Source organism: Pavona decussata, unplaced genomic scaffold, assembly GCF_977016875.1.
Source record: "Pavona decussata unplaced genomic scaffold, jaPavDecu1.1 SCAFFOLD_119, whole genome shotgun sequence".
Classification (NCBI taxonomy): Eukaryota; Metazoa; Cnidaria; class Anthozoa; order Scleractinia; family Agariciidae; genus Pavona; species Pavona decussata.
This window is the reverse complement of record NW_028145533.1, coordinates 1-127500: the sequence shown is the minus strand read 5'-3', so window position 1 is coordinate 127500 and position 127500 is coordinate 1. Positions and strand designations below refer to the sequence as shown.

The 127500-nt window shown below is 37.6% G+C and overlaps 3 protein-coding genes across 9 annotated transcripts in view; all 3 read left to right on the top strand.

The window, feature by feature from the left end:
• LOC146469727 (uncharacterized) overlaps positions 1–44808 on the top strand; it is a 45073-nt gene extending 265 nt beyond the window's left edge. Inside the window, exons 2-20 of the mRNA XM_085122879.1 lie at positions 13585–13962; positions 15514–15747; positions 16669–16944; positions 17636–17881; positions 19008–19274; positions 20165–20470; positions 21076–21381; positions 22422–22712; positions 23545–23574; positions 23893–24029; positions 24988–25258; positions 25633–25743; positions 27982–28172; positions 28561–28683; positions 43298–43368; positions 43623–43663; positions 43880–43976; positions 44302–44401; positions 44616–44808. Coding sequence (XP_084979005.1) covers positions 13585–13962; positions 15514–15747; positions 16669–16944; positions 17636–17881; positions 19008–19274; positions 20165–20470; positions 21076–21381; positions 22422–22712; positions 23545–23574; positions 23893–24029; positions 24988–25258; positions 25633–25743; positions 27982–28172; positions 28561–28683; positions 43298–43368; positions 43623–43663; positions 43880–43976; positions 44302–44401; positions 44616–44684 — 3545 coding nt within the window. The 3' untranslated portion in view covers positions 44685–44808. The remainder of the gene's footprint in view (positions 1–13584; positions 13963–15513; positions 15748–16668; positions 16945–17635; positions 17882–19007; positions 19275–20164; positions 20471–21075; positions 21382–22421; positions 22713–23544; positions 23575–23892; positions 24030–24987; positions 25259–25632; positions 25744–27981; positions 28173–28560; positions 28684–43297; positions 43369–43622; positions 43664–43879; positions 43977–44301; positions 44402–44615) is intronic.
• Positions 44809–47787: 2979 nt separating this feature from the next.
• On the top strand, positions 47788–101517 carry LOC146469726 (tyrosine-protein kinase receptor Tie-1-like). 7 transcript variants are annotated; one of them, XM_085122865.1, is made up of 21 exons: positions 47788–47987; positions 50107–50481; positions 53568–53945; positions 55348–55605; positions 56074–56349; positions 57045–57290; positions 68852–69118; positions 71116–71421; positions 72004–72309; positions 73201–73491; positions 74329–74358; positions 74677–74813; positions 95181–95451; positions 95944–96054; positions 97218–97408; positions 97793–97915; positions 98256–98326; positions 98595–98635; positions 98841–98937; positions 99553–99652; positions 100253–101517. In XM_085122865.1, the coding sequence occupies exons 1-21, from the start codon at positions 47912–47914 to the stop codon at positions 100319–100321; spliced, it is 4020 nt and encodes a 1339-aa protein (XP_084978991.1). In that variant the 5' UTR covers positions 47788–47911; the 3' UTR covers positions 100322–101517. The 7 variants fall into 7 exon arrangements, with proteins under 7 accessions (XP_084978991.1, XP_084978992.1, XP_084978995.1 ...); XM_085122866.1 differs by lacking the exon at positions 74329–74358; XM_085122867.1 differs by lacking the exon at positions 50107–50481 and having other exon boundaries at positions 47789–47987.
• Positions 101518–119643: 18126 nt separating this feature from the next.
• On the top strand, positions 119644–127225 carry LOC146469725 (neural cell adhesion molecule 1-like; the record flags this gene model as incomplete). The annotated part of the gene is made up of 7 exons (XM_085122845.1): positions 119644–120043; positions 121696–121953; positions 122550–122822; positions 123960–124265; positions 124863–125153; positions 126084–126374; positions 127196–127225. Coding segments are annotated over exons 1-7 (1816 nt in total), but the record flags the coding sequence as incomplete, so codon positions are not given.
• Positions 127226–127500: the final 275 nt, after the last annotated feature.

Sequence of the window (127500 nt, the reverse complement as noted above, 5' to 3'; positions counted from 1 at the left end):
CATGCAAGATGCATTTAACCAACTTGAACGTCAATGAACTGTACATGTTCTTTGCTGCCGCGTACTATGCCGAGTATGAAGTACCAGTAATTTTCCCTGTAATTGGCGCAGAACATTGGGTAAACCTAAGACGTATGTCATTCAATTAAGGGATTTAAATGTCATCAGTTCAATTTGTACTGGGTTTTGGAAAGATGATGCTTGGATGTAAACATGTGTTCGATCAGGGAGTTAGTACAGTTCACGACAGAACAGTAGACCAACGAAGCCGTTTCTCTTTTTTTAATTCCCAACCAAGGCTAAATACATAATGGTATTTAATCGGGCCTTTAAACACAAAGAAATGAAATGAACGGATTAACAAGGAAATTGAGTGACTTTCATTTCAATTTGAGGAAACTTAAACTGAGAACAATCAACAAAATGAATGTCCACCTCTAAGTCAGGTTCAACGTTTCAGACACGTCTCAGTTTAAGCAAGAGGAGAAGCATTAATGATGACAATTCTTAACAGATGGGAACTTCTTGTTGTTATGAGTGCACCAGTGCGCCTGGCTCTTTATTCAACTCAGTGAAGATTCCCTTCAATCGAATAAATTCATCTTTTTGTTCGCGAAATGTTCTCTGAAAACTCAAAAGTAGCTTTTACGTTTGAATATAAATTTGCTTTATCAATGACTTGACTGGAAGCAGGATTTTTGGTCACGCAAACTCATAACGCAATGATTCCGATTCAAATATCCATTCAGTTAGCATCCCTGTTCTGAAAAATCATGATCGTGATAAAGAACCCATTTGCGGCCAATTATGCTTTTAGTAGTCAGCTGATGTAGTGGGATGAGGTCAATCGATCCATCAATTGATTGATCAATCGGCGTGGATTAAGATGTCAGCAATAAGGCTAAACAAAAGGGAAATGAAAACACCAAAAAGCTGCTCTGGTTCTTGTTGCATCCTCCTTGAGCTAGAATTCCGGATGAAGCTTTGCGGATTCTGACATACACGTTTAGTGCCCTGGTGCAGCTGTTCGCCGGACTGAACGCAGCGCAATCGGAAAGATTTCTCACATGTCTGGTTGTAGGCAAAAGCTTTAACCATAAATACCTCTGATATGTCACAGAATAATCGATTAATAGTTAGCTGCGTGTCCAAAATGTCAAAATGTCAAATGCTTTGTTTATAGTGGAAATGCACTTAGCTACCCTAAGCTAGTTACACGGAATGCCCGCAGGGCATGACGTGTCTAGGTCTCGGTCGGGTATCTTTTTCTTCATCGGTGTCATAAATGTGCACATTAATTTATGCATTAAACTCTGTCCTCCCCTAGTAAGGATATATTGTTCTGATTGTCTTCAACAGAAGCGGCCCAATCAAAATCTATTTTTCAGGCACATCTCACGAGAGAGGGGACCCACTCATCACTTCTGTGTGACGTCAAATCATCATTTGATTTATTCATTAAAACTAGATTAAATTCTTCCCTCTCCCAGAAGGGATCTATTGTTTTGATCGGTCTTGAACAAAAGCGGCCCAATCAAACTCCATTATCTGCGCGTATATTACGAGGGAGGGGACCCACTCATCTCTACTGGTGTGTGTGACGTCAAAGCAAATCATCATTTGGAAAAGTTGTTTTCGTTCAATGGCGGCCACATGTCTGAATTTAAGACTCCGGATCTGCCGTTTTCAGAGAGAAAACCAACCTTTTTCAAGCAGTAAATCGAAATAATAACTTCTAGGTAGTACTCGACAGTTGAAACGGCGGAAATTGGGAGAGTTCACAGCAAAGAAAATCCGCTTCAAAAAACAGATCGAATGATCAACGCGAGGGATTAAAGCTAGAGGAGGCCAGACCAGTTAAGTGGGGTCATGACGTTATTGCATAGTTATTTCTGGTATGATTCCTAGTAACGCAACGATAAGTATCACGCAATATATCTGAATAAAACCATTCAGACAATTATTTCAATGGCCAAGGGAGGATATTTTTTAAATATCTGCGAAACATACAATGGGGAATAATTGGGGCTACATTAAGCATTCCGTGTAATGCCATTAGAGGGGCATCTTGTTTACAGGCATTCCACTCAGGAATAACGGGAAACAAATAATAATCAAATCGAACATAGCGTCTTGCTCTTTATTGAAAACTCTCTGCCCCTACTAAATGGAGTTTACTAGCAGCTTTGGTTCTGATTAAACTTTCAATGTAAATATATCAAATGAAGCAGTCACTCAAGGCCCTTTACCCACTTGAGAGACACACAGTCTCGATCGACAGCTATGTCTTTTTTAGCAAATATTCATTTATAATATTACGGTAAAAGCGTCATTAACCCTGTTCAGCCTGGTATTTCATCGCCAGCGGAGGGGGATGGAATGGAGAGTGGGGTTTAAGGCCATCGAGGCTACGCCTAAGTGGACCGATGACGTCATATCCTGTTGGAATCGCGTCATTTGTTCTAAACAGCTGCCATTTGGATCCATCATCTCGAATATCTTGTTATCTCCAAAACCGTAGACAACCGCCCAAATTGGTTCAGAATTTATGGGAGTTAAAACAGCACAGAAATTTGAAAGTTACGAGAGTTAACCAAAACGTTTTTCACTTATCACTCACTTTTTCCTTCACAAGATAAAACATCGAAATTCAAAATCATATTGCCATGGAAATAATAGATCATTGTTGCCAGCGCGGAGACTTTGTACCTCCTCTCCAGGCCTGATAGGGCTAACGACCCTAGACCTCCAATTTGGAGCCCAGATCATTTATTGTAAGCCCTTTCCGAAGAAAAACACAGAAGAAAGAATTCAAAATTCCGTTATACCAGTACTTAGCTTAGCGGTCAAAACATCAGTCATTTGGGTTTTGATAGCTTTTATTCCTCTTTTCGTGAAAATAGTCTGCAATGTAGTAAGTCATCATATTTCTGCTAAGGTAAAAATCAAATAGCAGTTCAAACAGTTTTCAAAACGTATGATTGTTTTCAAAACGTATGCACAAGCACTGTTCCCTTTTAATAATTAACCAATCCTTCCTCCTTGCTGCTTGAACAATGAAGCAATTTGAGAAGAACGAGCCTTGACAACTTTCCCAGTAATAATTTTAATTATTAAAATAACTATAATAAAATTTAATAATTCATAAAGCGCTGTTTACATTCAATGATCAATAGCGCTTTACAGGAATAATAACATATAAATTTAAGAAATGTATACATATATATGCAATGTCAGATATGTACAAAAACTGGCTACAATTCATTAAAAGCTAAAAAAAACAAAATTAATCAAAATTAATAATAAATAGGAATTACATTTGCACCTCTTTGGTGGTAATGATGACGTAGCTTTATACGTGAAACAAATGTCGACAATTTTCACTACCATGCCAAGAATTAACTTGCACTGCATGAAATTATCTTTGCGAGGTGTCTTACGGCAATAGGAAATGTACAGTCTGTATACAAAGTTATATACGGAAAATACAAGTACGTAACATGGCGGATATAAGTTTTGAATGAGCATCAGTCTACGTGACGCTTTGCAGTTGTATGCCAGTGTTGTACCGTGCAGGACCACGTTTTCTTTACTAGGGTGGTGCCTAGTACGAAATTAAGCGACTTATTTCAAGTACTTCAATTTACATTGAAGAGTTAATTCTGTGATATCTGAATATGCAACGAAAGTATGTAAGGATTGCTAACACTTGCATCAGGATTTTGCATATACAAGGGTTAGGAATCAAACGCATACTGGCCATTGTACAGTCTTTATTCGTCGGTGTCCTTGTACGTCATTGTATATCTCCGTAGACATGATGGATAGCTACTTAATTTGTTATTTTATGCAGTATTGACTAAAAGCGCCACAGGTTTCCCTTAAACGCAGTGATTTGAGCACTCATGAATTCTTTGTATAGAATATTAGGGAGCTTAAGCAACGACGACGGCAACGGCAACGAAAACGTCACCCGAAAATAACAAAAAATAACAAATATTGAAGTTGTGAAATAACGACACTAAATGCCGATATCTTAAAATGTCAACACAAAAAGCGTGCACTTGCAAAGATAGGCTTAACTGGATCTATCTAATTTTGCAACGTCTCCAGACTGAAATGAACTGCTTATATCATAGGAACTCCCGCGGAAGCATCGAGACCGGCGTTGGATGCGTTTACATGAACGCTGTCATCATCATTATCATCATCACCATAACCACCGCCAATCATCATCATCATCATCATCATCATCATCATCATCATCATCATCATCATCGTCGTCATCATCACGTCATGAAATATTGTTTTCGGGCTAGCGAGCAGAGTAATCATACATCTCTTAACGCTATCTGCCCGCAGCGACTTTGAACCTGGATAACTTTTTGTTTTAATATGAGAGTAAATGGCATGAAAATTCTGAACTTTTTCAAAAAATTTTCTGGAAAAATTTGATGTGCTCGTTTAGTGTTCATTGACTTTGATCTTACGTGCAGCCAATTTTTGACAGATAATTTTTTTTTTCAGAAAATGGACAATTTCCTTTATAAATGAATTGATTTACTGTAACGTTTATGTTTCTAGTTCATATTCGTGTTCCTTTATTAGTTTTGATCACGTTTTGCTCGATTTCGACGCTTTCCTGAAGTTTTTGGGAATCCAAAATTCCAAGATGGCAGATCCAAGATGGCCAGCATTTGGGAATCATGACGCAATCACGACGTTATATATGACGTTCCTTAGGCGTACTGTTTATCTTTCAAGCCTCATTGTCGCAGCTTTTATATTGAGGGGGCGGACTCGCCACCCCCGATCTAGGTAGGGTAAACAAGTGTTATATCTAAACGCCAAGAAACAATATAAGTCCGTTTACCTAAAAGAAAATTAAATGAAGCCACGCATTTTTAGTAAAGAGTAAACAAAGTTGACATGAAACAACAAAAAAAAAAATGACAGATGATAATGGACTGAAATTCTGATATTAGCTATAGCCTTACTGAGCATGTTGTGTAAAAAAAAAAATCAGTTGTGCTTGGACAATTCTCGGATCACGTAATTAATATAAATTTACATTTATTTCAGCACCTCAACATGGCAACAACTAAACTATGACACAAGACCGTTTTTAAGGCATAAAAAAATCAAAAAATCAAAATAAGCTTAAGAAAGTTGCCAAGTCCCAGGTCAACTTGAAGCCCTTTTAATGATCCTAGCTTACGTGCGTGCTGCCCTGGTGAAAATCTTTTGAGGATCTTTAAAGATCCTCAAAGATCTTCATGAAGATCTTCGAGGATCCTTATAAAGATCTTTAAGGATCCTTAAACAATCTTGCAAAGATCTTTAAGGATCCTCAAAAATCCTTGCCAGGATCCTTGAGGATCCTCAACTTTCTTGCAAAGATCTTTGAAGATCCTTGAAGATCTTGGCCAAGATCTTTGAGGATCCCCAAAGATCCTTAAGGATCCTTGCAGATCTTGTCAAGATCTTTAAGGATCCTTTGCAGATCTTCCCAGGATCTTTGAGGATCTGCAAAGATCCTTTGCAGAACTTGCCAAGATCTTTGAGGATCTTCAATTATGTTGCCAAAGATCTTAAAAGGATTTTCAAGGATCCTTTGCAGACCTTTTCAAGATCTTTGAGGATCTTCAATAGCCTTGCCAAAGATCTTCAAGGATCCTACAGGATCCTTTGCAGCCCTGGCCAAGATCTTTGACGATCTTCAATAATCTTGCTAAAGATCTTCAAGGATCTTGAATGAACCTTTTCAGGATCTTGTACTACTTTGAACTTTCCAAAATCACAAGAACATTTGTGACTGAAACTTCCGGTGAGTCTCAGAATAAGCTGTTAAGAATGTACATGTAGTATGTAGATGAAAAAGAACATCAGCATGTCATAAAAGGGATAATTTTATTGAACAATCCCCAACTTGTTTTAGTTAAGATTCAGGAATTTGTTTGTATATAATTGGGTCTACAGTCCTAAATCAATACAAAGTAACTTGTGTCAATAAAATCAGAAATAGAAACATAACTTTTAATATGTATTGTGAAAGAATAATATTCCACAGATGGATATTTTACCTCAACCGTGATGGACAAAATTTTGACTACAACATGAAGCCTGGGTGATCACGATCCTAATGTTAATGTACAAGAAACTGTAACAATTTTTATTCTAAAATTTGGTTTGACAATTTCCAGTGAAAAAGTTAGTACAAGAAAGTATAATAACAGAAAAACAATAACTTATAGCAAGCTCTGATTATGTACAAAAGTTCTAATGACAAGGCTACACAGTGCAACAAATTTCAACAGATGTTGTTCACAACATTAGTGCAAGTCAAAATCCCTGTCTAAATTATCAGCCTTTAACAAAACTTAAAAGTTACTGCCTTGTCTGCACAACTTTAACACATTTATATTTGCTCAGAAAAATTGCAGTTTTTCCCTCGTGATGACCCACAAAATGTGGAATAACTATATTCTAGATAATGAATAATGTAACAAAACATTGCAATCACAACATCAGCAAATGTTGTGCTACTATAAAAATTTGATAGGCATAATAATTGTGCAAGCACAGTGCTAAAAGACAAAAAAGTACCAATTTGCTTGTATTTTACATGATCAAAACAATTTGACCCTCTAATTTTCTATTAAACTATCAGACATCAAGTAATGAATTCAAGGCTCAAAGTTACAAAATTTTATTTTTTTCATCGTTCCGGAGTAGTATATATAGTAGTAGAAGTCACAATTCATAACCTTATTAAATCAGTTGAAAATAGGCTCCCCTGCTTACAAGTGACTTAGCTTAGCTTACTGAGCAGGATTTGGTGACTTCACCTACTCTGAAGCTGCAGTCTTGAGTATCGGCCTTGACAACAACATTGAGTTGAAGATCTACAGCAAAAAGAGAAAAAAAATATGCACTTTAGTCAGTTCTTCTGTGTGACTACACTGTTCACATTTGTTTTTAACTTATGGTGCTATTTTTAATTTATTGTACTTGTGGGCATTATAATACTCCACAAACTGATCTTCAACTTCAATCAAATCACAGGCAAATTAAAGTAATGTTATACTCGACCAGATAAGTCACCACACAAATAAAGCTTGCAATTGATTTTCAGTACAACTACAATCATTTGATTCTTCATTTCAACTAGCGCTAAAACTACAAACTTACCCCATAAAAACGTTTGTAAATGTTTTATTTTAAAAATAAATAGGAAATGGCTACCTCGACAACCGAGATCAGATGAATTTGTAGCTATTAAAATTCACAGAAGCACATGCATTCGTTTGGTTGAATTGTGCATCATACATTTTCAAGCCAGTCTTTTATCAAAATCATTGATATTAAAGCCTACCTGTTTCTAAAAAGTAGTTGTCCACGTTTTGTTGCTTAAAGCCATCATTTTCTAGCTTAAAAGAAGAAAAAACCGAGGAAATGTGCCTTGTTTTCTTGAGTCCTGCCAAAATCCAAAAGAAACGGTCTTTCTGCGAGCCTGCAGTGTATAGCTGCTGACCAAATTTGGCTTTGTTAGTGCCCAGTCTTCCAAGTCTGATGGAAATCCAAGATGGCTGTCGCTCTTGGCCCGGTGGTTTTCTTGTTTCCGTTATAAAAGAAGTATTGTGCAAGAAAGCGACAGGGTAATCATTTGATGAAGACCGTAAGCAGACTTTTAGCTATTCTTGGTTTTCACATGACGTCACCAAATTCTAGAATTCAAAACTGGGAGGCCTACAAAATTTTTACCTTTATTCAAGGAAAGATTACCTAAAAATATGTCTGGCCCCAGTTGTTCAAAGGCCGGATAACTTTATCCGCTGGATAAGGCACTATTCAGGGTCTAAAATATACTTCACGTAAAACCTTTTCCAAGGTTTTCGTACACTCCCAAACTTAACTGTGGTAAGAGTGTGCATATTCGCTTGCACAAGAGGAAATACTGAAATCTTTGAACAGATTGGAACTGACGGATAGCGACTTATCCACTGGATAAAGTTATCCGGCCTTGAACAACTGGACCCTGTTCACAATTTTTTAGCTCGATGTCGTGCTTCCTTTTGAAAATAGAACAGTTTCAATTTCCGAGTTTCCATCGTGCGTGACATAAGGAGGACGGCCATGACAGAGCTTTTCCGTATCTTAAAAATGACCCTTCGGGTGATTTTTAGCATTCTAGTAAACAATTTAAGTTTGAGGAGCAATATTAATCTAAACATTCGAAAATTCACAAGGGCAAACAAACCTCTTTTCTGGCAAAAGTGAACTCCAGATGTTTTTTCCTATTTCCTGTTTTTTTTCCTATTTCCGGCCGCCATGTTTGTGTCCCTCAGAGGGACACAAACATGGCGTCTCCATACTAAGCTCTATAAATTTATGTGGAACATTTTGTCAAATAACTCGAGTACGGAATGCCGCACAGACCTGACACTTGGACAGATGCCTTATTTATTTATCCTCTATACCATGTCAATTTCTTGACTTCATTCATGGAATGGTTTTGATGTTTTTTTTCAATGGCGTGACAGTGAGAACCGAGAATTGGAAATCACTTTTTATTTATAGGAATGAATTACTGAGTCTGAGTATCACTAAGACACTATCATGCTGCATGACAAGCACTGATCAGACAATCAGCTGAGTAAACTTATACCTGCCAACTTTTTCTAAGATATAGGCGTGAGATTTTTATCCTGAGAGTGCTGGGATTTTTGAAGACGACACGATTATTTCCGAGGATTCCCGAAGAATTCCGAAGTCTTCCAAAGACGTCCGAAGTTCTCCGAGGACGTCCGATGTCTCAGGACGCGTATAGACGCGAGCTCGCTCCCAGTGCTTTTCACCTTCAAAAATCAGAGATCGCGAGGACGGTATTGTCATTTATACCTTTTGCACATGGTTTTCGTTCTAACATGGGTCTGAGTTAACATATTTTTGGAAATTGTGTCAAGCAAGACGGCAACAACTCACATTTTTCAATCAAGCGTGAGCCGGCGTGAGATCGAAGTTTTCAACCCACAGGCGTGAGACTCACGCCTAAGGCGTGAGAGTTGGCAGGTATATAAACTTATTTATTTGTCTATTGAATTATATCCTTTGGTGGGAAGCCATATCAAGCAGGAATCTTGGTGCAACATATCACAAATTTGCCAAATTGCCAAAACGAAATTCCGTATTCCATGTACCCGTTTCTCTGAGACATCCAAGCAATAGTTCCAAGCAAAAAACCAGCAGTATTGATGACATTGCATTATTGCAACTTTCAGAGTTTTAGTGAACAGTCTGTACTTTCCAACACCTTCAAGGTATAATTATTTACTCTGTAAGCTCAAACTCAGTAGAAACAGAAATTTTGATTCTTATTTTGAAATGTGACAAATGTATGTATTTGTTACTAAAGCGGGCAGATCTACCAACATTGTATGCCCGATGTGACTTTCTTTCGAACAAACTTTTTTAACTCTATATCTTCATCAAGAAACTACAAACGCTCAAATTTGCTGCCTCCATCTGCCCTTTCATCCCACAAGCTTAGGAGCAATAATTTTTTTATAATGCCGGTGTGCAAGACCAATCGTTAAAAGAACTCTTTTATTATTAGTCATTAGTAGTAGCTAGTAAGTAGTTTTTTAAATAATGTCCTTTTTCCTCTCGCAGAGTTCTATGCATTCTTCTTTATTATATGTTACCTGTAATTATTAAATTTTTTCTATATTTTGTATATATTATGTTTTTCAGTTTCATACAATTTAATTATTTGTACACGCAATTCAGTCTTCGGACTGCGAAGTGTATTTGAATAAACGGTCTTATTGATTAACAAAATAAATTACCAAATGCCTACACTGTAATTGCAAGTGTAATGGCCTTTTATTTTCCATCACCGTTTTTTTCTATTTATCATAGGGGTCTTGCAAACATCCTCACTAAATCCTTGAAGCTCATGAAGGATCCTGGCAAAGGTCTTCGCAAGATCCTTACTATCAAGGATCCTTTTAAGATCCGTCAAAGATATTCAGCTTAATTTAAAAATCCTTTAGGATCCCTAAGGATCCTGACAAAAATCTTTGCAAGATCTTCGAAGGATCCTTATTAAATTGTTGAAGATTTTGGCAAAGATCTCTTGCAAGATCTTTGAAAGGATCTTTTAAAGATTCTTCAAAGATCCTCATTAAATCCTTGAGGATCCTGGCAAAGATCTTTGCAGGATCTTCAAAAGGATCTTTCTAAGATTCTTTAAAGATCCTCATTAAATCCTTGAGGATCCTGGCAAAGATCTTTGCAAGATCTTTAAAAGGATCTTTCTAAGATTCTTTAAAGATCCTCATTAAATCCTTGAGGATCCTGGCAAAGATCTTTGCAAGATCTTTAAAAGGATCTTTGTAAGATTCTTCAAAGATCCTCGTTAAATCCTTGAGGATCCTGAAGGATCCTTGCAAGATCTTTAAAAGGATCTTTGTAAGATTCTTCAAAGATCCTCATTAAATACTTGAGGATCCTGAAGGATCCTTGCAAAGATCTTTGCAAGATCTTTAAAAGGATCTTTGTAAGATTCTTCAAAGATCCTCATCAAATCTTTGAGGATCTTGAAGGATCCTTGCAAAGATCTTAAGCTTTGCAGGAATCTTTGCAAGGATCTTACAAAGATCCTTGCAAGATCCTTACCAATTCCTTGAGGATCTTTGCAGATAGTATAACAAGATCTTGCAAATGCAGGATCTTTGAAGATCATTGGGGATCTTCAAAGATCCTATAAGGATCCTTTGAGGATCTTTATCTTTAAAGATCTTTGGCAGGTCTTTGAAGATCTTTAAAGATCCTTGAAGATCCTGTGAGGTTTTTCACCAGGGTGGAGCTAAAATGTATGACGGTTTTCGAATAGTTGGATTTTAGTGTTAGCGTAAGACTTATTTATAATAACATAGTCTTACGCGTGTACCGTGTAATCTACACGAGATACAAGAACGGTTGTACGTTTAAAGCTCGATGATGGTTTTGAAGACTTTTGGTAGTTGCTGTTGTAATGTGGTCCGCCCCGTTTTGTCACGCACCCTTTCTGAGTTGAGATCACAAGGATAACGAGGATATAACATCCCCCCGTCTACCTCACCTGTGCCTCCCAAATCCTTCATACGTTAAAAATCGTCGTCAAATTGTTCCTTATCAGACTAAAAACTTTATGCAGCTATGCGTTGCTTTAAGCAGCTTTACGGAGAAAAACAGCCTACTCTTTTCTTTAAATATAATTGTAGATAGGTAGAAAGCCTAATTAGTTCGACCGCGAGGATTACACTGAAGGAGTTGTCTTATTTTCATGTACCCCAAAATGAAAAGAATTTCATTTACACCAAACCCCCCCCTGACATCCCCCTCAAACAATTGTCTTATTTTCATGTACCCCAAAATGAACACCACAATTCCTTTTTACACTCCACCCCTCTGGCATGCCCTCAAGCAGTTGATTTATTGTCGTTAACCCAATATGGACACCATAACAAGGGAATTATAATTCCCTTCTACCCCTCCCTTCTAACCTCTCCTCAAGCAGTTGTCATATTCTCGTTCACTCAATATGGACACCATAACTCCCCTTAAACCCCAACCCTCTAGCCTCCCTTCAAGTAGCTATGTTATTGTCATTCACCCAATATGGACACCATAATTACCTTTACGCCACACCACTCTAACCTTCCTTTAAGCAGCTTTGTTGTTGTCATTTCACCCAATATGGTCACCAGAATTTTCTTGCATCCCTCCCCTCAAGTAGCTATGTTATTGACGTGCAACAAATATGGACACCATAATTTCCTTTACAACACATCCCTCTAACCTCCCCTCAGTCAGCTATGTTATTGTCATTCACCCAATATGGACACCATAATTACCTTAATACCCCACTAGGCCTGTCCCGATTGCATTGGGCACTTTTTCGGCACTTTTTCGAATTTGGAGCACTACTTTAAATTTCCAGCACTCTTGAGTACTTTTGACTTTTGAGCAGAATTTGAACATTTTTTTTTTCGCTTTTTGGGAAACATTTCAGCACATTTTTCACAATTTTCCATATGTTAAGTACAATATTTTGTCTTTAAAACGTTTTCAGTAAAGCCGAGTAATTCTATTATCATGAGTTATGAATAATTCCACCTTGTCACCTGACTGGTTGACTGTTGTCATGGAAATGCACGAGCTATGGTCCTTTTAACCGTGGGAACAGGCGATCGCAAATCTAGCAAGAGAACTTCGTCAGTATATTGCTGCCGCGGAAGGTGTCACAGTCACATGTGATTAAATAGAAGAAAGATCCTCGCAGTTAGTACGCAACTTAAGCAGTTGCGAAAAGAAAGCCTCAAAAAAATTCATCTTTTATCCGCAGTTCAAGATATATGTTCCATATATTTACTTTCATTAGTCACATGTGAGGACGACAACGCCAGCTCCCTGTTCACAGAGACACACTTCCATTCTGGTCTGCAATTGTCAAAAAAGGTACTGCTGTTACAGTCGAGCTCAGCAGCCGCTGAACGAGTTTTCAGTCTTCGTTTCAGCAACTTTAACGCCCAGCAAGAAAGTGCTCTACAAGATTATATTGAACCTTCTGTGATGCTTCGATACAATAGATCGAAGAGTGACTAATAGCAGTTGGTTGTAGCTATACGGTTGATTGCATACAGTTTTGTGGTGCTGTGTGCTTTAGAAACTATGCTTGACTGATAATGAAGAGTTTTTGCTCGACAAACATTGTTATACTTTATGGTCACCTCAGCATATTAGAAAATCGAGAGTTAAGAGTTTGATAAAACTAGGAAAACGTATAAACATGCGTACATCTGCTAGGAAATAATAATAATAATAATAATAATAATAATAATAATAATAATAATAATAATAATAATAATAATAATAATAATAATAAACGTTACTGCGAGCAACTTTCGTACACTATTTCTAGATTTTAAGCCTTTTTTATAGAAATCGAGCACTAATTTAAGCATGCACTTTTTACCTATGTTTTGAGCACTTTCTGGCGATTTTTTCCAGCGCAATCGGGACAGGCCTACACCCCATCCCTCCACTCAAGCAGCTATATTATTGTCATTCACCCAATATGGACACCATAATTCCATTAACACCCCCACCCCTCTTACCTTCCCCGGAGCAGTTGCCTTATTTTTATGCACTTAAATTCTGGACACCATAATTCCCTGATGAAAAGGGGCAACGTAGCCCCGACACGACGTTCTCTTTACACCAGCGCGGCCAACATGTCTCCTTAAGGCAAATTAACTCCAGCATTTCGTACACACAAGTGTACGGCCTCCTTATACGTCAATATATATTCCGTATTCATGATGTGTTAACGGACACGTTATATCACCTCAGATTTTATATTCCATGCAGTCTTGACTAAAAACGTCACGGGTTTTCCTGAATCTTTGTGATTTTTGCACTCATTCGGTCCACAGAAGATTATGGCTTCAACGCCGTCCCAAACCCATGACAATCTGTCCTGTTCATCCGTTCAAGTTCTTTTTGCACATGTAAACCTTTAATAATCACTCGTTTCAGTAAAAGGTGCCATGAAGCTCACTTCACTTTATGGAGGAACAAGTGTGTATGGTTCTGTTGGCTCTTCAGTTACATTTACGTGGAGCTTTACTGGTGGAGTTGGGACAGTTGAGTGGGGAGTCAAGTATCCTGCTGTAACTGATGTAAAAACCAGACTAGTGTTTCTTTCCAGTAATGGTGCAGTACTGGCACTTGCAACTCAAGACCCTTACAGTGGACGTGTGAATGGAAGCTATCATGGCGATGCATCCTCTGGCCAGGCAATCTTTAAGCTTAGTAACATCAGAAAGAGAGATGAAGGATTTTACATTTGCAAAACAAAATCATCTGATTTTTTCCCTGTCGTAATATATGACCCAGTGAAGTTGACCATTGAAGGTGGGTAGTTACACATGATGCTGGAAATTGAGTGGTAATTTGTGACATAAAAATTGCGTTTATTGCCTTAAACAAGGTATTTTCAAAGGAGGTTTGTAGGAGAACATCAATTTGCGAATTAGTAGTTTCTTGTTAGAGTTTATGGTAGAGAGATGAGCAGTTATTGAGTCATCAATTCTCTTTAGGTTGGAAACGCTGCAAAATTAGAGAGACCAAGTTAAGCTATCTAGTCGTTTTTTGTGACGGGTCACATTTGAAAATGTAAGCATCGAGTCTCGTTATTCCACAACTTCAATGTTTTTCACTTTGCTCTGTGATTGCAATAAATTTTTGCAATCACAGAGCCAAAATGATTTCCATTTTAATATTAGCTCTCCTTGTCTCATGTACGGTTTAATATTCTTTTGATTTTTTAACTTAAAAACGAGTTAAGAAAGTCTAGTTTGAAAACAAACAAAAGAATATTAAAGTGGTAGCCATTTTCGAATAGGCTGTATGAAAATAAAGTGTATCTTACGATTTCCCAGGGAACTAGCGAGACCATTTTTTTATGCGTTTTATGCATTACATGTGTAAAGAATCGGCTCACAAAATTAATGAACTTTTACCTCGAATTAAGAACAAACCACGCCGATTGGAGGATGACGTGATTTTTGCTAAAATGTGTGGAAATTAAAGTAAATTAGATGCCGTTACATCATCGGGAAATATTTTTGGGGTAGCGAGTAGAGTAATAATACATATTTTAATCCGTGTTGTATCTAAATGAACAAAAAGGAGAGAAAACGAAAACGACAAAATTAGTATAGATTGAAAAAAACTGATCAGAGCTTACGGCCTTTTCCTTGGCTAAGGAGCTAAAACTCCGTGGGTCCGAGGTATCCCTGGAGTCCTCTCGTTTTACTACTTACAGTTCAAATATACAGTTTGTATGTCTGGTTTCGGTTGTTAAAGGAGCTGATAACTTTATTCAACGGATAAGTGACTAGCTAGTGGATAAAAGGAACTCCAACTCAGACATTTTATCCACTGGATGGCTATTTCAGTACTGCCACTACTCCCCCCCCCCCCCTTCCCTCCCTCCCTCTCCCGGCCCCCTTTCCCGGGGACAGACAACAACAAAATAAAAACAACAACAACAATAACAAAAACGGTCTAGAAGGGCGAAAAAACCTGGTTTTGAGTTCCAAAACCAAAGGTTCACGAATTAAACCCTAGTAATGCAAAGTCACAGTCACAAAAGCACCCACTTAATCCAATAGTAATTTGGACAGGATCATCAAATACTTAATGAAAGTTGCAAAATCTCAGTGTATGATAATAATGTAACTATAATCAATTGCCAATTTACAATATATTATTATTATTATTATTATTATTATTATTATTATCATTATCATTATCATTATCATTATCATTATCATTATCATTATCATTATCATTATCATTATCATTATCATTATCATTATCATTATCATTATCATTATCATTATCATTATCATTATCATTATCATTATTATTATAATTTTTATTATTTCTTTGAATTTTCAGAGAAACCGACCATCACTCAACCAACTGCAGCAAATGTCAGCTACAATAAGGGGAGTCCTGTTAATATCAGTTGTGAGGCGTCGGGTGAACCAGATCCAGATGTGCAATGGATCCACAATGGACAAGCATATCTCACTTTCAGCGCAATCAACAAGGCAGATGCAGGAATATACACATGTAGGGCAAATAACACTGCAGGAAGTACCGAGAAACAACTGAATCTTGTAGTTACCTGTAAGTACTATTCTACTTGTAGCCCTTACAACTCTGACTTAAGGTGGGGGTACACCTGAACTTGGATGGAATTTTCAGAGGTTTAAGGAAGGGATAGAAGAAAGAAAATGATTTTCGGGACACTAACAGACAGTTGATACCTACGCAAGAGCACCCCAGGTTGCTAGTGGACTAACTTGGTATCCGTCTATTAATTATTAACTAGAAATTCTAATTTTAAAACTTCACTAAATCTTCAATATTTCTTATTTCTCTTAATTTTACTACTCTTTTGAGAAAAACTATCTCCTCCCAAATATACCTAAAAATAACCCAAAAATTTACAAAACACCCCAAAACATTGATTTGTATAATGAGCATAGGGTTTTTGTATCGCTTGAAACGCGAACGAGATATTTCCGTTGAACCGATTTTAAGCGGCGTGAAAACGGCTTTCATGTAGACCCCCGCCTTAAGACATAGAAAATGACATGTGTACTTAGAAAATTAGAACCTTAAAATTAATGCAAAGATCAGAGGGAGTTAAAGTCAACTGGAAAGTTTAGGTGAACCATAGAGCGCCGGTTCAAATAATTCTCTCAAACTCTCGAGAGTGATCAATCGCCTCCCTTTTATGTATTTATCTTATAAAATAAGGCTTAGATGTTAACGTTAAAGCATATGTCTATGACCACTCCTCGATAAGCAACCCCATCCAAAGAGCTAGGGTACAAAAATCAGAGCATGACTAACATCATAAAAATTTATAGTAATAATACTATTGGTAGCTGTTTTTACACCTGGAATCACAATTTGCTTTCATTTCTTTGTGGAAATAGCGCACAAGCAGACAGTTAAGTTGGTCCCTTATTTGGTCGTTTAAGAGTTTGATGCCCCCCCCCCCCCCTGTTAACCTGTATTTTATCTATATATTTTCCCCAGACAAGCCTGAAGGCACATCTATCACTCTCAGTAAATATACTGCTGTACAAGGTGATAACGTCATGCTCACATGCAATGTGGCAGCTGCCAATCCTCCGGTGTCAGAGTACAGAGTCTACCTAAATAGAAGTAGCATTCCTGTTTATACTATAAAAAATACCAGTAACATTATCATCAAGAACGTTCGGCGATCGCAGCATTATGGTGAATACAAGTGTGAGGCACACAATGCTGTTGGAAATTGGCAGAGTAGTGCAGTTGTTCTCAACATAAATGGTGAGTCAATTTTGAACGAAAGCAGATCCTACTGAACTGATTGTACATATTGTACAGTATGTGCAGTGGAACCTTTGCAATGGTGAGTTTTCTTTTACTCAAAGAGACCACGATTTAGTAAAAAAAAAAAAAAAAAGAAAAAAAAAAAAGATTAACAGTAAGGTACCTGGAATTTTCTCACCAGCCTTCATAATGACCTACATGTAGACATTCTATATTAGCAGTCACGGGCAAACTGCAACCAATAGGGGAACGTTCTCCCTTATGTGTCATTACAAACACATGCTAAAGTTACAGTTTTTCTGTCCATAGTGAAGGAAAAGCAGGTGAATGGATGAAACATTGCAATTGCCTTCAGTAACAAATGAAAGTGTCTGGTCTTAGATTTTAAATGCATATGCAACAGTTACAGGCTTTGTTATAGTGGATATATTGAAAAATCTTATTTTATAATATATGTCATACGTGTTTCTGAAACAAAATACTTCAATAGCTAAGTTTTCCAGTAACCCTCTTCTCAGTTTTCTAAGAATGCGTTGGTGACGGCAGAAATATCAGTAGAAAGTTATCTTTATCTACTACACACTGCTCTGTCGTGTACAGTTGTAACTACTGGAGTCTTGTTGCGCTTGCTGTAATAAATGATTACAAGAAAATTTTCTAATGCTTTGTTTACATCGTTATTTTTCAGTTCCTGTAACGATAAAACCATTTACAGGAAACATAACGATAAATGAAACAAATCCCATTGATTTGAAATGTGAAGCGTCAGGTTACCCCGCACCGACTGTCACATGGAACAAAGATGGACGGCAAATACATTCAGGGAGTGTGTTTCTCATTGAGAGGAGCAGCAGAAATCACAGTGGAGTATACGTCTGTATAGCAACAAATGTTGTGGGAAAGGCAGAAATTGATATACTTGTCTCCGTTTATTGTAAGTAAAAGGAAGCTACGAAGATATTTGGTGGCGCACAGCCTGTCAAACAAGATAGTGACTACAATCCTATTAATTAGCCAGAGATAAGACCACATTGTCTTACTAATTGTCTTCGTGTTTGTTCATGAAGCACCAATATGCGCAAACATGGTGACCCATTTGGTTTGGTTATCCGTGTAATACATAAAAACAGCCCTTCAAACAACATTGGCTGTTCTATTTGGAATTAACAGTTTCTTTTTTCTGGCTTATTTTCTTTTATTTAATCACTACGTACATTTAGTTCTAGTTTTTAGTATTAGAATACTACACAAATACATTTCATGACCTGGCATTTCCTGGGTTGGTTTAGTGAGTCGATGTTCCATCTGTTTTGATTGTACCTTCAGGTCACTTTCAAAGGCTATTTTCTAATTTCCTTTCATGACCGAGCATGTACGTTTAAACACCGTGCGCTTAATAAGCTTCCCTGTACATCATGGCTTATAACTCTTGCTTAATGCATTATTAAGTTGGACAATTAAATTTGCACTTGTACCTGTAAATGTACGTCTAAATAAATACTGATCAAACCTGTTTGTGTAAAATTAATTCTTTCATGATGCATAAACTTAAGCTGCTTTAACACTAATCACTTTTATTCTACCATCATTTCTGAAATCGCCTCTTTTTTGTATTTATTGTCGGCTACAATATAACAGACTTGCTTTTGCGAGTATTGTTTTAACAGCATCAAACTTCATGTGCCTTGATCTAAAATACATTTATGACATAATTGTTAAAGTGTTTTAAACTCATCTAGCAACGTCAAAATTCAAGACGTTTCTTGTCGTTTTGGTGTGACAAGTACACGTAGATCCCTTAGCTTAAAAAATGACTGACTGACTGACTGAAATAAACAAAAAAATAAATAAATAAATAAAAGTGTTGCTAAACCCAATATTTTAATAAGAAGGTGCACCTTTTTCACGAAAAGAGAGGCACAAGAGAGATATCCACCAATATGCCCCCTCTGTTAATGAAAATTGTCAGACCAATTCCATGCCATCGGTACATGTTATGTTTTACTCTAATTTAACTAGCTGTATTAGTTTGTGACCACAGCGGTTATTTTAATCAACAGACCCAGCAGCCATAACAAGTGCCACGCCCGCAACAACCAGGTCTTGGATTAAACAGATAGTTACGTTGAAGTGTGTGGCAGATGGTGTTCCAACGCCAACCATAACATGGAAAAAACCAGACGGAACTGAAGTTAAGAAAGGTTTAGCCACAGAGAATATAGCGGATATAGAGATGAAAACTGGTCGGGACTTTGGACAATATACATGTGAAGCTAAAAACGAGGCATATCCTGCTGATACAAAGACAGTGCAAGTGCAGCAAATAAGTAAGAACAACAATGAAACGTTTTATTACGTAAGACAGGATCTGCTCCACTGGTAGGTAGCTATAGCCACTCAGGTGACCAGATTAAGAAATGTTTCCATTCTATTATGTGCACGTATCACAGACGATTGTACAATCAAAGCAGCCTACTGCAGTTATACATATCTGCAGATATGCGGGTAATTTCCCCTTGGGGCCAAGGAAATAAGTCAAGACTGCAGTTATGCATAAGTACATTTTATATCTAAATGTTGCCCAATTCGCCCTCTTTGGAAAGGTACGTTTTACTTCATTTCATTTTTTTTCTTAGACTTTTCTTAGCATCAGGCTGAGAGGACTATTTTCAACACTTGTGGAGTTGAGTGTTGAGTTGGAAGAAGCATATCACCAGCAACACTCAGTCGACTTTAAGTCTTATCGTATTACTTTGGAAAAGCACTTACATTGTAGAGCCAAATAATATTCTTTTACCAGATTGAAGATATAGGGTACATATTGGAATCCCATATTACCTTGTATAAACCGTCCAAAAACGTAACAAGATGGCCTTTAAGCCAATATTTGCATTGTATTGTTTCGTTTTATTGTGTCGTTTTCTTGTGTTTATTTTTGGGTGAGTTGATAATTCAATGTAGAAGTGTTTCACACAGCGTTGAAGCTTTTTCCCCTTAATAGGGTTGATTCGTGTATATTACAAGCTGAATTTACCTAAAATGTATTTTGGTCTTTGTACACTCCCGGTATTTTGATTTAGGCTTTTATAAATTGATGTCACTCAGTAGTTTCGCTGGAGTAAGTTGATGAGGACTCAACAACTGCATAGCATCCAAACGTGTTTTCATTTAACTATAAATCAACATAATCGTTCGTTCTTTTTTTTTCTTCTATTAGAGGCACCTGGCTCACCGAACATTACCTCAAAAGATGAAGACATTCAAGCGACTTCAATTAACGTAAAATGGACTGAGCCAGCTGATGGAGGAAGTCGTATAACAGCCTACCGAGTGGTCGTACTACATGGTAGAATTGAAATAAGGAATGAGAATATCACTGATATTAACTCTAAGGTGTTTAAAGCTAGAGCTAAAGTCATTGAACGTCTGAACATTAGCACCAACTACACTGTGAAGGTCATTGCCAGAAATTTTGTGTTTGAGGGAGAAGCCGGTGAAATGACAATCAGGACAAAGTTTCAAGGTGAGTATTGTTGTAAGGCTTAGCGTTACACATAGGGGCTGTCATGAATAATCTGCTCCATTTTGTGTGGTTATTTCATTGCGTTAATCCTGTTCACCACCATGTACGGTATTTCTAGCAGGGTCAAAAATGTGCCCTCTATAACTGGTGGGATATATTTGATTATTTGTGTATCTCCATAATAGCAATTTCTAAAATTTTCAGGCAGAAAAAAATGCGAGATCTGTGATCGATCAAATATGTTTATTAAATTTCCACATTGCACGTACCCTCCCCTGGTTGTAATTGACACAGATCAAGACACGGAAAGCTTTAATTTACTCATTTCGTTTTCTTTTTTTTTATGAGCAAAACCTTTTGGTCGGAAGGGTTTCCATAAAAACAGTGTTAGCAGCTTTAACTAAAACGTTTGACGGTGATCTTGCTCAAACGGGATTTTATAGAAAGGACCGCCTATAATCAATTCAAAATATTGTGTTTGTCTGAAACGAAATTCAACCGAGTATTTATTGAGACATTGATTCAAGAGGTTGATCATTCGTGGAGATTTAACAGAATGATGTATTCTCTTTGGTGATTTGTCCTCGTTTGGTTTTGCCAATTAGGAATCCCAGCTTCCGCAGAAATTATAGACTTGCCTGCAAAGACAAAGGAGACTGAAGTAAGAATAATATGGAATAAGGCCCAGAACAATGGAGCACCCATTACACAGTACAATGTGTACCGACGAGTTGTGACTAATGATGGTACACCAGGAGAATGGGAGAAAGTTAGCGAAAATCCTCCAGTTCGTGCTGTTAATGTTTCGTTCGAAAAAGGCAAGGAGTATGAAGTTGTAGTAACAGCCACTAACAGGTTTGGTGAGAGCCTGAAAGAAGACGATAAAATCAAGAAAATCAAGGTGTTGGGAGGTAGGTGCATACCAGAATATATCGGGCATTTAAACCCTGCACGAGTAAAGCTGTAGGAGAACACTATAATTTTTCACATTACGTTTTGTCAGTTTTTCACACACACCTTCGGTCTGCTCAAAACTTGTTCAACAAAAAAATAAGTCGATCTCGTATTCACTGAGCATGCAATTAAAGAAAGTTTCTTTTCGTGCTCAGTGAATACGAAATCGACTTATTTTCTTGGTTCGAAGAAAATAATATATCATACCAAACTAGTTTTTAAGGCATGCACAACAGCAGTAACATTGCTGACATTACATGTAACAATAAGTGTAAGAAAATTGTCGCTTTAAGTTAACTCAAAAATAATAGAAAGGTGGCATGGATATAAATATGGAGCTTCCTTGTATGATTTGCAAATTACTTTTCTACATGAGCTGCGCATTTCAATATGTGATTATTTTCTTTGTCTAAAGAGTAAGAAAAAAGACTTGAGATGGCATAATCTGTATACTCTGCGTTCCAATAATTCTCCGTCTTATTTAATGAGGTGTTACCTTCCTGTTCTAACAGTCTGTAGTAACGTCAGTTTTGGTGACTTGCTACACTGCTTTAAAAACGAGAATCGGTTTTAGGTGTCCAAATAAACCATATACCATCGTAATAAGATTGACATAAATGTGAAACCCCATTTACACAAGGCACTTATTTTCCTAAACTGCGGCTCTTTTTCTGCGATGTAACATTGTGTTGTTACGGTTCTCATGAAGTGTCTAACGGACCAGTGTTTTTCCCGGTCGCTGCTCTTATGCTTGGATTTATTTCAAGCTTACATAGACTCAGGTAACTTTTAAGTTCCTTCTTATGATGAATCGTTGTTTCAAGGAGTAGCAGTACTTCAGCACTTCGCCATTCTTTTCCGGTTGTATTACTATTACTGCTAGTCATTAAGTGCTGTGCAGTGGCAGCTTAAGAATATTTTCCACTCTGAAACGCAGATGAGTTTTAGCAGTAATTTATGAAATAGTAGCTTTGTCACTTTTTCAATATCCGCGCAGATGTTCCAGATCCTGTAGTTTTTGAAGCAAATGTAAATGATGACGAAGTGACCCTGAAATGGAAGGAACCAGAAAATAATGGAGCTGTCATCACACAATACTCCATCTACCAAAGAATCGTAAATGATAAGCAGTGGACGAAAGTGGAGGTTATAAATGATATCTCCAAACGTCAATTTGTTGTTAGAGTAGAGAAAGGCAAGCAGTACGAATTTGTGGTTACCGCTACAAATAAATATGGTGAAAGTTTAAAGAACAAAGAAAGGATCGAGACGGTCAACATAGAGGGAGGTACGTTACTCAAAATAAAGATGTAAATGTTCCTTTTCCGGCGACTTTCCCTGATTTTTGAGATGCGCATTACAAATGTCAAAAAGCGGGCAAAGACAAGTAGTGTCGGGGCTACGACTAAAAAATCTAGGAGAGCTTAAAAGACAACATTAAGAAGGTCGTATTGTTGGAAATGGTTATGTGAGTTACGTTTTTGCCTGGTTTGTAAATATAATGCAAGACATAGTTATCTAGTTCGGATAAGACACAGCCAAGTAATAATAATCTTTATTGAGGAAATCAATTTCACCAATAAGTGATTTACAAAAGAATCCTAGAAAATTAAAAAAGAACAAAAAAAAAAATGAAAAATAATATATTTAAAGTTCATTTTTACGTTTCGTTTTGTGTTGGTTAAAGCTAATAGCTGTTGATCTTTGACACGAATCTTTAAGGCATAAGATCCAGGTGCCTTTCAAGCCTTATTGAAAATATTCAATTTTACTCTGAATAAAAGCTGATGTTTCCCTTTTATTTTAATTTGATCTGTATGTGAGATGAAAAGCTAAAGCCAATCACAGTATGGGTTACTCCCCTTGTTACCAAGTTATTTGCAAATACAAAAAAGTTGTTCTTGTGAGGAATTTCAAGGCAATTTCCTCAAAACTACATCTATATCAACGAACGATTTTCTGAGCTTAATCTCCTCATCAGAAAGTTGCATTTGAAGCCTTATGCGTCCTTTCATGGTTGAAATCTTCATTCTTTTGAGAACAACCATAAAATATCATCTCTACAACCCGTTTTCTTCTTTAGAAACTGTTTCTAACACGTTGAAATTTATATCTCTTAGGTGATAGTAAGCCACCAGAAAATCAAAAAGGTGAGAGGATTTCCTTTCCCTGGAAATTGCCTTCTAAACAGTTAATAGAAAATTATAAGTAACCGTGAGTTCAGATTTCCCAGCAATGCATACGCATGCTACGTGTAACCACTTGGTCAAGACTTCATATTTAAAGCCATGCTATTTCATTTCCTTCGTCCCACCACCCTCTTCCCCGTCGGCGGCAATTTCTCTTTTTGTTTGCTAAGGTACGCCTTATTGTCCGGGAAAAATAATTTTTTCCAAAACTCATCTATGCTCGACAATGGGTGTCTCTTGTAGCACTGAAGACTTAGTACTATGTTTATTAACTTGTAGGTTCTTGTGTTGTTCTTCATGCGGTTTATAATTTTGTAATCCTTGTGTTGGGGATAATAATTATTGTTCTATCTGTTGCGCTCTGGAGATCGCGCCATCGTCTGTGCCCAAGGTGCAGCCAGGATCTTATAGCTATGGTAAGTGATCAGTTATATAATTAATCACGGGGTGTGCAGCCACAGTCAAGCTTAAGTTCCTTCCGTAACGAGGTTGAGATTAACGGGAGCAATAGTTTGATTATGGAGATAGTTCTGCATTTCGAGAAATGCAACGCTTTAAGGGTTTTTTCGTTCCTGTCTTCTTTCCAGAGTTCCGATTTACTGCGCGTCCGTGACAAAGTTATAATAATAATATATCCTGGCCCTATTTCTAGAATGTCGTGGTTCTTTTTTCGTTTTCATAAAGTTGAAAGATTAAGGCGGCAAGTCTTTAAAATAACCTTACTTGTTACTTTCCTTCCTGTAACTTATTTAAAGGAGGGTTGCACTGTTTTCCATCACTTTCCATCACTTATACTAACACGGATTAATAACCCTTTATCAATTAATGCCAAAAAAAAAAAAAAACAAACAAACAAACAAAAAACTGGTGGATGGTGGGAAGGGGTTCATAGCCACATTAAATTTTCGAAAATGTAAGGTCACTGTGAACCTCACCATGCAATCATTTACTATTGTTATTTTTAATTTGCGAGAAGTTTCGTTTAAACATCCTGTTCAAAGCTACCTAATAGAAAAATGGGGGTCATCGAACTCGCTTTTGAGTTATAACCAGTTAAAACTGATTAGGCATTTGTTTGGTACCATCATTGTGGTATCAATTGATACTGAGGGTGGTAATTTTGACCCGTCAAGGTATAAGTGATGGAAAGTGATTGGAAACTTTTTAGACTCACCTTACGGCCCTTGGAAAAACATGGTCTTTACTTGTAGTTTTTCTTTAATGAACTGTAGTGATGTGAAGTGTAATCTAATTGATCGGTTTTCGACGTCGTTCACCGAGCTGAGCTTGAAGCTCTTTTTTGTTATCATACATACTTTTTGTTATCATGCATGATTTTCCTGAAATTTTGTTTTTATCCTTGTTTGTCACTAGAATCCAATGCCTGTGCAGGAAAAAGACAATGTACAACCCCCAAGAGGGAAGACGGCGAATGAGCCAGTGACCTATGCAACACCAGCAGTCTCCACGGTTGGAGACTATATGCCACTTCATCCCTCAGGAAAAAGCTGGGAAATCAGTCGGGAGCAAGTAACCGTCATCAAAGTTATTGGAAAAGGAGCATTTTCGCAGGTTGCTCAAGCAACAGTAAGAGACATGCGTGGTAGACAGGAAAACATAACAGTGGCTGTGAAAATGCTGAAAGGTAGGATGCCATTGATCATCATCACAATCACCAATTTTGTTACATTGTCACGAAAAAAAATTGAATAAAGAAATAATAATGGAAAAACGGGGTGGATGTTACTATCACCTAAAGCCCTCACATATTGGAGTCGTATTGCTTGTTTGGAAGTTTATGGTTGCATTGGGTCGCTAAGTCGCTAAGGTGCAAGTACTTTTTAACCATTCTAAGACAGCTTTCTGCGCTTGCCCGTACAAAGCAACCAACAATAAGACCACCTTAACTATTATTCGCGCCAACTAACGTTAAATCAAACAAATTTTATTAGCTGTCGCCATTAAAATGGCTTTTCAACCAAAAGCTACCAATATGTTTTACTTTCTTCTTCTCTGCAGAAGATGCTCCTGATTCAGACAGAAAGGACTTGCTTTCAGAACTTGAGTTGATGAAAAAGCTGAAACCTCATCCACACGTGATCAAGCTTGTTGGATGTGTCACGCAGAATGGTAAATGACCATCGCGACATTAACATCGGTTGACAGTAGTTCCCATATCTCAAACTGACTTTGAACACTTAATGAAGTTTAGAAAATGTGGTATTCGTTGTCGTCATAGTACTTTTGTATACGAGAACAGAACCTCATTCGTCAAACAAAGAAATGACTGAACAGAGCTGCAGTTACGGAGTATTCTGGGGCTTAGCAGCAATCTACGATATTTTTGGTCAAGCACTGATTTCAAAACGTTTGATTTATTGTGATGAGCAACTCTAACAAATTAAACAAAGTTACAATCTTCGGCGGCTATTCCTGGTAGGTGTAGTGGTTATGATGTTTTAGTATATTCTCAGCTCCGACTATTGCATTTCTAGCTCTCTAATTGGCTCAAAAACTCCGACTATGAGCCATTAGTCGGAGTTTTACCTAATATGGAAAATAGTGCGCCAAGTTTAAAAATTTTCCGCACGAAGTTTACTAGACAATGCTGTTCCAGAAAAAAACGAAGAAAGCCACAAAGTTCGGCATGAACATATTTAGTGGTACGTATCTGGGAGTTTTACTCAAAAACTAGCAACAATTGTTTACGTTCACTGTCGATATTTTGATAATTTTATAACTGCGTAACAACGACAAAAATTCTCACCTTGTTATTTACAGAATGGCTGTCAAGTACTGTTGCCTCAAAATTTTCGAAATGAATTGAAGACATGTCTAAAGAGGAGCTAAATGAATCTACACCTCCGTAAGGAAGAAAGACGGCACGTATTACAAGTACACATCCATGAAGTCCATTCGAGCCGCCACAGATCGCTTTCTTCGCTCGCCACCAAACAACAAGTCTTTTTCTATCATCTCCGACGCTGTGTTTACCGAAGGCAATAAAATTTTCGATGCCTTTGTAAAGGATCTCAGAAAGACGGGTAAAATAGCTTGAATTGTCCACAAGAAAGCAGTGTCAAAAGATCAAATCCCGGAGGCTCTTTGAAAGCGGCGAACTTGGGCCGGCCGACAGTCAAAATCCAGCCTAACTGCAGAGAACGGCATGGTTTTATCTCAACCTTTTCTTCGGACGACGAGGAAGAGAAAATCTGCGGCAGTTGAACCCTGGAATGCACTCCCTAAGAACAACGCCACAAGGTGTCGAGTATTTTGAGTTAATGATCGCCCATCCATAGAACAGCAGAAGAAGATGTCACACGTTCTCAGTGATTTTGTCTCAGCCGGAGCCTCTGAAGCTTCCCCATGCACTAGTATCTCTGCAACTGAGAAAGAAAACGAATGCCATGGCCAGCAAGAACGGCAACCTCAAAGTGAAGGGACAGTTTCAGTCCAAAATCAGTACTTAAATACCGAGGTTCGGCAAAGCGAGCGAAGTCTAAGCTTTCCGCAGGTTTTCTTCAACTGCAATGTCCAAGTTCACAACTATTACGGAGGCGGAGAATTAGGAAAATCTTCCTGAACTTTGAGCACTACTTAACCACTTGAAAGCTTCCGAAGCCGTCTTTTTTCCTTGCATTTGAACGGTTGAATATATTCCAAGGTTGATTTTCGTTAACAGTTGACCACAGTTTGTCGTTTGTGTAGCTGTCAAATTTCATTCAGCTCATCCAGTGATGTAATAATCAGGTGACCACGGCGCGCGTGTGACCGGAAGTTGTATGCTCTTTTGATCGCTTTCTAAAATTGTTGAAATAAAAATCGGCGGCAAACACCCGATTTGAGAATATACTAAAACAATTATTCCATTCGACCTTGTTGGATATAAAGTGATCATAACCAACTCGCGCTACGCGCTCGTTGGTTATTTATCACTTCATATCCAACGCGGTCTCATGGAATAATTGTTATATGGTTGGATGGGTGGACTATTCTGATTTCTTCCTTCTTTTACTCTAAAGTTTCAAGTAAGTTTACTTTATGTAATTTCAAGGGAGAGACAGCAGTCAGTTTGAGGTATGGAAACAAGTTTGAACTAATAACAACATATTTTCAGGGGGGAGGGGGTGTCTATTTGCTATAGACTTCACTAATACACAAGCTTCTGTCGTTCCAATAAATTAAATCAAATATAGGAACTTAATAATACCTCTGTCAACTAATGCAGGGATACAAGGTAGAAATTTTCAAAGATCACCTATTCAAAGATTGCTGAGGAATATCTGAAGCTATTTTACCAACTTTGTATGAACAGTCTTTTCTTTTTTGTCTTTTTCTATTTCCTGACATGATACTTGTTTTCTATAGATCCCCTGTTGGTCCTTATTGAGTATGTGCCATTTGGTGACCTGCTGGGATACTTGAGAAAGAGCAGAGGACTGGACGACACGTACTATAAGGATCCGGATATTAAACCGCAGACCAATCTGACCGCCGAACAGCTGATGAGGTTCACTTGGCAGATTGCTGATGGAATGTGCTATTTGTCTTCTAAAAAGGTTTGAGTCAATTTCGTGTGCGAATGTCACCCACGTTAACAAAAAATATTTTATACTTTTAATGTTAAGACATTTTGCGGCTTTTTGGTTTTGTTTTTTCAAACTGGTATCATATTTCAGTTTCAAGTAAGGGTAAAAGTTGCTCCAGTGTAATTTGATAAGAACATCTGCAGAACTGTCTTGACATGAGTTTGTGGGAGTTAAGGGACATTTTTTGCAATCTAGGACATACATAAAGAGTCACTTGGTTGATAGCTATAGATTACTCTGATAACATACATGAAGGTCGTCATTTCTCGTCCCAAAAGTTCGTCGCTTTCTCTGGAATTTTTTTTTAATTTAAGACAATTTTCACCGACACTGCATGCAGATACATCCTTTCTTTTAGATAATCCATCGTGACTTAGCGGCGAGAAATATCCTTGTTGGAGAAGGAGAGGTGTGTAAGGTGACAGATTTTGGGATGGCAAGGAATGCAAACCAGGATGACATTTACACCAGAAAAAGCCGGGTAAGAGTAAAAATAAGAATTAAATTGAAATGTTCAATCTTAACTAGGTCCTATTGAGCTAAAATTTATATATATATACACGGCATAGAAATGAATGTAGCAGAAATGTTCGAGCTATTGATTTCGAAACATTTGGCCAGACTCTCCATCTTCTCCCTTTTTTGAAAATTAAAGCACCAGAAATATTCTGATCCTTTTTGGAATTCCAGATTACCCGGAACAAATGCTCAATTTATAGCTGTGAATTGACGAAAGGCCCGTTTACACGTTAAAGGAGAAAGAACGGCTCGGTTAGAAACAAGTACCAGTTCCAGACGAAATCTTCTGTTTACACGTACAAATTCTGTATTGTACCTAAAAGAAAAAGGCACGGTACTTGAGAGCCCCTTGGAACGGGTACTAGACCGTTTACACGTTGTTTTCTTCGAGATCGGTAACGATAGAGCCCACTATACTGAAACAAAACTGCTTCGATTAGTTGTTCATATGAACTTACACATACAGTACACTGTGCGTATCTCCGACTATCATGGATTTACGAGCACTTTTCTGGTTTCTTCTGAAGAAGAAAACACGAAATTCACGTTTGACAGCGCGAGCAATTCTTCAAAGAAATACTTCTGAGAGAATGTACCGAATTAGGAGAAAAACAAGGCTTATGGTTCTTCTATTAACAGCCCTTGTATCGCACTTCACAGTCGAAAGGAGCTTGGGACGTACGCTAAGCAGCTGAAGTGGAGTACTACGGGCTCAGAAAAAACGTAACAGAACGGTACCGAAATAAGGTCAAGCGTTTACACGTTGAAAAGAAAACAAAAATGTGGGTACGGAACCGTTTTTTATCGGTTCCGTTCCGAAAGGGGTCCATAGCCGCCTATGGGCCTCTTTAGGAACGGAACGGATAAGACTGGAACGGGTCAAGTACCGTTTACACGTCAAATTTTGTCGGAGCCGTTCGTCTTTTTATCCGAGCCGCTCCAATTTTTTCGGTCGTGTAAACGGGCCTTTTAAAGGGCAGGAACTTCTATTGATTTAAGAGCGGCTTGCTGTAACTATCAACTAACATCATGCAAGATAGAAAAATTCGATTTTCTCAAACTTTGCCATAATAAAGGGCTTTGCTAACTTGTTACAAAAATTGACCTTTCAAGTTGTTTGGATTTTTATTTTCTTGTCGAGACGAGGTTTAGTAATTTCCTCTCACAGCGTCCAAAATCGGTCCTGAAATTGCACTTTTATCGAAGGCAAGCAAACCAAAACGGAAACCGTACCAGCAAAAACTGATGCATGCCATTAAAATATCATCCTTCAACGGCGATTTAGAGCTGTTAGGTCTCAATGAATTTTCTTATGGAATTTCCAAAATTATGCCTCGCGGAAGTATTGCGTGACGTTCAATTTTGGCCAGATTCGTGGGCAAAAAAATCGATCTGGTACATGGATTTACCTATCAAAACTATTATTACCGATAAAAGTATCATTTTATCTTAGCTTTTACCGAAAATGTAGCTTGGGTAAATGAAACGGCAAATTGTGAGAGCGTGTTAAAAACAAGACACTCGCGCTAATTGATTGGCATGTTGACCCGCCGTGTTGCGAGAATTATCACGGTTAGTTTACGTAAAAAAGTTCAACTCTGTGTTAAATGTACGTAAAAACTCTTTTGTGTCCCTCAAATATCTGAGCAATATATTATATTCCACATTTAAGTCGAAACCGTTCTAAACGACCATTTTTGTTGCCATTGTAAGTGTAGCGGTTTCATTTTGATATGTTTACACAACCACATATCAGGTAATATAAACTGACAAACATTTCTCGAAAACTTGTGCAATAGATGAGTTTGCCTATTGAAGCTATTATTCCAACCGAAAGTATCATTTGTCTTAGCTTTATCGAAAAACTAGCTTGGGTAAATGAAATGACAAATTCTGCGAGAGTCTTCAGTCTTCAAAGCAAAGTGATCAAGCTAGTTTGTTTTGACTTTCCACGCCGCGAGCACTATCGCAAAAGGTTATCCAAACACTGTTAGATGGTGTACTAAATGCTGTGCGATGTGTGTAAATCAAATTCAAGGTAAAATGACCATTTTCGTAGTTTTAGGTAAGATTTATTTTAAATTGCGAAGCCGAGGAATGCACGCAACATATAAATATCAGTTGATAAATCATTATCGACAAACAACTGGAGGAAAACTTATGATAAATACAGGAAACTCAATATCTTGAAGTACATCTTACCTCAGTCGAGGTTATCTGGATGAGATAATTGCAACATTTTAGATTTAGTCCGGATGCGTATACGGAACATTCATTCAAATTTAAAACTGTTGCCTAGTTACACTGTAACAGCGAGACACAGTCGTCCCATGTTTTTCTTATGCACTTTGCCCCAAGCCTTTCCCTCATGCAGTCGAACCTCCCCTTGCGACCACCTCTCGTAAGCGACCACCTCTCTTGAGCTACCACTTTTCCAAAATATCCCCAGTCAAATCACTATACATGTAGTTGGAACGTCTCGTAAGCGACCACCTCTTGCAGGCGACCGCGACCACTTTAAGACTTTGTTTTTGTTTTTAACCTCCCGTAAGCGACCACTTGTCACATACGCGACAAACGTCCTCATATCTATCCCCTGTCAGGAGTTGGAAAAATTACCTTTGTAACATTATCACATGTACATTCTTGGGTAGTTCAGGGGACGTGAATGTCACAATCGTCGTATTGGTTAATTTATCACCGGAGAACCATCACCTTGGATACTGAAATTATACTGGCAATATAAAAATTTTGGAAAGTTGAAAAACGTTATTGTGGCTACTAAACCTCTGGAGTCACCTTATGCTAATGAGTTCAAAATTTTTGACCCCTTGTGTTCTGACCTCTCGTAAGCGACCACCTCCCGTGAGAGACCACCTAGGCTTGACATTTTGTTTGGGTGGTCGCTTACGGGAGGTTTGACTCTAATAATGTCAAACACCAACAGAAAAGGATTCTCAAGTAACTTGGACCCCACAGTTATAAGTCCGAAGGATGGCATACAGCAATTACTCCTGTAGCAAACGCTACACAGTTACCTAAATCGGCCTGACTTTGGCGTCACTGTAACGGTTTCGCTAGGTAGCATCCTTTTTTATTTTATTTTATTTTTTTCTAAAACATTGAAAATGATAAAATGGTGACGGACCGGGACAGGGTAATACCGCGTTCTCTGCTTAAGCGCGAACACCATGAACTCAGAGCAGCAGAGTTCTTTTTGTTAGATCGCCATCTAACCCCAAACAGGTCACGGTGCCTCAGACAAATAGTCAGTTCAAGATGTGTTTTGTCGATATCAAACACTCCTGTAAGGCAGGCCCGTAGCGGGCGGAGGGGCAGGGGGGGGGGGGGGGGGGGCTTGAGCCCCCCTCCCAGAATTTTTGGAAGTTAAAAAGCAATGTGCCCAAAAATATATAATTACAGTCAACCCAGGTCACGCGTGAACGATATTTTTGAAATTTGAACGGAGTTTTGAAATTTGCATGTCAGTTTTGAAAATCGCCAACGAGATTTCAGGGCGTATGGTAAAACATGGACTGGAGTGGAGTAGACTGGATTTGTAAAAACATGGACTGGATTAGTAAAAGGTGGATTAGTAAAAGGTGGATTGGTAAAAGGTGGATTAGTAAAAGGTGGATTAGTAAAAGGTGGATTGGTAAAAGGTGGATTAGTAAAAGGTGGATTAGTAAAAGGTGGATTGGTAAAAGGTGGATTGGTAAGAGGTGGATTAGTAAAAGGTGGATTAGTAAAAGGTGGATTGGTAAAAGGTGGATTGGTAAAAGGTGGATTAGTAAAAGGTGGATTGGTAAAACAATAAATGAAGCAATAAACTTTATTTTGTTTGCAGATCCTTTTCGTTCTCTTTTTATCTTGATTATTCATACAGTGATCCGATCAAACAATGTCAATGGTATACATTCCAAATAATTCATTCTTTACTTTTACTATTAATTCACTTCAACATTAACTGTAACGAAATCATAATAAGCAATAATTCCCTAGTTTTCTTTATATTGTATCAGAACGTAAATGTAATATTTCCGCATTAGTTCAACGACAACAACAACAACAAAAAACGAAACGCTGTTTTAACACTGTTGAATCCACAAGAGTTTTACAATAATGTCCAAACGTTCGGCCTAGTAACGAAACAACAGCAACAATAAATGTAAATGTGACGCTGGTCACCTCGCTAAACCTAATACAAGATGATGAAAAACCTAATATATCATGATGCTCCCCTGATTCGACAGGTGATCTAAAAAACCGTTATACTCTTAGCTTAGTAGCTGTGAACTAAAGTTAGCGCGATTTTTTTTGCATCAATTTTTTTTAAGATCGTAATCGTAATCTCTTGCAGGCGCAAAAAAAAACCTGTGATAGAAACGCTTTTAACAAACTTTGTTCATTACTTGCTTAATATTTACATATATATCTCGATAACGACTATAATCCAATCTAATAAACCGCGCGCGTTAGTTTCCGTCAGACTAAACCTCGCCTATGTTTTTTCTTATTCTATGACGGAGACGCTAAAATTTACACCAAACTGCTTACTCAATGTAATGATGTCATAGGAAATGTAAACGTGACGCCGGCTACTTCGCCAAACCTAATTTTCTCAAGTGTAGAATTTGTTTGATATACTAATCGTTCTAGTGCGACTAATAGTTATGTTTGTGACGCTCCCCTTTTTTTTTCTACACATAATTGAAAATTAAATAAAACAAACCCGTTACACTCTTCAGCTAAAGAATGAAAAAAGACGGTACCTACATGCAAAATTTCGCGATTTTTGTTGAAACATCTTTTTTTTTTTCAGCAATAGTTACCTATACTACTAATAGTTACCGTGTCGGGATGTTTAATTTAGAAAAAAAAAAAACTAAATAGAAACGCCAAGTCTGGTGAAAGCCATAGCCTTGTGCTCTGGAAGAAGAAATGGCACGAGGTCGGACGGCGCGTGGACACTTTTTTCTCAACGCCAAGGGGACCGAAGTCGAAGCACGAATGCTCCATCATGATTGCGTGGGGCTCCTGGCAAAACTTTAAAAAGCAGGAGATGTTTCGGTGGCCTTTCACGCTATGCAATATAGCAGCTTCTTTTTCGAAACGTCGTTTAGCATCTGCCGCTTCCCCTTTGAGTTTCTTGATGACAACACAATGCTCCTCGTCGGTGCATTTCGCTGATTTCGCCAAATAAACAGATCCAAATGTGCCACTCCCTATCTCTTCCTTTATGCATATTGTATTTCATCTAAACTCTGACAAAGAAAACTGCCGTCTTCGCTTTTTAATAGAAAGAGATGGAAGCTTGAAAGCCGAAATCTCGATCACGAGCGCGCCGTGAAGCTTTCGCAGCAAAATTTAAATGATGCCAAATTAAATTGGTCAAAGGTCAAAATATTCATTCCAGCCGTACTATTTATGGATGCATGTATCAGTGGTTTTCACTGTCACGCCATCAAAAAATAAATTCGAAACCATTTCATTAAAAAAGCTGATAAATTCAAATGTTATAAAATGGTAATAAATAAACAACATCTCCCAGTCTCAGTTCTGTTGTTTCGTTACTAGGCCGAACATTTGGACATTATTGTAAAACTTTTGTTGATTCAACAGTGTTAAAACAGCGTTTCTTTTTTTGTTGTTGTTGTTGTAGTTGAACTAATGCGGAAATATTACATTTACGTTCTGATACAATATAAAGAAAACTAGGGAATTATTGCTTATTATGATTTCGTAACAGTTAATGTTGAAGTGAATTAATAGTCAAAGTAAAGAATGAATTATTTGGAATGTATACCATTGACATTGTTTGATCGGATCACTGTATGGATAATCAAGATAAAAAGAGAACGAAAAGGATCTGCAAACAAAATAAAGTTTATTGTTTCATTTATTGTTTTACCAATCCACCTTTTACCAATCCACCTTTTACTAATCCACCTTTTACTAATCCACCTTTTACCAATCCACCTTTTACTAATCCACCTTTTACTAATCCAGTCCATGTTTTACAAATCCAGTCCACTCCACTCCAGTCCTTGTTTTACCATATGCCAGATTTCAGAGTTCCCGTATAAATTTCTCTAGCTTATTGACGGTATAAAGCTATGAATTTTTCTTTACATCGCAAAATTAAATATATTTCAAGAATAGCAATTGTTTCCCAAGTATTTTGAATCTTTTTTTTTTTCAGTTAATGTGTCTTTTTCGGAACGATTTCCAGAGAAATGTCCAACATTCCATCCACGCGTCGGACATTACAAAGAGAAATTCGAATGTTCATTTCATTCTTGGAAATACTGTTCACGCGTGACCTGGATTGACTGTAAAACAAATTAAAGTTGAATTCTGACGCTGCAAGTGCGTTTTCACAACCTTTAATAGTCTGTTTACTACCTGTTAGTTTCCTTCGCTAACCTTATCTTGTGAATGGGAAATAAGAGTCAAAATGAATTGAAATCAACCAATCTGAAGCCGTGAAAACTGTCGAAATAAACTACTTGTTTTCTAAGACATCCGCTCATTTTAAGCAATACAAATGTCCTTAGTTTATAACAATTTAGTGTTCCCGCGTTGTCACACAAAAAAGCCACGCATTGAATATGTCCTCAAGACCAGAGAATAAGAACTTCTCCTGCAGTCGGATTCTTACTGCCCGATTCCAAATTTAAAAAGAGAAAGAAAAATTTGTCGTCGTTTGTCTACGTCCTCCTTCAAACGTGAAATTAGGAAACTTCACGTAGTAGTCCACGTTGAAAAGGCAAAAACATGTACCTAAGAGTGTGATCCAGGTGCAAAGTTATTGTTTTACTTACTAAATCTACCGGGTTTTTTTGATGTTCTCGTTGCATCTTAAACTCCCAAATCAGTCTGTTTTTGAGTGCCCTGGTCGACCATTTATGTATATTCAGAGTATGGAAGGCGGAATGGTGCAAAATTCAAGGAATCACAATCGCTTCCAACATCAACAACCAATCTGCAGTTCAAGATTTTCTTTCTAGATCAACAATAAAATCCGTCCAACTTCAACGGCAAATACAATAACCAACAACGAAAGTAAGTCAACACCAACAACAATTCCTCTCGTCTTCAGCAACAAATTACCTCAAAACCAACATCGAACAGAGTCTCAACTTCAACAACACAAAATCGTTCAACAATTTGGGGTGAGCGACTGGCTATGGTCGGGGGAGATTGGGACCGAAAACATCCATCGCTGGGAAATAGAAGATGGCGGCCGACGGAGCTGCTAGCCATAGTATCGGTGGGACTTGTTTTTTATAGATTTGGAACAGCTAGTCTTAGATTATGAGCAATTAAAAGCGTCAAACTTTACTCCAAACTATTCCTTAGACGAAACTCTTCTGGAAAGGTTGGAAAATGCTGTCCATACGAAACGTGCTTCCTCATGTCCATCATTCACATTCAGTTGCTGCGATATTGTCAGAAATTGCACACAATCTCCAGCAGTGAGACAGTAAAAGAATTGTTCTTAGATGCCATCCAGTCATTTGGATTGCCTTCAACGGTCCGGACAGATCAAGGTGGGGGAAAATGTTGGCGTCTGGCAAGAAATGGAACAAAGAAGAGGCCCAAACAGGGGAAGCTACTTGGCAGGCACAACCAGAGAATCGAACGGCTCTGGCGGGATGTCTTTCGTTGTGTGGCCCACATTTTTACTATACATTCCAGGTAATGAAGGAGAATGGTTTATTGAATATGGATAACCCAATTCATAAATCTGCTTTGCATTATGTGTTTCTACCCCGTATAAACAGACAAGTTTTAAAACAGCATGGAATAACCATCCTCTTAGAACTGAGCACAACTGGAGCCCACAGAGAATCTGGTCCAATGGTATGGCTGATATCAGAAACCGTACTTTGACTGCAGTAGCAGAAATCGCTGAGGCGGAGCCAGCTGTTGATGATTTAGAGTGGTATGGATTTGATCCAGCTGCACCTACACCAATGGATGAAGAATTACTCACAGTGGAAGTTGATGATGCCACTTTACTTTCAGATCGTATCTTAGACCAACTATGTACTATGGTTAATCCACTACAAGAATCAAATCGTTATGCAATTGATATATACACACATTGCCTTACTACTCTTCAAGGTCTAGCTACTAATGAGTAATGTACACAGAGAAAGGCTGAACATTTGGGGGGTCAGAAAATTCCAATGTGGGCCCTGCCAAGCAAAAGGGACCTTTCACTGTATGTAAACTTTCAGCAACATTATTTATCAAAATTTTGCATGACATCCTGGAGATTTGTTCATCTGAATAATAAAATTTTGTGCAGGACTTTTACACTATTTGGTCGGAATAATGAATTTCTGTAATTAGGTCCATTCTCAATTGGCAGGGTTTATATTTAATCTTAGGTACATGATCAAACAAAGCTTTTCCTGTGGTTGACCACTACAGTAAAAACCCACCAACAAGAATCTAGAATTTTAGCCTAGAAAGGTTCTTATAGTATTGGTTTTTACAGGGAAATGAGGGATCAAAATCAACAATTTTAGCCTAAAAAGGTTCTTATGTCTAGGTTGTTATCTGCGGGTTTTAATGTCCTTTTGGCAATATACAGTACAGTACTAGTACAGGACCTCCTCCCCTTCTCTCAGAGATGTTGGTCAGTGGGGTGGTATCTTGGCAATCTGTATACAACAGCCCCCTTCTCATTTGCCCCTCCTCGCCCATACTGCCTTCATTGTGCTTGGATTCAGAGAATAATGGACCATAGAAAGAAAGCTTCTAATTGAACAGTACATGTTGGTAAATTTTTCACATGTTTATTACCTACTTGTTACAGCTGTTCATGGACTACAGACCAACAGTAAACGGATTGCTTTGGGTTTCCAAAGCATTGTAGGCATGCTAACAGAATTTGAACAAATGCATAATGCTTGAATATGAAAATATTATTTTACTTAACCCTCTGGATTGGAGTGCACTTATCAGAACCATGAAACTCTACTAAATCAAAATAGCACTATTTCTATTCTGTGCTTTTGTTAGCCGTAATTAAATATTTAAGAGTATTTCATGTGTCTAATGTCTGCACTAGCTTCTAATGCTTTCCTGAGTGTTCTGTTGTGTTTACAAATACGCTTTAACTAAAATCACATTGTTTGTTTTATACTAAACAGTTGTGTTCAACTCAACATGAAAATTGTACAAGAGGGTCCACAATATGCCCACAAACCCTGATTCCCACTTACGTTTTTCTTGGACTCCTGAATTCTAAAATAGCTAAGAATTCCTGAATATTTAAAGTTGGATTTTAACATCCTTAATCTTGTCTCTCCAGAAGCTTATATGTTGTAAAGTGGAGTAGGACTATTTTAAAGTAAAATCCCACATTTTACATTCCTAAAACCTATTGTGTACCCTCCAAGAACTTACAATTTTCATAATGTCAATTTAGCAGAAACAAACTTTGTTACATTTTTCGAATGTACAGTGTCTCTTATTCTGTTTCTTACTTTAAAATTTCAACCTTTGTCTTGTAAAATAAATGTTGCTCTGATTTTAATTTCAAATATTGAATTACAGGGGAAGGTCCCCATGGTTGCACTCCAAAATGATTGGGAGGTGCAAATTTGTTATAAATAAATTATAATCTCCCAAACTCCCCCAGGCTTGAACGAAAACCTGAAAAATCTCGTTACCAAAAGATTTAGATGAAAAAAATATCACAATCAAATTTGGATCTGCAAAAAGTCAATGACAGATTAAGGGGGAAACAAAGATGACCCAAGTGAAAGATATTAAGTGTTCCTTGTGCAAAAGAGAATTCAAGTGGAAAGCGGCAGGGATAATTTTACTGTAGAACTTTTCCCTGGACTTTTGTGTAGCCTATATGTTTGAGTGGTCATTGATTCATCGGTGATTGCAAACAGTGCGATGCAAATAAATCAGAAAATAATAGTTACTATAATAAATGCCTCTTTTCTGACACAATGCCCCTGTCAAATATCTATTTCTTTACGTATTGAAGCACTCGTTTACTGCCAACTCTCCATTGTTTTCAATAAAAAACAAATTTCCTTGTAAAATAAAACTACTCCAGAGAATTCACAGCAAAAATTTCTTACCCTACACCCTTAAAAAACATGGCAGATTCCAAATCCCCCAATGCATCACACCTCCTGTGGTTTCAAACCTGGTGTACTCCTTTCGGGGGAAGGTCCACCATGACCCTGACAATGAATATGTCAAAGGGTTACTTGAAATGTGAATGCTGAAAAGAACTTTCCTTGAGGATTCTTGCATATACTGCAGTCATTCTATATAAAGTGTAAAGAATGATTAGCCAAAGTTCAACCGTTATTAGGCAGAATACATCCTCAAGAGCATTTTTTTTAAATGAGGAAATGCCAGCAGATTACTAAGACAGAATCGTCGGTTAGGGCATAATCACCATAACATCCATCATCTGTTGTCTGTACATCATCATCTGGTCTCTCCAAAAGCCATACAGTCTTGGTAATTGACTGGACATGCTTCGTCTTTTCTTGTTTTGTCTTCTTCGTAGAGCTCCTTCCCTCAGTTCGGCTTGCAAAAGCATTATTTAAGTCATTTACAGAGCTCGAAGCCGCCGAACGTATTAAATTTCTCGTCCTGGAGACAAGATTTAGTCCTAATTGAAATTCCTCTCGGAGAAATCGCCGGATTCTCTCCTCTTCGTCCGCCATATTTCTCTCCTCGTGTCTCTATTTCCCAACCTCCCCCGACCATAGCCAGTCGCTCGTCCCCAAATTGTTGAACGAATTTTGTGTTGTTGAAGTTGAGACTCTGTTCGATGTTGGTTTTGAGGTGATTCGTTGTTGAAGACGAGAGGAATTGTTGTTGATGTTGACTTACTTTCGTTGCTGGATATTGTATTTGCCGTTGAAGTTGGACGGATTTAATTGTTGATCTAGAAAGAAAATGTTGAACTGCAGGTTGGTTGTTGATGTTGGAAGCGATTGTGATTCCTTGAATTTTGCACCATTCCGCCTTCCCTATGAAGGTTGGGTATCTAACCTACAAAGTTTGTCAGAACCAATGTGACTGTTCATACATGTAGATATAGTTTTTTCTAAGGTTAGGGAAGTACAAAATGTCGTAAGGGTCAGGGTTTGTTACTGCCCCCCCCCTCCCTCCCCCCCCCGAACCCGCGCTACCCCAAACTTTTCAGGTCACGCATAATAGATCCTCTACTGGCCTGCAATCGTCTGTGTCAGTCGTGGTTAATGCGTGACATCCGGAAAGTACTGACAGATACACTTGACAAGGAATTTCAATTGTGAGAAAGTTTAATGAAACCCTTTCCCATCAACGAGAATATTCGGACAAGATGGCCATGATAGCCAGGAAGGCTCCAGCCAGAGTTCTAGCTAGATTAAGTCTTTCTGTAAGAGCGAAAAAGCCCTACCGCAACCCAGAAAATCTCATCAGTGCTGGATTGGCAACCGGAGACCATTATGCCCTGAAGAGTGGAAAACTGGTATACTTGCTCACACTTATACCTCTCGTCTCGTCTCTCGTCTTGGTCCGCTATGTATATATTTTGAGTGTAGGAGGAGAGAGGTTGTCTGTACATTTGGCCAGGCAACTACAAAATATGAACAGTGTTTCTTATCAACTCGAGCGAGTATGAGTTTCGCTTCACAACGAATCTCCAGTTGAAAGACTATCGGAACTGTATAACAAGTTTGGCAGATCCACACGAAGCCATGTATAGAAATTTATTACAATACATGAATCCAGTAACAGGCCCGATGCGACAGCTGGACAGTTTATATTTGAATATTTCAACGTATTTCACTAAGCAACTGACCGTAAGCACTAGGGCAATACCAGGATGCGGGATTGCGTAATTCTACTAGAAATGAACAGTAAGATTAGTACAAGTGATGATCATGACTAGTACAATGCCTGGCCCGTGCGAATGGCCTTGTCAGCATAACAAGAGTAACACTTCGCAGTGAGCGATGGTCTTAAAAACGTCTGTTTATTTAACATTCTTAGTTTAAAAAGAAAACTAAAAAGCAAAAAGACTCAAGCATAAAATAATTTGGAAGCAAAAACACCAAAGACGCAAGATAGTAACGCTTAACGACTAGTCGGTATTGGGTATCCTGTGTTCACAAGGTAATTTAAACGACGTGTAACAGTTTATTTACTGCATGAAAGTCCGGTGACGCCACAATTTCTCGAGATAAAGGTAAGAAGTACTTCCAGATATTAAATTTCATATATGTCACACAAGGTTTTTTGAAAACTTTCGTCGATATTGAGTTATAAACAGATTGCGTGTCAGATCGTATAAGTAATTTAAAATATAACCGCTACATTTGGCAACAAAAAAGGTCGTTTTTCGTGGTAATGACTTAGGGACCGATCGTTTATTACGTCCTAGAGGGGGGGGGGGGGGGGTAATTTCTTTAAACGAGCTCTTTTTGGGGGGGTAATTTTTTACCTTGTACGAAAAGTGAGGGGGGTAAAATTTTAAGACATACAAAAGGTACCAACTAAATGTATTCAGCAATTATTCGTGACATCAATCATAGAGTTGGTAAAATCGACTACATACTTCTCCATATCGCTACTATTCGTCAGAACGACAAAGATCTTGCGCGTAATAGGTTGAGTAATGAAAGAGAGAGGCAAACCGTGTATTCCATCAAACAGTTTATCTCTGAAGGCTTGCTTATCTGGGCAAAAAACAATGACTAAAAGACGAATAGAGATGGTAGGCTTGTTCAAAATCTATATATCCAAATCCATACATCAAATGCTCCTGTACTGCTCTCAAACCCCGAGCTGCGTTGACCTTCTGTGTACCTTCTTTTGACGAATGAAGAATAGACTCCAGCAACAACAAAACATCGTTATTATCACGACATTGAAGAGATGATCTAAGGTACGTTCTCTTACTTGAATTTCGCCCTAACTTCTGATCGTTTCTCTTGCCAGTTCAGATTCAGAGAGTTAGCGACTTCCGCACATACAGTCGAACCTCCACTAACGGCCACCTCTCTACAACGGCCACTATTTTTTTTTCCCGGCGGACAATCCATACATTAGCACTTGTTAAAACCTCTCTACAACAGCAACGGCCACTAAGGTGCGTCCCCAACTGCCGAAATAACCTCTCGACAACGGCCAATACAGTATTTTTTTTTTTTGTAAAAACCTTTTTTTATAACATGATGCAGTAATCGACATTTGTCTTTGGGATATTATGTTTCTGTATCCATTTTAATGGTATACGTATTTTGATTATCTTCCGTTTATATGCTGCAGTAAGCAAAAAAAGTCTACAATAATAAAGCGAATGTTGCGAACCTTGCTCGTTTCGTCTCGTTAACATTTTGATTCAAAACATTATTTACGTTTTATTGTTTACTTTATCTATACATATCATTTAAGATTGGATTGCCATTATAGGCTACAGTAAGCATGAACTTGGCACAATAAACATGTTGTACTTCCCGAAAAAAAGGTGTCATATTACACCCCTACCTCCCCATAACGGCCACTTCTCCACAACGGCCACTTTCTTCTCTCCCCATGGTGGCCGTTTGGAGAGGTTTAACTGTATTTTGGTAGCTATAACCAAGCATTTTGCCCAGGACCTTCTCAACAATTCAACCACCTGGCCAACCATGGGGAAATACAAAACTGAATGCAAGGCTAGTACTACGGCAAAGGGCAGATTTATTAGTGGCCAATATTTCGACTAATAGAATTAGTCTTCCTCAGGGTCAGAGCTATACTTCCTCTATAGTAGGGGAGGGGGGGGGGGGGTCATTGCAGTGGGGGGTAAAACTTTTACTTTGAACATTTTTTTTTGGGGGGGGGGGGTAAAATTTTCATACACTCGAATTTTTAGAAAACCACCGCCCCCCCCCCCCTCCCCTCCCGCCCCCCCTAGGACGTAATAAACGATCGGTCCCTTATATATTGGAGATGATATATCGATCGGATATTTGAGAGACGCAATAGACTTTTTATTTACATTTAACACAGAGTCGAACTTTTTTATGTAAATTAACCTTCAATAAGAAGCGAGCGAGCGACTTTGAGAAAGTCTAGGTAAATCCATGTACCAGATCGATTTTTTTGCCTACGAACCTGGCCAAAATTGAACGTCAAGCAATACTTCCGCGAGGCATAATTTTGGAAATTCCATAAGAAATCCAGGATCGAAATTGACTGAGACCTAACAGCTCTAAATCGCCGTTGAAGGATGATATTTTAATGGCATGCATCAGTTTTTCCTGGTGCGGTTTCCGTTTTGGCTTGCTAACCTTCGATAAAAGTGCAATTTCAGGACCGATTTTGGACGCTGTGAGAGGAAAGTACTAAACCTCGTCTCGACAAGAAAATAAAAATCCGAACAGCTTCAAAGGTCAATTTTTGTAACAAGTTAGCAAAGCCCTTTATTATGGCAAAGTTTGAGAGAATCGAATTTTTCTATCTTGTATGGCGATAGTTGATAGTTACAGAAAGCCGTGTGGTATGCGGTTATGAATAAGATATTTACATGGTGGTATTTCTTTTCATAGGGCCGACTGCCTGTCAAGTGGACTGCGTATGAGGCCTTGTTGTATGGAACATACACCACTCAAAGTGACGTGTAAGTACTTCAATTGAAACTGAACGATATTGGCTTTCTGATATGGCGATTGTCTGTGTGACGTGTTAAAATAAAATTCGCCTTTCGCAATTCAGCGATCGTCTTCGTATGACAATAATTTCCATAGCTTCCGCAGAACATCCTTTCAATTGTTTCTTCCTTACTTGCTTCCCGCTTCCTCCCCTTTCTTCTAGTCTTTTTTTTAAGTTTGTTCAGCCGTTATTTATTGATTGATTGATTGCTCCTTTCCGCAGATGGAGTTACGGTATTCTCCTTTATGAAATCCTCACTGTCGGTAAGTGTATTTATGTATTTTTTTTTTAATTTATGCTCAGTTGTCATGATAATACTACACGAGGAAGAAAGAGCTGATTTCAGTGGAATGCACAGATTAAGGGCACAGAAATCAACGTTGGCACTGTGATTATTGTGGAACAAATTAACAATTTTACTACAAACAAATTTAACAACGGCAATAGGCAAAATCCGAATCTCTAGTTTTTCTCTTTAGGTGGTTCTCCATACCCGAATATAAATGCTCGCCATATCGCCAGAAAAATTCAAGAAGGATACAGAATGCCAAAACCAAGACATGTGGATGGCAAACTGTAAGTAGTGTGAGTTTTTTTTTTTTTTTTTTTTTCGAACACGCATCTGAAAGCTATCACCTGTTACTCCATCGTCTGGTTGAAGGATGGGTCCCACCAACTGAGTGATTGCCTAACATAATTCATGGGATTTTTTGCCATTACATCAACCAGATTGTATAGTATTGGCTACACAGCAAGGATAGGGGTTCTAAGCTATTTCACTTTTCGTATAATCAACAACACTATCAAGTTTAGTAAAATCCATTTCCTGCCTCCAACTGAATTTCGAAGATTGCAGTTGATGCTCCATATGTACACCATTTTGCTACTTTTCTTGATTTAGGTTTGAGATTATGCTAAAGTGTTGGGAAGAAAACCCAACAGACCGACCCACGTTTGATGAACTTAGGAAGACCATGAAAGATATGGGAAAAAAACACAAGGTAAGGGGATACTGTTAAAGGTTATCAAATTTGATTTAAAAAGTGGGGGGAGTGATTGGCTCGCAAAGGAAAAATAACTGAGAAGCTACTCACGTTTTAATTGGTCGCAATATCATCGCAAGTCAACTGGAATTGAAGAGTTCTTAGCTGGACGAAATCAAGTGAAAGATTACAAATAATGCTACTAACATATGGAATATTTTTATTTTTACAGACGTACGTCAACCTCAATGAGTACAGCAACAGGCTGTACGTGAACCTCAGTGATCTGACAGCAGAGTAGAGCTAATTGGAGAGATTTCCATATACCGATAAGCAGTTTAAAGGAACAAAAACTGTCTTTTAAATAACACTTCTTCTTTTTCGGAAAAGAATATGTAGTTTTTATTGCTGCCCACGATTCAACAAGTTTTAACTAACGCTGACGGATTGACTGAAAAATGAATTTAAGTTAACTCGTAGCTAAATAGCTCAGTTGCATCCGATTAAAAATACTTTTTCTTGGTTTTTGGCAAAAGCGCCTAAGTGAAACATTTATAAAGATATAGAAGATAAATATGTTGAAAAAAAAATATGTCACTCTTAATGTTGCCTACCATTCAACGAAAATAGTGGTTTAAAATAACGTTCACTTGATGGCTTGATGGAAGAGTCAATTAATTTTTCTTCAACTCTCACCTAAATAGCTTAGTTGTATCAGATTAGAACGCTTTTTCATGATTTTCTACTATTTTCTGTCAATAAGAAAATCACTGATTCACTTGGCTTTCTGAGCGAAAAGTGTAAACGAGTTAGTTTTATTCGCAGTTGTTCGCTTAGCAAACCAAGTGAATCGATAAGTTTCTTAATGTTTAACCCTCTCGTCGAAGACCATGGAATAGATGCATCTGATCGAGAACCATTCAGTTGAGAGTTGAAGGAAAGTTAGGCCTGGGGCAAACGTCGAATCTTAGTGGAACTTAATTCGTCGAACCTATTAATTTTGAAATAGGCGCATGAATGGTGCGACGTTTGCCGCAGTTAAGTTCGACTCAAATTAATTGGTTCGACTCCAGCATAAGTTCGACTTGCCAAGTCGGATAATGCGACAGTGGTTCGGCGTTACAGCAAACGCCGTTCTAAACACGCCCTGAACTCAATTCATAAATCATGCAAATTAAAAAAATAATTGATTCAAATGTGATGGACTGCGCAAACGTCATAAAAATACCGACTGCCCCATCTGCCAATCACTATTTCCCCTCCTGACGAGCATGCGCTGTACAAAGACAATTTCGCGACCAGATATGGCGAGCTATCGAAGGTCATTGCTGACGTCGCACAGCGTGATGGAAATGTGAGTTTCGTGTTTCATGAACACAAAATATAAATGATTGAAATGCCAATTGCCTATTTGCAATAAATGCTCTGTGTTTGAGTCTTCACTTTCTATTTTTCGCAATTAATTGCCAAAGAAAGGCCCGACGAGCACTGTATTTCGGCATTTCGTTAGCAAGTCCTAGTAATAACTAGCCGCGCATCGAGTGAATAGCACGGGGACACGTGCTCATTCCCGTGTTTTAATGAAGTGCAACTTGTGAATTAGGGCCTCCGCAGGTTCGACGTTTGCTAGCACATTGTGAATTAAGTCGACTCTTTGTCGAACCTATTTTTAATAAATTCGACGCGACTTAGATTCGACGTTTGCCCTAGGCCTTAATTCTCTTTTGGGTTTTGGTGACTTTTGAATAATTTCTGGTACCGTATTGCAGAATGCTACTTATATTATCTTTTTCTTAAATACAGTAGAGATAGAGATTGGCATAGATCAGAAACTAGCAAAAACAAACAGAAAAAAGATAAAAAAAAAAAAACGCTGCTGTAAGCGAAGATTTACTGATATATAACAGTTAATTAATAGCTATAGTTTACTTCTATAAATGAATGGTTTTATGATAAAAGAAAGTGATTTTGACAACCTATTTTGGGTTTATGCAATTTGTTTCTTCTGTTTGACATAGAACACTTTGGCACAATAATTGTGCTACTGACACTCTAATAATAGGCTATACAGAAAATGAATTTTTTTCCGCTACCTTTTGCCCACAGATATCCTGGGCAAAGTTTGAAACACATTCAAAAATCTTCCTCATTCGTGGTGTCCTTGTAACCTAACTTTTTCTCTCGATTGAGAAGACAACCTGCGATTTTGTCGTAAATAACAGCCATTTATTTACAGTTAACTCGAACTCACCAAGGGAACAGAAAGAGGTATGACAGTAGATTTTCCTGGAATGCGCTTTACGGATAAAGCTCTTCCCTATGTGGCTGGTTTCACACTTTAGCCTCGTTGAACACAATTTTTACGTTGTGGAATCATTTCTACACCTAGCAGTAGGGCCAGAGATGGACCTTCAATGATTTAGCGCCACGGATTCCACCGCTTCGAACGGATTCTTTGCACACATTGTGTAACTTGCATGTTACAAGACCACTCATCAAATCCTCTGTTGCCAAATCGACTATAAATTATTTTTTTGCGGTTTCATAACTGCAATGTTGCTATTTCCGCAGGCAGGTATGTTTGCTTACATTTCCTTTGTCGATGTTTGTTAATTTATAGTCGATTTGGCAACAGAGGATTTGATGAGTGGTCTTGTAGCATGCAAGTTAAACAAGTGCGCAAAGAATCCGTTCGGTCGAAGCGGTGGAACCAGTGCCGCTAAATCATTGAAGATCCATCCCTGGCCCTACCACTTGTGCTTCTTTTTTTGGTCCTATTGAAGTCTGCCCTTGAGTTGCCCTCTGAGAGCCGTCAGCTTGCGCGAAATGAAATAGGCATCATAGCCCTGTTTTCCGAAAAATGACAAACGACCTGTGATTGGTCCGCCTTCGTGAACGGAAGCGAGTTCTCGTTGAAGCAGACGTTCGTGGAGGAGGAATGCGTGAACGCGTGACGAGACGAAAAAGCGTCTGCGTAGGAGGCTAGTAGATCGTTTACTCGACTAAGAAATGAAGTGGAATTTGGGTTCCTATGAAAGTAGCCTAATGTGTCAGTATTTGCCCATATCTTATGCGGGGCCGATGCATTCTAACGTCAACAAAATAGTGGAAACTATTCAATATAATGACCAAACGCCGAATAGCTAGTGGTTAATTCTTATAATATCATCCTATTCTGGAACATAAAATATATTATATATATAGCAGTACGCTAGGAATGTTTTCGTAGACAATGTTCATCACAAGGCTAACTGAAGTCAAACACAACTCAGCATTTCCATTATTATTGTCTTTCAAATGACTGTCAGTTTGGATATGCAAATGATTAGGTCGGATGAAATATGGACGCCAATGTTTACGCCAGCGTGACTTTACTTGAAGCTCGAACTTCCGTTTCAAGAAGTCACGTGCATTTATAGTTCGAAAGTGCCACGGCGACCATTTTAACTCCTTCTAATTTTGGCATATCTTTCGAGGTGGCATTCATTCACGAAGACCTAACGACGCTCTGCCAACAACTGTGATAAGATGCATTTTGGGAAGCAACTTGGAATCGCTTCAGTCTGCGGTTTCATGACTGCAATGTTGCTATTTCCACAGGCAGGTATGTTTGCTTACATTTTCGTTGTCGATGTTTGTTAATTTATAGTCGATTTGATAACAGAGGATTTGAGGAGTGGTCTTCTTACATGCAAGTTGCATTTGACCAGCTTGAACGTCGATTAACTGTACATGTTCTTTGCTACCGCTTACTATGCCGCGTAGTACCAGTAATGCTCCCAGTAATTGGGCTAAACATTGGGTAAACCTAAGGCGTATGTCATTCAAGTAAGGGATTTAAATGTCATCACTTCAATTTGTACTGGGTTTTGGAAAGATGATGCTTGGGCTTGGAGGTTACGTCTGTATGTAAACATGTGTTAGATCAGGGAGTTAGTTTCACGACAGAACAGTAGACCAACGAAGCCGTTTCTCTTTTTTAATAATTTCCAACCAAGGCTAAATACACTGGTATTTAATCGGGCCTTTAAACACAAAGAAATGAAATGAACGGATTAACAAGGAAATTTAGTGACTTTCGTTTCAATTTGAGGAAACGTAAATTGAGAACAATCAACAAAATGAATGTCCACCTCTAAGTCAGGTTCAAGGTTTCAGACACGTCTCAGTTTCAGCAAGAGGAAAAGCACTAATGATGACAATTCTTAACAAATGGAAACTTTTTGTTGTTATGTGTGCACCAGTGCGCCTGGCTCTTTATTCAACTTAGTGAAGATTCCCTTCAATGGAATAAATTCATCTTTTTGTTCGTGAAATGTTCTCTGAAAACTCAAAAGTAGCTCTTACGTTAGAATATAAATTTGCTTTATCAATGACTTGACTGAAAGCAGGAGTTTTGGTCACGCAAACTTATTAATCACTTCAGATAATGCAATGATTCAGATTCAAATATCCACTCAATTAGCATCCCTGTCCTGAAAAATCATGATCGCGATAAAGAACCCATTTGTGACCAATTATGCTTTTAGTAGTCAGCTGATGCAGTGGGATGAGATCAATTGACCCATGATCAATCGGCGTGGCCTTGACACGGACCGCTTACTTCTTGTGAAATGTTAAGGAAACTTTTTTGTTTTGTTTTGTTTTGTTTTTTTTTTTCAAGGCAAGGGCGTCAGCTCAAGGATTAAGGTATCAGCACAAAGGTTAAACAAACGGAAAATGAAAATACGAAAAGGCGCCCTGGTTCTTGTTGCACCCTCCTTGAACTAGAATTTTGGACGAACCTTTACTTTCCCAGTAATAATTAATAACTATAATAATAATTTAATAATTTATAAAGCGCTATTTACATTCGATGATCAAAAGCGCTTTTCTGGAATAATAAAATTATTATAAAATTTAAAAAAATGTATACATATATATGCAATGTCAGATATGTACAAAAACTGGCTACAATTTATTAAAAGCTGAAAAATAAAAATAAATCAAAATTAATAATAAATAGGAATTACATTTGCACCTCTTTGGTGGTATGATGATGTACCTTTATACGTGTAATGAATGTCGACAATTTTCACTACCATGCCAAGAATTAACTTGCACTGCATGAAATTATCGTTGTGGGGTGTCTTACAGCAATAGGAACTGTACAGTCTGTATACAAAGTTATATACAGAAAATTCAAGGACGTGACATGGTGAACATTAGTTCTAAATGAGCATCAGTCTACGCTTTGCAGTTGTATGCCAGTGTTGCACCGCGCAGGACCCCGTTTTCCTTACTAGGGTGGTGCCTAGCGCAAAATTAAGCGACTTATTTCCAGTACTTCAATTAACATTGAAGAGTTAATTCCGTGATATCTGAGTATGCAACAAAAGTATGTAAGGATAATTAACACTTGCATGAGGATTTTGTATATACAAGGGTTAGAAATCAAACATATACTGGCCATACAGTCTTTATTCGTCGGTGTCCTTCTACATCATTGTATATCTCCGTATACATGATGTATACCTACTTATTTCACCCCCTTATATATTATTTGTTGTTTTATGCAGTATTGACTAAAGGCGTCACAGGTTTCCCTTCAAACGCAGTTATTTAAGCACTCATGAATTCGGTGTGTAGGATATTATGGGTTCAACGCCGTCTCAATGCCATGACAAGCTGTCATGTTACAGTTCTTTTTACATACGTAAACGTTTAATAATCACTCGTTTCAGTAAAAGGCGCCATGAAGTTCACTTCACCTTATGGAGGAACAAGTGTGTATGGCACTGTGGGCTCTTCAGTAACTTTTACTTGGAGCTTTTCTGGTAGAGTTTTATTAGTTGAGTGGGGAGTCAAATATGGTGCAAGTAACATAATACCCAGACTAGTATCTATTTCTAGTTCCGGTACACCGCCAACATTAACAACTGAAAACCTTTACGGTGGACGTGTAAATGGAAGCTATCATGGCGATGCATCCTCTGGCCTGGCAATCTTTACGCTTAGTAACATAAGAAGGGGAGAAAAACGATTTTACGCTTGCAGAATAACAGACACTTTTGTTTTTTCTCGCACAAAATTTGACAGTGTGGAGTTGAACATTCAAGGTGGGTAGCTACACATATTATGTTGAAAATAGAGTGGTAATTTTATTTTTGACATAAGAAGTGGTAATGTTATGACATTTAATAGGAAAAAATCCACTCGCCAAATTTTAGTTTCTTATTGCAGTCTATGGTAACGTAGAGATAAACTGTAATCAGTTTTTGAGTCCTCAGCTTTCAGAGGCTTCTTAGTTTGTTACTAGGTTTCGAAATTGAATTCAACATTGTAATTATCTTAAAATGTCAACACAAAAAGCGCCCACTTGCAAAGATAGGCTTAACTGGATCTATCTAATTTTGCAACGTTTTCAGGCTCATAGGAACTCCCGGGGAAGCATCGAGACCGGCGTCGAATGTGTTAACATGAACGCTGTCATCATCACCATCACCACCATCATCATCATCATCATCATCATCATAATCATCATCATCGTCAATACGTCATGGAGAATTGTTTTCGGGCTAGCGAGCAGAGTAATCATACATCTCTTAACGCTATCTGCCCGCAGCGACTTTGAACCTGGACAACTTTTTTTAATATTAGAGTAACCGACATGAAAATTCTTAACTTTTTCAGAAATTTTTCTGGAAAAATTTGATGTGCTTGGTTTAATGTTAGTGCTCATTGATTTTGATCTTACCGTGGCAGCCAATTTTTTTTCAGAAAATGGACAGTTTCCTTTTGAAATGAACAAAAATTCCTTTGCTTACTGTAACGTTTATGCTTTAGCTCATATTAGTGTTCCTTTATTAGTTTTGATCACGTTTCGCTCAACCCTTCGCTGAAGTTTTGGGGAAATCCAAAATTCCAAGATGGCAGATCCAAGATGGCCAGCATTTGGGAATCATTACGCAATCACGACGTCATATATGACGTTCCCTAGGCGTACTGGTTATCTTTCGAGCCTCATTATTGCAGATTTTATATTTGAGGGGGCGGTCTCGTCAAAAAGGTACTGCTGATACAGTCGAGCTCAGCAACCGCTGAACGAGTTATCAGTCTTCTTTCCAGCAACTTTAACGCCCAGCAAGACAGTGCTCTACAAGATTATATTGAACCTTCCGTGATGCTTCGATACAATAGATCGAAGAGAGACTAATAGCAGTTGTAGCTATACGGTTGATTGCATACAGTTTTGTGATGCTGGGTGGTTTCGAAACTATGCTTGACTGACAATGAAGAGTTTTTGTTCGCCAAACGTTAAAATTTACAGTCACCTCAGTATATTAGAAAATCGAGAGTTTAAAGTTTGATAAACTAGTAATATGTATAAACATCTGCTTGGTCGCCGTGGCACTTTCGAACTCTAATTGCGCGTGACGTCTTGAAACGGAAGTTCGAGCTTCAGGTGAAGTCACGCCGGTGTAAACATTGGCGTTCATATTTTATCCGACCTTCATTTGCATATCCAAACTGACAGTCATTTGAAAGACAATAATAATGGAAATGCTGAGTTGTGTTTGACCTTAGTTAGCCTTGTGATGAACACTGTCTACGAAACCATTCCAAGCATACTTTATGTTCCAGAATTGGTTGATATTATAAGAATTAACCACTAGCTATTAGGCGTTCGGTCATTATATTGAATAATAATAATAATAATAATAATAATAATAATAATAATAATAATAATAATAATAATAATAATCCGCCAGTGATCAGGGCACTGGACCTAGTTACATCAGAGGTTCCATGGTTTTCGAAGACCCAGCCTAAGCCTATGTATGAGAATTAGAGGACGATAGCGTATTGCGACATTCCTCTGTATGCAGATAACACGCTCGTAAAGGCAAACAGGACCGACGCCACCATCGTGAACAAGGAGAATAAGAAAGTATCGGTGATAGAGATGAGCCATTACGCTGGGAGCTCGAGCAGAGATATCCTGAATATCGTGTGAGACAGTTCAATATTATTGTGGGTGTACTTGGAGGTTACTCAAGAGATGTCAGGAAGGCACTTAAGAGCTAGTGGGAGATAAAAGCGACACAATAGCTCTGCAGATACAGAAGTCAGTCATTACAAGATCACTCAATATTGCGAGGCGCTTTAAGCTTTTGAAATAATGGGCATTAGGCGTTTTATTATACTTTTTTTTCCGTCGTGAGGAACAGAAGTTTTAGTATTTAGATTTAGGATTTTATGGATAGTAAATAGTTTTAGAATTTAATTATTTGGCTCTTTATGATTAGGAGTTGGGATTTTAATGGTAAGGACTTTGGTCGTTGCATTGATTGACTTCGGCTGGCCGCCCAATCATTGTTTAGGATATCTGGGCATCCAGAAGTTTTTACTGCCATAATAATAATAATAATAATAATAATAATAATAATAATAATAATGATAATAATAATAATAATAATAATAATAATAATAATAATAATAATAATAATAATAATAATAATAAACGTAACTGCGAACAACTTTCGTGCACTATTTCTAAATTTTAAGCCCTTTTTATAGAAATCGAGCACTAATTTGAGCACTTTTTTTCCATGTTTTGTGCACTTTCTGGCGATTTTTTCCAGCGCAATCGGGACAGGCCTACACCCCACCCCTCTACCCTCCCCTTAAACCCATCCCTCTACCCTCCCCTTAAGCAGCTATGTTATTGTCATTCACCCAATATGGTCACCATAATTCCATTAACACCCCCACCCCTCTTACTTTCCCCGAAGCAGTTGCCTTATTTTGATGCACTTAAATTCTGGACACCATAATTCCCTGATGAAAAGGGGCAACGTAGCCCCGACACGACGTTCGCTTTACATCAGCGCGGCCAACATGTTTCCTTGAGGCAAATTAACTCCAGCATCTCGTACACACAAGTGTACGGCCTCCTTATACGTTAATATATATTCCGTATTCATGATGTATTGACGGATGCGTTATATCACCTCAGGTTTGATATTCCATGCAGTCTTGACTAAAAACGTAACGGGTTTTCCTGAATCTTTGTGATTTGTGCGCTCATTCGGTCTACAGAAAATTATGGCTTCAACGCCGTCCTAAACCCATGACAATCTGTCCTGTTCATCCGTTCAAGTTCTTTTTGCACATGTAAACCTTTAATAATCACTCGTTTCAGTAAAAAGTGCCATGAAGTTCACTTCACTTTATGGAGGAACAAGTGTGTATGGTTCTGTTGGCTCTTCAGTTACATTTACTTGGAGATTTTCTGGCGGAGTTGGGACAGTTAAGTGGGGAATCAAAGATCCTGCTCTAAATACAATAAAAACCACTCTGGTGTCTCTTTCCAGTACTGGTGTAGTACTATCAGTTACAAATCAAGACCCTTACAATGGACGTGTAAATGGAAGCTATAATGGCGATGCATCCTCTGGCCAGTCAATCTTTACACTTAGTAACATCAGAAAGGGAGATAAAGGATTTTACGGTTGCAGAATAACGTCAACTGATTTTGTCCCTGTCATAATATTTGACCCAGTGAAGTTGACCATTGAAGGTGGGTAGTAACACATGATGCTGGAAATGGAGTGGTAATTTGTGACATAAAAATTGAGTTATTGCCTTAAACAAGGTATTTTCAAAGGAGGTTCGTAGGAGAACATCAATTTGCGAAAAAAATAGCTTTTTGTTAGAATTTATGGTAAAGAGATGAGCAGTTATTGAGTCATCAATTCTCTTTAGGTTGGAAACGCTGCAAAATTAGAGAGATCAAGTTAAGACTATCTAGTGGTTTTTCGTGACGGGTCACATTTGAAAATGTAAGCATCGAGTCTCGTTATTTCACAACTTCACTGTTTTTCACTTTACTCAAGCACAGAGCCAAAATGATTTCCATTTTAATATTAGCTCCCCTTGTCTTATTTACGGTTTAATATTCTTTTGATTTTTGAACTTAATAACGAGTTAAGAAAGTCTAGTTTGAAAACAAACAAAAGAATACTAAGCGGGACTACTAAAGTGGCAGCCATTTTGGAATAGGCTGTGTGAAAATAAAGTGTATCTTATGATTTCCCAGGAAACTAGCGAGACTATTTTTTTTAATGCGTTTTATGCATCACAAGTGTAAAGAATCGGCTCACAAAATTAATGAACTTTTACCTCGAATTAAGAACAAAACGCGCCGATTGGAGGATGACGTGATTTTTGCTAAAATGTGTGGAAATTAAAGTAAATTAAATGCCGTTACATCATCGGGAAATTTTTTCGGGGTAGCGAGTAGAGTAATAATGCATATTTTAATCCGTGTTATATCTAAATGCCAAGAAAGAATGAACAAAAAGTAAAGAAAGCGAAAACGACAAAATTGGTATAGATTCAAAAAACTGATCAGAGCTTACGGCCTTTCCTTTGGCTAAGGAGCTAAAATTCCGTGGATCCGAGGTATCCCTGGTATCCTCGCGTTTTTGTAATTACAGTTAAAATATACAGTTTGCATGTCTGGTTTTAGTTGTTAAAAGAGCTGATAACTTTATCCAGCGGATAAGTGGATAGCTAGTGGATAAAAGGAACTCCAACTCAGACATTTTATCCACTGGGTGGCTATTTCAGTACTGCCACTTCCCCCCCCCCCCCCTCCCCCCTCCCTCTCCTGGCCCCGTTTCCCGGGACAGACAGCAAAAAATAGAAAAACAACAAAAACGGTCTAGAAGGGTTAAGAAACCTGGATTTGAGTTTCAAAAATTCACGAATTTTAAAAACCCTAGTAATGCAAAGTCACAGTCACAAAAGCATCCACTTAATCTAATAGTAATTTGGACAGGGTCATCAAATACTTAATAAAAGTTGCAAAATCTCAGTGTATAATAATAATGTAATTATAATCAATTGCCAATTTACAAATTATTATTGTTATTATTATTATTATTATTATTATTATTGTCATGTCCTTGAATTTTCAGAGAAACCGACCATCACTCAACCAACTGCAGCAAATGTCAGCTACAATAAGGGGAGTCCTGTTAATATCAGATGTGAAGCGTCGGGTGAACCAGATCCAGATGTGCAATGGATCCATAATGGACAAGTGAAGAGTTCTGGGTCTACAACAGCATATCTCACTTTCAGCGCAATCAACAAGGAAGATGCAGGAATATACACATGTAGGGCCAATAACTCTGCAGGAAGTACAGAGAAACAACTGAATCTTGTAGTTACCTGTAAGTACTATTCTACTTGTAGCCCTTACAACTCTGACCTAAGACATAGAAAATTACATGCGTACTTAGAAAATTAGAACCTTAAAATTAATGCAAAGATCAGAGGGAGTTAAAGTCAACTGGAAAGTTTAGGTGAACCATAGAGCGCCAGTTCAAATAATTCTCTCAAACTCTCGAGAGTGATCAATCGCCCCCCCTTTTATGTATTCATCTTATAAAATAAGGCTTAGATGTTAACGTTAAAGCACATGTAGCTAGGGTACAAAAATCAGAGCATGACTAACATCATAAAAATTTATAGTAATAATATTATTGGTAGCTGTTTTTACACCTGGAATCACAATTTGCTTTCATTTCTTTCTGGAATTAGCACACAAGTAGACAGCTAAGTTGGTCCCTTATTTGCTTGTTTAGGAGTTTGATGCCTCCCCCCCCCGTGTTAACCTGTATTTTATCTATTCTTCCCAGACAAGCCTGAAGGCACATCTATTACTCTCAGTAAATATACTGCTGCACAAGGTGATAATGTCATGCTCACATGCAATGTGGCAGCAGCCAATCCTCCGGTGTCAGAGTACAGAGTCTACTTAAATAGAAGTAGCACTCCTGTTTATACTTCAAAAAATACCAATAACGTCACCATCAAGAACGTTCAGCGATCACAGCATTATGGTGAATACAAGTGTGAGGCACACAATGCTGTTGGAAATGGGCAGAGTAGTCCAGTTCTTCTCAACATAAATGGTGAGTCAATTTTGAACGAAAGCAGATCCTACTGAAATGATTGTACATAGTCTACAATTATGTGCAGTAGAACCTTTCCAATGGTGAGTTTGCTTTTACTCAAAGAGACGATGTACGATTTAACACGATTTAGTAAAAAAAAAAAAAAAATGATTAACTGAGGTACCTGGCATTTTCTCACCAGTCTTCATAATAACCTACATGTAGACATTCTATATTAGCAGTCACGGGCAAACTGCAACCAATAGGGGAACGTTCTCCCTTATGTGTCATTACAAACACATGCTAAAGTTACAGTTTTTCTGTCCATAGTGAAGGAAAAGCAGGTGAATGGATGAAACATTGCAATTGCCTTCAGTAACAAATGAAAGTGTCTGGTCTTAGATTTTAAATGCATATGCAACAGTTACAGGCTTTGTTATAGTGGATATATTGAAAAATCTTATTTTATAATATGTGATACGAAGGGTGTTTTGAAAAAAGAAATACCTCAATAGCTAAGTTTTCCAGTAACCCTCTACTCAGTTTTCTAAGAATGCGTTGGTGACGGCAGAAATATCAGCAGAAAGTCATATTTATCCACTACGCACTGCTCTGTCGTGTACAGTTGTAAGTACTGGAGTCTTGTTGCGCTTTCTGTAATAACTGATTACAAGAAGATTTCCTAATGCTTTGTTTACATCGTTATTTTTCAGTTCCCGTAAAGATAAAACCATTTACAGGAAACATAACGGTAAATGAAACAAATCCCATTGATTTGAGATGTGAAGCGTCTGGTTACCCTGCACCGACTGTCACATGGAACAAAGATGGACGGCAAATACATCCAGGGAGTGTGTTTCGCATTGAGAGGAGCAATAGAAATCACAGTGGAGTATACGTCTGTATAGCAACAAATGTTGTCGGAAAGGCAGAAATGGAAATATTTGTCTCCGTTTATTGTAAGTAAAAGGAAACTACGAAAATATTTTGTTGTGCACAGTCTCTCAAACAAACAGTGACTACAATCCTATTAATTAGCCAGAGATAACACAGCATTGTCTTTCTAATTGTCTTCGTGTTCGTTCATGAAGCACCAATATGTGCAAACTGGGTAACCCATTTCTTTTGGTCGGCCGTGCAATATACAAAAGCAGCCCTTCAAATTAAACAGTCGCTGTTCTCTTTGGCATTAACAGTTTCTTATTTCTGGCCTTTTTTTCTTTTGTTTAATCACTACGTTCATTTAGTTCTAGTTTTTAGTATAAAAATACGATTCGCGCAGGGACGTCATGCCGCGCGGACGCGTCTCTTTGCCGTCCGCGTAGTTGAAGTATGGCAGCGACGCCCAATAACTCTCAGTAAATACAAATTAACATCTTAGTTACGAATGTCCTTTTAACTAAATGCGCGCTCAGAGAAACAAGCGTGGCGTGAGAGGTTCCATTGAAGAAGATACTTCGCCTGGAGCTTCGAAGAAACTAAACATGGCCTCCGAATCTGCTGGAAACCTCGAAAGAGACATAAACGTAGTGATTCAATCACTGGCCGACAGCGAGGAGGAGCCTAGTCTGTTAGAAATCAAAAGCTTACTATTAGCAATCAATCGATCGATCAACTGCTCTGTTTCATCACTTCTGAGTGACAACAAAGCATTGAGAAGGGAACTGGAAGAATTAAAGGACTGTATAAATTTCAACAACCGCGAACTGAAAGAGCTCAAGGAATCGTTACAAAAGACGAACAACGAAAACAAGGCCTTAAAAGCGTCCCTGGATTCTACTAACGAACAGCTAAAAGCAACGAAAGAAAAACTTCGTAATCAAACGGAAGATCCCTGGCATTGTGCAGCTATGGGATAACTTCGATAACCTCGAACAATACACACGTAAAACTCCATTGAAATACAAGGAATTCCGGAAGACGCCTATTCTAGTACGGAGGACGTTGTAATTTAAGTTTAACATTACGGTCGAGCCGGAGGACATCGAGATTTGCCACAAATTAAGACGAGGAAAAGGTATTATCGCGAAATTTGTTAGCCACAAAGCGAAGTCAAGCCTTTACAAGAAGCGTACAGAGTTGAAGAACGTTAAAATTAAAGATCTCTTCCCTGGATATCCAAGCAGAACACAACGTGGAATTTTTATCAATGAGAACCTGACAACTTATAGACGACGATTATTAGTAAGAAGAAGCTAACAGGCGCAGAAGAGATGGTACGTTGCTTAGTGTTAGGACAATGGATGGTAAGATGTTTGTTAAAACTTCCCCCGATGGCAGACCTATTAGAATCTTCTCTGACGTAGACTTAGATAATTTGTAATCATTACAAAAATACATTGTTAGTATAAGGCGTCTGCTCTTTCCCTGCCACTAGTTTATTGTTAAGTGTAATGGCTTATCAAATTGTAGGTAAATTAACTAAATGTGTTTTATTTATTCTTGTTCCTTTTTTTGTTTATGTACATATGAGACATTTTTGTTTATATTCCATCAAGCGTTTCTCATTTCCTGACAGTAGGCTTTGTTTTTTGTCTGATTTTTTATTTATCGGTAGTCTCATTACATATGTCAGCTTAGAACTTATTTATCAACTCCAAACAATTTTATTCGTTAAATTCCTTCTCCAATCTCACAACTGTCTGGATTTCCATAAAACTTACTTAAATGATCGCTGATATGTTCAAATTGATCTCGTTGAATGTGAGGGGCATAAATAACCTCCAAAAAAGAAGAACAATGTTTTTATGCTGTCGAAGAAAAAAGTCTCACCTTGTCTTTTTGCAAGAGACGCATGCTAAAAAAGAGATAGAAGCTCAGTGGAGAAATGAATGGGGTGGAAAAATTTTGTTTTCTCACGGGAGCTCAAATTCGGCAGGTGTTGCAATACTTATACGAAATGGTTTTGATTTCACACTGCATTCCGTAATTTCAGATCCCTCAGGGCGTTACCTAATTGTAAAGGCTTATATTAAAGACAAACAGTATGTCTTGGTGAATATATATGCTCCTAATAAGGATAAAGACTTGTTAGAATTGTTTTAGAAGCATTCAAAAGGACCAAAAGCTGATCTGCGACAACGATTTTGACAATGAAGAAAATATCATTATTGGTGGTGACTTTAACTGCCCTATTGATCCTCTACTTGACAAAAAAAAAGGCGGCGTTCTCTCTCCTCGGAGGGCTGTGGTGAAGAGAATTTTATGCATGCAAAGCGAATTGGATTTAATCGAAATATGGAGAATTAGAAACCCCAGCATGAGGAGTTACACTTGGTGTCAAAAATCCCCTGCATATTCTGCCGCTTAGACTATTGGCTCATTTCCAATAATTTACAGGATTTTATACAGTCAAATAACATTTTCCCAGCGATTAGGACAGACCACGCCGCAATTGTCCTGAGTATTGGTGATATTAAGAAAGGTGCTAAAGGCCCTGGGTTCTAGAAATTTGATTGCTCTCTACTCGACGATGAAAACTATCTTCAGGAAGTTGGAAATAATTTTCAAGCAAGGATGGTGGAGGGTGAAGGAATTAACCGATAAACGTGCGATCTGGGATTGGATTAAATACAATATTCGGTCCCATGCCATCAAGTTTTCAAAGATTAAATCGCAACAAAACAAAGAAAAGGAAACTCAGTTAGAAAACGATTATAGCGAGGCAGCAAGGAAATTTGAAGACGATCCTAGTGAAGATAACAAATCTCGGCTATATGAGGTGAAAGAGAAACTTGAACAAAGTTATGACGAAAAAATCAAAGGTGTCATCATTCGTGCAAGAGCTCGATGGCACGAATACGGTGAGAAAAGCTCGAAGTATTTCCTAAATCTAGAAAAAAGAAATCAAGTGAAAAAGCATGTAAGGAAACTTCAAATTAATAGTTCCTTAACAACTAACCCCTCTGTTATTCTTTCGGAAGCAAAACACTTCTATATGAACTTATACAAATCAACATCCGTAACTGCGGACAGAGAAATTTTGATAGAGCATTTCTTAAATAATCTGGATATTCCAAAATTGTCAGAAAAAGAAAAGCAATCAGGCGAAGGAAAATATCGCCGGAAGAGTGCGAAATAATTTTAAAAAGCTTCAAAGAGAACAAATCACCTGGAAGTGATGGGATTCCCATCGAGTTCTACACACGTTGGTGGGATATCATAAAGAAACCTTTCATTGAATGTGTCAACGAATCTTTTGTAAGAGGTGAAATGTCAAACACACAGAAAAAAGCTGTAATAACACTTATTGAGAAGAAAGGTAAAGATCGGTGTTTCATTGAGAATTGGAGACCTATCTCATTGCTTAATGTTGATGCTAACATAATGTCGAAAGTTATCGCTGCCAGAATAAAACAGGTTTTGCGAAATGTAATTCACAGCAACCAAACTGGGTACATCAAAGACCGATCCATAGGCGAAACTGTTAGGTCTATCTTTGATATAATGGAACTCACAGATGCTGAAAACATTCCTGGCCTTTTAATATTTATTGATTTTCAAAAAGCCTTCGATACCCTAGAATGGGACTTTCTTCTTAAATGCTTTGATGCCTTTAACTTTGGACATGATTTTCCGAAGCAAAACAGTCCATCACCGAACCAGCACTCGATTGAAGAAGAAGCCGAGAAGGACGCCGACTCGGTGGATATGTCAGATGAGATTGGGGCTAAGCTGCAAGCAATTCTCGCCAAGCTGGAAAAGCTCGACTCTATAGAGTCCACCTTGAAAACAATCAGGCGAAGCTCGAAAATCTTGAGGCACGAACGCAAAAGCTTGAACACTTCCGAACAAGGGCGGAGAAAGATATTGGCGAACTGAAAGACGGGGTAAACTTCGCCAAACAGCAACTTCAGGAAAAGCTTCTGGCCTTTGGAAAATCTCAACAAGAACGTGAAGCTCAGATAAAAGATCTCGCTGAAAAATTCCAGAAGAGCCCAGACGCAGTGAATGAGATCCACACAAAAAAATCTCTTTTTAGAATCCTATTCTCGGCGAGAAAATCTAAAGTTTATGAATATTGACGAAGATGAGTCAAACGGCGGTAAGAACGAGAACACTGAGGAGGTTCTTCGCTGCTTTTTGGAACGTGAACTCGGTTTTATGGATGCAAGGAGAGTGGAATTTCAAAGAGTACACCGCATTGGAAAAAGTAAGGAGGGTAAACCACGGCCTATCCTCGCAAAGTTTTTGCGGTTCAAGGATTGCCAACAAATTCTTTTCCTAGGTCACAGGCTCAAGGATACCGACTTCCAGATTTATAAAGATCTCCCACAAGAAATCACCAGTCGAAGAAAACTACAGATGGAGTCTTTCAAGGCTGCCAAGTGGAGCGAAGTTGCTGCCTCCTTCAGCACATCACAGCCAGATAAGTTGTTTATTAGAGGGAAACTTTGGCCAGTAGGTGTAAAATTCATAAATTAACTGAACGGCTCTAGGCACCGTTTCGAACATTCTCTTTTTCCTTGACATTTAGACTGTTTGTTGGGACTCTTGATTACCACTACGCACTATATAAGTTAAAATAATCAAATAGGCCGCGGACGGTAGTTACTAAGCTACAACCGGTAGAGTTTCGTACAAGGTCACCAAAATGCTTCATTCCTTCGTCACTAGTCCTTATTTGTTTTTATTCACGTTGTATGTGTTTTTGTTAGTTTGTCGGCTTCAGGGTATGAACAAGCGGTTACACAGTAACATCTTGAACTTTTGTTATTCATATATTTTTGTTATGGAAACGCAAAACAGTCGTGTAAATTTCCTTTTTATCTTGAAACAATGGGTTTAAAAATTGCATCTCTTAATGTCAGGGGATTAGGGAACTATACCAAAAGAAGAGAGGTTTTTAATTGGTTGAGAACAAAAGATATGTCGATATATATGCTGCAGGAGGTTCATTGTTGTGCTGTCACTTCTGACCAATGGGCTTCAGAATGGGGCTACCACGCGCTTTTTAGTCACTGCACAAGCAACAAAGCGGGTGTTGGTATTTTATTCAATAACAACTTTAATTTTCGCGTTCTTAAGGTCTTCCTGGACCCCAATGGTCGTTCCATTATCTGTGATATCGAGGTAAATGGGAAACCTATTACCTTGGCTAACATTTACGGCCCAAATGACGATGACCCCAACTTCTTTGAATCCTTTTTCGAGCATCTTTCAGACTTTCAATGTGAAGAAATCATAATCGGTGGCGATTTTAATTTGGTGCTAGATAAAGAAAAGGACAAGAAGGGTGGCCTTGCCAGAACCCATAAAAAACGCCTTAAAAGTGGTTCAAGACTTCTCTGAAAATTTGGACTTAGTTGATATCTGGAGAATTTTTAACCCCGAGACAAAACGGTATTCTTGGCGGCGAAAACATCCCGACATATCTTGTAGACTAGATTTTTTTCTTGTTAGTGAATCACTCACGTGCGATATTACTCACTCAGACATTGTTCCCGGATTCAAGACTGACCACTCCATGATTACTCTCACCATATCCCTGCATTCTAATCCTAGAGGAAATGGCTTTTGGAAATTGAACACGTCTCTCCTATCTGAAATCAGTTATAGAACAAGTGAAAATAACAATACAACAAACTGCGGACGAATACAAGGAAGATGACTCGGTAAATCCAGCCTTACTCTGGGAGATGATCAAGCTTAAAGTGCCCGAGAAATCAATTTCTTACGCCGCATCTAAAAAGGCCGCTACAAAAAAAAGGGAAATTCAATTAGAACGTGAAATCGCCGCATTAGAAAAGTTACTAGATACCACAGACTGCACGGTTCTTTTATATCATACCGCTGCAGAGAGAATTGATATCTTAAAAGGTGAACTGTAAAAAATATTAGAATACCGAACCAAGGGTGCTATTATTCGATCGAAATCTCGCTGGTATAACGAAGGTGAAAAGAACTCGAGGTACTTTCTAAATCTCGAAAAGAGACACTTTAAACAGGGAACAATAAGCCAAATTGAAATTAATGACAACGAATTCATTACCACGGATAAGGCTATTTTATCCGAATGTGTCTCCTTTTATGAAAATCTGTACTCGTCAAAAAAACAAGATTGCAATAACTCGATATTTTTTCCTGAAACGAACGATACTGTCTTTAGCTCCGAGGAAAAAAGTATGTGTGAAGGCACTCTCACTGAAAAGGAATGCCTCGCAGCCTTAAAGACCATGGATTCGAATAAAACGCCCGGTACAGATGGTCTACCCACCGAATTCTACAAAGTGTTTTGGAAAGACGTCTCCTCCTTCTTAATCGCGGCTCTTCATTATTCGTTTGAATCTGGTCGCCTTTCTATATCACAGAGACGTGGCACAATCAAACTTATCCCAAAAAAGGATGCCGAGCTATAGTATATCAAAAACTGGCGCCCAATAACTCTCTTAAATACCAATTACAAGATAGCCGCAAAAGCCATAGCAAACCGAGTAAAATCAGTACTACCAAGGCTTATAAACTATGATCAGACTGGTTTTATGAAAGGCAGATTCATCAGCGAAAACATCAGACTCATAGACTGCATTATCCAATACGCCTCAGAAAAGAATATTCCGGGATTGCTACTATTCATAGATTTTGAAAAGGCCTTTGATTCCCTCGAATGGTCATTTATCTTTGATACTTTACGGTTCTTCGGTTTCGGTGACTCAATTATATTATCAACTGGGTAAAAGTTTTTTACAATAATACCGAAAGCTGTATTATTCTTAACAACGGCTGGGCCAGCATTTTCTTTGAGACCCAAAGAGGTGTTAGGCAAGGCTGCCCTTTGTCACCTTACCTATTCATCCTTGTGGCTGAAGTTTTAGCCAAAGCTATCAGAAACAATTCAAATATAAAAGGAATCTTCGTAAGCAATCAAGAAATCAAAATCAGCTAGTACGCCAACGACACAACACTGATTTTAGATTGATCCATAGAATCTCAGTCTTTTTCACTCAAAATACTTGACGATTTTGGAAAAGTCTCCGGCCTCAGACTCAATGACAGAAAAACGGAGGCTCTAGTATTGGCAATGACCCAATTACTATACCTGGGAAAAACTTAAAATGGCCAATGATAAAGGTTAAAGCACTAGGTCTATGGATATCAACTGACCCTGAGATGTCAGCATCTTTGAACTTTAACGAAAAATTGGAGAGTGTGAGGAAAATCTTAAGCTGTTGGAGGTATCGCCGTTTAACTCTGTTAGGGAAAATTACTGTGCTAAAATCTTTAGTAGCGTTCAATTAGTTTATTTATTAACACCTTTCAGGCCCGTAGCAGGGGGAGGGGCAGGGGGGGCTTAAGCCCCCCCCCCCCCCCCAGAATTTTTGAAAGTTACAAAACAGTTTGCCAAAAAATAAATAATTAAACCAAATTAATGTGCAGCAATCAGTCTTAAACTCTGACGCTGCAAATGCCTTTTCACAGCCCTTTAAGAACGTGTTTACTACCTTTCAGTTTCCGTCGCTAACAGCTTGTTTTTATATACAACAACAACAACAGCAACAAAGGTACTCCTACCTTATGAATCGGAAATAAGAACCAAAATGAATCGAAATCAACCAATCTTAAGCCCTAATAAACTACTTGTTTTCTAAGGCATCCGCTCATTTATAGCAATACAATGTCCGTAGACCTCCTTAGTGTATAACAATTTAGTGTTCGCGCGTTGTCGAAAGACACACAAATATGTCCTCTCAAGAGCCAGAGAAAAAATTCTCCCACAGTCGGATTCTTACTGCCCGGTTAAAGCCAAATTTTAAAAGAAAAAGAAACATTTGCCCTCGTTTGTTTACGTCCTCCTTCAAACGTGAAATTAGGAAACTTCACATGGTAGTCCACGTAAAAAAAACGGCAATAAAGATGTACCAAAAAGTGTGATGCAGGTGCAAAGTTATTGTTTTACTTACTAAATCTACTTTTTTTTCTGTTTTTTTTTTTTAATGTTCTCGTTGCATCTTAAACTCCCTAATCAGTGTTGTTTTTTGGGGGGTGACGGGGAGGGGGGGGGGGAGGGGTAGTTTTGTTTAACCATTTTGCTGAACCCCCTCAGTTGTTTTAGCCTTGCTACGGGCCTGCCTTTGCAATCAAATTACAGGGCCTTAAATGAAGTAAATAACTGGTTTTATACATTTCTCTGGAATGGAATAGGTGACAAAGTGAAACGAAAAATTATGATAAATGATTACTGTGACGGCGGTCTAAAAATTATCGATCTGTTCTCCTTCAATAAATCCCTTAAGTCAACATGGATAAAGAAATACTTGGATACCAATAATAACGGGAAATGGAAACTCTTCTTTGATGGCGTACTTAAGAATTGCGGCGGTGAAAATATTTTGACTTCTAATCTCAATACTAAAGACACCCTGGAGATAACCAAAGTTTCGAATGGTTTTTTCAGAGAAATACTAGAAATCTTGGGAGAAATTAATTTTGAAAATCGAATAACGTCCGAGGAACACTTTTTAGATCAACCATTATGGTATAATTCTCTCATAAGGATTGGTAATAAACCTGTTTTTTTTTTCAAAGATTGGTTTGGAAAAGGTGTCGCTAAGGTGAGACATTTATTAGGAAATGATAATAACACTTTTCTTTTCCCTGAATGATTTTTGTCTTAAGTACAACCCTAAACGTTCGCCCTCTTAGTTTTTATGGGATTGTAGCAGCAGTTAAATCCTTACGGAACTCCACTAAGCAAATTTCTAAGGACAGTATCCAAGAGCACGGCAGTTTTCTCGCTAGGATGATAAACACCCAAAGAGCAAGCTCTCTCGTTTACAAAAAACTAGCAAAACCGCGGACATCAGTCAAAAGAAATGGCTCATTGACTGTGAACTCGCAAACAAGAAAAACATAAAGTGGACCTCTGCTTACTGTTTGGCTAGACGTTGTACCAAAAGCACTAAACTTATCGAATTCCATTTCAAATTCTTGCACAGACGAATGCCAACTAATAATTTTCTATGTAAAATCGGATTACAGGACAACACTAACTGTACATTTTGCAAAGAGACACCGGAAACATTAATTCATCTTTTCTGGTCATGTGAAAAAATCTCATCTCTTTGGAATGATGTAACCGACTGGTTGAGGAAAGCTCATTTGATATCCGAAGACTTTACTATGGAAAACACTATCGCCTTGGGGCTGAGGCCGGACACTTCAAAACTTGCACTCCAAATAAACTACTGCCTTCTGTTAGCGCGATATCATATATGGTTAGCTAAAACAAAAGCAAAACTTCCCAGCCTTTTGCAATACCTGCATTTACTGAAATCAAGGTATAAGGTAGAATCAAACAATGGGGACAGCAGAAAATAGGAACCTCTTGGAGATTTTATATGTATATGAACATCTAATTACGATTAATTTTTTCTAACTTCTCTCCCCCCCCCCCCCCCTTCCTTCCCACTCCACTGGCATTTTAGTTCATTTTGAGCCGCATATCATTTCGTAAACGTATAAAACTGTTTTGCACAACTTAAGCACTAAAAGCATTGTAAGTATATTGTATTGTGAGCATTGTAAGTATTATTAGTTGTAAATATAGCATGTACAGTATATTGTTAGTATAGTAACCATTGTAAGTATTGTAAGTAGGGCTTTGTATTCTATTTATTGTATTGTATTGTATTATGTGTCATATGTGGTTAATAAAGATTGTTAACAAGCAAAAAAAAAAAAACTTTGGACATGATTTTATACATTGAGTCAGGCTATTCTATAAAAACATTCAAAGTTGTGTTATATATAAATAATGGTACTGCCTCAGATTATTTTACCCTTTAATGTCAGGCAAGGTGATCCGCTTTCCCCTATCTTTTTGTTTTAGCCTTTGAAACCCTCGCAATTGCTATTCGAAACAATGATAAAATTAAAGGTATAAAAGTAGAGAATGAAGTGACAAAAGTACTCCAATTTGCAGACGACACAACAGCAGTTCTCTCAGATGTCAATTCGGCCCTTGTTTTTTTTCAATCTTTGAAACACTTTGAGATTCTATCGGGCCTGAAAGTTAACAATTCAAAAACAGAGGGATTATGGATTGACGCGTTAAAGAACAATGACAGCAAACCCCTTGGCATCAAATGGCCAAACGAAACAATAAAGGCCTCAGGAGTCTTCTTCACCTACGACAAAACACTGCTCTATGAAAAAAATTTCAGGGAGAAACTTGCAAGCATTGAAAAACTTATAAATATCTGGTCATCTAGAGGACTCTCTCTTTACGGAAAAGTTGTTATTATTAAAAGCCTGCTCCTATCAAAGCTAATGTATATTTCTTCATTGTTACCCACTCCTAACTATGTTATAAAAGAAGCAAATCAGCTGTTGTTCAAGGATAAAGTGACGAGACTGTCGACAATAAACAGTTACAAAGAAGGAGGCTTAAAGATGGTGGATTTGCATTGTTTTAAGTCTTTGTGAAAATGCATGCAAAGCAGTTTGTGACGTCATGTAAGGAATAGACCCATGCCCCTTACAAGCTCGGTCATGGGACAGATGATGGCTAGATTTCGTAACTTTTACAGCTTATAAAAAGTCAAGATTTAGTTGAGAAAAGGCCCAAAAAGGCTCAATGCGTTTCGAACAGGTGAAAAGATTTATTTAAGCGAAAAAAATTTTGGGGGTTATGGACACTTTAAAGTGGTTTATGTCAATAAATTTATTCATAAAAAAAAGGTTTTAAAATACTACACAAGTACGTTTCATGACCTGGCATTTTCTGGGTTGTTTTAGTGAGCCGATGCTCCATATGTTTTGATTGTACCTTCAGGTCACTTTCAAAGGCTATTTTGTAATTTCCATTCATGACCGTACATGTACGTATAAACACCTTGCGTTTAATAAGTTTCCCTGTACATCATGGCTTCTAACTCTGGCTCAATGTATTAATAAATTAGATCAAATTTGTATTTGTACTTGCAAATGCACGTCTAAATAAATTCTGATCAAACCTGTTTGTGTAAAATTAATTCTATCATGATCCATAAACTTAAGCTGCTTTAAAACTTATCACTTTTATTCCACCGTCATTTCTGAAATCGCCTCCTTTTTTGTATTAATTGTCGGCTACAATATAACACACTTGCTTTTGCGATCATTGTTTTAACATCAAACTTCAAGCTGCCTTGATCTAAAATACATTTATGACATAATTGTTAAAGTGTTTTAAATTCATCTAGCAACGTCAAAATTCAAGACGTTCCTGTCGTTTTAGTGTGACAAGTACATGTAGATCCCTTAGCTTTAAAAAAATGACTGACTGACTGACTGATTGAAATAAAAAAACAAAAACAAAAAAATTACAAAAAAATGATGCTAAACCGAATATTTTAATTAGAAGAAGGTGGACTTTTTCACGGAAAAGGAGACACAAGAGAGATATCCACCAATATGCCCCCTTTGTTAATGAAAATTGCCAGACAAATCCCGTGCCATCGGTACATGTTATGTGTTACTCTAATTTAACTAGCTGTACTCGCACTTAGTTTATGACCACAGCGATTATTTTAATCGACAGACCCAGCTACCGTAACAAGTGCTACGCCCCCAACAACCAAGTCATGGATTGAACAGAATGTTAAGTTGACGTGTGTGGCAGATGGTGTTCCAACGCCAACAATAACATGGAAAAAACCAGACGGAACTGAAGCTAGGAAAGTTACAGCAATAGAGAGTATAGCGGATATAGAGATGAAAACTGATGAGGACTTTGGACAATACACATGTGAAGCTAAAAACGAGGCAGGTCCAGTTGATACACGGACAGTGCAAGTGCAGCAAATAAGTAAGAACAACAATGAAATATTTTATTACGCAATGAAAATATCTACAGGATCTGTTCCATTAATTGTAGGTAGCTATATCCACTCAGGTGACCAGTTTAAGGATGTTTTTCTTCTGTTATGTCAACGTATCACAGACGACTGTACAATAAAAGCAGCCTACTGCAGTTCTACACAAGTACATTTTATACCTAGACGTTGCTCAATTCGACCTGTTTTGGAAAGTTACCTTTTCCCTTTTTGGAAAGGTAACCCAAAGTGCATTTTGACTTTCATCTTACATGTTCAGATGCAGTGTGTGTTGCATTCACTTTGTGTTGAGTTCTGTTCGCCAGGTAGCCTGCGAGCAAGCTATCTATTAGGTCAGCCGCGAGAGGATATAGCGCGAGCGGCGAGCGAAGCGAGCCAATCCTTTTGCGCTGACCTAATAGGGAGCTTGCTCACAGGCTATTCGCCAGGTCGACCACCGTGAAGTATAAGACGAGTAGCAAGACTGAGGACGTTTATTAGAATCAGGCTGAGAGGGCTATTTTCAACACTTCTGGTGAAAACTTAAATCAAATACACAATTATCTGAATCTGTTCATGTTGTCCTTCAGCAGCATGGTTAAAAATATATAAAACTGTTCAATTGAGGCCTTAAACCAGGCTTTCGCCGATCAACGGCATCATCAGAGATGAGAAAATATTCCGCGCGCGCTATATATATACATGCAAAGAAAGTGTAGGGTGAAGGGTGAAATGTGTAAAGAAAATGTGACGTATGTGTGAAAGCTGTAGAAATAAACTGTGAGTGTTATACAAGGTTCTAATGATAGATTGTAGTCTCTAAAATAAAATATTAAAACAGCAGTTTAAGGCCTCAATTGAACAGTTTTATATACAATTATCTGAATTTGAAGAAGCGAAAATTGAGCGCCGTAAAGCGTGCTAGAAAGTTTACAAACTTTACTTCGTCCAGCCTTGACTCCAGGGATAAAATAACTCCAAATCTCCTAAAGCTTTCACTCAAAAGCCGGCAAAACTAAAGAGATTCCTTATTGGTCAAGAACTCTTGGCAACTGTTTAAACGTGGTTGACCTGAAGGGCCTGAAAATGAGCAACGCTTTGTGCGCTAATGAAAAAAAAAAGAAAAAAAAAAACCTGGATATTTTGTAATCACTCAATTAGACCGTTTTTTAAAGTTCTTTGTACTTATTGCCTAGTAACGTCACATGTAGAAATATTCCTATCCGCTTTATGCATACATATAAACTGAGCTACAGTACAGAAAGACCGTTGCTAATTTCCCTAAACTGAAACTGAAACTGAATTTATTACAATTATGAGGTTTTAGAGGAAACTTTGGGTTCTTCTTTTTACTTTTTTCCCCCAACAACCCTTCACACGAATCAAGAAGTTTTGATCTCATTACAGCAACTTTGCCATCATTATGACACCTGGCCTGACGTGCACCTGGGTGCCTTACTGTACAGTGTATTAGCTGCAGTAATGTAGGCACTCACTCGGCTTTAAGTTTAAGCGTGTTGCTTTAGAAAAGCACTTACAATAGAGAGCCAAATAATATTATTTTACCAGATTACAGATATAGATACATATTGGATTACCATCTTACCATGTGTAAACCGTTCCAAAACCTAAAAAGGTGGCCTTTAAGCCATTTTTCTATTGTATTTTTTTTGTTTTGTTGTGTCGTTTCTTGTGTTTAATTTTGGGTGAGTTGATAATTCCATATAGAAGTGTTTCACCCAGTATTGGAGCTTTTTCCTCTTAATAGGATTGATTCATGTATATAACAAGCTGGATTTACCTAAAATGTATTTTGCTCTTTGTACATTCCCGGTATTGCAATTTATACTTTTATAAATTGATGTCACTCGATCAGTAGTTTCGCTGGAGTAGGTTGAGGAGGACACAACAACTGCATAGCATCCAAACGTGTTTCCATTTAGCTATAAATCAACCAACATTATGGTTGGTTCCTTTTATTTTCTTTCAGACGCACCTGGCTCACCGAGCATTACCTCAAGAGATGAAGACATTCAAGCGACTTCAATTAAAGTGAAATGGACTGAGCCGTCTGATGGAGGGAGTCCGTTAACAGCATACCGAGTGGTCGTACTACATGGTAGAACTAGAATAAGGGATGAGAATATCACTGATATTACTTCTGAGGTGTTTAAAGGAAGAGCTAAAGTGATTGACAGTCTGAGCACAAGCACTAACTACACTGTGAAGGTCTTCGCCAGAAATTTTGTGTTTGAAGGAGAAGCCAGTGAAAAGACAATCAGGACAAAGTTTCAAGGTGAGTATTGCTGTGAGGCTTAGCGTTATACATAGGGGCTGTCATGAATAATCTGCTCCATTGTGTTTGGGTATATTTCATTACGTTAATCCTGTTCACCACTATGTACGGTATTTCTAGCAGGGTCAAAAATGTGCCCTCTATAACTGGTGGGATATAGTTGATTATTTGGGTATCTCCATAATAGCAATTTCTAAAATTTTCAGGCAGAACAAAATACGAGATCTGTGATCCATCAAATATGTTTATTAAATTTCCACAGTGCACGTACCCTGCCCTGGTTATAATTGATACAGGTCAAGACACGGAAAGCTTTGATTTACTCATTTCGTTTTATTTTTTTATGAGCAAAACCTTTTGGTCGGAACGGTTTCCCTAACTAAAACGTTTGACGGGGAACTTGCTCAAACGGAATTTCATGGAAAGGACGCCTACGTACGATAAATTCTAAATATTGTGTTTGATTGAAACGATATTAAGTCGAGTATTTATTGAGACATTAGGTCAAGAAGTTGGCCATTCATGGAAGTTCAACAGAATGTGTGTTCTCTTGGTGATGTCCTCGTTTGTTTTGTCAATTAGGAATCCCAGCTGCCGCAGAAATTATAGACTTACCTGCAGAGACAAACGAGACTAAAGTTACAATAAAATGGAATGAGCCTCAGAACAATGGAGCATCCATTACACAGTACAATGTGTACCGACGAATTGTGACTGACGATGGTACACCAGGAGAATGGGAGAAAGTTAGCGAAAATCCTCCAGTTCGTGCTGTTAATGTTTCGTTCGAAAAAGGCAAAGAGTATGAAGTTGTTGTAACAGCCACTAACAAGTTTGGTGAGAGCCTGAAAGAAGACGATAAAATCAAGAAAATCAAGGTGTTGGGAGGTAGGTGCATACCAGAATATACCGGGTATTTAAACCCCGCACAAGTAAAGCTGTAGGAGAAAACTATAACTTTTCACACTGCATTTTGTCAGTTTTTCACACCACCTTCGGTCTGCTCAAAGCTTATTCAGCAAAAAAATAAGTCGATCTGGTATTCACTGAGCATGCAATTAAAGAACGTTTCTTTTCTTGCTCAGTGAAAACGAAATCAACTTATTTTCTTGGTTCGAAGAAAATAATATACCATACCAAACTAGATTTTAAGGTACGCACAACAGCAGCAACATTGCTGACATTACATGTAACAATAAGTGTATAAGAAAATTGTCGCTCTAACTGTATACGCTGCGTTCCAATAATTCTCCGTCTTATTCAATAAGTAAGGTTTTACCTTCCTGTTCTAACAGTCTGTAGTAAAACGTCAGTTTTGGTGACTTGCTACACTGCTTTAAAAACGATAATCGGTTTTAGATGGCCAAATAAACCATATACCATAGTCAGTAATGAGATTGACATAAATGTGAAACCCCATTCACACAAGGCACTTATTTTCCTAAACTTTTTCTGTGATGTATTATTGTGTTGTTACGGTTCTCATGAAGTCTCTAACGGACCAGTGTTTTTCCCGGTCGCTGCTCTTATGCTTGGACTTATTTCAAGCTTACATAGACTCAGGTAACTTTTAAGCTCCTTCTTATGATGAATCGTTGTTTCTAAGGAGTAGCAGTACTTCAGCACTTCGCCATTCTTTTCCGGTTGTATTACTATTACTGCTGGTCATTAAGTGCTCAGCAGTGGCAGCTTTAGAATATCTTTCACTCTGAAACGCAGATGAATGTTAGCAGTAATTTATGAAATAATAGCTTTGTCTTTTTTTGAATACCCGCACAGATGCTCCAGATCCTGTATTTTTTGAAGTAGATGTAAATGATGACGAAGTGACCCTGAAATGGAAGGAACCAGAAAATAATGGAGCTGCCATCACACAATACTCTATCTACCAAAGAATCGTAAATGATGAGGAGTGGACGATGGTGGCAGATATAAATGATATCTCCAAACGTGAATTTGTTGTTAGAGTAGAGAAAGGCAAACAGTACGAATTTGTGGTTACCGCTACAAATAAATATGGTGAAAGTTTAAAGACCAAAGAAAGGATCGAGACGGTCAACATAGAGGGAGGTACGTTACTCAAAATGAAGATGTAAATGTTCCTTTTCCGGCGACTTTCCCTGATTTTTGAGACGCGCATTACAAATGTCAAAAAGCGGGCAAAGACAAGTAGTGTCGGGGCTACGACTAACAAATCGAGGAGAGCGTAAAAGACAACATTAAGAAGGTCGTATTGTTGGAAATGGTTATGTGAGTTACGTTTTTGCCTGGTTCGTAAATATAATGCAAGGCATAGTTATCTAGTTCGGATAAGAAACAGCCAAGTAATAATAATCTTTATTGAGGAAATCAATTTCCCTAATAAGTGATTTACAAAAGAATCCTAGGAAATTAATAAAGAACAAAAAAAAAAAAAAATAATAAAATAATATATTTAAAGTTCATTTTTACGTTTCGTTTTGTGTTGATTAAAGCTAATAGCTGTTGATCTTTGACACGAATCTTTAAGGCATAAGATCCAGGTGCCTTTCAAGCCTTGTTGAAAATATTTTATTTTACTCTGAATAAAAGCTAATGTTTCCCTTTTATTTTAATTTGATCTGTATGTAAGATGAAAAGCTAAAGCCAATCACAGAATGGGTTACTCCCCTTGTTACCAAGTTATTTGCAAATACAAAAAAGTTATTCTTGTGAGGAATTTCAAGGCAATTTCCTCAAACCTACATCTATATCAACGAACGATTTTCTGAGCTTAATCTCCTTATCAGAATGTTGCATTTGAAGCCTTATGCGTCTTTTCATGGTTGCAATCTTCATTCTTTTGAGAACAACCATAAACGATCATCTCTACAACCCGTTTTCTTCTTTAGAAACTGTTTCTGACACGTTGAAATTTATATCTCTTAGGTGATAGTAAGGCAGCAGAAAATCAAAAAGGTGAGAGGATTTCCGTTCCCTGGAAATTGGCTTCTAAATAGTTAATAGAAAATTATAAGTAACCGTGAGCTCAGATTTCCAAGCAATACATACGCATGCTGCGTGTAACCACTTGGTCAAGACCTCACATTTAAAGCCATGCTGTTTCATTTCCTTCGTCCCACCACCCTCTTCCCCTTCGGCGGCAATTTCTCTTTTTGTTTGCTAAGGTACGCCTTATTGTCCGGGAAAGATAATTTTTCCCAAAACTCATCTATGCTCGACAATGGGTGTCTCTTGTAGCACTGAAGACTTAGTACTATGTTTATTTACTTGTAGGTTCTTGTGTTGTTCTTCATGCGGTTTATAATTCTGTAATCCTTGTGTTGGGGATAATAATTATTGTTCTATCTGTTGCGCTCTGGAGAACGCGCCGTCGTCCGTGCCGAAGATGCAGGCAGGATCTTATAGCTATGGTAAGTGATCAGTTATATAATTGATGAGGGGCTCTGCAGTCAGACGAGTTGGAAATAGAATTAAGCAAGATGATAGTACCTTGTCAGAGTATCCCTTCCCAATATTCATTCCTTAAAGCTGATATATGTGCATGTACATAAGGAGGTTGAGATTAAGGGGATAGAAAGTTCTGCATTTCGAGAAATGCAACGTTTTAAGGTTTTTCCCCTTCTGACGTCTGTATTGAGCCAACCAAACTAATGCGTAATTAATATTTCAGAGTTCCGACATACGCGCCCGTGACCTGACAATTATTCCATGAGCGCGTTGGATCAGTGAGATGGTAAATAGCTAATGAGGCGCGAAGCGCCGAGTTGGCTATAACCAATCTCATATCCGACAAGCGCGAATGGAATAATTGTTTTATTAAATTCTCCGCGTTCGGATATTGCTGTTGAAGTTTACTGAATTTTTATTTTAAGTAAAAATTTCTTTCAAATTAAAACGACCGGATGTTGAGGCAACTTCCGACCAAAGCGAAACGTAATGATCACATGACACGCGCAGCTCTTTGCGAAAGTAGCTGAATGAAAAATCGAAAGCGAAGTAGATCGGACACAGCCGGACATCTCAAATTTAAGAAACGTTCAAGTGTACGAGTTGCAACCTTTCTGAGACAAGCATTCAAGTGCTTTTGAAGTTCCAGCTAATCGAGAAGCGTAATAGTTGTGCACATTTGAGCAAATGTTTTGCTGTGTGGTGCCGAGCGAAGGAAGGGATCCAGGACGGCTTTTTTTGTGCTGAACTGAATTCCTCGAAGACGTTTTAAAACACTTAAGGCAAGAGTAGATAGATAAAGAGAGAACTGGGACAAAAAAAAAAACTAACCTTGGGGTGTCTTAAAAATCCCAAGGTCACGAAAAAAATAAAAATCCCAAGGTCATGAAAAAAATTCCAAAAAAATTCAAAGGGACTTTCCCTCAGCCTTCGCGGAGGCCGGTTAATGAGGAAAAATCAAAGGGACTTTCCCTCGGCTTAAACTTCCGGTTATTAATGAGAAAATGGTATAACAATGTTTTATTGACAACGGCTAACATTTATGACCGCTGTTTCTTTGTCATTACAAAATCCAAAAATATTTATCGGGAAACGCCGTTTCCCAAAATGCAAATTTCATTAATCTTATTAATATGCTTGTTTCATTTTGGGAAACGCCGTTTCCCAAAATGCAAATTTCGCTAACATAATTAATATGCTTGTCGGGAAACGCTGTTTCCCAAAATGCAAATTTCGCTAACATAATTAATATGCTTGTTTGATGTCGGGAAACGCCGTTTCCAAAAAGGTTGCATCTTCTTCATGCTTGACATAAAACCGATTGGAACTGCAAAACAAAGTCTTGAATATTCCTCAAAGAGTTCGTTCAGTCGCTTCGGGTCGTTTTATCAAAAGTTCTTCTCCGTTGTTTGCCGTTTCTTCAATCAATCCTTCGTAAGACATCGCCAAATGTTTCATGCCTATGAACTTGGTAAAGCTTCTTTTTTCTTTCTTCTTTCTTTGGAATGGATTGCTTCATGACATTTTGCTTGATCTTGCATTTTTACAGATTCGATTTCTCGGATATTTCTCTCCAAGATTGGCAAAGCCCTGATATACGTCTTGAAGCATCTGACTGTTGTCCATACTTTTTTAGCTTGGCAAGAATCACTTACGATAAATCATACACGTGTATGATTTATTTCATACACGTGTATGATTTATTATTGGCTGAAAAAAGTCATGTGACAGTTAGGTCATTTTCGAAAATAGCACCAAAGTCCAATGTCCATGGCAACCACCTTGATTTTGACAAACAGGAAGTTCTAAACGGGAAACCCCCTGTGGCATAATCATTTCCTAGAAAGTGAATACATTTCACAGAATTGTTTTATCTCTTGAAATAAACAACGAAAAACCACCCGATCTTTTCTCAAATTCAACTCTTAACTCGCTACGTCGAGAAGGGATCCGAGTTTTTTTTGATATTTTTTTTTAATTTCCTCTTTCAAGGCATCAATATCAACTGGCTTCGTCGGTTCGCTTTCGACTGTCGAATCCTTCCTTTGTTTATTTCTAAGGCGCTCTTTCATTGAAAAATATTTTTCAATCTCTCGCAAAATCGAGTCAAACTCAACGTCGGATATAAATCCATCCTTTAACGCTTTTGAAATTAGTCGACTCACTGACAAATGAGACGATTCAGCGAGAGAAATAGTCTTTTCGTGTTTTCGAACTTTATTCTCGCAATTTTGACTCCCGGCCATTGAAGCCGATGAAACGAGTGTCGTAATTAATGCAGTCAAACTCAAAGGAACTCCGACGGCAATCCCGATTCCACTCAATGAAGTTCCAACACTGCTTGATGCCAACACGGTTGTCAAAAAAACTGAAACTGATGTTATTTTCGAAGCGATTGATTTTGCTCTCTTGTACTTCTTGCTCACTCGTTTGTAATGAGAAATTTCGCCTTCGAGTTGTTTTTGACAATCACAAATCTTTTTCAATCTGAATTGCGCAACGTCGCTTCGCTCGCTCACTTCGTTCGCTTCGAGAGAAGGATAAAGTTGTGGCGCACTTGGAATAATATTTTGTTCACTCATATTTTATTAAAAGATCTCAAATAATTTCAAATTCAAATCTCAACGGAAGCCCATTAAAATCGATGACCTCACCAGTTTCTTCCGTCACTGTGATTCGCAAAGAATCGATTATTTTTTTCCCACCTGCTATTTTCCGAAACGGGCTGTGTTTTGATGAATATTCAACTCTTTCGAAAGGACTTCCTTTGATGTCAAAACACGCCAAAACATTTGAAGGTTTTTCATTGAAAAAATTTTCGTTTTTATCAACGAGATCGCAGTTGATGTAGAGGTTGTTGAATGAAGCCAAACGATTGATGATGGTATCTCCACTTTTCAGAGTGTGCCGTCGTTGGGCTTTTGGCGAAACGTCCTGACTGATATCAATCAGACCAAGAAGATGAGTCAGGTCACGATCAAAAATAACTTTTCTTCCAAGAGGATTTTCAATCACAATTGGACCTTTTTGGTCATCAAGTTTTACTTTGATGTTTTCTTTTTCAAGTATTTTCTTTATATCTTTACCGATTGTGTAAAGAGTGTAATTTCCAGGATAAATTCTATTGACAGCACTAACGTTTTTGTCATCAAATATGCTGATTTCTCCTCTTTCTTTCAAATTAAACCAAGAATTATAAAAAGAGCAACTGATCAACCTGATGAACCCAAATTTTTCAATTGGTTCATCAAAGTAAACCGTGTGATCATTTGAATTTGTCAAAACATTCAAAACAACCATTTTATTTTCAAAACATAAAAAATGGAAAACTTGTTAAAATGGATAGATTCCCACCCAAAAGAAGCAAAACGACTTTCCGAACAAGCAGAAGAAAAAGCTTGGCGAAACTTCAAAGCTAAATTTCCCAACGCTGACCTCAGCAAATTCGTTGCACAAGTTGATATGACCGACAAAACACACGCAACAGCTCAAATAAATTTGGTTATTGTTCCCGGTCAACATTGGCAAATTGTTTCACCCAACCCCAAAGATTGGTCTGTTGAAATGAAGAAAGCTCTTGGATTTGGAGGCTTTCCAATCGAGCTAATTCTCAATTCAAATCCTTCAAATCCAGTTCCAGCTGTTCCATTTTCAGACAAAATCCCCGAATCTTTTGGGGAAATCCTTAACCAACCAATCAAAATTTTTGTCAAACCCAACGAAAGCTTCACAACAAAATTCCGAGAAATTTTTACGAAAACAAAGATCTCTCACAAAACAGGAAAAGAATCAAGAAAATGGCTGAATCAACCAAACATGGACCATTGGCCGCAACAACTCAACTTTGCCTTTTGGTGCGCAACAACAGCATCTGGAATCTCAAGAAATCTCGTCAATTCACTCCCACCTCAAATAAAATCCTTTCTTCTTTTTCACATTTATTTCACAACAAGAAGGATTCTCTTCGAAATGGGAGGAATTCAAAGTGAATCTGCTCTCCCAGGTGATTCCACATTCAGTCAAACTGAAAACAAATACGACATTCCTTCATACAAGAGAATCTGTGCTGAATTTCAAATTTCACCAAACGCAGATTTCAGATTCACTTTCGGTCAAAATTTTGGACTTGGATATGTTAACATATTTTATCCAGGAGAAGGAGACTATGCACAAAAGCATTGGACTTATCCTCCAGCAACCCTTCAAAACCCATCAAGTCAAAGATTCTCCGATGAAGGTGGAACTGACGCAAAAGGAAACAGAATTGATTTCATCAGAAACGATCAAGGAGCTGACAAACAGTTTGAATTTTTCATGTCAAACGGACCTCTCAATGGACTTTCTCAAGCAGGAATGGCAAGACTCAATCAATCAATTGAAGCATTCGTTTATTGCATTCTTGGAGCACAAGTCAACGTCAGATCATCAATCCTTGGTGAATTTGGAGGCGCAAAGGAAGCTCAAAGAGAATTTCTCGTCCTCATGGAAGATGCAATCAGACAGCCTGACTTGTCAAAAAGCATCCAAAGATTTCAGCTTGCTATTGATGAGGCAAAAGTCAGACTTGATCTTGCCATCTCGCCAGGAACATGGTTGATGCCTTCAAATCTTGTTCTTAACACTCAAAGCACAGTCAAATACAACAACAATCTGAAAAAAGCAACTGGAAACATGAAACTCGGAGTCAACTCTGATGTCAATGTTGACTTGAAAAAAGTTGGAACCAGGAATATGGATGGAGGATCTTCAAAAAACAACAGATCAACTTCGCATTCTTCAAATCCACAAGAGAAACAAAATGAAAGTCAAAAAACAAAAAAACTGCCTTTGGATTCTTCACCAGTCACAAAAAAACTTCAGGAATCAAATGAAAGTCAAGAAAAAGAAGTATCAAACCACGAAACTTTGAAATCTGGTGTCATCATTGCAGCATCACTCGGAGCATTTGCCATTTATCGGATTTTTCGCTGAGTCCAATCCAATGGATTAAACTCAATTTTTCACTTTCTTCTGGATCCTTTCAACCATGAAAACTGCAACAGCAAGAATCAACAGCCAAGCGTTTTTTCCAAGGAATCCAACAACTTGTCCTGCAGTTTTGAAGATGAAACTGACGATTGATCCAATCAATCCAGGAAGAAGTTGACCAAGCTTTTTTCCAAGATCTTTCAAAGCATTTCCAACTCCTTTGGCAACAGATTTGAGTCCTTTTGAGAGCGCATTCACAATCACACCGATTGTTGTGCCAACAGCAAGGAAAACAGCAAAAACTGTGAATCCATATCTCTTGAAAATGTTTTTTATTTTCTCTCGAAGAGGCATTTCTCTTTCTATTTCTTCAATTTGTGTTCCCAGCCTGGCAAGCTCCTCTTCATTTTCTGCAACTCTTGCCTCAACTTCTGCTCTCAGTTGGGAAGAAGTGTTTTCATCTCCTAGGATTACTTTATCATTTTCAATTTGTTTTTTTAGTTCAGCCTCTCTTTCATTCAGTTCATCAATGGTTTTTGTCGTGTTGAGCCTTTCTTCAAGAGTGTTTCTTTCTTTTTGTTTTTTTGCAAGATCAGATTTGAGTTTGTCAACCTTTGCTTGTTCTTTTTCTTTCGCTTTCACTTGTTTCTGCAAATCCAAATTTTCTTTTTTTGCATTTTCAAAATCTTTTTGCAAATTCTTTTTCATTTGCTTCAGTCTTTGCAATTCTGTTTGATTTTCAAGACTCGAACCATGTTCTTCTTCCAGTGCATCAATTTTTGCTTGCGTTTTTTCGAGTTTGTTTCTATAATCTCTGATTTCTTGAGCATTTTTGTGGAGTTCTTCAGCATTCTTTTCTGCTTGTTTCAATTGTTTTTCTGCTTCTCTCAGTCTCTGCCGGTTTTCTCTTATTTCAGAATTATCTTTAGCGATCAAAGATTCAGCATCAGTTCCCAAAGCAGATAATATTTCTTTTGGCAATTGTGGGTTTAATCTTTCTTTTCCTGTTGTTTGCTCTTTGGTCATTAATGGGTAGAATTTTTTCCCACTTTTTTTCATCCTGACTTCTATCTTATCTTTGAAAAACGAAGCTTCAAGTTTGTCATCTTCTGCATTTGGGTATAATATACTGAGATCATCCCATGCATCTTTTGTGAGGGATTGCGCTTCTCCCCACGTTTGTCGACCTTGAGTTTCACCTTCAATGAAAGATGTTTCTGCAGTTTTTGGTCTTGCTCCTTCTTTTCCATAATCTCTGTTCATTGTTGTCTTTGGAGTACTTTCACTGGGATTGTTTATTTCTTGATCAGAATCTTCATCATCATCATCATCTTTATCTTCATTTTTATCTTCTTCATCAGGATCAAGATCTTCTAAAGGAATGTATTCTGCCATTTTAAAAATAATATATTAAAATGGAAGTCAGTGAAAAAATCAATCCGAATTTTGAGAAAAAAACCTCAAACGCATTGAAGGCAGACAGAACTGTTCACAGAGTCACATTCAACCCAAACAAAGCTTCCCCCGGTGAAACACTCAGGATTCCAGTCCCAAAGCTTCATGAGGGAACAGTCTTGGTTCCAGATTCACTCGCGTTGATTTTTGATTTGCTTGTGACTGGCCATGCAAATAATTTTCTGGTGAACAATGTTTCAAGAGCGTTGGTTTCCAGATTGAAAATCAAGTTTGCTGGAGAAATTCTCGTTGACACAGACGGTTGGGATCTTTTTAAGCTATGGGAAGATCTTTTTTTGACAAAACATGAGAGAGAAAACATGTTGAGTGAGGGAATTCAATCTGAGGCTCTCTCAAAAATCAGATCCAATGCTGGAGACAAACCAACTTCTTCAGTCGTGAAGGAAAACAAGCTCAATGATATCTTCAAAAGCAAATACAGAATCAGACTTGATCACGAAATTTTGAAAGATCATGGAGTTTTTTATCCAAGAGCCTTGTCTGATGAACTGGTTTTTGAATTGACCCTTGCCCCTGCAAGCGGTGTTGTGAAGGGATCTGACGCAACAAAACTTGCATATGAATTGACAAACATTCAGCTTGAATATGAGGTTATTCAAAGCAAAAAGCTTTCAGATGAAGTCAATTCAAATCTTCTCAACGGAGATCGTTTCATGTTTGAGCATGTCACTCATCACAAGACAATCACAATTGCAAAGGGAACAGACTCAATTATCAACGAATCAATCAATGTTCCGAGAAGATCAATGAAGGGAATCCTCCTCCTTTTCTTCGAACCTTACACTGCAGGTGCAAGAGATTCAGAAAAAACATTCAATCCTGACATCACAGAGGTGAAAGTTGACGTGAATGGAGTTCCAAACAAGATTTTCAGTCAAGGCATGAAAACGAGAGACATTTTTGACGAAGTTTTCAGAAGATTTGGAAAGGAAAACTCGTCAATGAACGCAACTGAATTCTTTGCTGGAGACAAGTTTGCATTGTTCATCGATCTCAGGAGCATGAAAGACAATGATCTTCATGGAAGTGGAATGAGATTGGTTAACACAAAAGATGGTGTTTATTTGTCAATCAAAAGAAAAGCAAGTGGTTCAGGAAATGTCAAATGCCACATCTTCATCTTGGCTGATGCACAATTCAGCATTTTGAACAAAGAGCTTGAGAGTGTGGCATATTAATTTCTTTTTGATCAATCAAAAAGAAATTTTTCGCTCCGATCGCTTTCAAACCGGAGGCAATTCAGTTCCAGGAGGAACAATCATTAACTCTTCTCTGACGAATCCTCTTTTTGGACCATCTTTCAAATAATAAAGAACCGGTTCTTTCTCATTCACAATTGCTCTGTCAATTGAAAAAACTTTCAGAGACCAATTCGGATCAGTTGCTCTTCTTTGTCCTCCTTCAAGTTCACCAGGAGCAAAAAGAAACCTCACATTCACTGAAGAATCGAGTCTCTTTTCATTTTTTCCAACAGGTCTTGAATAATTTGGTTTCTTTGAATCAACCACCTTTTCTCTGATTGCGTCAATTGGTCTCTTTCCTGTCAGTCGAGTTGTCTCATTGTTCAATGCTTTCACAACTTCTGGAAGCCTTTTCACCCATTCTGTGGATCTTTCACCAGATTTAAAGTTCATTTCTTGGGAATATTGAAAACTGAAAAGTCTTTCACCCAAAGTTCGATTAAATCTCTCAACAATTCCTTGATCACGGTGAACATTTGGATTTCCTCTTCTGATTCTTGTTTCATGTTTTGACATTTCCTTTGTGACATCACCCATGAATTCTCTTCCTGGATCAACTTGAAGAATTTTTGGCCATTTCAAAGGTCCTTTGTAAATTTTTTGAAAAGCCTTTGAAACTTCAGAGGAATCTTTTGAAGTGAGAGGTTCAGCGGCTTTGAATCTGCTTGCAACATCAACAACAGTCAAGGCATATTTGAAAATCTTTCTCCCTCTTGGGAGTTTGTCATGCGGAAGAAAGAGAAGATCAGCTTGATGAACTGCATTGGGAAATTCAACATCAAATGTTGGTCTTTGGATGTTTTTTGGAACAGGCAGATAGATTTGCCAGATTGCTTGTTTCATCAACCAAAGTTTTGCTTCATCTTCAGAAACATTGGCTTCTTGAGAAAGTTTTTTCGCTGCTTGAAGACCTTTCCAATATCCTTTTGGGGAATAATAAATTTTTGACAATTTTTTGTTTGACATTTTTAAAGGAAATGACTTGCTGCAAATCCAATAGCCAAAGCTGATGTTCCAACAAAGATCAACTCTCCCTGCTTTTGAGATTCGCTTGGTTGGTAAAAGTCTGAAAATTGAGGTTCTTTGAGATGATCAATTTTTTGTTGATGAACCTTGTTATAAAGCTTCAAAGCATAATCAGTGTTTGTGAAATTTTGTTTTGCTTCATCTTTGATTCTGTCATTTGTTTGAATCCAATCATTCAATTTTGCACGATTTTCTTCGTATTTTTCGAGTTCTTTTTGATATTTTTCAACTGCCAGGTTGTGTCTCTTTTTTTCCTCAAGTGAGGCTGATTCTGAATCTCCAGAAATAAATTTTGCGAGATATGATCCACCAACAAAGGCGGTTGCATTGATTATTGCTCCTCCAATCATGATTGCGATGCTTGCCATTTTAACTTGGCAATATTTTTTGTTTTTCAAGATAATCTTTTGTTGCCAATGAGGCAGCAATGATGACAGTGAATTTCACATAATTCATGAGATTTGAGGAAGGATCAGAAGTCATGGGTTCTTTGATTACTTTCTTAGCAAGCCATCCAAATCCTGCAGCCAATCCAGTGATTGTTGCAGCATCAGTCATTGTTTTCACGAGTTTATTGTCTGACATTTTATTTCAGAAAACAAATTAATCCATTTGTTTTAATTTTGGAGCTTTTTTTGTTGCAGCTTCAGTCACGTTTTGCCTCTCAACTTCTACCATGGTGCTTCGCACCGACGCCTGCGACGTCATATGATCAATCAATTGTTTTTGTGCTTTTTCGCTTCCCACTTTGCTTTCATTTTTGAAAAGATGTTTCAATTCCTCTCTCTTGTAATACAATCCTACAAGTGAAACAACAATGCTGGCAACAGAAAGAACTTGAGTGAGTGAAAATGAGCTGCTTTGTTCGCTTTCGTTTTCAGTTGATGGAGGGTTTTCTTTTTGTTCTCCTCTTTTAGTGTCTGTTCTCGTGACTTCTTTTGCTTTTTTCTTTGCTTCACGTGCTTTTTTGTTGTGTTCAGCAAGTTTTTTTCCAGCTGCAATTCTTCCTGGATTTTTCGGAACTGTTTGTTTTGTTGTTGTTGTGATTTGTTCAGAATCAGGTTCTTTCTTTTCAGAACTTGTTTGAGGTTCTTTGTTTTTTTCAGGTTCTTTAACTTCTTGAGTGTCCATTTTAAATGATTTTTCAATTTCTTGTCATTTCATTTAAAATGGAAAAATTAAACAAAGAAGAACTTGAAGTGCTTTTGGAATATTACAAAAGTGAATCAGAAGAAAACAGACAAAAACATCAGCAATATCTTGAAAAAGACAATCTTCAAGAAAATCATGAGTCAACATTTCATTTCTTTCGAAACCAAACGGGTGAAACAAAAACAAGACTCATGCAAGTCTTCAGTGAAAGACTCAAACACGAGATGAGGTTGAAAAAGGATATCTTGAAGGATGTTAAAGAACTTGTTAAAAATGAGAAAAAAACTCCTTTCTTTCACAAGTTTATTGGTTATTCCGTTTCTCTTTTTCTTTTGTTAAAATCAATGCAAATAATAATGAAATAATTTTTTTTAATTTTTTAATTTTTTTTATTTTTTTATTTAAAATATGACTCTTGAACCTGAAAAATTCAAATTGATACCATCAAGTTACAAAGGCAACAATTTCGAAAAAATTCAATACGATGGCAAAGATCTTCTCCAAAAACTCAAGGGTGATTTTGTCATCACAAAATATGGTCAAAGGCTGCAACTTTGTCTGAAACCTGTCGATTACGAGATTTTTGATCGGATCCATCGTTTGGCTGGCAAAGAAAATGTTACTTGTTTTGGTGGCATCGGCATTTCGATGAACAAAAATACTCCATTTTTTGATGAGTTCAACAAAAGAATGGATCAAAGCAAATGTTTCAATGAAAACAGAGAAATCAAGATGCGTGGTTGTGTTCTTGCATGTTTTTCATCATTTTCAAAGAACGGTGTGCTTCTCAACCTTTATGCAAAGCAAGTCAAAGTAAATGAATTTTTGATTAATGATTTGACGAATGAAGAGATCGAGTCATTTTTTGATCTTGAAGATTAATTTCATTTGGTTTCCAAATGAAATCAGTTTTTTTTGGAAAAATCAAATAAAAAACAATTTTTTTTCCAAAAATTCTTTTATCATTTCAATTCCATTCAAATAATCTTTTCCAATATAATCACCCAATGAATCTTTAATTATTTCAATTTCTTCAATTTCAATCAATTCTTTTGCTGCAATATTTTTGTCGTATCCATCTTCATCAAAATCTTGATAATCATCGTGAACTTCCTCAAATTTCAAAATTATTTCTTCAATTTTTTTTTCCTTCGATTTTTTTTCTTGAACTTTTTTTTGCATTGATTTTTCGTTTTCTCTTATCCAATCAAGAATTTCAATTGACTCATTTAAAAATTCTCTGATTTCATCAGGATCTTGATAATTTTTTTCATAATTTGGTTCTAAAATTTCTTCAATTTCATAAAAAAAATCATTATATTGTCCATTTGTTGCTGAATTAATAAATCTATAATATTTTTCGGAAATTTCATAAGTGTTATCAAGGATTTTTTCAATTTCAAGACATAAATTTTCATAAACACTGAATTGATCGAAAATTTCTTGTTTTTTTGCATTTCTGATTTCCCAGTGACACATGAGCTTTTTGTGAAAAAAATTTTCGTTGAAATCATTTTTTGCAAGAACTCTGGCTGATAATGATTGAAGACTTTCCATTTTATTTAAAAATAAAAAAAAAATTTTTTTTGATTTTTTTGAATTTTTTTTCAAGTTATTTCTCAGGTTCTTATCAAGTTCTTCTTCAATTTCTTTCACAGGTTCTTTTCAAGTTCTTTTTCAAGTTCTTCTTCAATTTCTTTCACAGGTTCTTTCACAGGTTCTTCGCTTCTATTCGCTCCTTCGCTTCGCTCGCTCACTTTGTTCGCTTCTTCAAGTTTCAAACTGTTTGCTGCCAAAAGACTTGCACTCGCAGCAGCCATGTATTTTCCGTATTTCAAATAAAGACTTCCAGCAATCAAATTGAGTTCTCTGTTCACAATGAAATCATTTTTCAATCCACTCAAAAACTTTTCTTGGTTAAGAGGAAGAAAAAAACAAAGTGCTTTTGCACTGGCTTGCAAAAATGTTTCAACAATTGCACCACAAGTTTTCGAAGACAAAGAAGCTTCGTATCTTTTGAAATATTTTTCAACATCTTTCTTTGAAAGTCTTTTGATTTGATCTTGTGTGAGTTCAACTCCAATCATTTCCTTGCATTGACCACTTGCTGCCAAAATGGCAAGATTTTCTCTGTGATCTGTTTCAATGGGTTGGGGTTCAGTTTCAAGAAGCGCCATGACTTCATTAATTGATTCGTTCGCTTGGATTTCCATTTTAAATGAAGTGGAAATTTTTTTCAGTTCAAAGAAATTTCAAAAGGATGTCTGAGGGAGAAATCAAGATGAGAAAATTTGACTTCTTTCAACTCTTTCATGTATTTTTCCTTTTCATCTTTTGTCAAATCTCCTGCGAATTCTTCGAAAACTGTTTTCATGTCTTTTGCTGATGGAGTGAAAAAAAGAATCAAAGAAGCAATGTTTTCTCTGAAAGGTTTTGCTATGCTTGACATTTGTTGAGTGAGAACCCAAACGCTGATTCCTGAATGTCTTGCAGAAAAAGCAAGTTTCACAAGTTCATTTGTCCTTTTTTTCACGTCTTTTGATGAAGCGCAATCATCGAGAATGATCAATGTGTTTGTTCCTTCAAAGGCAAAAGAGATTATTTTAAGCCAGTCATTGATTTGATGGTGTTCTGGGATGATAATGAAAAAATCTTTGTCATTCTCAGCAAAATTATCCCAGGTTTTGTTGTTGACGAAGGTTGGACAAAGGAGGAAAATGAAATCAAATTTTTGGTTGAATTTATTTTTGAGGAGATTCACAAGAAAAGTTGTTTTTCCTGAATTTGTTGGACCAACAATCAAAGCATTGAATGGAATGTTTTCTGGATTCATTTTGTTATTTTATAAAGACTCGAAGAGCTTCGAGTCCGTCTCCCTTAGGGCGACGTGCCCATGTGCAAACGTGTGAATTCCATCCTCTCTGATGATTCTCTTATCATCATTTGCAGAAAGAGCAATCTTGTTGACTGTTTCTGTGAAAATTTCGTGTTTATGTGATCTGATGATATTCATTGATCTCATTTGTTTTTTTCCTGAAATGAGACAATCTTTGTAATCTTGATGTGTGATTGTTTTTTTGATGACTGATTTTTTGATTCCTTTGCACTTTTTTTCTTCCTTTCCTTCATACATTTTCACAGAATAAAGTTTTGCCCTGAGTCCAACAAACTCTTCGATGATTTTTCCCCCAGCTTCGTCTTTCATCATTCCAATGACTTTTTTGTTGACTCCAGTTTTGATTCCTGATGGGTGAATCTTTGGAAAATTTGATGTGTCAAACTTTTCAAAAACATCATTTGAAATATCCTTGAAAAAGTCCTCTGTTTCAATTTCATAACAAAGAGAATCAGTGTCGGTGAAAAGGAGTTTTGCTTTTTCTTTGAACTTTGGTTTGATGTAATCATAATGAAAGTCAAAAACAAGAGTTTTTGAGACGTCAAGAATCGACATTCCACAATAAATTGGTTTGTCGAAAAGAAGTTTCACTCTTTTCATGTGAATTGCAATCAGATTTTCATCAAAGATTGTGCAACTTTCAAAGTTTGGTTTTGCTGCAAATCGCAATGCTGACTTTCTGTTGTTGACCAATTTGATATCCACCCTCTTCCTGATGTTTTCCATGGTTTTTCCAAAAACAGAATTGTTCATGAGTTTGAAAAAATCTTTTTCGAAATCATTTTTTCCATTTGCTCTGAGTTTTGTGTTGAGTTCAATATAAGATTTCAACCAAGGTTCTTCTTTGAATTTGATGATTCTGTGAATCTTTTTGAGTTTGAGTCCCATTTTGAGATATTGTTTGAGATTTCTGTGATGAATCACATACTTTTCTTTGTTGTTTAGAGTTGGAATTAGTTTTTCAACTCCATTAACAATTATTCTCTCAGGAGCAAGTGGAAGATCATTGTGGAGGTCATGAAGTTCTTTTGGGTAATCTAAGTCAACTTCAAGAATGCAAGGAAAATTTTGCCAATTTTCAAATTCTTTTTCATCAACCCATTCAAATCCTCCAACAGGCAAAGGCTCACACATTGCCCAGCCATAAAGGTTGTTTGCGTCAAGATAAGGGATAAATGTTGAAGGTTTTTCTGGGTTGAAATCTTTTCCCATGTATTTGTTGTTTGCTTTTCCAAGTCTGTTTGAAATCACTGAAACGCCGCCTCTGGTGCTTTTTTCAATCATTTGAAGCATGTCAATGTCTGTGAGAAGTTCGAGTTTGACTTGTGTTTTCTTCAAAGATGCATCCCATGCAAGGCCAGGGGATGTGAAATACCATGCTGGATCGAGTTCATAGTTTTCAAGGCAAACATTCCTGAATTCCTCGAAAACATCAGCAAGAAGAAGAACATCTGTTTTGAGATAAAGGTCGTGATAATCTCCCATGTTTTTGCAGTTGAAAGTTTTCCAAACTTTTTGAGCATGCTCAAAGTCTTGTTGTGTGATGTGTTCATCGTTGAGTTTTGAATAAAATTTTTCTTTTGGGGGAAGATTTGTTTCTTGAAATTTGTTGAAGTTGTCCATGAAGTCATAAGGATAAACTCCCTTTTTTGAAAGAAGATCAAGTTTTTCTCCCAGTTCTTCTTTTTCTTCTTGAGTCAGTTTTTCTTTTTCCAAGGTTTTTTGTCTTTCCTTGATTTTTTCTTTGAGGAGACTTTTTTTTGTTTCAATCTTTTTATCTCTTTCCAGATTCTTAACCAAAGCATCAAGAGAAGATGCCATGAATTTGAAGCTGTCAACGAATCTGATGTCGTGTTTTATTTCATGTTCTTTTCCTTCTTTGTCGATGTAACAACCAACAACTATCTTTTTTGTGAATGAAATGTATTTTTCCTCATTGTTTGGAATGCATCTGATGTCACCTTCAGTTTTTCCAAGATTTTTGACGAAAAGATGAGCGTCATAATTTTGAAGATTGTGAAAAATCACTGGAGTGAACCATGGCTTTCTGTATCTGAGATTGCATGAGTTGTGAGCTGCTCCACGGAATTTTCCAGTGAAGTGACAGTGATCTCTGACTTTTTTTTCGTCTTTTTCAAATTCTTCTTGGCATATCCAACATTTTGTTGAATTTTTGAAATCTTCCCAATCATTTTGTGTCATAATCAGGGGCTTTTTTGGAATATTTTGAATCCTTGTCACGTCATCTTCAATCATTTCAACAAATATTTGAGATATGTCTTCAGGGGCTTCATTTTTCATTCGATATGTCACAGTTCTTGACAGGTTTTCATCAAAAGAGCATTTGATGTGATAACAAAATCCACAAGGTTTGTGCTTTTGAAACTGGTTGGTGAAGCACTTTTCTGGATTCGGTTGACATCCGCTGATTGGTTCAACAAGAGACTCAAAATCAGCATAAATGGCAAATGGCATTTTTTGTGAACGAATGTGATTTTCGAATTCTATGAAAGTTTCCTCTTCTGGCATTTCGATGAATTCATTGCTTTGACAAATCTCTTTGTGAATTTCAAGTTTTTCATTTGTTTGAAAAGCATTCAAGCATCTTAAACAAATATGAATTGATCCATTGTGTTTTGTGATTTGACTTGACAACAGCTTGCTCATGTCTTTGATGAGACAATAATGCTTTTTTTCTTCATCAGCAATCAAAAGAAGATTGATTTGGTGTTGCCTTTCTGGAGCTTTGAATATTTTAAGAGGATAAACAACTTCTTGAAATCCAAAGACATTGATTGAAATGTTTTGATTTGATTTTTCAAAATGTGTTACTTGTTTCACATCAATTGGAAATTTCAGGCCATTCCAATTGAGTCTTTTTGAATTTTCCCTGAGATTTTTGTCAATTCTTTCAGGATGTTTATCTGCAGGAAAAAGTGCCCTGGAGACGCACCATTTGAAACATTCATTATCATTATTTTTCATGTTGATAATTGCTTTTTTGTTTGCTAGAATTTTTGGCAATGGGATATATGATCTCCCTCTTAGGGGAATGTATTGTGTCATTTGAACGTCAAGTGACAGAACTCTTTCAAGAACCCAATTTGATCCTTTATTATTAAAATTTTGAAATCTTTCTTCTATTGTTTCAATCATTGAGTCAAAGATTCCTGATTCATTCGTCCCTTCAATATTTTCAATTGTTTGGGAATGAAAATATGGATACGCAGTTAAAACATTTCCGTTGGTCAAATCAATTCTTGTCATCTCGCAATTGAGAATGAGTCTCACCCTTGTTTGTCGATTTTCTCTCATCAATCGCAAAACATCTGGTTTGACAAATTGCAAAAATTCACTTTCGTCAAAATTACCTTCTGTTTTAATTCGAAATTGCCTTGCAAAACCACTCAATGCTGAACCTGTTTCTGTTATTTTTGCTCTTATTCTATTGATTTCTTTCAATTTTGTGATTTTTTCATCTTTTTCGATTTCTTCTGGTGTTGATATTTTGATTTTTGGAGGATGACTTCTCGTTGACCTTCTCAATCCAAGCATTTCCTCGAGTTCTCTGATTTCTTGGCGATTTTTTTCTTCTTCAACTTTTCTTCTTTGACTTTGTTCTTGATTTTTTTTCACTGCTCTTGTTGGTTGGAGAATTTGTGAATTTATTTCTGGAACTGGTTCATCGAAAATTGGTGTGAGGTTTCGAGATCTTTCTCGTTCTCTTTCATGACCTTGATTGATAACATCAATTAATTCTGCTTTTCTCAGGTGACTGAATCTTCTCAGTCCAAGCCTTTTTGCTTCAGCTTTTAATTCTGGAACTTTCAGTTTGTCCATTTTATATATTTTTTTTAAAATTTTTTTTAAAATTTTTTTTTTTTTGAAAAAATAAATTTTTTAAAAAAATATATAAAATGGAAAAAGAACAAATTGAATTAAAAATTTTAGTGAGTGGAAAAGATATTTTTCAAATTTCTTTCAATGGTTCATCACTTGATTATTTAAACCAAATTATTTCAAAAAGTGATGAAATCACAGTTTATCCAATTCATGCGAGTCTTTTGAAAATGGCAAAGAAAAAAAGAATTCATAACAAAATGGCCTACACTAATGAGGAGCTTAAAAAAGCTTTTGGATTTCCTTCCAAAGGTAAAAAATTGAGAAAGTTTGTTTTTGAATCTTCAAATGAAAGGCTTGAGTTTAACACAAGAAAGGAAGCCTTGGAGAAACTGAAAATATCGGCTAATAGAGTTGCTGATGCTATTAAAAATGGGGGAATAGTTATAGAGGGAGTTAAGTATGATTTCAAAAGAGAATGAATGATTTTTACAGAATTTCTGTGAAAATAATTCGGCTTGCCGAGGGAAAGTCCCTTTGATTTTTTCTCATTAATAACCGGAAGTTTAAGCCGAGGGAAAGTCCCTTTGATTTTTTCTCATTAACCGGCCTCCGCGAAGGCTGAGGGAAAGTCCCTTTGAATTTTTTGGAATTTTTTTCATGACCTTGGGATTTTTATTTTTTTTCGTGACCTTGGGATTTTTAAGACACCCCAAGGTTAGTTTTTTTTTTTGTCCCAGTTCTCTCTTTATCTATCTACTGCAAGTCCAAGTGTACGAGGTACAACCTTCCCGCCATTCAATGCCTTTTGTTAAACTTCAAGCTTATCGAGAAGCGTAAGAACTGTGCACATTTGTGCAAATGCAAGTTGTTAAACTTCAAGCTTATCGAGAAGCGTAAGAACAGTGCACATTTGTGCAAATGCTTTGCTTAGGCCCTGATGTTCAGACTAGGTGCCCGTGCCAGAGCTCTGTGCCCGGGCACTAAAAGGACGTTGTTCAGAATCCTTGGTGCCCAAGGAGCAATCGTGTCCTCCTTCGTCAATTTAGCAGCCGCCATTTTGTTTGCTGTATCGTGGCGAGGCATGAGGGAAAAACCTTGGAACTGACAAAATCCTGTTCAGACCAGTGCCCGTGCCCAGGAACGGTGCCCAAGTACTACCTTTGGAGGTAGTGCAAATTTTCTGATTTTAAAGGAAACTTCAGAGACACGTACCATTAAATAGTGTCATACCGAGCTTTGTGGCTTTTATTGTTGTTATATTGAGATGGCATTGTCTGGTATTTCTTTCTTTTCTTTTTTTCTCCATTTTTCCGAAGAAACTTTCGCTTCCCGCCGAAAAAAAAAATTAGCTTAGCGACACCTGGGGCAATCGTTTTCCATATAACGTCAAACTACGGTATTGCCGATTTTCACTGTCACGCCATTTCCGTGTGCGTGAGAAAAAAAATTGAAACCATTCCATGAATGAAGTCAAGAAATTGACATTTTATAGATGACAAGGAAATAAGAAACCTGTCCAAGTGTCAGGTCTGTGCGGTATTCCGTACTCGAGTTATTTGACAAAATGTTTCACACAAATTGATAGAGCTTAGTATGGAGACGCCATTTTGGTGTCCCTCTGAGGGACACAAACATGGCGGCCGGAAAAAGCAAAAAACATCTGGAGTTCACTTTTGCCAAAAAAGACGTTTGTTTTCCCTTGTAAATTTTCGAATGTTAAAATAAATATTACTCGTCAAACTTAAATTGTTTAGAATGCTGAAAATCACCCGAAGAGGCATTTTTAAGATACGGTACAGCTCGGGTGTCAGTAAAACGCGGGGTCGGGGTCATTTTTTTTTCTTCTTTTTTTTTTTCTTTTTATTTTCAACATCACAGGTCATTTGTGGATGAAATAAAGATTAAAGCCAATATGAAAAAGTTAAGTCTTTAAAGCTTACTAACTTAGGATAGGTCATCGGTGACAACACTCGATGCAGTTCCGTATTCTGGCGGACATTGGTTCCGTGAATTGACTACCTTTTATTCTTCTAAGAAACGAAATGAGGAAAAAAAATACAAGGTACAAGACAATATATTTCCTTGAACTAACAAGTTCTTGAACTAGAATGTGCATGATCTTACTATGAACACCACCGCCGCCTTTCATGATCGTGCTCGTTTGTTACAGTCACGCGTGACTATTATATTCACGGAACCAATGTCCGCCAGAATACGGAACTGCATCGAGTGAGGTCACCGATGACCTATCCTAAGCTAGGAAGCTTTAGAGACCTAACTTTTTTGTATTGGCTTTAATCCTTATTTGATCCACAAATGACCTGTGATGTTGAAAATAAAAAGAAAAAAAAAAGGAAAAAGAAAAAAAAAAATGACCCCGACCCCGACCCCGCGTTTTACTGACACCCGAACAGCTCTGTCACGGCCGTCCTCTTCATGTCACGCGCGATGAAAACTCGGAAATTGAAACTGTTCTATTTCAAGTACGATATGGAGCTAAGAATTTGTGAAAAGACATATTTTTAAGTAATCTTTCCTAGAATGAAGGTAAAAATTTTGTAGGCCTCCCGGTTTTGAATTCTAGAATTTGGTGACGTCACGTGAAAACCAAGAATATGATAACTGGGATTTAGTGAACCAATTAGAACGCTAGAAATGCATTTTCCGAGGCTGAGAATTTAATAAAATAATATTTTTTGTCCCTATTTCCAGAATACCGTGGCTTTATGGGCAAAACGTTGAAAGATTAAGGCGGTAAATCTTTAAAATAACCTTGCTTGTTCCTAACCTTCCTGTAACTTATTTTAACGAGGGTGGCACTGTTTTCCAGCACTTTTCATCACTCATACCTACACGGATCAATAACCCTTTATCAGTTAATTCAACAATAATGGTAGATGGTAGGGAAGCGTTCATAGCCACATTAAATTTTCGTAAATGTAAGGTCACTGAGAACCCCACCATGCAATTATTCATTATTATTATTATTATTATTATTATTATTATTAAGGTTTCATTTAAGCATCCTCATGAAAGTTACCTATTAGAAAAATGGGGGTCATCGAACTCGCTTTTGAGTTATAACCAGTTAAAACTGATTAGGCATTTGTTTGATACCATCATCGTGGTATCAATTGATCCTGAGAGTGGTGATAATTTTGACCCGTCAAGGTATAAGTGATGGAAAGTGATGGACACTATTTAGACCCACCTTTCGGCCCTTGGAAAAAACATGGTCTTTACTTGTAACTTTTCTTTAACGAACTGTAGATGAGATAGATAGATAGATAGATAGATAGATAGATAGATAGATAGATAGATAGATAGATAGATAGATAGATAGATAGATAGATAGATAGATAGATAGATAGATATTGAGTCCTAATAACTTTACACTGTTCACAATCTCTAGGGTCTGACGATTAACCCAGATAGGATCAAATTCTGGTTCGTTTTTTGCGAAGCTAATCCTAGGCTCTTTGCGTTGTCTTTCGTTTAGGTGAAAACCGTTATCCCTTGCTTGTATTGCGAGGTCGTCTTCAATTTGCTGAATTAACAGCTCTCTCGGCCTTTAACTACCACCTCAGAGATTGTGAATCTGAAGTGTAATCTAAGTGATCGTTTTTCGACGTCGTTCACCGAGCTGACCTTGAAGCTTTTTTTTGTTATCATGCACGATTTTGCAGCAATTTCGTTTTTTTGTTTTTCTTTTCCTTGTTTGTTTCTAGAATTCAATACCTGTGCAGGAAAAAGACAATGTACAACCTCCAAGCGGGAAGCCGGCGAATGAACCAGTGACCTATGCAACACCAGAAGTCTCTACGGTTGGAGACTATATGCCACTTCATCCCTCAGGAAGAAGCTGGGAAATCAGTCGGGAGCAAGTAACCGTCATCAAGGTTATTGGCAAAGGAGCATTTTCGCAGGTTGCTCAAGCATCAGTAAGAGACATGCGCGGTAGAAAGGAAAAGATGACAGTGGCTGTTAAAATGCTGAAAGGTGGGATGTCATTGATCATCGTCACAATCCCCATTTTTATAACTGGCCTTGTCACGACAAAAATTGAATGAAGAAATAGTAATGGGAGAACGGGATGAAGAAGATTTCCAAAAGGCTACTGAATGTTACATTTGTAATAATCCTTATACGCCTTATGATATTAGGGTACTAAAATCATTGTCATGTTAGCATCACCTAAGGCCGTCACATATTGGAGTCGCATTCCTTATTTGGAATTTTCGATTTGTGAGGTTCCATTGGGTCGCTAAGATGTACTCGCTAGTCGACGGAAGTAAGGTGCAAGTACTTTATAACCATTCTAATACAGCTTTCTGCGCTCGCCCGTAAAAGGGAACCAACACTAAGATCACCTTAACTATTATTCGCGCCAACTAACCCAAAATTGAATAAATAAATTTTATTAGCTGTCTCCATTAAAATGGCTTTTCAGCCAAAAGTTACCAATATGTTTTACTTTCTTCTTCTATACAGAAGATGCTCCTGATTCAGACAGGAAGGACTTGCTTTCAGAACTTGAGTTGATGAAGAAACTGAAACCTCACCCACACGTGATCAAGCTTATTGGATGTGTCACGCAGAATGGTAAATGAACACCGCGATATTAACTTTCTTAGGTTTAGAAAATGTAGTATTCGTTATCGTCATAGTGCTGTCGTACACGAGAACAGAACCTCATTCATTAAACAAAGAAATGACTGAACAGAGCTGTAGTTAGGCAGTAGTTGGGGCTTAGTCTGAATCAGGACTTGCTTTCAGAAATTGAGTTGATGAAGAAACTGAAACCTCACCCACACGTGATCAAGCTTATTGGATGTGTCACGCAGAATAGTAAATGAACACCGCGATATTAACTTTCTTAGGTTTAGAAAATGTAGTATTCGTTATCGTCATAGTGCTGTCGTACACGATAACAGAACCTCATTCATTAAACAAAGAAATGACTGAACAGAGCTGTAGTTAGGCAGTAGTTGGGGCTTAGTCTGAATCAGGACTTGCTTTCAGAAATTGAGTTGATGAAGAAACTGAAACCTCACCCACACGTGATCAAGCTTATTGGATGTGTCACGCAGAATAGTAAATGAACACCGCGATATTAACTTTCTTAGGTTTAGAAAATGTAGTATTCGTTATCGTCATAGTGCTGTCGTACACGATAACAGAACCTCATTCATTAAACAAAGAAATGACTGAACAGAGCTGTAGTTAGGCAGTAGTTGGGGCTTAGCAGCAATCTGCGATATTTTTGGTTAAGCACTGATTTGAAACTTTTCATTTATTGTGATGAGTAACTCTAAAATAAAAAAAAGTTACAATCTTCGGCGGGTATTCCCCATTGGTGTAGTGGTTATGGTGTTATGGTTGGAAGGGTACACTATTCTTATTTCTTCCTTCTTGTACTCTAAAGTTTTAAATAACATTTCTTTATGTAATTTCAAGTGAGAGAACAGCCAATTTTAGGCATGGAAACAAGTTTTAACTAATAATATAATATTTTTTAGGGGGATCTATTTGCTATATACTTACAAATACACAAGGTTCTGTCGTTCCAATAAATTCAATCAAATATAGGAACTTTATAATATCTCTGTCGACGGTACAGGGATACAAGGTAGAAATTTTTAAAGATCGCTTATTAAAAGATTGCTGACGAACATCTGAAGCTATTTTACCAACTTTTTATGAACAGTCTTTTCTTTTTTTGTTTTTTTTTTTCTATTTCCTGACATGAAACTCGTTTTCTATAGACCCCCTGTTGGTCCTTACTGAGTATGTGCCATTTGGTGACCTGCTGGGATACTTGAGGAAGAGCCGAGGACTAAATGACACGTACTATAAAGACCCGGATATTAAACCGGAGACCAATCTGACCGCTGAACAGTTGATGAGGTTCGCTTGGCAGGTTGCTGATGGGATGTGTTATTTGTCTTCAAAAAAGGTTTGGGTCAATTTCGTGTGCGAATGTCACCCACATTAACAAAAACTATTTTATACTTTTAATGTTAAAACATTTTCTGGCTTTCTAATGTTGCCTTTTCAAACTGGTATCATATTTCAGTTAAAAGTAAGGAAAAAAGTTGTTCCAGTGTAATTTGATGAGAACATCTGCGGAACTGTCTTGACATGTGTTTTTGGGTGTTGGGGGACATAGTTGGTAATCTAGGACGTACATAAAGAGCCACTTGGATGAGGGCTATAGATTACTCAGATAACATACATGTAGGTCAGCATTTTTCGTCCCAAAAGTTGGTAGCTTTGTCTTGAACTTTTTTTTAGAGACAATGTTCACCGTAACTGCACGCAGATGCATCGTTTCTTTTAGATAATCCATCGTGACTTAGCAGCGAGAAATATTCTCGTTGGAGAAGGAGAGTTGTGTAAGGTGACAGATTTTGGGATGGCAAGGAATGCAAACCAGGACGACATTTACACCAGAAAAAGCCGGGTAAGAGTAAAAATAAGAATGAAATTAAAATGTTCAGTCTTAACTAGGTCTTAAGGAGCAGGATCCATTGCGCTAAAATTTACTAAATCTCCGTTATAGAATTGAATGGACCAGAAATTTTCGAGCTATTGGTTTCGAAAAAGTTTGGCCAGCCGGTAGATCTTCTCCCTTGAAAATACCGGAAATCTTCTGATCCTTTTTAAAGGTCCAGTTTAGCCGTAACAAGTGCTCAATTTATAGCCGTGAATTGACGAGTAAAGGGCAGGAACTTTTATTGATTTAAGAGTTCCGGTATGCCGTTCTGAATAAGATATTTACATGGTGGTATTTCTTTTCATAGGGCCGACTGCCTGTCAAGTGGACTGCGTATGAGGCCTTGTTGTATGGAACATACACTACACAAAGTGACGTGTAAGTACTTCAATTGAAACTGAACGAAATTGGCTTTCTGATATGGCGATTGTCTGTGTGAATGTTAATATAAAATTCGCATTTGGCAACACAGCATCCGACTTCCTTAGGCAATAATTTCTATAGCTTCCGCGGGACATCCTTTCAATTGTTTCTTCCTTGCTTGCTTGCCTCCTTCCAGTCTAACTTTTTTTAAGTTTGTTCAGCCGTTATTGATTGATTGATTGATTGATTGATTGATTGATTGAATGGTTGGTTCTTTTTGCAGATGGAGTTATGGTATTCTGCTTTATGAAATCCTCACTGTCGGTAAGTTCAATTTTAATTTAAACTTTTGTTGCCACGATAATACTACACGAGGAAAAAAGAACTGAATTCAGTGAAATACAAACATTGAGGGCTAATGAAAACCGCGCTGGCACTGTGATTATTGTTGGAACAAATTTACAATGTACTGCAAACACATTTAACAACGGCAATAGGCGTAATCCGAATCTCTCGTTTTGCTCTCTAGGCGGATCTCCGTACCCGAACATAAATGCTCGCCATATCGCCAGAAAAATTCAAGAAGGATACAGAATGCCAAAACCAAGACATGTGGATAGCAAACTGTAAGTAGTACTTTTTTCCCGAAATGCATTTTCTTTACTCAGTAAGTAGTCAGACTCACCTTTATTAAAAATAAGCTGACTTTCAAAGCAGACTTTCCTCAATGAAGTTGACATTTCTGTAGTTTGGGTTGTTTCTAAGTTGTGATATTGTTTTCTACAATCTGCTTGTATTCAATGCAGGGTGTTGCCTAGCTCATATCGATGAAAACTTCGTAACAGTTGATAAAGCTTTTGGATTTGTTGGTCATTTTTCTTATCGTTCCTTTTCTCGCCATGCTTCCAGCTCATACAGCAGAATGGGATATCGATCATCATATCTGGTTGAAGGACGGTTCACGCCTACTGATCATTGATCATGTGCATTACCTTAGCATAATTCATAGGACTCCTTCATTGTATCCAGCAGCGAGTTATGTGGGCTACACAACGACGATAGGATTTTAACTTTTGTATCTCGGAGAACAACTTGAAACCACTATCATGCTGGAGAAGTAGCATGCGCAAAACCAACAACAATATGAAGTATACTAAAATTCATTATCCACCTCTAACTAAATTTCGAAGATTGCAGTTGATGTTACACATGTGCACGTTTTGCTATTTTTCATAATTTAGGTTTGAGATTATGCTAAAGTGTTGGGAAGAAAACCCGACTGATCGACCCACGTTTGATGAACTTAGGAAGACCATGAAAGATATGGGGAAAAAACACAAGGTAAGGGGATACTGTTAAAGATTATCAAATTTAATTTAAAAAGGGAGGAGGGGGGAGTGGTGGACCGAATTCATAGAAAACTAAGCTTGCGCAGGAAAAACACTGAGATGCTACTCGCGTTTTGATTAGCCTGCGAACGCAGACATATTTCCGGCTGTCGACAGCCAGAAATACGTGTGCGTTCGCAGGCTACGTTTCTATTGGTCCCAATTTCATCAACTCTTATGTCAATATCCGTCCATTCTCGGGGGGGGGGGGGGGGGGGGAATTGTCCGGCCAACTTCGGCTCAACTGTTTGCTTTAACATTTAAACGAAAATGGAAGATCTACTATCATAACTATTATGATGTAACGACAACTGAAAATTTCTTGCATTAGCAGAAGTGCAGGAGCTTAAAATTCCGCTCAATTTTCGAAGAATACTGTTTACAATCTTTACTCGTTACATCAAGCTCCCTTGTTCTTAAACGAACTTTTAGTTTCCCTTGAGAGTTGGACATTGTGGAAGTCTGCTGGAATTTAAGAGTGCTTTGCTAGAGAAAATAAAATGAAAGGTTACAAATAATGCTACTAACGTATGGAATATTTTTCTTTTTACAGGCGTACGTCAACCTCAGTGACTACGACAACAGGATGTACGTGAACCTAAATGATCTGACAGCAGAGTAGAGCTAATGGGAGAGATTTCCATAGACCGATAAGCAGTTTAAAGGAACAAAAACTGTCGTTTAAATAACTCGTCTTCTTTTTCAGAGACATGCAAAAATTAACGATAAAAACCAACGTTTCGGTGTCTTCGTGACGCCATTGTCAAGGAGAAATAATGGCGTCATGAAGACACCGAAACGTCGGGTTTTATCGTTAATTTTTGCATGTCTCTGCATTACCAAATCTTTATTGACAAGAGTCTTCTTTTTCGTAAAAGAATATGTAGTTGTTATTGCTGCCCACGATTCAACAAAAAATAGAGTTTTAACTAAGGCTGACGGATTAATTGAAAAGTGAATTTTAAGTTCATAACTCGTAGCTAAGTAGCTCAGTTGCATCAGATTAAAAATACTTTTTCGTGGTTTTTGGCAAAAGGGCGTAAATGAAACATATATAAAGATATAGAAGATAAATATGTAACAAAAACATATCTGTCACTTTTAATGTTGCATGCCCACCATTCAACGAAAATAGTGGTTTAAAATAACGTTGATGGCTTGATGGAAGAGTCAATTACATTATCTTCAACTTAGCTTAGTTGCATCAGATTAAAACGCTTTTTTCATGATTTTCTGCGATTTTCTGTCAATACGAAAATCGCTGATTCACTTGGCTTGTTGAGCGAACAAGTGTAAACGTGTCAGTTTTATTCGCAGTCGTTCACTCAGAAAGTCCAGTGAATCGAAAAGTTTTTTAATGTTGAACCCTCTTGTCGAAGACCATGAAATAGATGCACTTGAGCTATTAAGTTGAGAGTTGAAGGAAAGCTAATTCACTTTTGGGTTTTGGTGAGTTTTGAAGAATTTCTGGTACCGTATTGCAGAATTGAATATGAAAATTACGGGTAGAATCATATTTACAACGTTTCGGTGTCCTCATGACACCATCATCAGGACAAAATACAATGTTCAACAGATAACAAGGAAATCTTTCAGAGAAAGAAAGAAATCTTTCAGAATGCTACTTATATTATCTTTTTCTTAAATACGGTGGAAATAGAGATTACTTCAAATAGGCAAAGATCAGAAACAGAAAAAAAGATAAAAAAAAAAACGCTGTTGTAAACAAAGATTTACTCATAACAGTTAATTAATAGCTATAGTTTACTTCTATAAATGAATATTTTTATGATAAAAGAACGTGATTATTACATCCTATTTTTAGTTTATCTTCTTTGGTTCTTCTGTTTGCCATAGAAAAAACGTGAAACGCACTTTGGCACAATAATTGTGCTATTGACACTCAAATAATGGGCTATACCGAGAAAATGAATTGTTTTCTACCTTTTGCCCACAGATCTCCTGGGCAAAGCTTGAAACACAGTCAAAAATCTTCCTCATTCGTGGTGTCCTTGTAACCTAACTTTTTCTCTCGACTGAGAAGACAACCTGCGATTTTGTCGTAAATAACATCCATTTAGTTACATTTAACTCGAACTCACCAACGGAACAGAAAGAGGTATGACAGTAGATTTTCCTGGAATGCGCTTTACTGACAAAGCTCTTCCCTATGTGGTTGGCTTCACACTTTAGCCTCCTTGAACACAATTTTTACGTTGTGAAATCATTTCTACACCCAAAAGTAGGGCCAGGAATGGATCTTCAATGATTTAGCGACACGAATTCCACCGCTTCGAACGGATTCTTTGCACACATTGTGTAACTTGCATGTTTCAAGACCACTCATCAAATCCTCTGTTGCCAAATCGACTAAAAATTAGTTTTCATGCGGTTTCATGACTGCAATGTTGCGATTTCCGCAGGCAGGTATGTTTGCTTACATTTCCTTTGTCGATGTTTGTTAATTTATAGTCGATTTGGCAACAAAGGATTTGATGAGTGGTCTTGTAACATGCAGGTTACACAAGTGTGCAAAGAATCCGTTCGAAGCGGGGGAACCAGTGCCGCTAAATCATTGAAGATCCATCCCTGGCCCTACCACTTGTGCTTCTTCTTTTTGCCCTATTGAGCTGCCCTCTGAGAGCAGTCAGCTTGTGCGAAATGAAATAGGGATCATAGTCCTGTTTTCCGAAAAATGGGAAACGAACTGTGATTGGTTCCCCTCCTTGAACGGAAGTGAGTTCTCGTTGAAGCAGACGTTCGTAGAGGAGGAATGCGTGAACTTGTGACGAGCCCAAAGAGCGTCTGCGTAGGAGGCTAGTAGATCGTTTACTCGACTAAGAATTGAAGTGGAATTTGGTTTCCTATGAAAGTAGCCTAACGTGTCAGTATTTGCCCCTATCTTATGCAGGGATGATGCATTCTAACGTACAAAGTAGTGGAAACTATTCAATATAATAATAATAACAATCTTTTAATAGGATGCTCCGTCACAAGAGTGGTTTACATAGAGGTCCTATTACTAGATGTATATTATATGATGCAATTAAAATATAAAAAAATTAAGCTAAAATCGATATATATGATACAATTAAAATATAAAAAATTTAAGCTAAAATCGAGATATAAAAATAATTACAACATACACACTGCAACGATTAAAAACAAATACTTAATTATAAAAAGGAGAAAAAAGACACTTCTTAATTCTTAGAATACGTATCAACCGATTCTGGAACATAAAATATATTATAGCAGTACGCTAGGAATGTTTTCGTAGACAATGTTCATCACAAGGGTGACTAAAGTCAAACACAACTCAGCATTTCCATTATTATTGTCTTTCAAATAACTGTCAGTTTGGATATGCAAATGATTAGGTCGGATGAAATATGGACGCCAATGTTTACGCCAGCGTGACTTTACTTGAAGCTCGAACTTCCGTTTCAAGAGGTCACGTGGATTTAGAGTTCGAAAGTGCCACGGCGACCATTTTAACTCCTTCTAATTTTGGTATATCTTTCGTGGTGGCATTCATTCACGAAGACCTAACGACGCTCTGCCTACAACTGTGATAAGATGCATTTTGGGAAGCAACTTGGAATCGCTTCAGTCTACGGTTTCATGACTGCAATGTTGCTATTTCCGCATCCGCAGGCAGGTATGTTTGCTTACACTTTCGTTGTCGATGTTTGTTAATTTATAGTCGATTTGATAACAGAGGATTTGAGGAGTGGTCTTGTAACATGCAAGTTGCATTTGACCAGCTTGAACGTCGATTAACTGTACATGTTCTTTGCTGCCGCTTACTTAATGCCGAGTAGTACCAGTAATGTTCCCAGTAATTGGGCTGAACATTGGGTAAACCTTAGGCGTATGTCTTTCAAGTAAGGGATTTAAATGTCATCAGTTCAATTTGTACTGGGTTTTGGAAAGATGATGCTTGGGCTTGGAGGTTACGTCTTTATGTAAAAATGTGTTTGATCGGGGAGTTAGTTTCGCGACAGAACAGTAGACCAACGAAGCCGTTTCTCTTTTTTAATAATTCCCAACCAAGGCTAAATACATATTGGTATTTAATCGGGCCTTTAAACACAAAGAAATGAAATTTGGTGACTTTCATTTCAATTTGAGGAAACTTAAATTGAGAACAATCAACAAAATGAATGTCCAACTCTAAGTCAGGTTCAAGGTTTCAGACACGTCTCAGTTTCAGTAAGAGGAGAAGCATTAATGATGACAATTCTTAACAAATGGGAACTTCTTGTTGTTATGAGTGCGCCTGGCTCTTTATTCAACTCAGTGAAGATTCCCTTCAATCGAATAAATTCATCTTTTTGTTCGCGAAATGTTCTCTGAAAACTCAAAAGTAGCTTTTACGTTTTAATATAAATTTGCTTTATCAATGATTTGACTGGAAGCAGGATTTTTGGTCACGCAAACTCAAAAGGCAATGATTCCGATCCAAATATCCATTCAGTTAGCATCCCTGTTCTGAAAAATCATGATCGTGATAAAGAACCCATTTGCGACTAATTATGCTTTTAGTAGTCAGCTGATGTAGTGGGATGAGATCAATCGACCCATCGATTGATTGATTAATCGGCGTGGATTAAGATATCAACAATATGGCTAAACAAAAGGGCAATGAAAACACCAAAAAGCTGCTCTGGTTCTTGATGCATCCTCCTTGAATTAGAATTCCGGATGAAGCTTTGCGGATTCTGACATACACGTTTAGTGACCTGGTGCAGCTGTTCGCCGGACTGAACGCAGCTCAATCTGAAAGATTTCTCACATGTCTGGTTGGAGGTAAAAGCTTCAACCATAAATACCTCTGATATGTCAGAGAATAATCGATTGATAGTTAGCTGCATGTCCAAAATGTCAAAATGTCAAATGCTTTGTTTATAGTGGAAATGCAGTTAGCTACCCAAAGCTAGTTTACAGGAATTCCTCTCAGGAGTAACGGGAAACAAATAATAATCAAATCGAACATAGCGTCTTGCTCTTTATTAAAAACTCTCTGCTCCTACTAAATGGAGTTTACTAGCAGCTTTGGTTCTGATTAAACTTTCAATGTAAATATATCAAATGAAGCAGTCACACAAGGCCCTTTACCCACTTGAGAAACACAGTCTCGATCGACAGCTATGTCTTTTTATCGATAGTACAACAAATATTCATTTATAATATTACGGTAAAAGCGTCATTAACCCTTTTCAGCCTGGTATTTCATCGCCAGTGGAGGGGGATGGGATGGGGAGTGGGGTTTAAGACCATCGAGGCTACGCCTAAGTGGACCGATGACGTCATATCCTGTTGGAATCGCGTCATTTGTTCTGCACAGCTGCCATTTGTATCCACCATCTCGAATATCTTATTATCTTTAAAACCGTAGACAACCGCCCAAATTGATTCAGAATTTATAGGAGTTAAAACAGTACAGAAATTTGAAAGTTACGAGAGTTAACCAAAACATTTTTCACTTATCACTCACTTTTACCTTCACAAGATAAAACATCGAAATTCAAAATCATATTGCCGTGGAAATAATAGATCATTGTTGCCAGCGGGGAGACTTTGTATCTCCTCTCCAGGCCTGATAGGGCTAACGACCCTAGACCTTCAATTTGGAGCCCAGATCATTTATTGTAAGCCCTCTCCGAAGAAAAACACAGAAGAAAGAATTCAAAATTCAGTTATACCAGTACTTAGCTTAGCGGTCAAAACATCAGTCATTTTGATTTCGATAGCTTTTATTCCTCTTTTCGTGAAAATAGTCTGTAATGTAGTAAGTCATCATATTTCTGCTAAGGTAAAAATCAAATAGCAGTTCAAACAGTTTTCAAAACGTATGATTTGACATAAGCACTGTTCCCTTTTAATAATTAACCAGTCCTTCCTCCTTGCTGCTTGAACAATGAAGCAATTTGAGAGGAACGAGCCTTGACAACTTTTCCAGTAATAATTTTAATTATTAAAATAACTATAATAAAATTTAATAATTCCTAAAGCGCTGTTTACATTCAATGATCAATAGCGCTTTAGGGACTGTGCAATAATTACCAGGAAAGGGGGGGGGGGGGGCTGAAAAACCAGAATTATCTAGCAAAAACTTAGACAGTACCCCCCCCCCCCTCCAAAACTAAAAAATTAGTTCTAAGTCCCCCTCTGTTATGTTAAACTAAGCCCCCCTCTGTTATGTTAAAAATAACGTCGCACCCCCCCCCCCTCCCCCCACTAACGCACACACACACACGCACTCACTCCTCGCCGCCCCATTACCATAGATGCCTTTAAGTACATACCTTTTATATTGTATTGTATTGTATTGTATTGTATTGTATTGTATTGTATTGTGGCTGTCCGCCAGCAAAGCACAGGCGAGTGGAGACCATTGAAGCAGCGCAGGATACTTCTCAGGAGACGAGCTCAAATGCATTAGGAGACGGCATATTACGACCTTACTCATCTGGACCTAAGTGGAAAGATAGGAAATTTGGCTTCGTCCCTGATGCTAAAAGAAGAATTTCTCTTTTCGGAAATAAGCTTTTGCCAGATTTTTATGAAAGCTTCAAAGTAAGGGCTGGATCTAATGTTGAGTTGATGAAAAGAATGTTCATCGCTGAAAGGGACAGACAGTATAACATTACAGTGGACATTGAGCAGCTGGAAAATAGGTTTCATTATCTATTGTCTAACAATCCAGCCTGTGCCGGTAGATTTATCTGTGATGACTACAAGCCAAACCCACATGATGACAGTAATATCACTAGATGTAAAAATGAGGCAAATAAAATCAAGCTTAAGCTTCAAGCCATCAAAGATAAGATATCAAAACACGACGGCAGCCTCCTCTCTGAAAACACTGGTAAACTCAAGCCTGGACTGAGCTGCCATCACAGCTTCAATAATGACAAACGTTATTATGTAACATCTGGTATCGAGAAGGATGTTGATCGCTTGATTGAAGATTTAGACAAAGCATTTGCTAAGTACCGGGGTGGTTACCACATTGGCTCAAAATCTAAAACTTCTGAAGCCAGAAAGAGAAAAGAGCAGAGAAAAAAAATCAAAGAACAGGAGATTGAACGCTTCAAATAACAGACGAAAAAGGGCTTGCATTATATTTAGATCCTTGGGAGGAGAGCCTGTTGAACTTTGTTATGAGCCAGAGATGTATGGAATTCAGCAAATCGATTCAGTCGATGAAGAAACATTACTTTTATTCACATCAAAAACCGACAAAGCCTGTCTACGAGATCTGTTTGATTCCCATTGTTTTACGGGGGATGCTAAAAAACAAGTTCATGATTATTGCTTTACATAGGGTCAGCTTAATTAAATAGAAGAAGGGTTAAAACTAATCAATTTTCTTTCCATTTTAAATGGAATTTTTTCAATAATCGTTTAACAGCTGTTCGTATTGATATTTGTTACAGTCTATCACGAGGCCTGTATTGAGAATCTTTTATTGCGTTTAACTTTATTTACATTTCGAATAAAACTTAAGGCCCCCCCCCCCCTCTGTCAAATGAGTGATTTTACTTTGAGCCCCCCTATCTTGGCAGCAATTTTAGGTAATGCCCCCCCCCCTCTCGTTTTTCAGCCCCCCCTCCTGATAATTATTGCACAGTCCCTTACAGGAATAATAACATATAAATTTAAAAAATGTATACATATATATGCAATGTCAGATATGCACAAAAACTGGCTACAATTCATTAAAAGCTAAAAAAAGAAAAATTAATCAAAATTAATAATAAATAGGAATTACATTTGCACCTCTTTGGTGGTATGATGACGAAGCTTTATACGTGAAACGAATGTCGACAATTTTCACTACCATGCCAAGAATGAACTTGCACTGCATGAAATTATCTTTGCGAGGTGTCTTACGGCAATAGGAACTGTACAGTCTGTATACAAAGTTATATACGGAAAATACAAGTACGTAACATGGCGGATATAAGTTTTGAATGAGCATCAGTCTACGTCAGGCTTTGCAGTTGTATGCCAGTGTTGTACCGCGCAGGACCACGTTTTCATTACTAGGGTGGTGCCTAGTACGAAATTAAGCGACTTATTTCAAGTACTTCAAATTACATTGAAGAGTTAATTCCGTGATATCTGAATATGCAACGAAAGTATGTAAGGATTGTTAACACTTGCATCAGGATTTTGCATATACAAGGGTTAGGAATCAAACGTATACTGGCCATTGTACAGTCTTTATTCGTCGGTGTCCTTGTAAGTCATTGTATATCACCGTATACATGATGTATAGCTACTTATTTTATGTACTATTGACTAAAAGCGTCACAGGTTTTCCTGAAACGCAGTGATTTGAGCACTCATGAATTCGGTGTAAAGAATATTATGGGTTCAACGCCGTCTCAATGCCGTGACAAGCTGTCATGTTACAGTTCTTTTTACACACGTAAACGTTTAATAATCACTTGATTCAGTAAAAGGTGCCATGAAGTTCACTTCACCTTATGGAGGAACAAGTGTGTATGGAACTGTTGGTTCTTCAGTTACATTTTATTGGAGCTTTTCTGGTGGAGTTTTATTAGTTGAGTGGGGTGTCAAGTTTGGTGCAACTGACATAATACCCAGACTAGTATCTCTTTCCAGTTCCGGTACACAGCCAATATTAACAACTGAAGTCCTTTACGGTGGACGTGTAAATGGAAGCTATCATGGTGATGCATCCTCTGGCCAGGCAATCTTTACGCTTAGTAACATAAGAAAGGAAGATAAAGGATTTTACGCTTGCAGAATAACAGACACTTCTGCTCTTTTGGGCACACAATTTGACAGTGTGGAGTTGATCATTCAAGGTGGGTAGCTACACATTATGTTGAAAATATAGTGGTAATTTAATTTTTGACATAAGAAGTGGTAATGTTGTGACATTAAATAGGAAAACATCCACTCGCCAAATTTTAGTTTATTATTGCAGTCTATGGTATAGATATACTGTAATCAGTTTTTGAGTCCTCAGCTTTCAAGGCTTTCTTAGTTTGTTAGTAGGTTTCGAAATTGAATTCAACGTTGTAATTACAGAGTAAGGTAACAAAAAATGAAGTTGTGAAATAACGAGACTGAATGCCGATATCTTAAAATGTCATCACAAAAAGCGTCCACTTGCAAAGATAGGCTTAACTCGATTTATCTAATTTTGCAACGTTGCTAGACTGTAATGAACTGCTTATATCATAGGAACTCCCGGGGAAGCATCGAGACCGGCTTTGGATGCGTTTACATGAACGCTGTCATCATCATCATCATCATCATCATCATCATCATCATCATCATCATCATCATCATCATCATCATCATCATCATCATCATCATCATCATCATCGTCATCACGTCATGAAGAATTGTTTTCGGGCTAGCGAGCAGAATAATCATACATCTCTTAACGCTATCTGCCCGCAGCGACTTTGAACCTGGATAACTTTTTGTTTTAATATGAGAGTAAACGGCATGAAAATTTTGAACTTTTTAAAAAAAATTTTCTGGAAAAATTTGATGTGCTCGTTTAGTGTTCATTGGCTTTGATCTTACGTGCAGCCAATTTTTGACAAATAATTTTTTTTTTCAGAAAATGGACAATTTCCTTTATAAATGAATTGATTTACCGTAACGTTTATGTTTCTAGTTCATATTAGTGTTCCTTTATTAGTTTTGATCACATTTGCTCAATTTCGACGCTTTCCTGAAGTTTTTGGGAATCTATTATATATTATATTATATATTATATTATATACTATATTTGAGGGGGCGGACTCGCCACCCCTGATCTAGATAGGGTTAACAAGTGTTTTATCTAAACGCCAAGAAACAATATAAGCCCGTTTACCTTAAAGAAAACTAAATGAAGCCACGCATTTTTGTGGTTTCAGCTTCTGAAGCTGAAACCTACATTGTCGTCGTGTTGTGTAAGTAAGCAAGCAAGTAAGTAAGTAAGTAAGTAAGTAGGAAGGAAAACACAGGTTTTCAATACTGTAAATCAAAAGAACAACTTCTAAGGAACACTCTGCTGCTTAAAACGTCAGTGAGGTCATAGCGAAACAATTCCTGTTCGAGATTGTGTCAAGTCGAAAACATGTGCGATCGCAAAGTGAGTCCATTTTCCGTCAAGGTTCGGAATGCCGACAGGTTACGAGATCTCAGTCGGCTTTATTCGTACGGAAGATCCTTGTATTCAATTCAAAATGGCTGCCGGATCTCTCACGCGTGGATTTTCAAGGTGGCAGTTTGTGGTTCTTGGAAGGAAAACACAGGTTTTCAATACTGTAAATCACAAGAACAACTTCTAAGGAACACTCGGCTGCTTAAAAAGAGGAAATCAGTGAGTTCATAGCGAAGAAATTCCTGTTCGAGAGTGTGTCAAGGAGAAACATGTGCGATCGCAAAACAAGATCTGCAAATCATCACATGAGCTGTAGACGTTCTCGCCAGTGTGTGCTCCTACCGTGCTTTATATTAAATTGATCGATTTGCCATATTTCAAATAGCTTTGGCGAAATTTTCGAAAAACGAAATTGTGCTCTACAAAAGTGACTCGCAATTCTCTTGGATTGCTTCACGTAGCTTCACTCGAGGCGAAAATTGTACAAATTTCCTTTTTAAGCGTGAACACAGGTCTGTCTGAATAAATTTCTCAATTAAAAGAGCTTATTGTTTGTTTATCTGTGTGTCTTGATTCACGGAATTTCTTGTGAACATGCGATCTTTTGTAAACAGCGATGTAAACCATGAGAGATCCCAACCATATCTATTTCTGTCCCCTGTGTATTAAAGTGTAAACAAACGATCAAATTACGCTGCACATTTTGGCACTAACTAGAACTGTTCATTAACCCCTCTGAATTGCTTTTATACTGCAACTAGACTGCAATATTCTACAAAATAAGGCAATAGCCAGATGCAGTCATAAACTGCCTTTTATCAGTATTGATCTTTGAAGAGATTCACTTTCATTTTCTTACAAATATGACCTTTTTTGGGGTCACTCGAACACAGACAATAACTTTTCATTATGGTAGCTGAAACCACATGCACTCCTTCGAGTACCTATTTTTAGTAAAGAGTGAACAAAGTTGATATGAAACAAAAAAAATTGCAGATGATAATGGACTGAAATTCTGATATTAGCTATAGCCTTACTGAGCATGTTGTGTAAAAAAAATTTAGCTGTGCTGGGACAATTCTCGGATCACGTAATTAATATAAATGAACATTTAATTCAGCACCTCAACATGGCAACAGCTAAACTATGACACAATACCGTTTTTAAGGCATAAAAAAAGATCAAAATAAGCTGAAGAAAGTTGCCAAGTCCCAGGTCAACTTGAAGCCCTTTTAATGATCCTAGCTTACGTGCGTGCTGGAGCTAAAATGTATGACGGTTTTCGAATAGTTGGATTTTAGTGTTAGCGTAAGACTTATTTATAATAACATAGTCTTACGCGTGTACCGTGTAATCTACAAGAGATGCAAGAACGGTTGTACGTTTAAAGCTCGATAATGGTTTTGAAGACATTTGGTAGTTGCTGTTGTAAAGTGGTCCGCCCCGTTTTGTCACACCTTTCTGAGTTGAGATCACAAAGATAACGAGGATATAACATCCCCCCACCTCCCTCACCTGTGCCTCCCAAATCCTTCATATGTTAAAAATCGTCGTCAAATTATTACGCAGCTATGCCTTTACGGAGAAAAACAGCCAATTTTTTTTTTAACAAGAAGCTGTTTCCAGCTTATGCTCGGGCCATATTTGACTGTGTGGTGCGTAAAGCCTACAATCTTTTAACAGGGATAACCTCCAGCATCGCCAAGATAGCCTGCGAGCAAGCTCTCTTGGGGGGTGGATCATCTTTCCCCCTCCCGCCTCCCACCCCCAAGAGAGCTTGCTCGCAGGCTACCAAATAGATAGATACAGAGATATAGTGAGGCAATAAGTAACCACCAGATAGAATTGCATTTCTTGCAGTCAGAATGAAATACAGGGGAAAATGACATTTGTCATAGAAATGCTTTTTATAATCCCCGGGCGCGGGCTTTAATCCTTACGTTTTCACCTTTCGTTTAGAGACAAAAACCATTTGTACGGTCTTAGTATGTATGTGACGCCGGGTCAATGACGGATCGTAATTTTCGGTATGATCTAGACCCGGGGGGGGGGGGGGGGTACTCCCTTATGTGACCTTAACGGGGACGAACGGCCCGATAGAGTATGGTTTTCAGGTTGTTTTGTCTTGAACGGGGTATCTATTTCATCACTTTCTGTCTTAAACAGGGTATCCCTACATGACCTAATGGCTTAAACAGATTGTGATTGCCATTGCATTAAAATACAGTAAGAAACTAGTGTATTCTTATTGCATTCTAGTCTTAAACAGGGTGTGATTTTGGGTTAAAGGTCTTAGAAAGGGCCTGAAAAGTTTGAATTCTGTCTTAAACGGGATAGGGAAATCGGAGAATTGTGTCTTAATCAGGGTTTGAACGCCCGGTCCGCACCTCCCTACCCAAGCATCTGTTGAGTACCCACCCCCTCCCCCCGGATCTAGAGTAACGTTACGCATCACGCGTACGTTTATCTCCTTGTACGTTTTTCAATGTTTCGCTGTTTATATTTTTAAATGAAATTCAGGGGAAATAGTTATTCACCTTTCATTGAAAGACAGAAACCGTTTCTTCATTGATTGCTTTTCTATAGTAAACGTGAGACATCTTTATCTATCTTGGCCCGCGAGGTCATAGACTGATTTATTTGCCAAATTTTTAGCGTTGAAGGTGCGCTCTGATTGGCTAGTCAAACTCCGAATATCCTTTGCTATTTACCTCCGAGCAACTCGCGAGTTTCGCGCTCCCTTGCGGGAATTTCGAAAAAAATGGCGTCCCGGGTTGCATCCGTGACAAGCGAAGAAATCATCCAAATTAACAACAAAGCAGTCCCTGAAAACACAAAGAAAGCGACTTAATTTGGTTTGGCCGTGTTTAAAGGTAATGGTTTACGTTTTTAACCCGGAGTTTATCGATAAAATACAACAAGAAAGGTTTTGTTTACAAATGAAAATTTAATAATCTTGCGTAACCAAATTTGATGTCACTTGTTCACTTGAGAACCAAAGTTGAATGATATTTTTTACAGAATGGTTTCAACTACAGAAAGAGTTTGCAACTCCATATGAAGAAATGTCGCCATCAGAACTAAACAAATGTCATCAGAAATTTTACCTGTCAGCAAGAAAACGAGACGGCAGTTTTTACAACAAAAAATCCCTGACCACGATCCGAGCCGCGTTGGATCGTCACTTGAGAAGTCCTCCATTTTCCAAGCCATTTTCTATTGTTGGAGACAGTCAATTTAACGACGCAAATACTTCTCTGAGCAATTTTCTGAAAACCGTCAGCATGAGTGGTCAAATAGCTCCAACAATGCACAAGCAACCTCTGACAAAGGAAGTCGTTGCCAAACTTTATGGAGAAGGCGAGCTCGTTGACATTGATTCACTCCAACCAAACAAAGTGCAGCAAACAGCCTGCGTTTTTATCAGTCTGTTCCTTGGAAATAGAGAAAACCAGCAGTTTCTAAAGAAGCACAAGCTCGTCTCAAGACAAACACCAAGTGGTGAAAAATATTTCGAAATGAGCAGAGAGCGCGGAGCAGTGTTGGCGACCAAAAACCACCAAGGCGGCCTCGACGACAAAGAAGGCGAGTCAAACGGCAAAATATTTGAAAGACCTGGCTCAAAACGCTGCCCGGTGAAACTTATCGAGAAATACCTGTCACATCTAAATCCCGAGTGCAGCAGTTTTTTCCAGAAACCGCGAAGCCCGTGCAAATCGTTTAAGCCAGCAAGAGATGCTGTGTGGTACTGCTCGACTCCACTTGGCCACAACACCCTTGATAATATGCTGCGCTTTATGACATCAAGAGCTGGTATAAAATCACACCTGACAAACCACTCAATCAGAGCCACCACCGTAACGGTTCTATCTGCTGCCAACATCGAAAGTCGACACATTAAAGCAATAACCGGGCATCAAAGCGAAGCCAGCATCCAGAGTTACTGTGACACTCCAACATTCGAGCAGTTCAAAACAATGTCAAACAAGCTTGGCGAGTTCTTCGATCCGGCCGGAAACGAAAAAAACGCTGTTGCGGTCACTCAGACAACTGTTGTTCCTCCTCCCGCTCCTTCAAGCCAACTGCCATCAGCAATTCCAAGTACTTCTGGTGCTGGAAATCATGCCAGTTTGTTTTCGAGTCCATTCAGTCAGCTCGCAGAATCTTGTACATGGCTTTGTTCCTGGAGGCACCTCCTACAACTGCAGTTTTAATTTCAATGTGAACTTTGGAGATAGCAGCAGGAAATAAAACTTGTAACAATTAAGGAACAGAACTTGCCGAACGTGCAAAAACCAACGATTTTCACTTTCCTTCACGTGTAGTTTTCCCGTTGTAAATTTCTCGCTCGTTTGATCGCCTGATGTATCATGTGACTTTTTGGGGCGCCTTATTGTTTCAGTCCTTTGCGCGCGGGATTTCCGCCCGAAAATATTGCAATCGTGGCAGGAATAAATGAATTAAAATCATCTTTTTGTGGTGTATATCATCTCACTGTCGGTGGCTAGCGGTGGATATTTATCCACCACTAGCCACCTCCACTTTGGTCAATAGTTGTTAACTAACCTTGAGGCACTCAGGTTAGCCTAAAAAACACTCCCGTTAGCCTAAAGAGCACTCCAGTTAGCCTAAATAGCACTTAAATAGCTCCCCGGTTAGCTTAACGGTTACCAGTTTAAATTTATGTGGGTGTTGTTCATGCCTCGTATGCCTCGCATGTTTTGTTCATGCCTCGCACATCTGGCTCGCATATTGTAAACACTCCTCACGGCCCGAAAACAAAGAACGCGACGAGAATTTAAAGAATTTGATAACACGACAAAAAACGTAACTCGTACCAGTCGAGTACAAAAAACGAGACCGAGAACAATAACTCGTGGCCCGAAGTCATATCTCTCGGTCCATCGTGACCCCCAAAAGAAAAAAAGAATTTGATAATGCTACCGAAACCTTAACTCGGTCCGCCTTATGGCCCGAGTAATAATTGAAGATAGGTAAAAAGCCTAGTTAGTACGACCACGAGGATTACACTGAAGGAGTTGTCTTATTTTCATGCACTCCAAAATGAAAATAATTTCATTTAACCACTCTGACACCTTCCCCCCCCCACCCCCCCTAAAACAATTGTCTTATTTTCATGTACCCCAAAATGGACACCACAATTCCTTTTCACACCTCACCCCTCTGGCCTGCCCTCAAGCAGTTGACTTATTGTCGTTAACCCAATATGGTCACCATAATTCCTTTGTACTCCTCCCCTCTAACCTCTCCTTAAGTAACTATGTTATTGTCATGCACCAAATATGGACACCATAATTTCCTTTAATACACACCCCTCTAACCTCCCCTCAGTCAGCTATGTTATTGTCATTCACCTAATATGGAGACCACAAATACCTTAACACCCCACTAGGCCTGTCCCGATTGCACTGGGCACTTTTTCGGCGTTGTTTCGAATTTGGAGCGCTATTTTAAATTTCCAGCACTCTTGAGTACTTTTGACTTTTGAGCAGAATTTGAGCATTTTTTCGCTTTTTGGGAAACATTTCAGCACATTTTTCACAATTTTCCATATGTTAAGTGGAATATTTTGTCTTTGAAACGTTTTCAGTGAACCCGAGTAATTCTATTATCATGAATTATGAATAATTCCACCTTGTCGCCTGACAGATAACCTGCTAGCAACGGAACTTTTCAGGGGCACCCAACAGATCGTTTCGGTAAATTATCTGTTCGGAAGGCCTTTAATCCCCTACTATTTTCTAAAGGGAATTTTCTCCTCGAACTTTCGTGATATGGGAAATTTAAGGCCTAGTCGTTCGGATTGATCAAAATGTTGTTTCGGGTACCGAAGAAAGGTCAGCTAAGATTTTCGGAAAGGAAATAAGACCTAAGGTTTTCGGGAAACGGACAAAGATGCCCTTGTAATTTCGAAAAGACTCAGGTTGCCCTAGAATGACCGAACAGATAAAAATATTATAGCGCTACCTAACATGAACCTAGAGAGCTTTACAGGCACTCCAGATAGCCTCAAATCGTTGGGTGCCCCTGACTTTTCTTGAGTAATTTAAATATTCGTCGATTAAAGTGCCCCTGGGACGAAAATTTCATTTTCCATCTTTTTGCATTTTCGTGTAGAATATGACCTTCTTACTCATGTTACCAAATTTCAATCCTTTACGGCGATTGAAAGTATTTTTTTTTTTGAGCTTTTTATTCGAGATTTCACGGCCGTCATTACTTGGCCTTGTTCTGGAAGTTAAGGCTCAAATTACAGGAAGTGACGTCAATTTGAGCAAAAAGATGGAAAATGAAATTTTCGTCCCAGGGGCACTTTAACAGAACAACAAATGCTTTCATGCGAAGGCAAAATAACTTTAGAAGAATGTGGCAAAGTTTTGGAAAGTTTTCAAAACAACAAAGCTCAAGGAAATGACGGAATTCCAGTTGAATTTTACAAAAAAATTTGGCCACTTATAAGTGAACCTTTCATTAATTGTGTGAATTAATGTTTTGAAAAAGGTGAAATGTCGTTTTCACTGAAACAAGCAGTAATTACCCTTATTGAAAAGAAAGGAAAAAGATCGTTCTTTTTTAGAAAATTGGAGACCAATCTCTCTTGTAAACGTGGATACAAAACATTATGTCCAAGGTTAGGATAAAGAACGTCCTACCATATATTATTCATCACAACCAGAGTGGCTATGTCCGAAGGATCGGTATATAGGTGAAACTGTACGTTCAATCTTTGGTTTAATAGATTTTACTCTTAAAGAAAACATGCCAGGTTTAATGATTTTTATAGACTTCCATAAAGCATTTGACAGCATAGAGTGAAATTATCTTGTTAGTTGTTTAAAGGCATTTCAGTTTGGTCCAGATTTTATTCGGTGGGTTAAGACATTGTACAAAATTATACAAAAATATACAAAGCTGTGTTATTAATAATGGCCTTACAACGGATTACTTTGCTTTATGTTAATGATCTTTTCGTGGTCGTAGTGGAAACTCTTGCAATAGCCATTCGACAAAATACAGCGATAAAAGGAAACAAAGCTTCTCCAATACGCTGATGATACGACAGCAGTTCTGTCAGATATGGATTCAGCGCGGACTCTATTTACTCTGCTGGATGTTTTTAGGGAACTGTCAGGACTTAGGATAATTTCATATAAAACTGAGGGAATGTGGGTCGGTTCTTGCAGAAATAATAAGCTAAAACCCTTTGGTATTAAATGGCCCGATGAGCCAATTAAAGCTCTCGGCGTCTATTATACTTATGACATTAAATTGCTTCACGGAAAAAACTTTATTGAAAGGTTAGATAGTGTTAAAAAGCTTATAAATATTTGGTATTCAAGAGGTCTTTCTCTTTATGGGAAAGTGACAATTATCAAAACTTTACTTATTCCTAAATTTATGTATATTTTGTCACTTCTCCCTGTACCCAAGGGAATCATCCAAGAGTTAAACCGATTGTTATTTAAATTTCTATGGAAAGGAACTGATAATAAAAGTAACAAGATTGTCGACTGACGATAAATGAATATGAAAACGGTGGATTAAAAATGATTGACCTTGAAAGTGTGATCAAATCTTTACAGCTAGCCTGGTTGAAAAGAACCTTCGGAAAGAATGATGGTGCTTGGAAAAGCTATCTACGCGTTTCATTACAGTGTTTCGGAGTTATCTTTTTATTTTACTGCAATTATGACATTAAGGATCATTCTATTCCTTCTTTGTTCTATTCCGAATTAATTAAGTGGTGGTCCAAATTTCGAGATGGTTTTGATTCTGGAAAAGAGTGGCAATTTATATTGTGGAACAACAAAGAGATACGTATTAATAACAGGCCCATCTTTTTATGAAAAGTTTTTTGTAAACGGTATTATTTATGTTAATGATCTTTTATTCCATACAGATGCTGCAAATTCGTTTAAGATTGTTTCAAGCAAAATCAGAGAAAGACTTTGAATACTATTTCTACTTAATATTGACAGAAGAATTCTTTCACCTAATTTTGCAAGATGTCATGATCGGAATACTATATGCAAAATGCCATTTACTGAATTATTTGTTGCTTATTGCTAAATCATTTATATGGGGTTGCAGGAGAAATCAGACATTACCAAACATAACCGCCTTTAAACAAAGGGCTAAAATTAAATACGAAACAGAAAAGTTTATATGTGTTAAAACCAATTGCATGGACAAATTTAATAAGAAGTGGGCTCTGTGCCCAGACTTTGCAACATTCTAAATTGTTTATAAGTGTGTTAATAAAAAACCGGTTCTGCTTGGGTTTGGCATTGATGGAATCATAAACGTATTGTAGATTTTTTCTTTCTTTTTTTTTGGGGGGGGGGGGGGGGGAGGCGGGGGGGGGAAGGGTATTATGTAATAGCATAAGTATGTTATTGTTAGTAAGCAATGTAACCATATTGTAAATATTGTTAGTATTGTATTAGTGTAGTACTAGTTAGTTCTGTACGTATGTATAGTAATAAGTATTGTAAGTATTGTCTTTAATGAATAAAATTTGTTAAAAAAAAAACATAGTTGCCTGACTGGCTCACTGTTGTCATGGAAATGCACGAGCGATGGTCATTTTAACCGTGGGAACAGGGGATGGCAAATCTCGCAAGAGAACTTCGGAGAACCGCGGAAGGTGTCACGGTCACATATGAGGACGATAAGGCCAGCTGGTGGCCTGCTGACAGAGATATACTTCCATTCTGGTCTGCAATTGTCAAAAAGGTACTACTGATACAGTCGAGCTCAGCAACCGCTGAACGAGTTTTCAATCCTATTTCCAGCAACTTTAACGCTCAGCAAGAAAGTGCTCTACAAGATCATATTGAACCTTCTGTGACGCCTCGATACAATAGATCGAAGAGAGACTAATAGCAGTTGTAGCTATACGGGTGATTGCATACAGTTATGTGATGCTGTGTGCTTTAGAAACTATGCTTGACTGATAATAAAGATCAATAAAGAGTTTTTGTTCGACTAGCGTTGTTATACTTTATGGTCACCTCAGCATATTAGAAAATCGAGAGTTAAAAGTTTGATAAAATTAGGAATACGTATAAACGTCTGCTAGGAAATAATAAAAAACGTAACTGCGAGCAACTTTCGTGCCCTATTTCTAAATTTTAAGCCCCTTTTTATAGAAATCGAGCACTAATTTGAGCACCTTTTTTCCATGTTTTGAGCACTTTTTGTCGTTTTTTCCCAGTGAAATCGGGACAGACCTACACCTCATCCCTCTACCCTCCCCTTAAGCAGCTACGTTATTGTCATTCAATATTGTCACCCAATATAGCACCATAATTCCCTTGCACCCCCACCCCTCTTACCTCCCCTGGAGCAGTTGCTTTATTTTAATGCACTTAAATTCTGGACACCATAATTCCCTGATGAAAAGGGGCAACGTAGCCCTGACACGACGTTCTCTTTAGACCAGCATGGCCAACATGTTTCCTTAGGGAAAATTAACTCCATCATTCCGTGCACACAAGTGTAGAGAATGAAACGTATACTTGTCATGTAAAGCTCTTATTTAACGGCCACCTTATACGTCAATATATATTCCGTATTCATGATGTATACGGACACGTTATATCATCTCAGATTTGATATTTCATGCAGTCTTGACTAAAAACGTCACGGGTTCTCCTGAATCTTTGTGATTTGTGCACTCATTCGATCTACAGAACATTATGGGTTCAACGCCGTCCCAAACCCATGACAATCTGTCCTGTTCATCCGTTCAAGTTCTTTTTGCACCTGTAAACTTTTAATAATCACTCGTTTCAGTAAAAGGTGCCATGAAGTTTACTTCACTTTATGGAGGAACAAGTGTGTATGGTTCTGTTGGCTCTTCAGTTACATTTATTTGGAGCTTTTCTGGTGGAGTTGGGACAGTTCATTGGGGAATCAAGGAGCCTGCTGTTATTGCTATAAAAACCAGACTAGTGTTTCTTTCCAGTACCGGTGCAGTACTGGCACTTGCAGTTGAAGACCCTTACAATGGACGTGTAAATGGAAGCTATCATGGCGATGCATCCTCTGGCCAGGCAATCTTTACGCTTAGCAACATCAGAAAGGATGATAAAGGATTATACGTTTGCATGATAACATCGACTGATTTAGCCCCTACCATAAAATTAGACTTTGTGGAGTTGATCATTGAAGGTGGGTAGTTACACATGCATGATGCTGGAAATGGAGTGGTAAATTGAGTTTATTGCCTTAAACAAGGTATTTTCAAAGGAGGTACGCTGGAGAACATGAATTCGCGAAGAAATAGCTTCTTGTTGCAATTTATGGTAGATATATGAGCAGTTTTTGAGTCATCAACTCTCTTTAGATTGGAAACGTTGAAAAATTAGAGAGATCAAGTTAAGACTATCTAGTCGTTTTTTGCGACGGGTCACATTTGAAAATGACGGCATCAAGTCTCGTTATTTCACAACTGCAATGTTTTTCACTTTATTCTGTGATTGCAATAACTTATTGCAATCACAGAGCTAAAATGTTTTCCACTTTAATATTAGCTCTTCTTGCCTCCTTTGAGATTTAATATTCTTTTGAGTTTTGAGGATAATAACGAGTTAAGAAAGTCTAGTTTGAATACGAACAAAAGAATATTAAAGTGGTAGCCATTTTGGAATAGGCTGTATGAAAATAAAGTGTATGTTATGATTTCCCAGGGAACTAGCGAGACCATTTTTATACGTTTTAAAGACGCTATCATCATCATCATCATCATCATCATCATCATCATCATCATCATCATCATCATCATCATCATCATTATCATCTCATCATCATCATCATCATCATCATCATTATCATCATTATCACTATTATCAACACATGTGTTAAGCATCGGCTCACAAAATTAATGAACGTTTACCTCGAATTAAGAGCAAAACGCGCTGATTGGAGGATGATGTGATTTTTGCTAAAATGTGTCGAAATGAAAGTTAAATAAATGCCGTTACATCATCGGGAAATTTTTTCGTGGTAGCGAGAAGAGTAATACATATTTTAATCCGTGTTATATGTAAAAGCCAAGAAAGAATTAAGCAACCTCTAATGAAGCCAAGAATGAACAAAAAGGAAAGAAAACAAAAACAACAAAATAAGTATAGATTAAAAAAACTGGTAAGAGCTTACGGCCTGAAGCTTTCCTTTGGCTTCGGAACCAAATTTCCGTGGACCCGAGGTATCCCTGGTGTCCTCGTGTTTTAGTAAGTGCAGTTGAAATATACAGTTTGTATGTCTGGTCTTGGTTGCTAAAGGAGCTGGTAACTTCATCCAGCGGATAAGTGGCTAGCTAGTGGATAAAAGGAACCTCAACTCAGACGTTTTATTTACTGGGTGGCTATTTCCGAACTGCCACTACCCCCCTCCCCCAGCCCCCTTTCCCGGGAAAGGGAGCAAAAAATAAACAACAACAACAAAAACGGCCAAGAAAGGGTTAAGAAACCTGGGTTTAAGTTTCAAAACCATAGGATCACGAGCGATAGCCTAGTAATACAAATTTACAGTCACAAAAGAATCCACTTAATCCAAAAGTAATTTGGACAGGATCATCAAATACTTAATGAAAGTTTCAAAATCTTAGTGTATGAAAATAATGTAATAATAATCAATTGCCAATTGAAAATATCATTATCATTATCATTATCATTATCATTATCATCATTATCATTATCATTATCATTATCATTATCATTATCATTATCATTATCATTATCATTATCATTATTATTATTATTATTATTATTATTACTATTATTATTATTATTATTATTATTATTATGTCCTTGAATTTTCAGAGAAACCGACCATCACTCATCCAACTGCAGCAAATGTCAGCTACAATAAGGGGAGTCCTGTTAATATCAGTTGTGAAGCGTCGGGTAAACCAATTCCTGACTTGAAATGGATCCACAATGGACAACTGAAGAGTTCTGGGTCTACAACAGCATATCTCACTTTCAGTGCAATCGGCAAGGCAGATGCAGGAATATACACATGTAAGGCCAACAATACTGCGGGGAGTAAAGAGAAACAACTGAATCTTGTAGTTAAATGTAAGTACCTTTCTACTAGTAGCCCTTACAACCCTGCTTTCAGACATAAAAAACGACATGCGTACTGAAAAAAAAAATAGAACCTTAAAATTAATGCAAAGATCAGAGGGAGTTAAAGTCAATTGGAAAGTTTAGGTGAACCATAGGACACCAGTTCAAATAGTTCTCTCAAACTCTCGAGAGTGACAAATCGCCCCTCTTTTATGTATTTATATTATAAAAAAAGGCTTAGAAAATTTGTGCTAAGGCAGATGTCTATGACCACTCCTCGATAAGCAACCCCATCGAAAGAGCTAGGGTACAAATATCAGAGCGTAACACGTATATGTAGATCCCTTAGGTAAAAAAAATTGACTGACTGATTGAACTAAACAAAAAAAGTAAAAACAAAATGTTACTAAACCGAATATTTCAATTAAAAGAAGGTGGACTTTTTCACGAAAGGAGACATATTGAGAGAGATATCCACCAATATGCCTCCTTTGTTAATGGAAATTTCCCTGCAAATTCATGCCATCGGTACATGTTATCTTTTACTCCAATTTAACTAGTATTCTTACTTAGTTTGTGACCACAGCGATTATTTTAATCAACAGACCCAGCTACCGTAACAAGTGCTACGCCCCCAACAACCAAGTCTTGGATTAAACAGATAGTTACGTTGAAGTGTGTGGCCGATGGTTTTCCAACGCCAACCATAACATGGAAAAAACCAGACGGAACTGAAGTTAGAAAAGTTACAGCCACAGACAATATAGCGGATATAGAGATGAAAACTGATGAGGACTTTGGACAATATACATGTGAAGCTAAAAACGAGGCAGGTCCTTTTGATACACGGACAGTGCAAGTGCAAGTGCAGCAAATAAGTAAGAACAACAATAAAACGTTTTACTACGTAAGACAGGATCTGTTCCACTGGTAGGTAGCTATAGCCACTTAGGTGACCGGTATAAGAAATGTTTCCATTCTATTATGTGCACGTATCACAGACGATTGTACAATAAAAGCAGCCTACTGCAGTTATACATATCTGTAGATATTCGGGTCATTACCCCTTGGGGCCGAGGAAATAAGTCAAGACTGCAGTTATACATGAGTACATTTTATGTCTAGATGTTGCCCAATTCGCCCTCTTCGGAAAGGTACGTTTTATTTAATTTTTTTTCTTAGACTCTTCTTAGAATCAGGCTGAGAGGTGGTATTGAGTGTTGAGTTGGAAGAAGCATATCACCAGCAACTTCCGACTCACATACAATCAATCGACTTCAAGTTTTATCGTATTACTTTGGAAAAGCACTTACAGTGTAGAGCCAAATAATATTCTTTTACCAGATTAAAGATTTAGAGTACATATTAGAATCCCATGTAACCTTGTGTAAACCGTCCCAAAATCTAACAAGATGGCCTTTAAGCCAATATTTGCATTGTAGTGTTTTGTTTTATTGTGTCGTTTTCTTGTGTTTATTTTTGGGTGAGTTGATAATTCAATGTAGGAGTGTTTCACACAGCGTTGGAGCTTTTTCCCCTTAATAGGGTTGATTCGTGTATATTACAAGCTGAATTTACCTAAAATGTATCTTGCTCTTTGTACACTCCCGGTATTTTAATTTAGACTTTTATAAATTGATGTCACTCAGTACTCAGTACTCAGTATTATTGATACTTTACTTAACTCTGTTTAACTTTATTTTTGTGTGTATTTATGTGTGTTTGTTCTTGTGTCCTTGACCTTAACATTTAAATATCTTTTCTTACAGCTGACTGCCTGGCATTTTTAACTTCAAAGTTATTTCGGGCAGCCAGCACCCCTATCATCTATTCTATGTATATATTTATATTTTCTATTGTAATTATAATGGGTGGAATAAGGTATTGTTGTTGTTGTTGTTGTAGTAGTTTCGCTAGAGTAAGTTGATGAGGACTCAACAACTACATAGCATCCAAACGTGTTTTCATTTAATATAAAATCAACATAATTGTTGGTTCTTTTTTTTTTCTATTAGAGGCACCTGGCTCACCGAGCATTACCTCAAGAAATGAAGACATTCAAGCGACTTCAATTAATGTAAAATGGACTGAGCCAGCTGATGGAGGGAGTCCTATAACAGCCTACCGAGTGGTCGTACTACATGGCAAAATTGAAATAAGGAATGAGAATATCACTGATATTAACTCTAGGGTGTTTAAAGCTAGAGCTAAAGTTATTGAACGTCTGAACATTAGCACCAACTACACTGTGAGGGTCTTTGCCAGAAATTTTGTTTTTGAGGGAGAAGCCGGTGAAAAGACAATCAGGACAAAGTTTCAAGGTGAGTATTGTTGAAAGGCTTAGCGTTACACATAGGGGCTGTCATGAATAACCTGCTCCATTTTGTTTGGGTATTTCATTGCGTTAATCCTGTTCACCACTATGTACGGTATTTCTGGCAGGGTCAAAAATGTGCCCTCTATGACTGGTGGGATATAGTTGATTATTTGTGTCTCTCCATAATAACAATTTCTAAAATTTTCAGGCAGAAAAAAATGCGAGATCTGTGATCAACCAAATATGTTTATTAAATTTCCACAGTGCACGTACCAGGCTCTGGTTATAATTGATACAGATCAAGACACGGAAAGCTTTCATTTACTCATTTCGTTTTATTTTTTATGAGCAAAACATTTTGGTTGGAACGGTTTCCATAAAAACAGTGTTCAGCAGCCTTAACTAAAACGTTTGACGGAGAACTTGCTCAAACGGGATTTCATAGAAAGGACGCCTATGATAAATTCTAAATATCGTGTTTGACTGAAACGAAATTAAACCGAGTATTTATGGAGACATTAGTTCAAGAGGTTGGTCATTCATGAAGATTCAACAGAATGTGTGTTCTTTTTGGTGAGTCCTCGTCTGTTTTGACAATTAGGAATCCCAGCTGCCGCAGAAATTATAGACTTGCCTGCAGAGACTATGGAGCCTAAAGTAACAATAAAATGGAATAAGGCTCAGAACAATGGAGCACCCATCACGCAGTACAATGTGTACCGACGAATTGTGACTGAAGAATGGGAGAAAGTTAGCGAAAATCCTCCAGTTCGTGCTGTCAATGTTTCGTTCGAAAAAGGCAAGGAGTATGAAGTTGTAGTAACAGCCACTAACAGGTTTGGTGAGAGCCTGAAAGAAGACGATAAAATCAAGAAAATCAAGGTGTTGGGAGGTAGGTGCATCCCAGAATATACCGGGTATTCAAACCCCGCACAAGTAAAGCTGTAGGGGCCACCCAACATTGATCAGCCATTCACAGGTCACGTCTACAACAAAGACGTCTGGCTTTGGTAGCTTGTAAGCGAATCAAAAACGAGAGCATTTCTCTAAATTTCAAAGTGTCGGTTTTTCTTGTGGCCCCGGTTGAGTTCGTTACACTGTAATTTAGCGGTTGGAAAAAAAATATACCACACTATACTATTTTCGCACAACAGCAATGACATTGTTGACATTACATGTAACAGTAAGTGTAAACTTAAAAATAAAAAAAAAAAGGTGGGATTGATTAAAAAAGTACTTCTACATGATCTGCGCATTTCAAAATGTAATTGTTTTATTTGTCTTAAGAGTAAGAAAAAAATGATTTGAGATGAGTGAAACTGCATGCACTGCTTTCCAATAATTCTCCGTCTTATTTTTATTAATGAGGTGTTTCCTTCCTGTCCTAACAGTCTATAATAACGTTAATTTTTATGACTTGCTTCTCGGATTTTTTAGATACGATAATCGGTTGTAGGTGGCCAAATGTACCATATACCACCATTAATAAGAATAAAATAATGTAAAACCACATTTACACAAGGCACGAATGTGCTGTAACGTTACGGTTCTCACGGAAGTGTCTAACGTACGGTGTGTTTTCTGACCGCTGCTCTTAATGCCTGGCTTTATTTCAAGCCTACATAGTCTCAAGTAAAGCTTAAACTCCTTCTAATGATAAATCGCTATTTATAAGGAGAGCAGTAATTTTGGTATTCATCACCCATACAAAGTTTCATCATTCCTTTCGGGTTGTATTATTATTATTACCACTGGTCATTAATTAATGGTCATTTATATGAAATAGCATGGTCACTTTTTCAATATTTCAATGTCCGTACAGATGTTCCAGATCTTGTAGTTTTTGAAGCAGATGCAAATGATGACGAAGTGACCTTGAAATGGAAAGAACCAGGAAATAATGGAGCTGCCATCACACAATACTCCATCTACCAAAGAGTCGTAAATGATGAGCAGTGGACGATGGTGGCAGTTATAAATGATGTTTCCAAACGTGAATTTGTTGTTACAGTGGAGAAAGGCAAAAAGTATGAGTTTGTGGTTACCGCTACAAATAAATATGGGGAAAGTTTAAAGAACAAAAACTTGATCGAGACGGTCAACACAAAGGAAGGTACGTGACTTAAAATTATGATGTAAATGACTTTTGATGACTAAAACTGTATGCACTGATTTTTGAGATGCGCATTAGAAATGCCGAATCCAGGTCAAGCGGGAAACGACGAGGAGTGTCAACCTTTGTAGGGACTACGACTAACAAATCTAGGGGAGTTTAAAAGACAACATTAAAAAGGTCGAATTGTTGGAAATGAGTGTATGAATTGCTTTTTTGACTGGGTCGTAAATGTAGTACAATGCATAGTTATCTAGTTCGGATAAGAAACAGCCAAGTATTTATTTAGGATCGTTAGTTATCAAAACGTTTCTTATTCAAATATATTTGAAGTTCAATTTTATGTTTCGTTTTCTGTTGGTTAAAGCTAATAGTTGTTGACATTTGACGCGAATCTTTAAGGCATGTGATCCAGGTGCCTTTCAAGCCTTATTGAAAATATTATCTTTTACTCTGAATAACGGCTGATTTTTCCCTTTTATTTTAATTTGATCTATATGTAAGATAAAAAGCTAAAGCCAATCACAGTATGGGTTACTTCCCTTGTTGCCAAGTTATTTGCGAACACAAACAAGTTATTCGTGTGAGCGATTTCAAGCGGGCAATTTCGTCAAAACTACATCTATATTAATGATCTGTTTTCTGAGCTTAATCTCCTTATAAAATTATGCAGAAAGTTGCATTTGAAGCCTTATGTGTCATTTCATGGTTGCAAGTTTCATTCTTTTAAAAACCATCATAAAAGCTCACCCCTACAACCCATTTCCTTCTTTAGAAACTGTTTTCTAACACGTTGAAATCTATATATCTCATACAAATAGGTGATAGTAAGCATCCGGAAAGTCAAACAGGTGAGTATATTACCGTTCCCTGTAAATTGGATTTTAAACAGTTAAGAAATTATGATTAACCGTGAGTTCAGATTTCTCAGCATTAGATATGTATGCTACGTGTAACCACATGGTCAGGACCTCACATTTAAAACCGCGCAGTTCCATTACTTCCTCCCTCCCTCCTCCCCTTCGGCGACAATTTCTCTTCTGGTTTGCTAAGATGAACACTTAATTGTCCGAGCAAAATTATTTTCCCCAAAACTCCATGCCCGGCAATGGGTGGGAGCTGCATG

Excerpts from the sequence above, each read along its gene's own strand:
- LOC146469726 (XM_085122865.1), top strand. The coding sequence starts at position 47,912 with ATGCATTTTGGGAAGCAACTTGGAATCGCTTCAGTCTGCGGTTTCATG. Across the intron at positions 69,119-71,115 it reads AGTGCAAGTGCAGCAAATAA|ACGCACCTGGCTCACCGAGC; the intron begins GTAAGAACAACA and ends ATTTTCTTTCAG. Across the intron at positions 96,055-97,217 it reads TGGATGTGTCACGCAGAATG|ACCCCCTGTTGGTCCTTACT; the intron begins GTAAATGAACAC and ends CGTTTTCTATAG.